Below are 134,759 nucleotides of genomic sequence, written 5' to 3'. Positions count from 1 at the left end.
CTCTCCTCTGCCTGGGTGCCGGGCCTAAATATGTGACAGTGGCCTGTTCCAGTGGTGGGTGGTGAAGCCTGATTTCTCTGCTATGACATGAAGACTGATTCTCTGCTGACATGAAGCCAGATTCACTGTTACGGGACCCTCTCCTCTGTGGTGCCGGGGCCTAAATATGTGACAGTGGCCTGTTCCAGTGGTGGGTGATGTGAAGCCTGATTCTCTGCTATGACATTACTGATTCTGCTGACATGAAGCCAGATTCTCTTTACGGGACCTCTCTCCTCTGCCTGGGTGCCTGGCCTAAATATGTGACAGTGGCCTGTTCCAGTGGTGGGTGACGTGAAGCCTGATTCTCTGCTATGACATGAATACTGATTCTGCTGACATGAAGCCAATTCTCTGTTACGGGACCTCTCTCTCTGTCCTGGGTGCCGGGCCTATGTGACAGTGGCCTGTTCAGTGTGGGTGACGTGAAGCCTGATTCTCTGCTATGACATGAAGACTGATTCTCTGCTGACATGAAGCAGATTCTCTGTTACGGGACCTCTCTCCTCTGTCTGGGTGCCGGGGCCTAAATATGTGACAGTGCCTGTTCCAGTGGTGGGTGACGTGAAAGCCTGATTCTCTGCTATGACATGAAGACTGATTCTGTGCTGACATGAAGCCAGATTCTCTGTTACGGGACCTCTCTCCTCTGTCTGGGGCCGGGCCTAAATATGTGACAGTGGCCTGTTCCAGTGGTGGGTGACTGTGAAGCCTGATTCTCTGCTATAACATGAAGACTGATTCTGTGCTGACATAAGCCAGATTCTCTGTTACGGGACCTCTCTCCTCTGCCGGGTGCCGGGCCTAAATATGTGACGTGGCCTGTTCCAGTGGTGGGTGACGTGAAGCCTGATTCTCTGCTATACATGAAGACTGATTCTGTGCTGACATGAAGCCAGATTCTCTGTACGGACCTCTCTCCTCGTCTGGGTGCCGGGCCTAATATGTGACAGTGCCTGTTCCAGTGGTGGGTGACGTGAAGCTGATTCTCTGCTATAACATGAAGACTGATTCTGTGCTGACAGAAGCCAGTTCTCTGTTACGGGACCTCTCTTCTCTGCCTGGGTGCCTGAGCCTAAATATGTGACAGTGGCCTGTTCAGTGGTGGGTGACGTGAAGCCTGATTCCTGCTATGACATGAAGACTGATCTCTGTTGACATGAAGCCAGATTCTCTGTTACGGGACCTCTCTCCTCTGTCTGGGTGCCGGGCCTAAATATGTGACAGTGGCCTGTTCCAGTGGTGGGTGACGTGAAGCCTGATTCTCTGCTATGACATGAAGACTGATTCCCTGCTGACATGAAGACATAAAGCCAGATTCTCTGTTACGGGACCTCTCTTCTCTGCCTGGGTGCCGGGGCCTAAATATGTACAGTGGCCTGTTCCAGTTGTGGGTGACGTGAAGCCTGATTCTCTGCTATGACATGAAGACTGATTCTGTGCTGACATGAAGCCAGATTCTCTGTTACGGGACCTCTCTCCTCTGTCTGGGTGCCTGGGCTAAATATGTGACAATGGCCTGTTCCAGTGGTGGGTGACGTGGACGCCTGATTCTCTGCATGACATGAAGACTGATTCTGTGCTGACATGAAGCCAGATTCTCTGTTACGGGACCTCTCTCCTCGCCTTGGTGCCTGGGCCTAAATATGTGACAGTGGCCTGTTCCAGTGGTGGGTGACGTGAAGCCTGATTCTCTGCTATGACATGAAGACTGATTCTCTGCTGACATGAACCAGATTCTCTGTTACGGGACCTCTCTCCTCTGCCTGGGTGCTGGGCCTAAATATCTGACAGTGGCCTGTTCAGTGGTGGGTGACGTGAAGCCTGATTCTCTGCTATGACATGAAGACTGATTCTTTGCTGACATGAAGCCAGATTCTCTGTTACGGACCTCTCTCCTCTGCCTGGGTGCCTGGGCCTAAATATGTGACAGTGGCCTGTTCCAGTGGTGGGTGACGTGAAGCCTGATTCTCTGCTATGACATGAAGACTCATTCTCTGCTGACATGAAGCCAGATTCTTTGCTATGGCATGAAGAGACTGATTCTATGCTGACGTGAAGCCAGATTCTCTGCTATGGGACCTCTGTCCATTGATATGGTTAATTTTTTTTATTTTTATTTTAATTCATTTCCCTATCCACATCTGTTTGCAGGGGATTTACCTACATGTTGCTGCCTTTTGCAGCCTCTAGCTCTTTCCTGGGCTGTTTTACAGCTTATTAGTGCCGAAAAGTTCGGGTCCCCATGAACTTCTCGAACCCGAACATCCAGGTTTCGCTCAACTCTACTTGCTAGTCCATGGTAAGACAAATTGTCTATAAATGGAGAAAGTTCAGCACTGCTGCTACTCTCCCTAGGTGGCCGTCCTGTAAAGATGACTGCAAGAGCACAGCGCAGACTGCTCAATGAAGTGAAGAATTCTAGAGTATCAGCTAAAGACTTACAAAAGTCTCTGGCATATGCTAACATCCCTTTAGCGAATCTACGATACGTAAAATACTAAACAAGAATGGATTTAATGGAAGGATACCAAAGAGGAAGCCAAAAAAAAACATTGCTGCAGGTTTACAGTTTGCACAAGAGCACCTGGATGTTCCACAGCAGTACTGGCGAAATATTCTGTGGACAGATGAAACCAAAGTTGAGTTGTTTGGAAGAAACACACACACTATGTGTGGAGAAAAAGAGGCACAGTACACCAACATCAAAACCTCATCCCAACGTGAAGTATGGTGGTGGGGCATCATGGTTTGGGGCTGCTTTGCTGCGTCAGAGCCTGGACGGATTGCTATCATCGATGAAAATTTATTCCAAAGTTTATCAAGCATTTTGCAGGAAAACTTAAGGTCATCTGTCCACCAGCTAAAACTCAACAGAAGATGGGTGTTGCAACAGGACGACGATCCAAAGCAAATAAATCAACAACAGAATGGCTTAAACAGAAGAAAATACGCCTTCTGGAGTGGCCCAGTCAGAGTCCTGACCTCAACTCGATGGAGATGCTGTGGCATGACCTCAAGAAAGTGATTCACACCAGACATCCCAAGAATATTGCTGAACTGAAACAGTTCTGTAAAGAGAAATGGTCAATAATTACTCCTGACCGTTGCACGGCTGATCTGCAACTACAGGAAACGTTTGGTTGAAGTTATTGCTGCCAAAGGAAGTTCAACCAGTTATTAAATCCAAGGGTTCACATATTTTTTTCACCTGCACTGTGAATGTTTACATGGTGGTTCCATAAAAACATGGTAACATTTAATTCTTTGTGTGTTATTAGTTTAAGCAGACTGTGATTGTGTATTGTTGTGACTTAGATGAAGATCAGATCACATTTTATGACCAATTTGTGCAGAAATCCATATCATTCCAAAGGGTTCACATACTTTTTCTTGCAACTGTATATAAAGTAAACTTCCCCAGCTTGTCCACTTCTCTGACTTTACTTCCGATGGTATAGAGGACCTTACAGAAATGATCATGTGATATATCACATGATCGCACTTGACAAAAGTCACATGACCTACTTGATACGGAGTCTGTTTAGCTGATCACGTGACATACCACATGTCTGGTCATGTGGTGCGTGATGCGGCCGCTCAATCATCATTGAAGAAATTGGCTTCAGTGACGCAATAAGCGCCATGCCCCCCTCCTTCCGGCGGCCCATTTAAACCATCCTTTTGGAGCCTATCTCTCTACCACCTTACTCTGGACACCATACTGCAGCACGCTCCTCATCATAGCTTGTCAGCGCTATATCCGGAAACTGTGCTGTTTGAGGGATTGTCTACAATCATGGGACACGCAAGTTTCAGTAGCTGTTTATCATGATAGCAGGAGTCTGAATTTCATACCTGCTTGTGCAGGGCCGTCTTTAATATTGATTGGACCCTGGGCAAAAATTTACTTGGGCCCCCTGGATCCCGCCTTCCCACACCTTAGCAGGCAATCACGCCCTCCACCACAACACACACAAAAAAATCCACACATCTGGTAGAGTACAGTGAATGACTGTAAATACTTCCAGTTCTGAAGACTCCAGCGGCTCAGGATCAGTGCTCTGGGCAGCTGGGCTCAGGCTGGAAGTGGGCACCGCTCTGCAGGAAGGAGACCATGGCTCGGCTCACCCTAGTGTTACAGTGCACCCCAGCACCCCACAGTATGCAGTAGCACCCTATAGTACAGCAACCCACAGTATGCAGTATAGCACCCTATAGTATACAGCACCACACAGTATGCAGTATAGCACCCCACACTATACAGTACCCCACAGTATATAGTAGAGCAGTATAGCAGCCCACAGTATACAGCTCCCCACAGTATACAACACCTCACAGTATATAGTAGAGCAGTATAGCATCTCACCGTATACAGCACCCCAAACTATACACGATACAGCCCCCCACTATACAGCCCCCCACACTATACAGTACAGCAGTATAGCACTCCACACTATACAGCACCCACAGTATACAGTATACAGCCCCCCACAGTATACTGTACAGCAGTATAGAACTCCACAATATACAGCACCCACAGTATACATTATACAGCCCCCACACTATACAGGCCCCCCACACTATACAGCCCCCCACAGTATACAGGCCCCCACACAGTATACAGCCTTCCACAGTATACAGCACCCCACTATACAGTAGTTTACAGTATATTAGCATAACAGCCCCTGTCACCTTTTTCTGATGTAATCTTTACAAAAAAAGCTCCACAGTTAAGGCAAACTTCTCCTGCAACACTCCTGAGATGACCTCATAGCCATGTGACCAGTAATATTGCTAGGTTACTGGTCACATGGTGATGATGTCATCTAAGGTCCTAGATCACACTCACAGCTCTCAAAGACACAGTTCGCTGGCTGAAGTGCCGGCAGGCATGGCATGGCAGCACCCCCTGTGTAGCTGACAGCCTGACATTAGGGGCAGTGGCTAACAGGGCTCAAGAGGCAGCTGCCCCTTTTGCCCCTTGGTAAAGACGGCCCTGAGCGTGTGCTATATAAGAGGGGGCCATATGACCTAATGGCCATATCGATGAGTGACCTTTTTACTGGTATATCTGTGCTTATTGCATATTAGGGGGCCAGATGACCTACTGCCACTACAAATGGTGATTGATTGCTTGCAGTATTGGTTGCTCTTGGTAGCAGCATTTTGTTGGATCTCTATATTTGTGTTACCACTGCTTGAGGGCAGCACTATTGACAGTGACTTTTTCATGGTCCACTGATGAGCCCTTAATTTATACAGGGCGAAATGAGTTGGGACTACGGGACTATAATATTGGAACATTGAATGAGACTAAATGCAATGAGTTGCTAATTATTGGCGACTGAGTACATTTTGCTTCATTGTGAGTGGAAACAGTATCTGACATTTTACTAGTGAATAATTTTTATATCTATAACTATTGTTTTTGGTATTTAAGTTAGGTCATCCAATAAACTTGCTCTAGGCCACACCATCACGGGCGCTGCGCTGCCCCCCCCCCCCTTGTTAGGGTCATCCAGGGGCATTCAGGAGGTTCCTGAATACGGGATCGCCCTTGTCGGGGCGGCCATTCCGTTTGTAGGAAGGGCTGACAGCATAAGGGCAGGATTAGGGCAAGTCTCTATTTTGGGACTCTATCTATATCTACATAATAGCCCTAATTTTCACAGCCCATTTGTTATTTTGTATATGTTTATTACCTTCTCTATGTTAATTGCGGGGGGGGTAACTTTTTAATGCATATTTATTAAAGGCTACGTTTTATTTGGGTGGTAGTCTGTGAATTGCCCTAGTATTTGTACTGCCTGCAATAACTGTACCCTCTGACGGGTTATAGTCTTAGCTGTGATTTATACAAACTCCTACTCACGACAATAAAATGCTTATTGGATGACAGACACAACAGCCGGACTTGGGCCCAAGCTGCTATGTTTGTCATGCATTATACCATAGAACTTGCCTGCCAGCAGTGATGGCCAGTTCGCAGTGTTCGCCGACGAACACATGCGATCTGCCATCTTTATTCCCAAGTCCGGCGATGCAGAGGTAAGTCCTTACCTGTGCCTGCGCCACGAGCCGCTCTGAAACACATGCGGTCACTGGGAGCAGGCAGTTCCAGTACACACACTGTTATTGGGTCCCCCTGCCCCTGTCTAGAAATGCCTGTACTTTTACACAATAGATCATCCCTTATTAAAATAGTACAAACAGCATTTTAGAGAGTATTTGAAGAATTGTTTTACTCTGTGATCTGTGCAGAGGGCAGGAGGGAACAGATATCAACTATTGTGCATGGTAGATCTTGTGTTATCATTCAAATTCTGCCTGTGATGATAAGCAGATCACTGCAGTAAAGTAATTTGTACAGACCAAAAAGAGACACCTATTAGGTTTAGTGGCCACTGAGAAAACTGCAGGATATTACGGTATGTTTTATTTTTATTTATTTTTTTAATATAGAAAGTGACATGAAGAATGAAATAAAATCAATAAAAACTCTTTAAAAATATGTTTAACATAAAAACTAAATTTTATGATGACACATTCCCTTTAAACTCCTGGAAAACCCTACGTCAGTATGTATTTTGTGGTCCGCAAAACACGGATCTGCAAAAAAATACAGATGATGTCCATGTGGCGTCTGTGTTCCATTTAAAAAATAAATTTAATCTGTTACAACAATGCCTAGTCTTACCCGCAAAACGGACAAGAATAGGAAACGTATCCCGTGTATGTCCGCTTATTTTGCAGACACATTGAAATGAATGGGTGCACATCTAAACTGCAAAAAATGCGGATCGGATGCGGACCAAAAATGCGGTGAATGGGGCCTAATATTATATGTTATATGGCGAAGGCGGGGGAAGGAAGCCAACACTCTTTGTATTTTTTCCATGTGTCCGTCAATACTGTGTCAGGTTGCTAAGGGCCACAGCGTGATAGTTTGGTGCTTGTATGTACTGAGTTAAAACTGGGTAAAAATGTTGTCTCACTTATAGATCTCACATCTGGGGACTATATATTAAAAGAATCTTGCTCCTACTCCAGTTAGACGTATGCTAAAGGTGTTCTAAACTTAAAAACAAACTGCCACTGTCACAGACACACTCCCCAGAAGAATTTACTTTACTACAACAGTCGGACTAATGAAGGGGGTCTTTCTAATTTAATTATTTTTTATTTATGACTTTAACAGACATGCTAAACAGAATAATTTCCTCTGCCTTTTGGATGGATTCAAAATGGGTCATCCTATTAGTACTCTTAATTTTTGTGAGGGGGGTGGTAATTGTCGACCATCAAAAACATTGGGAGATGGCAAAGAGAACGCGCAAACTGTGCTGGAGTACAACAATGGCTAAGTGCCCCCGGTACACTTCTCTACTCTGCCAATATAAGACATAACAATCTTGAGCCTGGAGGCGGAGGTCCCAATGAAGGAGGAGGCGGACGTGGCAGTGCAAGCAGAAGAGGTGGACGTAGCAGTGTAGGCGGAGGTGTTCACCAACCTAATTTAAAAAAAAAATTGTTTTGTTTTGTGGGATCCATGCCTGGTCCATTTTAATGAACGTGAGCTTATCCACGTTAGCTGTGAACAGGCGGATGCGCCTGTCCGTTATCACTCCCTATGCTGTGCTAAACACACGTATGGACGATACACTTGCCGCAGGGCAGCCCAACACCTCCAAGGCGTAAAGGGCAAGCTCAGGCCATGTGCCCAATTTAGAGACCCATTAAATGGGGCAGACCCATCAATCAGTACGTGCAGACATGTGGACATGTACTGTTTCACCACAGGTCGCTGAAATGCTGCTTCCTGCTAAGACAGTCCATATCAGATGATGGAGCTGTATATTGTGGCATGCAGACAAAGCTTTTCCACATTTCGGCCATGCTAACCCTCCAGTCTCTCCAGCATTAGCAAGGTGGAGTTGCATATGAGGTGGTGAGCGGGAAGGACTAAGGTATGCTGCAGCGCAGACAGGCGAGCAGCAGCATGGTGAGAACGCCAAAAGCGCACACAGACGGCCCTCACTTTCTGCAGCAGCTCTGACACATATCTGCGGTAAGTTCTTAAGGAACCATCTGCATCACCAAGTTCAGCACATGCGCCAGGCAAGGGATGTGCGCCAAACCGGCTAGCCTCAGAGCTGCTACGAGATTTTGCCTCGTCTGTCGCACACCACCAGGCCTGGCTTAAGGCTCAGCGGCCACCAACCACTCATCGGTCTGTTCTTCCATGCCCACCCACAGCTCTTGCGCAGTGTGGGGTCTTTCCCCCAAACACATGAGTTTCAGAAACAGCCTGCTGTTGTTTCCCCCTGGCTGTGCTGAAGTTGGTTGTGCAGGTATTGCACTGACGTGATGAGGAGGCGGTCAGAGGAAATGGAGGAGGAAGCGGAGTAGGAAGAGGAGGCAACAGGAGGCACTGAGAAACGTCCAGCAATCCTCGGTGGTGGTAGGACATGCGCCAAACATTCCCTGCCCCTACTTACTGGTCCACGTGTTGGTATTTATGTGGACCTTGCCACTGATGGTGTTGTGCAGCACACACCTGATTTTTTTCTGCACTTGTTCATGCACGGGCAGAGATAGCCCACCTTTAAAAGTAGTGGCGGCTAGGAACACTTACCGTGAGGACAGCTGCCGTCATCTTACATTTTAAAAATGTCTGTCTACACAGACGGAATGGCAGCATTTGAAAAGCCCAGCAGTTTTGAAATGGTGTCATTCAGGGCCAGGGCTAGAGGTGGGTACTTCCTCTTTTTCTCCAGAATTTGTGATATGGACAGCTGAACGCTTCCATGGGACAGTGTGAACATGCTGGTTGACAATGACGGTGGTGGGTGTGTCCACAGCCAGTAGAAGGGAAGCAGAGGAGCCTCTAATCTTTTGTGTTCTTGAAGTGTCTACTACATGCAGCTTGTGCTTTGCAGTTAGATGCTGGATCATGCAGATGTTGCTCAGGTTGCAAACATTTATGACTCGCTTCAGCTCTGATTGCACAGAGTGCAAACCACCCGTGTCCTGTCGTCAGCACATTTCCTGAAGAACTGCCACGCCAGGAAACTCCTTTGCGCCGGCTTTGGTGTGCTATGTCTCTTGGAGCATTGGGCGGTAGCAGGTGTACTGACTCGCGGCCAAACCACTCTGCTTTTGCACCCTGCTCACATCTTTTGCTGTGCGGCTGGCGCTGCATGGACCCCCTCCTCTTCCTCCGAACTAAACGTGTCACTGGCATGACCTGGATGCCATGTGAGGTCTAGGACCTTATCATCCTCCTCAATCATCTTCCACCTACTCCTCACCCCTGCCCCTCTGACTGTTCTGCCACACAGCGGATTGGTTCTCCCTGCGTCCTATTCTTCTACATAATGCATCAGTGCACTCAATCTCTGTAACTTCTGGGGCAGGGCTAGGCGGAATGGCCCACGAAAACCCCACCAGCAGAGTCATCAAAAAGCATAGTGACTGCTGCATGACTTCGGGCTCAGACTGCTTGGTGATGTTCAAGGGGTTGTTGAGGTGGAAGACGGATGCCCTTGGGCTGACTGTGCCAACTCTGCGCTTTCAGCAGTGGACGGGTGGAAGACAATATGAAGGAACTGGTGGCACTGTAAACCTTCCAATCTACTACCGGCACTTTACTTTTTCTTGCCTCACCATTCTTAGAGCGGTATTCAGGCCTACAAAATGTAGCATAAAGTCATGTCGCCTGCGTGCACCAGAGGAAGGTGTTTCATTTAGGTGCGTTAGCTGGCACGGATCGATAACGTCCTCTCCCTGCAGCAGGAGCTTCACACCACAACCAACACCAGCTACACCACAACCTCGGCCACGTCCTCTAGTTGATGCTCTCCTCATTTTGTTACAGTCTCCCAAAAAAATGCCTGACAGATCGGAATAATTGTGAATTCGTATCAGGAATGCAAAAGAGGTGTTTGGGGAAAAAAAAATTCGGTAGGACACAACGACCCAATTAACTGACTGTATAACTATTATATATTCCTCATTACGGTAGCAAGATACATTGTATTTTAAACATCGCCTGGGACGATTCGCGAACGCGATTCAAATGTTCGAGAACCACAAGTTCGCGGGCGGGCCCCATTCACTTTAATGGCAGGCAAACCTGAAAAAACCCTTGTCTCCCCTCCTCGGTTGACCAAGGAACTACGTATTTTTCCGCTAGAATTGTCAGCTGAAAATTTAGGAGCAATTTTCACAAGGGCCTTCTGTATTGCACAATTTTGCTCGTCCTCTCCACCACAGGAATGAGAGATGAGAAGTCTCTTTGTAGCCGGGGGAGGAGAAGGGTAAACAAACCAGTAATCGGTGTTGGCCAAAATGCATAAAACGCGTGGGTCATGGGAAAGGCAGCCTAACATAAAGTCAGGCATTTGTGCAGAGTCCCAACAGGCAAGACTTCGCTGTTGTCATCAGGAGGATGACTCATAATCTTCTCATCCTCTTCTTCCTCTTCTGCCCATCCACACATGAACAGATGGAATTAAACTTCCCATGGGTACTACCCTCTGTAGCAGAGGCAACTGTCTCCTGCTTCTCCTCCTCATCATCATCCAATTTGCGCTGAGAAGACGAACTGAGGGTGGTCTCTGGCTATTAGAGATGTCTGCGAACATAAAATTTTCTGTTCACGAACGGCGAACGTGAATTTCTTGCAAATGTTCGCGAACGGGCCGAACCGCCATAGACTTCAATAGGCAAGCAAATTTAAACCCACAGGGGACTCTTTCTGGCCACAATAGTGATGGAAAAGTTGTTTTCAAGGGGACTAACACCTGGACTGTTGGCATGCCGGAGGGGGATCCATGGCAAAACTCCCATGGAAAATTACATAGTTGAGCAGAGTCTGGTTTTTAATCCATAAAGGGCATAAATCACCCTAACATTCCTAAATTGTTTGGAATAACGTGCTTTTAAAACATCAGGTATGATGTTGTATCGGTCAATATAAGATTGGCACACTCATACATGCGGAAGCCCCACGGAGTTGGAACAATTTATTATAACTGTACTTAATTAAAATATAATAAAATACAATAAATGCACATAATAAAATATCAAAGAATAAAAATGAATTAAACAAGTAATTTCAGTTACTCCTATGTTGTTCAGGTGTGCTTATTGCAGACACCTGGAGCAGGTGTCCGAAATAAGTACAAATGCCTGGATATTTCTTTGGCTTATTCTACTAGTTATAATTGCACATAGATTATGGATACTTCTCTTACAGACATGTAGTTTCTATGTCTAGATGGTATATATCACGTAATAAAGATGCACTCATTTGTAAGTATCTACTGAATTTCAGCGGCGAAACACCAGCATACAAATATATAGTACTTCTAATCAGTGTAGTCAATATATTTCCCAAATATTCTGTAGTTAATTTCTCATGGGAATCTTCACTTAGACTTTCGGTAAAATTTTCAAAGGTTTCTGAAAAAAAATTCAAAGTTTTCAGAAAAAATTATTTCGAAAGATTTTTTCACATAACCTCTCGTTTATATTTCCATTCGAGACAACGGCATCAAAGAGTTAGTACAAAGATCAAAGATAATTCTCTGCAGGCAGGAACAGTACTGGTGATTTTTCGCAAGATGTAAGTTAAAGTCAGTACCAATAACCCACACTTGTGGGCTTACCTTTTCCTTTTTGTTCAGCTGGTTTCTTTCGAGTAACTTGTTAGTTCCGATTGCAGGCCGGCGTCCCGGATTTTGCTATGTCGGCGTCTCGATACTCTATATGTCACATGGGTTGTGCTCCCAGTGATAGCTTTCAGCTGATTAAAGGTAGGTATGTGCAGAGCGTCTTTCTTGAATCCTCGATATCCTTTATAGTTGTAACAGTGCACTGTCCGATCGGGGTTCAAGTCTTTCAGGGGGTGAAACTTTCGCCAGACGCGTTTTCGGGGATAACTCTCCCCTTCCTCAGTGGCATCACCCCTAGAAGTGAATGGTGGGTTTTTATACCCTTCAATGGTTTCATGAGGAAAAAGAGTATCATAGGGAAAAAAAGAGAGTATCATGGGAAAAAGGTATCATGGAGAAAAAGGAGTGTGGATTCCTTCAATGTGGAATCATTCCCATGTATAATTATTTTCTCAATATTGAGGATATTTCTTCTTACTTCAAATTGCCCATAATGTTTCCAAGTTCATAAATAATATGATTTATTAGCAATTTTCAAAGTGTTTTTTTGTACATGTGGTTTTTTGATGCGTTTTTTTCTCTATTGATGCGTTTTTTTGATATTTATTGCATTTATTAGTGCTGAATCAACTGTATATCATATTTGCTTAAAATAACATTCCTAATTCTAGTTATAAGACAGTTTCTATGACTAAGTGTCTCTCCTTCAAAATCACTATCTTCAAAGTCAGGCCAAATGTGGCCAATTAGTAATATGTCTGACACATTCAGGGAAGAATCAGGTGACGCACACCCACAGTACAAGAGGATCACAGCGCTGATACACAGCCAGACATGTGATCCTCTTGTGAACACATGGGTGGACGACCCCTATATCTACAGAAAGCCGAAAATTTCCAGCTCTGAGTTTAGCCCTTTGGCATCATGCTCCGAAGTCATAGATACGCCTAGATTCAGCTCTTGACATTTTTTCTATGTGGTTTCCCCCCCTCCAGTGTGTGTCTATCTTCTCCAGCGCCATAAATGGGGCTCCGCATGTATGAGTGTGCCAATGTTATATTGACAGTTATTTAATTTGAAGGGTGAATTCATCAGATTGTGCACCTCCTGTGGTTGTGGAGTCAGTGAGCTATTTCCAAGATATTTACCATGATGTTGTATCGATCAGGTAGTGTAAGGGTTACGCCCGCTTCACAGTGACAGACCAAACTCCCCGTTTAACGCGCCACAAACAACCGCAAACAGTCCCATTTGCACAACCGCAAACTCCCCAATTTGCACAAGGTTGGATACCAAGCTAACCATGTCCCGTTCCTTGTCCTCACTGATGTCATTGAAGGTCTCTTCCTCCACCCAGCCACGTACAACACCAACGGTCCCCGAAAGGTGACAACAAGCCCCCTAGGACGCCTGCTGTGGTTGGTCTTCCACCTCCTCAAAGCCACCATCCTCCTCTGACTCCTCTTCTTCAAACTCCTCTCTCTGCGTTGCCTCTCTCTGCGTTATTATAAGGTGTGTTAAGTAGTACTATTCCTATCAGGTTTAATCCCTGTTACGTCTCCCTATCAGGGCGACGTTTATATGGAATCGATTTTAGGAACGGGAGATGGAAAAAGATGCTTGGTCGGTCCTCATACGTACAATTTGGGGCATTGTGCGTGAAATCTACTGTGCCACCAGATAGGAGCGGTGTGTTAAGTAGTACCTATTCTTATCGTTTAATCCCTGTTACGTCCCCTATCAGGGGACGTGTATTTGGAATCGATTTTAGGAACCGGGAGATGGAAAAAAGAGGCTTGGTCGGTCCTTCTATGTCCAATTTGGGGCACTGCTCGTGCAATATCTACTGTGCCCACCAGATAGGAGTGGTGTGTTAAATTAGTACTATTCCTATCAGTTAATCCCTGTTACGCACTAGTATTATTATTATATTATTATTATTATAAGGTGTGTTAAGTAGTACTATTCCATCAGTTTAATCCCTGTTACGTTTCCCTATCAGGGACGTGTATGGAATAGATTTAGACAACCGCAAAGAGTTGTCAAAGTTGACAGACTCATGACATAAATTTTATACCTCTATGCGTCATTCTTGGTGTAGTGAGACTGTGCTCGTGCGCACGTTTGGGAGATTGTAGGCGATGGGGGTTTTTCAAGCCTATGGTCGTGCTGAGGTAGTTCAGTGACAGTTAAAGGGGTTGTCCGGGATTTGGGGACATGGTTGCATAGTACTATAGTGACATACATATTACATACATGCATGTCCTACCCTTGACAGATATTGTGAAGCCCAGTTTTCATATACTGAAATTATTATCCGGAAGTGATTGTTTCTTAGACCGGTGACGTTCCGGGACCCTTGCAGTGTGATCGCAGCCTCTTCTTCCGGCTGCTCAGGGAGCCCGGTGACGTCACCGGCCAGCCTAAGTAATTACTGCAGAGTTGAAGAAGGGGCCGGTACACAAGGACTGGCCGACATAGCGCTAAGCCACGCCCCCTCCAGTCCCGGTGACGTCACCGGCAGCCTAAGTAATTATGCAGAGTTGAAGAAGGGGCGGTAACAAGGCTGGCCGGACATAGCGCTAAGCCACGCCCCCTCCAGTCCGTTGACGTCACCCTGTCATGCAGCTTTCTATAAGGGCGCGGATAGATGGAGGAGTGGACGATATGAGGGGGGCGGGTGCAGGGACGAGATGTAGGACTGTAGAAAGTGGAGATGCCGTGCTGCGCTGGGACCCCACAGTGCAGTGCGGCAGGAAGTGATCGCACAGATAAACAACTATGTCAACAATCGGTTGGGAACCGTAGGAGCCATGACAGCAGTGTAAAAATGAACCTAAATACATCTGGGGAACCTTGACTCGGCTAGTAATAGTGAGTAAACTGTTTTAAAAACTCATTTTTGATCTCGGACAACCCCTTTAAGTGACCCAGAAAACAATGATTCTGCAGTGTAGGCCCATTGTTGGCATAGTAGGCTTTAATGATCACCTTAGATGATCACAAAGAAAATTAATGTTTTTTTCTATGCAAAATTATCCAGCCGATCGCTTTTGGTCTGTTCACAATGAAGCAACGACCTTATCATCTGGGGTGTGCCAACATTGCTATTGCCAACACACTCATAGAGGTGGTCGCTTCATTGTGATACACAAGCCCCTTCACCACAACAAGGTAACAATCACGAAGGGGAATTGACACATGTATGTGCCTTTTTTTTTGTTTGGTTTTTGAATCCACAGTGCAGCACCAGAGGCCAGAAAAATTAGGCATGTACACACGCCTGAAAAATTAGGTATTGTTGCAGCCGCTGCTGTAGCAGCAGCCAGAAAAATTGATGTTTCCCAGGCAGAAAGTGCCCTAAAACATTGCGGCTTGAACCCTAGTTGGTGCCGGATAAGTCACGCAAGTCATCCGGCATTCAGAGATAAAATACAGCAGCGTGTGGACCATTTTTAGCCCAAGGCAGCTCATCTCATCACCAGGCCTTTTTTAGTCGAATGTATCGCCCCACTGTCAGTCCCTTCGGGATCCATCCTTCATTCATCTTAATAAAGGTGAGGTAATCTAGACTTTTTTGACCTAGGCGACTTCTCTTCTCAGTGACAATACCTCCTGCTGCACTGAAGGTCCTTTCGACAGGCACTTGAAGCGGGGCAGGCCAGAAGTTCTATCGCAAATTGGGATAGCTCAGGCCACAGGTCAAGCCTGCACACCCAGTAGTCAAGGGGTTCATCGTTCCTCAGAGTGTCAACATCTGCAGTTAAGGCGAGGTAGTCTGCTACCTGTCAGTCGAGTCGTTCTCTGAGGGTGGACCCCGAAGGGCTGTGGCGATGCGTAGGACTTAAAAAGCTCTGCATGTCCTCCAGCAACAACACATCTGTAAAGTGTCCTGTCCTTGCCGGCGTGGTCGTGGGAGGAGGAGGATTACTTTCACCTCTTCCCCTGTTAGATTCCCTTTGTGCTGTGACATCACCCTTATACGCTGTGTAAAGCATACTTTTTAATTTATTTTGGAACTGCTGCATCCTTTCCGACTTCCGTAATTCTGTAGCATTTCAGGCACTTTCTGCTTATACCGGGGGTCTAGTAGCGTGGCACCCAGTACAGGTCATTCTCCTTCAGCCTTTTTATACGAGGGTCCCTCAACAGGCACGACAGAATGAAAGACCCCATTTGCCCAAGGTTGGATGCCGAGCTACTCATGTCCCGTTCCTCGTCCTGAGTGATCTCACTGAAGGTATGTTCTTCCCCCCAGCCACGTACAACACCACGGGTACCAGATAGGTGACAATGAGCACCCTGGGATGCCTGTTGTGGCTGCTCTTCCTCCTCCTCCTCAAAGCCCACATTCCTCCTCTGACTCCTCTTCCTCACACTCCTCTTCCAGTGTTGCCGCAGGTCCAGCAAGCAATGCTGATAAGGCTGTTTCTGGTGGTGATGGTGACCACAACTCTTCCTCTTCCTCTTCACGTTCATCTACGGCCTGATCCAGCACTCTTCGCAGGGCACGCTCCAGGAAGAAAACAAATGGGATGATGTCGCTGATGGTGCCTTCGGTGCGACTGACTAGGTTTGTCACCTCCTCAAAAGGACGCATGAGCCTACAGGCATTGCGCATGAGCGTCCAGTAACGTGGCGAAAAAATTCCCAGGTCCGCAGAGGCTGTCCTAGCACCCCGGTCATACAAATACTCGTTGACGGCTGTTTCTTGTTGGAGCAGGCGGTCGAACATGTGTTGAATTCCAACGTGTTGGGCTGTCGCAAATCAAGCGCCTCACTGGCATGCCTGAAATGGCCAAACACCTTCCTGGCCTGCTTCAGGACGTCCTGTAAGCCTGGGTACTTATGCACAAAGCGTTGTACGATCAGATTTAACACATGTGCCATGCACGGCACATGTGTCAACTTGCCCAAATTCAATGCCGCCAACAAATTGCTCCCGTTGTCACACACCACTTTGCCGATCTCCAGTTGGTGCGGAGTCAGCCACTGATCCACCTGTGCGTTCAGGGCGGAAAGGAGTGCTGGTCTGGTGTGACTCTCTGCTCTCAGGCAAGTCAACCCCAAGACGGCGTGACACTGTCGTATCCGGGATGTGGAATAGCCCCTGGAGAGCTGGGGGGGTGCAGTTGATGTGGAGCAAGACGCAGCAGCAGAAGAGGACTCAGCCGAGGAGGTTATGGAAGAGGATGGAGTAGGAGGAGTAGAGGAGGTGGCAGCAGGCCTGCCTGCAAGTCGTGGCGGTGTCACCAACTCCTTTGCAGAGCCACGCATTCCCTGCTTGGCAGCTGTCAGCAGGTTTACCCAATGCGCAGTGTAGGTGATATACCTGCCCTGACCGTGCTTTGCAGAGCAGGTATCAGTGGTCAGATGGACCCTTGCCCCAACACTGTGTGCCAGACATGCTATTACTTCCTTTTGCACAATCGAGTACAGGTTGGGGATTGCCTTTTGTGCAAAGAAATTTCGGCCAGGTACCTTCCACTGCGGTGTCCCAATAGCTACAAATTTTTTGAAGGCCTCAGACTCCACCAGCTTGTATGGTAAAAGCTGGCGGGCTAAGAGTTCAGACAAGCCAGCTGTCAGACACCGGGCAAGGGGGTGACTTTGTGACATTGGCTTCTTACGCTCAAACATGTCCTTGACAGACACCTGACTGTGGGCAGATGAGCAGGAACTGCTCAAGGCGAGAGACGGAGTGGCGGATGGTTGAGAGGGGACAAGGAGGACAGCAGTGGTTGACGTGGCTGAAGATGCTGGACCAGGAGGAGGATGGCGGCTTTGAGTTTGTGTGCTGCTTGTACTCATGTGTTGATCCCATAGGCGTTTGTGATGTGCGATCATGTGCGTTCGCAAAGCAGTTGTACCTAGGTGGGTGTTGGACTTCCCACTACTCAGTTTCTTTTGGCACAGGTTGCAAATGGCATCGCTGTGGTCAGAGGCAGACACAAAAAAAAAATGCCACACTGCTGAGCTCTGCAATGACGGAATTCTGGTGGTGGCAACAGCATGCGTTGATTGGCGTGCTGTCTGGCTGACCCGGGTGCCGATGCATGCTGTCTGACTGTGCCACTAGCTCCTTGTGACGACCTCCCCCTGCTTCCAACTCGTCTCCTCCTCCTCTGTCTCCCCATCAGAACTTTCCACCTGTTCTTCTCTTCGAGCGGACACCCACGTGACATCCACGGACACATCGTCATCATCAACCGCTTCACTTGTATCTGACAACTCAGCAAAGGAAGCAGCATTGGGTACAACATCATCATCATCATCACACCGTATGTCCATGTGTGTAATGCTGCCTGACTGAGACATATCCCTGTTATCTACATCCTCTGGCAATAATGGTTGCGCATCACTCATTTCTTCTAACTGATGTGTAAATAACTCCTCTGACAGATCAAGTGAAGCGGCTGTGGCGCGGCAGGCGGACGAGTGGTAACTTGAGAGGTGCCCGAAGCTGAGCTGGAGGAGGATGGTGCGTCAAGGTTCCGAGCGGAAGCTGTAGAAGATTGGGTGTCCTGTGTTAGCCAGTCAACAATGTCATCAGAACTTTTCGAGTTCAGGGTACGTGGCCTCTGAACACTGGGCATTATTCTAGGGCCAAAGGGAATCACAGCACCATGACCACGACGGCCCCTGCAGGGTGGCCTGCCTCTGCCTGTCATTTTTTTTTTATTAGTTAAGTTGTACTATGCGTGCAAGCTACTGAGACACCAGATATGAGTTGCTCTGAAGTGACACTAGTGACTTCGCTCTGGGCTAAACACACAAACACGTGTGTGCAACTGACTGCTATTTATCCACAGCCAAAATTGTTGTTTTTCTTTAAATGTAATCGAATGTGACACCAGATATGAGTTGCGCTGGCGACACTGTGCACTTGCAGGGCAAGAAACACACGCGCGTGCCGGCAAGTGACTGCTATTATATTACAATCCAAAAATGTTTTTTTTTTATTTTTAATGCAAGCTACTGTGACACCAGATATGAGTGGTGGCACTGGGCAAGTGGGCACAGTATACGCTGTGAGCCTACAAACACGCTGGCAGGCAGGCAACTGCAATTAGATTACACAGGGAAAAAAAAAAAAGCAGAATGATGTTCTAGCCCTAAAAAGGGCTTTTTGGGGTGCTGTCCTTACAGCAGAGATCAGATGAGTCTTTTAGGACTATAGTTGACACTGAATACACTAGCCTAGCTATCGATTTCCCTATTAAATCAGCAGCAGCTACACTGTCCCTCCTCTCACTAAGAATGCAGCTTCTGAATGAATCTAAAATGGATGCTGTCCAGGAGGTGGGAGGGTCTGGGAGGGAGGGTCTGCTGCTGATTGGCTGGAATGTGTCTACTGACTGTGAGGTACAGGGTCAAAGTTTACACAATGATGATGAATAGGGGGCGGACTGAACATCGCATATGTTCGCCCGCCGCGGTGAACGCGAACAAGCTATGTTCGCCGGGAACTATTCGCCGGCGAATAGTCCGGGACATCTCTACTGGCTATTAACCTGTGTAATGTCTTCCCCCATTTCCACCTCTTCCACATGCAAAGTGTCAGCCTTAATTGTGAGCAGCGAGCGTTCGAGTAGACACAGAAGTGGGATAGTGAGAGTGATAATAGTGTTTAGAGGTCAGACATCCATGCCCACTCCTCGCTTGTGAAGAGCGGAAGCTGACTGGAAAGGCGACGACCATGTTGCAGCTGGTATTCCACTACTGCCCTCTGCTGCTCACCAAGCCTGGCCAACATGTGGAACGTGGAGTTCCCTCGCGTGCTCACATTGAACAACAGTCGGTGAGTTGGCAATTGTAAACGCTGTTGCAGCATTGACAGACCGGCGGAAGGACTTGCCGAAATGGGCACAAACACAGCGAACCTTCACCTGTAGCTCAGGCAAATAGGCGTAGGTTTTGAGAAACCACTGAACCACTAAGTTGAAGACGTGGGCTAGGCATGGGATGTGTGTGAGCTTGCCGATCTCCAAAGCCGCCACCAAGTTACGGCCATTATGAGACAAACCATGCCTGGTTGTAGGTTGAGTGGCGAGAGCCCCAGCTCAGTCTGGTCTCTTATCCCCTGCCACAGCTCTGCGGCGGTGTGCTGTTTGTCACCTAAGCAGATCAGCTTAAGCATGGCCTGTTGATGCATCCCCACTGCAGTGCTACACTGCTTCCAGCTACCGACTGAACACTGACTGGTGCTGCACGTGGATAAATAGGAGGTGGAAGTGGAGGAGGAGGCGGAGGAGGAGGAGAAGTGGGGTTTGGAGCCACTAACCTAGGTGCTGGCGGAAACCCTTATCGATGTAGGGCCCGCAATCCTTGGCGTCGGTAGCACTTGTGCCATCCCAGGGTACAACTCGCTCCCGGCCTCCAAAACATTCACCCAGTGTGCCGTGGTTAAGTGGACATTCCCAGTAACTGCGTTGGTCAGTGCACGTGTGATGTTACGGGACACATGTTGGTGTAAGGCGGGCACGGCACACCTTTAAAAATAGTGGCGCTGGGGACTGCGCAACGCGGGATGGCCGCCAACATCAGGCTGCGGAATGCCTCAGTGTCCACAAGACTAAATGGCAACATTTCCAGTGCCAGTAATTTGGAAAGTTGCGCATTTAGTGCTATGGCCTGTGGGTGGGTGGCTGAGTATTTGTGCTTGCGTTCAATTGCTTGGGGTAAGGACATTTGTATGCTGCGCTGGGACACAGAAGTGGATGTGGTCGCTGATGGTGCTTGCGAAGGTCCGGGTGCAGGGCGGGAGGCATCTGAGCCTGCGCCTTTGACAGGGGATTGGCCAGCACGTAACACAGGGGAAGAGGAGGCAGTGGTGTGACCCGCAGACACAGATTGTGGACCCAGGCGTTAGGCCCACCTATTATGCTGCTTTGATGCCATGTGGCGGATTATGCTGGTGGTGGTGAGGTTACTAGTGTTCAGTCCCCTGCTCACTTTCATATGGCACATGTTGCAAATTACAATTCTTTTTTATGGCAAGTGAGATTTCTGCAAAAGTGTGCTCCAAGGAACAGTTGCGGGCCTTTTTGGTGTGGCCCGCCTTCTCCCTTTTGCCACCCCACTGCCTCTTCCAGCATTTTGCGGTGCTGAGGATCCCTCCCCCTTTGTACTGCTTTCCTCACTCGGCTTGCCACCTTCCCAGGTTGCGTCAGTGATTTCATCGTACACCACCTCCTCTTCCACTTCCTCACTCTGCTCATCCTCCCGACTTGTTGACCTAACAACCTCAGTTATTGACAACTGTGGCTCATCCTCATCATCAACCTCTTGAGACACTATTTGCCATTGACTTATTGGCAACTGTGTCTCATCATCATCATCCACCTCGTGAAACACTAATTGCCGTTCCCCACCGATATCTTCTTATGATTGTGGATGCTCAAGAGCTTGGTAATCAGGGCACAAGATCCCATGTCCCTCGTCAAGCGGGCTTGTCGAGAGGTCCAAATCAAGAAATGGCGCTGAAAAGAGCTCCTCGGACTATCCAAGTGTGGGATCAATGTTTGGCAAGACTCTCCATGGTGGGAGGAAGGAGGATCAGGGTGAGGATTGTGTTGACCAGACTCTTGGCTACTGAGACTGGACTTGCTGGAAGACAGGGTGGTGCTTAACTGACTGGAAGCATTATCTGCTGCAATCCAACCGACCACCTGGTCGCACTGGTACGACTTCGAGAGCATTGTTCTGCGCCACCCTGCAAACTGGGACATGAAGCTTGTGTTCTGGCAGCAGGCACAGTTTCAACGCGCCCAGGGCCACGGCCTCTGCCTGCAGCATCAGCATCACAGCCACTTCCCAGTCTACTACTGCTCGCCTTCCTTATATTAAATGTTATATATGCTTGAAAGTATGTCACACGTACAGTAGCATAGGATTTGTAAGTATATGTGAAAAAAAATAAAAAAAGGTATTTGGAATGTGAAAACATCACACAGGAGATATACCGCAGATAATGTCGCTGATGTCAGCAGCGGCTAATATTAAATTACAGGGAATGTCACAGGTATTTGGGACGTGGAAACGTTACATAGGAGATGTACCCCAGGTAATGTCACTGTCCACAGAGGACACCGTCTACAGAAAAAGTACACTGGATGTCACTGATATTTTTGGGATGTGCACACGTTACACAGGAGATGTAGTGCAGCTAATGTCACTGTCCGCAGCAGATACCATCTACGGAAAATGTACACTAGATGTCACAGATATTTTTGGGATGCGCACACCTTACACAGTAGATGTAGCACAGATATTGTCGCTGTCTGCAGCGGCCTCACTATTGCACGCTATTTAGCGCAGGATGCGCTAAAAATAGATATTGCTGCCACACACAATAGTCCTTTAAAGGACTTTGGGGTTTGTAAAGTTTTAGCAATTTAGCGCAGGTTGTGCTAAAAATATATATTGCTGCTGCCACACACAGCAATAGTCCTTTAAAGGACTTTTGGGCCTCTGACAAGTTTTTCAACTTAAAAAAAAAATTCACTCCATACACTATCTTTCCCTTCTTCAGCACAGCTCTTCCTGACTAACACTGAGCCGGACATGTGTCATCGGGTGCTATATAGCACCCGATGACGCGTTCTGGCCAGCCAATCACTGTAATGCCACGGCATTACACTGAAGGGCGGTACTTACCTGCACGTTTATTGGCTGCGTAGGACATGTGCCGAGCATCGAGATGCTCAAGCCAAACTAGTGTTTGGCCGAGCATGCTCGATCAACACTAAGGCCTCCTGCACACAAACATGTGCGCCCTGTGGCCGTGTTGCAGGCCACAAATTGCGGGCCGCAATGCACGATCACCGACCGTGGGGCAGCCACAGCGGATCTCGGACCCATTCCCTTTAACGGGTTCGCGATCCACCCGTTCCGCAAAAAGATTGAACATGTACTATCTTTTTGCGGAACGGAAGTACGGGACGAAACCCCACGTGCTTCCATTCCGCACCATTCCGCATCTCTGGATTTGCGGACCCATTGAAGTGAATGGGTACGCATCCGTGATGCGAAATGCCCACGGAATGGCGCCCATGTATTGCAGATCCGCAAATGCGGTCCCCAATAGGGGCACACATGTTCATGTGCAGGAGGCCTCATGATAAGCAGATCACTGCAGTAAAGTGATTTGTACAGACCAAAAAGTGGCATTATTAGGCTTAGTGGCCAGTGAGAAAACTGAAAGATATTACTGTATGTTTTGGTTTTAATTTTCTTTTTTAAAATATAGAGAGTGACATGAAGAATGAAAAATATAATTCACTAAAAACTTTTTAAAAATATGTTTAACATAACTAAATTTTATAATGACATATTCCCTTTAAACTCCTGGAAAACCCTACGATTTGGGATGAGCGAATTGACTTTGGATGAAACATCCGTAGTCGATTCGCATAATACTTTGTTTCAAAACTGTACGGAGTGAGCGCTCCGTACAGTATTAGAATGTATTGGCTCAAATGAACCAAAGTTATTACTTTGCAAAGTCTTACGAGACTTCGCATATGAACTTCAGAAATTGATTTATACTGTAAAAAAACATTTTCCGAACTCTGGTTCGGTTCCAAGGTTACCACCCGCTCCGTACAATACTGAAACGAACTTTTATGCGAATCGACTTCGGATGTTTCATCCGAAGTTGATTCGCTCATCCCTACCTACGACCATATGTATGTCGTGGTCTGCAAAACACAGATCTGCAAAAAAATACAGATGACTTCCGTGTGGCGTCAGTGTTCCATTATTTTTTTTCAAATCCATTATAACAATGCCTATTCTTATCTGCAAAACAGACAAGAATAGGACATATTCTATCCTTTTTGCTGGACTGCGAACAGATGTGGTGTGCTGTCCGCATATTTTGCAGACACATTGAAATGACGGGGTGCGCATCCAAAACAAAAAAAAATGCGGATCGGATGCGGACCAAAAATACGATGAATGGGGCTTAATTTGGTATGTTGATAGACTACTATACAGCATTTCTAAAGTTGATATAGATGCTGGCCAAATAATTAATTGTTGGAAAGCTATTTCTCCTCACGATTAGTGATGAGCGGCAGGGGTCATATTCGAATTCGCGATATTTCGTGAATATTTTGTAGAATATTTGTTGAAAATTCGAAAATTTGCGAATTTTTTATTTTTTTTTTTACTCAAAAAATCGGAAAGGTAATGATTGTGTAATATGCAAATTTTCGGAATTCGAATTTTTGGATTCAAATTTTTATTGCGAATTTTTCAACTTACAACTATTAGACAAAGAAGATTATATCACTATATTAGCTAAATTGCTCTATTCGATTTTTTTCGAATATTCTCTATATTGCTATAACTTAGTTTTTTAGAATATTTGTAATATTCTAAAACAAGAATATATAGCAACATAGTGAATATTCAAAAAAAACGAATATAGAGCAAAATTCGCAAACACTACTACTCCTAAGGTCAAGTATATTGCAGCCTTCTTATTGGCCCACAAGCTAGAAGCAGTGAGGGATCATGTGTACTGATAAAAAAAAAAAGGAAAAAATTTGAATATTCGAAACTTCGAATATATATAACTATATTCGAAATTTTCGCGAATTTTCGAAGTACCTATATTCGCGATAAAAATTCGAATATTCGTGATCAACACTATCCCTAACTTAGGATAGGTGCAGGGAAGACAGACAAGACAAAATACGGAACATGAACAGACCGGGTCAGAACCAAGAGAGCTACGCAGTACAAAGGGTTAAACAAAGAATGGTCAGGAGAAGCCGGGTTCAAATACCAGGAGAGTAGAGAAGTACAAGAGGAGTCCTAAGAGAATAGTCAGGTGGGAGCCGAGGTCACAATACCAGGACGGATGCGCAGTACAGGAGGAGCAGGCAAAAGGATCGTCAGGGAACGGAATCAGGTGAGTATTCAGTAGTCCAACAAATAGCCAGGAACCTAGAAATTAACAGGCAACCTGTGGCTAGCAGGCTGCCTGTATTTATAGTGGGGAGTGAGGGTCATGTGGCCAGCATCACATGACGTGGCCAGCGTCACATGACCGACAGACCAACCAGTTGAGCACCGAGTGATCAGCTCGGCGCTCAAGGCAGACTTAGGAGCAGGGAGCCACCTAGCAGTAAAGCCGCCCTGGGAATGAGATCAAACACAGATCCTCATTCCCAAAGCTAAGCAACAGTTCTGCGGGCAATGGGGGACCGAGTGCACCTTCGGAACCCCGTTACAGTACCCCCCCTTTTACGAGGGGCCACCGGACCCAAGACTTCAGGCGATGGCTTTTCAGGGTGTTCTAAATGAAATTTACGAACCAGTCTAGGAGCATGAACCTCCCTGGCAGGTACCCAAGATCTCTCTTCAAGTCCATACCCCTTCCAGTGAATCAGGTACTGCAAGGAGTTACGCACCTTCCTGACATCCACTATTTTAGACACAACATACTCGACAGCATCATTAACAAGAACCGCCGGAGGCGAGGCTTTCGATGGTACTACCGGTTCAAAATAGTTTTTAAGTAGAGATTTATGGAACACATTATGAATGTGGAATGACTCGGGCAGCTCCAACCTAAATGATACCGGGTTAATCACCTCCGTGATCTTTTATGGTCCAATAAAATGAGGAGCAAATTTTCTAGAAGCTACCTTGAGAGATAGATTCTTGGAGGACAACCATACTTTATCCCCAACCTGAAAGTTCACCCCCCTTGAACGTCTCCTATCGGCCTTGAGTTTTTGAGAACTTTGAGCCTTTTCTAGGTTCGATTGAACCCGGGCCCAAACTGTGCACAGTTCGGAGGAGAGTTTATCAGCTTCAGGGTTAGAGGAGGAGACGGACGACCCAGAATGAAAATGGGGATGAAAACCATGGTTACAAAAGAAAGGGGAGACCCCAGCAGAAGAATTGACACGGTTATTCAAAGCAAATTCAGCCAACGGAAGGAATTTGACCCATAATTGCTGGTCATCAGCAACATACAACCTCAGGAATTGTTCCACAGACTGATTAAGGCGTTCAGTCTGCCCATTACTCTCAGGACGGTAGGCGGAAGAAAAAGACAACGAAATTTTTCATCTTTGACAGAAGGCCCTCCAGAATTTGGACACAAACTGCACACCCCTGTCCGAAACAATATTTTCCGGGATGCCATGTAAACGAACAATTTCTCTCACAAAAATAGATGCCAGGGTTTTAGCATTCGGAAGTTTAGACAGGGGAATGAAATGAACCATCTTGCTAAACCTATCAACCACTACTCAAACCACAGTCTTACCCTCCGCCAGCGGTAGGTCAGTTATAAAGTCCATCGAGATATGGGACCAGGGTCTACTGGGAATGGGTAGGGGTCGTAGGTTACCAGCAGGGCGAGTCCTAGGTGTCTTAGACCTGGCACAAACCTCACAGGCTGACACGTAGGACTTGACATCCCTGGTCAGAGTGGGCCACCAATAAGATCTAGAAACCAGATCCTTAGTGCCCTCAACATCCGGATGTCCACAAAAGGCAGAATCGTGACACTCACCCAACAGCTGGAGACGAAATTGTACGGGAACAAACAACTTATCTGTTGGGGTGGATGCCGGTGCCAGATGTTGTTCAGCCTTAATGCGAGCCGAGATATCCTGGGTTAGAGGCGCTAAGAAGATGTTTGCTAGGATGGATTCAGGCGGCGTCTCAGTGGGTTGAAAAGCATGGAAGCTCCGAGATAATGCGTCTGCCTTCACACACACACAGGGGGAAGGATAGTGACCACTGCGCTCCACCCTCACCCCTGGCCCTGCCTACTTGCCTCACGAGTCTTGATGACAGGGGACAACTGGACGACAGTCCCTAACTTAGGATATGTGCAGGGAAGACAGACAAGACAAAATACGGAACATGAACAGACCGGGTCAGAACCAAGAGAGCTACGCAGTACAAAGGGTTAAGCAAAGAATGGTCAGGAGAAGCCGGGGTCAAATACAAGGAGAGTAGAGAAGTACAAGAGGAGTCCTAAGAGAGTAGTCAGGTGGGAGCTGAGGTCACAATACCAGGACGGATGCGCAGTACAGGAGGAGCAGGCAAAAGGATTGTCAGGGAACGGAATCAGGTGAGTATTCAGTAGTCCAACAAATAGCCAGGAACCTAGAAATTAACAGGCAACCTGTGGCTAGCAGGCTGCCTGTATTTATAGTGGGGAGTGAGGGTCATGTGACGTGGCCAGCGTCACATGACCGACAGACCAACCAGTTGAGCACCGAGTGATCAGCTCGGCGCACAAGGCAGACTTAGGAGCAGGGAGCCACCCAGCAGTAAAGCCGCCCTGGGAATGAGGTCAAACACAGATCCTCATTCCCAAAGCTAAGCAACAGTTCTGCGGGCAATGGGGGACCGAGTGCACCTTCGGAACCCCGTTACAGTGAGCCTGCAGCCTCTCACTGTCTGGCAACTGTGATTATATCACAGAGAAAAAATAAATTGGCTTTTATTTATCTGCCAGGTATTGTGAGTGTGACACCCTGTAACGGTATGAGTGGTGGCCTGGCCAGTGGACACAGTACAGTCTGTGAGCCTGCAGCCTCTCGCTGTCTGGCAACTGCGATTATATAAAAAAAATAAAAATAATTGCCTTTTTTTTATCTGCAAGGTACTGTCTGTGACACCCTGTATGAATGGTGTGCACACAGTACAGTCTGTGAGCCTGCAGCCCCTCACACACGGGCAGGCAACTGCAATATATATATATATATATATATATATATATATATATATACTCACCTAAAGAATTTTTAGGAACACCTGTTCTATTTCTCATTAATGCAATTATCTAGTCAACCAATCACATGGCAGTTGCTTCAATGCATTTAGGGGTGTGGTCCTGGTCAAGACAATCTCCTGAACTCCAAACTGAATGTCAGAATAGGAAAGAAAGGTGATTTAAGCAATTTTGAGCGTGGCATGGTTGTTGGTGCCAGACGGGCCGGTCTGAGTATTTCACAATCTGCTCAGTTACTGGGATTTTCACGCACAACCATTTCTAGGGTTTACAAAGAATGGTGTGAAAAGGGAAAAACATCCAGTATGCGGCAGTCCTGTGTGCAAAAATGCCTTGTGGATGCTAGAGGTCAGAGGAGAATGGGCCGACTGATTCAAGCTGATAGAAGAGCAACGTTGACTGAAATAACCACTCGTTACAACCGAGGTATGCAGCAAAGCATTTGTGAAGCCACAACATGCACAACCTTGAGGCGGATGGGCTACAACAGCAGAAGACCCCACCGGGTACCACTCATCTCCACTACAAATAGGAAAAAGAGGCTACAAGTTGCACGAGCTCACCAAAATTGGACTGTTGAAGACTGGAAAAATGTTGCCTGGTCTGATGAGTCTCGATTTCTGTTGAGACATTCAAATGGTAGAGTCCGAATTTGGCGTAAACAGAATGAGAACATGTATCCATCATGCCTTGTTACCACTGTGCAGGCTGGTGGTGGTGGTGTAATGGTGTGGGGGATGTTTTCTGGGCACTCTTTAGGCCCCTTAGTGCCAATTGGGCATCGTTTAAATGCCACGGGCTACCTGAGCATTGTTTCTGACCATGTCCATCCCTTCATGACCACCATGTACCCATCATGACCACCATGTACCCATCCTACTTCTAGCAGGATAATGCACTATGTCACAAAGCTCGAATCATTTCAAATTGGTTTCTTGAACATGACAATGAGTTCACTGTACTAAAATGGCCCCCACAGTCACCAGATCTAAACCCAATAGAGCATCTTTGGGATGTGGTGGAACGGGAGCTTCGTGCCATGGATGTGCATCCCTCAAATCTCCATCAACTGCAAGATGCTATTCTATCAATATGGGCCAACATTTCTAAAGAATGCTATCAGCACCTTGTTGAATCAATGCCACGTAGAATTAAGGCAGTTCTGAAGGCAAAAGGGGGTCCAACACCGTATTAGTATGGTGTTCCTAATAATTCTTTAGGTGAGTGTATGTATGTATGTATGTATGTATGTATGTGTATATGTATATATATATATATATATATATATATATATATATATATATATATATATATATTGTAAGCATCTAAAGGGTAAGGTTATTTATGGCAAGTATGTGTCACTGAGGCTGCTGCTCTCAGTGATCTAAATCCCGGAGGTAAATGGCAACCAGTGATGTTAGATTGCTGAGTTTGTGGTAGCTGGAATTTGGGTCCGGGATTTAGGAGTGACTGAAGAGTTTGGGTGGGAAGGTCACTCCCATACTCCATCTCCTGTGTTACCACCTCACCCAGCTGGAAGCTAATTTAAAAGACACACTGTCAGTATGTGTTTGGTGTTGGTCTGCAGAGGACTTAGGAGCATTCCTCTCCACAGTGTTCCTGAGAAGGAAAAGACAAGATTCTGCACAAAGGTGACTCCTGTATTTTGCCTGTTTAACAATTGAACTGTTATATGACACATGAGGGCTGAAGATAAGTGCTTTATGTGACTGAACTTTGATGGGCTGAAGCCAAGCCATCCTGTTGGACCAAATTTGAGTTGTGTTTTTTCCAATAAAACCCTTATGTTGCATCCAATCCTGCCGACTGCCTACCATTTGTACAGCTAATCTCCACAATATATATATATATATATATATATATATATATATGGAAAAAAAAAAGCAGACTGATGTACCAGCCCTAAAAAGGGCTTTTTGGGGTGCTGTCAGGACGCTGTCCTTACAGCAGATGAGTCTGTGGACACAGAACACTGCCCTAGCTAACGCTTTCCCTATTAAATCAGCAGCAGCAGCAGCACTGTCCCTCCTCTCACTAAGAATGCAGCTTCCGAATGAATCTTAACCACCTCAGCCCCCAGTGCTTAAACACCCTGAAAGACCAGGCCACTTTTTACACTTCTGACCTACACTACTTTCACCATTTATTGCTCGGTCATGCAACTTACCACCCAAATGAATTTTACCTCCTTTTCTTCTCACTAATAGAGCTTTCATTTGGTGGTATTTTATTGCTGCTGACATTTTTACTTTTTTTGTTATTAATCGAAATTTAACGATTTTTTTGCAAAAAAATGACATTTTTCACTTTCAGTTGTAAAATTTTGCAAAAAAAATGACATCCATATATAAATTTTGCTCTAAATTTATTGTTCTACATGTCCTTGATAAAAAAAAAATGTTTGGGTAAAAAAAAAATGGTTTGGGTAAAAGTTATAGCGTTTACAAACTATGGTACAAAAATGTGAATTTCCGCTTTTTGAAGCAGCTCTGACTTTCTGAGCACCTGTCATGTTTCCTGAGGTTCTACAATGCCCAGACAGTACAAACACCCCACAAATGACCCCATTTCGGAAAGTACACACCCTAAGGTATTCGCTGATGGGCATAGTGAGTTCATAGAACTTTTTATTTTTTGTCACAAGTTAGCGGAAAATGATGATTTTTTTTTTTTTTTTTTTTTTCTTACAAAGTCTCATATTCCACTAACTTGTGACAAAAAATAAAAACTTCCATGAACTCACTATGCCCATCACGAAATACCTTGGGGTCTCTTCTTTCCAAAATGGGGTCACTTGTGGGGTAGTTATACTGCCCTGGCATTCTAGGGGCCCAAATGTGTGGTAAGGAGTTTGAAATCAAATTCTGTAAAAACTGACCAGTGAAATCCGAAAGGTGCTCTTTGGAATGTGGGCCCCTTTGCCCACCTAGGCTGCAAAAAAGTGTCACACATCTGGTATCTCCGTATTCAGTAGAAGTTGGGGAATGTGTTTTGGGGTGTCATTTTACATATACCCATGCTGGGTGAGATAAATATCTTGGTCAAATGCCAACTTTGTATAAAAAAATGGGAAAAGTTGTCTTTTGCCAAGATATTTCTCTCACCCAGCATGGGTATATGTAAAAAGACACCCCAAAACACATTCCCCAACTTCTCCTGAATACGGAGATACCAGATGTGTGACACTTTTTTGCAGCCTAGGTGGGCAAAGGGGCCCATATTCCAAAGAGCACCTTTCGGATTTCACTCGTCATTTTTTACAGAATTTGATTTCAAACTCCTTACCACACATTTGGGCCCCTAGAATGCCAGGGCATTATACCTACCCCACAAGTGACCCCATTTTGGAAAGAATAGACCCCAAGGTATTCGCTGATGGGCATAGTGAGTTCATGGAAGTTTTTATTTTTTGTCACAAGTTAGTGGAATATGAGACTTTGTATGAAAAAAAATATAAAAAAAAAAATCATCATTTTCCACTAACTTGTGACAAAAAATAAAAAATTCTAGGAACTCGCCATGCCCCTCACGGAATACCTTGGGGTGTCTTCTTTCCAAAATGGGGTCACTTGTGGGGTAGTTATACTGCCCTGGCATTTTCCAGGGGCCCTAATGTGTGGTAAGTAGGTAAATGACCAGTGAAATCCGAAAGGTGCTCTTTGGAATATGGGCCCCTTTGCCCACCTAGGCTGCAAAAAAGTGTCACACATCTGGTATCTCCGTACTCGGGAGAAGTTGGGGAATGTGTTTTGGGGTGTCTTTTTACATATACCCATGCTGGGTGAGAGAAATATCTTGGCAAAAGACAACTTTTCCCATTTTTTTATACAAAGTTGGCATTTGACCAAGATATTTATCTCACCCAGCATGGGTATATGTAAAATGACACCCCAAAACACATTCCCCAACTTCTCCTGAGTACGGCGATACCAGATGTGTGACACTTTTTTGCAGCCTAGATGCGCAAAGGGGCCCAAATTCCTTTTAGGAGGGCATTTTTAGACATTTGGATACCAGACTTCTTCTCACGCTTTGGGGCCCCTAGAATGCCAGGGCAGTATAAATACCCCACATGTGACCCCATTTTGGAAAGAAGACACCCCAAGGTATTCAATGAGGGGCATGGCGAGTTCATAGAATTTTTTTTTTTTTGGCACAAGTTAGCGGAAATTGATATTTTTTATTTTTTTCTCACAAAGTCTCCCGTTCCGCTAACTTGGGACAAAAATTTCAATCTTTCATGGACTCAATATGCCCCTCACGGAATACCTGGGGGTGTCTTCTTTCCGAAATGGGGTCACATGTGGGGTATTTATACTGCCCTGGCATTCTAGGGGCCCTAAAGCGTGAGAAGAAGTCTGGAATATAAATGTCTAAAAAATTTTACGCATTTGGATTCCGTGAGGGGTATGGTGAGTTCATGTGAGATTTTATTTTTTGTCACAAGTTAGTGGAATATGAGACTTTGTAAGAAAAAAAAATAATAATTCCGCTAACTTGGGCCAAAAAAATGTCTGAATGGAGCCTTACAGGGGGGTGATCAATGACAGGGGGGTTGATCAATGACAGGGGGGTGATCAATGACAGGGGGGTGATCAATGACAGGGGGGTGATCAATGACAGGGGGGGTGATCAATGACAGGGGGGGTGATCAATGACAGGGGTGGTGATCAATGACAGGGGGGTGATCAGGGAGTCTATATGGGGTGATAACCACAGTCATTGATCATGCCCCTGTAAGGCTTCATTCAGACGTCCGGATGCGTTTTGCGGATCCGATCCATCTATCAGTGGATCCGTAAAAATCATGCGGACGTCTGAATGGAGCTTTACAGGGGGGTAATCAATGACAGGGGGGTGATCAATGACAGGGGGGTGATCAGGGAGTCTATATGGGGTGATAACCACAGTCATTGATCATGCCCCTGTAAGGCTTCATTCAGACGTCCGGATGCGTTTTGCGGATCCGATCCATCTATCAGTGGATCCGTAAAAATCATGCGGACATCTGAATGGAGCTTTACAGGGGGTTGATCAATGACAGGGGGGTAATCAATGACAGGGGGGTGATCAGGGAGTCTATATGGGGTGATCAGGGGTGATTAGGGGCTAATAAGGGGTTAATAAGTGACGGGGGGGGTGTAGTGTAGTGTAGTGGTGCTTGGTGCTACTTTACTGAGCTACCTGTGTCCTCTGGTGGTCGATCCAAACAAAGGGGACCACCAGAGGACCAGGTAGCAGGTATATTAGACGCTGTTATCAAAACAGCGTCTAATATACCTGTTAGGGGTTAAAAAAAACACATCTCCAGCCTGCCAGCGGCGATCGTTCGCTGGCAGGCTGGAGATCAACTCTCTTACCTTCCGTTCCTGTGAGCGCGCGCGCCTGTGTGCGCGCGTTCACAGGAAATCTCGCGTCTCGCGAGAGGACGCGCCGGCGCGTCCAGGAGGAATGAATCAACCACCTCCAGGACGCGTCTGTGCGTACAGCGGTCCGGAGGTGGTTAAATGGATGCTGTCCAGGAGGTGGGAGGGTCTGGGAGGGAGGGTCTGCTGCTGATTTGCTGGAATGTGTCTGCTGACTGTGAGGTACAGGGTCAAAGTTTACACAATGATGACGCATAGGGGGCGGACCGAACATTGCATTTGTTCGCCCGCTGCGGCGAACGCGAACAAGCTATGTTCGCCGGGAACTATTCGCCCGTGAACTATTCGGGACATCACTACTTCTGAGGTGCTGGTTGTGCCCCAGATGCGTTGGCGACCTCTTCCTTCTCCTCAGCTTTTGCCTTGTGCTTCCACTGTGCCCCCGCTGTCAGGTGGGAATGCCATTAGCAGAGCATCTACCAGCGTGCGCTTGTACTCGTGCATCTTACGATCACGCTTCAGTGATGGAATTAAGGACTGTACGTTGTCCTTGTAACGGGGATCCAGCAGCGTGGCCACCCAGTAATCAGCACAAGTTTGAATGTGGCAAACTCGGCGGTCGTTGCGGAGACACTGCAGCATGTAATCGCTCATGTGTGCCAGGATGCCCAGAGGCAACGACAAGCTGTCCTCTGTGGGAGGTGTATCATCTGTGTCCTCTGTATCCCCCCAGCCACACACCAATGATGGCCATGAGCTGGTTTGGGTGCCGCCCTGCTGTGAACACGGTTCCTCCTCCTCCTCATCCTCCACCTCGTCATCCTCCAGAACTGTGCCCTGGCTGGAACCCACCCTCGGAGCGACTTGTGAATGACTGGCCTGAAACCCTTGCAAATGATCCCTCTTTTTCCTCCTCCGCTACATCCCCTTCCATCATCGCCCGAAGCGTTTTTTCAAGGAGGCATAGAAGTGGGATAGTAACACTGAGAACGGCGTCATCGGCACTGCCATGTTGGTGGAGTACTCTAAACAGCGCAAAAAGGCACACAGGTCTCACATGGAGGCCCACTCATTGGTGGTGAAGTGGTGCTGTTCCACAGAGCGACTCACCCGTACGTGCTGCAGCTGAAACTCCACTATCGCCTGCTGCTGCTTGCACAGTCTGGCCAGCATGTGCAAGGTGGAGTTCCACCTTGTGGGCACGTCGCATATGAGGCAGTGAGCGGGAAGTCTGAAGTTACGCTGCAGCGCTGCAGCAGGGTGAGAACGCCAAAAGCATGCACAGACGGCCCACACTTTCTGCAGCAGCTCTGACATATTGGGGTAATTTTTCAGGAATTTCTGCACCACCAAATTCAGCACATGCACCAGGCAAGGGATTTGTGTCAAACCAGCTAGGCCCAGAGCTGCTACGAGATTTCGCCCATTATCGCACACCACCAGGCCGGGCTTGAGGCTCACTGACACCAACCACTGATCGGTCTGTTGTTCCATGCTTGTCCACAGCTCCTGCGCGGTGTGGGGTTTGTCCCCCAAACAGATACATTTCAAAACTGCCTGCTGTCGTTTACCCCTGGCTGTGCTGAAGTTGGTGGTTAAGGTGTTACGCTGACTGGATGAGGAGGTGGTGGAGGATGAGGAAGCGGAATAAGAGGAGGAAGCAAAGAGAAACTGCAATCCTCGGTGGTGGAAGGACATGCGCCGAACTGCTATTCGCCTCAGGCCCAGCCGCCACTCCATTTACCCAGTGTGCTGTTAGGGAGATATAACGTCCCTGACCGTGCTTACTGGTCCACGTATCCGTAGTTAGGTGGACCTTGCCACAGATGGCGTTGCACAGTGCACACCTGATTTTGTCCCCCACTTGGTTGTGCAGGGAAGGGATGGCTCGCCTGGAAAAGTAATAGCGGCTGGTCACAAAGTACTGTGGGACAGCCACTGCCATCAGATTCTTAAAACTGTCTGTGTCCACCAGACGGAATGACAGCATTTCAAAGGCCAGGAATTTGGAAATGCTGGCATTCAGGGCCAGGGATCGCGGGTGGTTAGGGGGATACTTCCTTTTTCGCTCCTGTTTTTAGGAGATAGACTGCTGAATGCTTCCATCGGACATTGTGGAGATGCTTGGTGACCCAGGTGGTGGCGTTGCTGGCACATCCTCTGTTTGCGGAGTGGCACAGGTGCGACTGTCACTCCAGAGGGGGATGAAGAGGCCGAGACTGCAGCAGAAGAGGAAGCAGGAGGAGCCAGAGACCTTTCTTGGTTTTTGAGGTGTCTACTCCACTACAGCTTGTGCTTTGCACTTAGATGCCTGGTCATGCAGGTTGTGCTCAGGTTTAGAACGTTTATGCCTCGCTTCAGGCTCTGATTGCACAGCGTGCAAACCACTCGTGTCTTGTCGCCAGCACATTTTCTGAAGAACTGCCATGCCAGGGAACTGGTTGGAGCTGGCTTTGGTGTGCTCGGTCCCTTGCTGCGGTGGGCAGTAGCAGGCGTACTGTCTAGGGGATGGCCGCTCCGCTTTTGCACCCTGCTCCCTCTTTTGCTGTGCTGGTGTTTCTGTGCGACCACTGCTTCTTCCTCCAAACTACACAGGTAACTCGCATGACCTTGATTCCATGTGGGGTCGAGGACCTCATCGTTCTCCACATGATCTTCCACCCAGTCTTCACCCTTGCCCTCCTTGTCAGTCTGCACACTGCACAAAGTGCAGGCCTCAGAGGTACTTTACACCCAAAATTGTGAATTTAAAGCCCAAAAATGTAACAGCAGTATTTAATTGTTTTATTTGACTGAAGGAACAAAGCGTAGGCCGCAAATGTACTTTATAGGAACAAAAATTGAAATTTTTCAGTAAAAAATGTAACTGCAGTATTTGGCAAAAAAAGAAGAAATCCGCAGCACATCCAATTGATCAAAAAGTAAAAAGAAGCTTTATTCACCAAGCATGCGACGTTTCAATCCTCTCAATGGGATTTTTCTCAAGCAGTGACATAGTGGGCAGTGCAAAGTACATATTTAAACATGTTAACACAATTATTCAATCAATGAGTAAATTACAGACATTTAAAGAAAAATCATAAAAAGTATAACAAATAGCACGGTTGTCATTAAAAAAGAACATCTCATAACATTACAAGCAGTGTTGCAGTGCAACCAATATCTGAATCAGATCCGGTATACAGTGTACAGCCAAAACATAATAATAACCATCATAACTAGTTCAGGTGCAAATCATAATGATATTCAAACTGTGCAGGTGTACCTCAGTAAACTGATGAATATAGATCACGGGGGAGTGCAGTGTAGACAGAACACATGGATCGCGGCGTCTCACATGTGTCAGTGCGCATGTCTTGAGGACCTTCCTGGGGCTTCCGATCACATGACCACCCCTTCTGGTCATTCATTGTAGTGCGCATGTCACAGGACCTGTGAGCATGTGACCACAGCATGTGATCATTCTTCCGGTCATGTGTTAAAGTAAATCGTCCGGTCATGTGCTTCAATGTGTCACATGATCGGGATCGACAGTATCAAGGATACAAACATTCAATGCTGCTCAAACCACATAAAAAAGTATAATTAGTACTTCTTTTTCCAATGATCATTATGGGGGACATATATATATCACCAAAATTGAGTAGTATATATACAACATAAGACGCAATGTATCCTCCTAAATTTATAAGATCATGCAAATAGACATATGGAATGGTGGAATATATATGGCTGTGAGGGTGCCATATAGCGGATCAGAGCTGACTCAAGCGCATCGAATCTCAAGGGCAGTACCATATATGAAGTCCCAGTCAATGAGGGAAAGAAATATGTATATCAGTATTCAACCGGAGGTACCTTGTTTTGTACAGGATGGCTATAAGTAGTGGGCGGATATACCGCCGCCTTCCTAGTTGTGTAAAAACTTAATTTGTACATTATTGACTCACTCCCTAGTCCAAACGAGGAGATCAGTATGTGCGACTTATGTGGTTATCACAAAGTCCCAACCTGATTTGTCCAACCTGTCCGTTGGATACCATCCCTGGAAATCCAACACGGCAGACTCGGGACCAACCTCTGGATTCCGGGGGTACATTGGGAGAAATCTATAGACTGTGTAAAACCTATCTCCCAGGCTGATGACTCAAAAGGTCTGTCCAAGTGTGAATACGAGCGCCCGAGTACAGCAACCTAATCACGCCAGGCAATCCAGCATCGCCTACATATAGTCAACCATCTGCATGTAAAAAAAGGAATAGGTATACAGGAACTCAATATATCAGCGCACCCGGGCAAAAAAAGTCAGATGTGATGCAAGCATACGACCTGACCGCATAGCCCAATGTGCGCTGAGACATGATCCCGCACAAACTGTTGTAAATTATTATGTATCAATAAAAAAATATATCTAAAGAGTCGACGGTGCATATATATAGGTCCCAATCTGATCCAATGAATATATCTTCCAGCGTTCACCCTGCATTGTGGATACACACACTATTCACCAATATCCTGAGGATAATGCATACCTCGGTTGTAACGAGTGGTTATTTCAGTCAACGTTGCTCTTCTATCAGCTTGAATCAGTCGGCCCATTCTCCTCTGACCTCTAGCATCCACAAGGCATTTTTGCCCACAGGACTGCCGCATACTGGATGTTTTTCCCTTTTCACACCATTCTTTGTAAACCCTAGGAATGGTTGTGCGTGAAAATCCCAGTAACTGAGCAGATTGTGAAATACTCAGACCGGCCCGTCTGGCACCAACAACCATGCCACGCTCAAAATTGCTTAAATCACCTTTCTTTCCTATTCTGACATTCAGTTTGGAGTTCAGGAGATTGTCTTGACCAGGACCACACCCCTAAATGCATTGAAGCAACTGCCATGTGCTTGGTTGACTAGATAATTGCATTAATGAGAAATAGAACAGGTGTTCCTAATAATTCTTTAGGTGAGTGTATGTTTTGCATGTTCGGCGGATCGCGAATTCGCAAAGTTCGCCGCAAACTGACCGTCGGGCGATCCGCAAGGCCATCACTACCAACCAATGGATTTAGCTTTCGGCTAAACCTAAATTCCCTATCCTGGCGGCTTCCTGGTTTACACATTTTACCCCTATACAGGGATCTCGTCTTCACTGCAGGGAATGTACCTGGCCACTACCTCTTGGATTAGTCTCCATGTAGTTGACTGCAGACCCATGGAGATAGAGACAATGGTACATAGCACTGAAGGGACAGGCAAATATGAGAAACAAGTCCGAGGTTAGGGCAGGCAGTAAAAGGTCAATATGGTAATCAGGTTGGGCCAGGCAGTGGAAAGTCTGAATCCAGGAATCAGGCAGAAACCAATACACAATTAGTCAATCAGATACAGCACATTTTAGCAGGGACTAGTAGACTAGTGAAGCTTTTGCTCAGGCAGAGAGTGAGACAAACAGCATGTCATATATACAAACCGGATTCCAAAAAAGTTGGGACACTAAACAAATTGTGAATAAAATCTGAATGCAATGATGTGGAGATGGCAAATGTCAATATTTCATTTGTAATAGAAGGTAGATGACAGATCAAACGTTTAATCCGAGTAAATGTATCATTTTAAAGGAAAAATACGTTGATTCCAATTTTCATGGTGTCAACAAATCCCCAAAAAGTTGGGACAAGTAGCAATAAGAGGCTGGAAAAAGTAAATTTGAGCATAACGAAGAGCTGGAAGACCATAACGAAGAGCTGGAAGACTTTGCATCTATCATCATCAACTGTGCATAACATCATCTGAAGATTCAGAGAATCTGGAACAATCTCTGTGCGTAAGGGTTAAGGCCGTAAAACCATACTGGATGCCCGTGATCTCCGGGCCCTTAAACGACACTGCACCACAAACAGGAATGCTACTGTAAAGGAAATCACAGAATGGGCTCAGGAATACTTCCAGAAACCATTGTCAGTGAACACAATCCACCGTGCCATTCGCCGTTGCCAGCTGAAACTACAGTGCAAAGAAGAAGCCATTTCTAAGCAAGATCCACAAGCTCAGGCGTTTTCACTGGGCCAGGGATCATTTAAAATGGAGTGTGGCAAAATGGAAGACTGTTCTGTGGTCAGACGAGTCACGATTCGAAGTTCTTTTTGGAAATCTGGGACGCCATGTCATCCGGACCAAAGAGGACAAGGACAACCCAAGTTGTTATCAACGCTCAGTTCAGAAGCCTGCATCTCTGATGGTATGGGGTTGCATGAGTGCATGTGGCATGGGCAGCTTGCATGTCTGGAAAGGCACCATCAATGCAGAAAAATATATTCAGGTTCTAGAACAACATATGCTCCCATCCAGATGTCATCTCTTTCAGGGAAGACCCTGCATTTTTCAACAAGATAATGCCAGACCACATTCTGCATCAATCACAACATCATGGCTGCGTAGGAGAAGGATCCGGGTACTGAAATGGCCAGTCTGCAGTCCAGATCTTTCACCTATAGAGAACATTTGGTGCATCATAAAGAGGAAGGTGCAACAAAGAAGGCCCAAGACGATTGAACAGTTAGAGGCCTGTATTAGACAAGAATGGGAGAGCATTCCTATTTCCAAACTTGAGAAACTGGTCTCCTCGGTCCCCAGACGTGTGTTGAGTGTTGTAAGAAGAAGGGGAGATGCCACACAGTGGTGAAAATGGCCTTGTCCCAACTTTTTGGGGATTTGTTGACACCATGAAATTCTGATTCAACATATTTTTCCCTTAAAATGGTACATTTTCTCAGTTTAAACTTTTGTTCCGTGATTTACTGTATGTTCTATTCTGAATAAAATATTAGAAGTTGGCACCTCCACATCATTGCATTCAGTTTTTATTCACGATTTGTATAGTGTCCCAACTTTTTTGGAATCCGGTTTGTAGCAGAAGCTGATTAACACATTAGAAACAGCTGCACACAGAAACAAACTGCAGAATGAGGTGAGATTTAATGAAGGATATCTCCAATAGACACAAAGGACCCCGTCACCCACGCCAGCTGCCAGAGCACTGGACCTGCGACAGACACAGGGTGAGTGGAGCTGCCCCCAAAGTCATGGGGCAGCGAAAGGCATGGGCCACTATCGTAACAGAAAGACAGTTTCTTCATTCATTCCTTAGTAAGTGACATTGAGGCTCTCCTAGGAATGAACAGAAAAAAATGATTTCCTGTACCCACACAAGTAGTTACTAAAACAGACATGTCAGAAGAGATAACTTGTCCACTTTAAATCCATATTATGCATGCATAATAGTTTGCTTTTAAAGCTCAAGCTCATGCATGGTTCACTATCCGTTTGCTGTATGGTCATTAAGAAGTTAATGGGGTTGTCTCATCTCAGACATTGTTGGCATATTGCTAGGATATGCCACCAATGTCAGGTAGGAGCAGGTCCGACCTCTGGGTTCCACTCCTATCTCCAGAACTGGGTGACCAAAGTGAAAGAGAGTGCACCACGCAATCGTGGCCACCCTCCATTCACTTCTCTGGCAGTTCCAAAAATAGTCAAACACTGGCTTAGCTAATTTTGGCAGTTTCATGGAGGTAAATGGAGTGGTGGTCGTACATGTGTGGTGGGCTGTGAGATTCAATGAAGAATATTCCCAATAGATACCAAGGACACTGGTCCCTGTGCCTGCTGCCGGAGCACTGGACCTGTGACAGACACATGTTAAATAGAGAGGCGCCTAAGCCTCATGCCCACCCAAAGTAGTGGTGCAGTAGTGGGCATGGGCCGCTGACCTAACAGGAAGTCAGTTTCTCTATTCATTCTTATGTGAGTGACATTGAGACATAGAGAAACTGACTTCCTGTCCAAACACAAGACGCTGTGTCAGTTAGAGAGTCAGACTGCTGGTGACATGAGACAGCTGAGGTTTAGAAGAGAGTGGATACATATTGTACCTTTATAACGGGCAAGAGAATACACATTTTCGTGGGAGTTGCTCTGCCCAGCAGAGTTTTAATTTAATTCTATTTCACGTCAGCCAGGTTTTAGTATTCCTGTAGTGATTAATGTGGTTATAGCATCTAGCGGTGTTAAATTGTATTGCACCTTGTTTTTCTTGTTTCAAAGACAGCTGTATTGTGGGTGGTGCAAAGCAGAGTGGGAGGGCAAAGCATCCTGGGAAAGAGAAGTCTCCAGGACACAGTATAAAGCTGTCCTGCATATCTCCTTCTTAATCGCTTTACGTCCGCCCATAGGATATAAACGTCCTATGGGTGGACGTCTATTTCTGAACGGACGTTCCAGAACGTCTTTTCAGAAAGTGCAGCTGCACGCTAATCGTGTAGCTGCTGATCGGGTTGCCCGCTGTCAGTGACAGAAGGGCAACCCTAAGACAAGGCAGGGACAGTGCCCAGGTGTCCCTGCCTTCTAGGTCGCTGCAGACACAGCGCTCACCGAGCGCTGTGTATGCAGAGAAGGAAGCGCTGTGCGCTTCCTGTTCCGGCCCGGCGGTCATGTGACCGCCGTGACCGGAGTGTGCAGGAGCTGTGTGAGGTCTCTCAGAGACCTCGATCAGCCCTGCTCTGAGGCTGTACAGCGCTGGATTGCTGCTGTACAGCCTCTCTAGGGGGTGCATTTGTCCTGTAACTGGGGCTACTATGTCAGCCCCAGTTACAGGAGAAATCAACAGTGAAAAAAAAAAAGAAAAAGTGAAGCAAATGTCCCCCAGAGGTCTTGTATGACCTTATGGGGGACGAAAAGTGTAAAATAAAATAAAAAAAAATAAAGGGTTGAAAAAATAAAATAAAAAAAGTTTCACATGTAAAAAAAAAAAAAGTTCCCAAGTAAGGAATAAAAAAAAAAATTAAAAATAGAAAAAATAAAATAAAATAGACATATTAGGTATTGCCGCGTCCGTAAAAACCAGCTCTATAAAAATATCACATGACCTAACCCCTCGGGTGAACACCGTAAAAAAAAAAAAAAAAACTGTGTCAAAACAAGCAATTTTTGTCACTTTGCATCACAAAAGGTGCAACACTAAGTGATCAAAAACGCGTATGTCCTACAAAATAGTACCAATAAAACCGTCACCTCATCCTGCAAAAAATGAGCCCCTACATAAGAAAATCTCTCAAAAAATAAAAAAACTATAGCTCTCAGAACATGGACACATTAAAACATAATTTTTTTGTTTCAAAAATGCTATTATTGTGTAAAACTTTAATAAATGAGAAAAAGTATACATATTAGGTATCGCCACGTCCGTAACAATCTGCTCTATAAAAATGTCACTTGACTGAACCCCTCAGGTGAACGCTGTAAAAATAAATAAATAGAAACTGTGCTAAAACAACCAATTTTTTGGTCACCTTGCCCTATAAAGTGTTATAATGAATGATCAAAAAATCATATGTACCCAAAAATAGTACTAATAAAACTGGCACCTTATCCCCTAGTTTCCAAAATGGGGTCACTTCTTGGGAGTTTCTACTGTAAGGGTGCATCAGGGGGCTTCAAATGGGACATGGCATCTAAAAACCATGTGGAGTTCCTTTTCTTCTGCGCCCTGCCGTGTGCCCATACAGCAGTTTATGACCACATGTGGGGTGTTTCTGTAAACCGCAGAATCTGGGTAATAAATATTGAATGACTTGGATAAATAAAGGCGTTCCAAAGTTATTACCACATAAAGTGAGATATGTCAGTTTTGCAAAATTTGGCCTGGTCAGGAAGGGGGCAAATGGCCCAGATGGCAGGTGGTTAAACGCCTCCATTCTGGCAAAGGCATATCTGGTGAGAGATCTATCTTTGTTTCAGGGACAATATGTTATGCAGAGCTGTTCATCTAGTTATCATTGTCTAAGGGAAGTTGTTAATTCTGCTAGCTAGACATGTAATCTTTGTACAGGCATCCATTTTATCATATGCTTCAGTGTTATGCAAATGTTACAGTACATGTTATGCTATATACCTATTCATGTTATTTGTATTCTTATAGTTTTACCTCAAATACTCCTGTTTTGCCAATAAACAAGTTAGACTACAAAGAACAGTCCTCTTATTTGGAAGACAGGAATGGTTTATGCTGAATGTCAGACTGCACACTGTGTGAACATGTATGAAGACAGAACAGGAGTACTTCTTTTTATGTATGTAAACATTTGTATCTCATTTTATGTCTGGGAGTTGACTGGTGACTGTCAAAAACGGAAAGAAATTATTAAACGAGTCTTTTGATTTTAATTATATAATTCTGTAGAAATATTGCTCTCAGTTCTCCAGAACAGCAAGAGAAGTTGACTTCCAAAAGCCCAGAGGGGACGTCTCTAGTAAAATGTTGCTAATTAGTCTTATGAAGACTGTAAGAGTATCCAATTTATGATCTGTTTAACTAAAAATGTAATATGCTTTTTAATTGAGAAAATCTCATCTCATGACCATAATATACTCCTCAAGATGGGCGCATGCGTGAGGCTTACAGAGCAGACATGTCTCTGTGAGCTCCGCTCCGACCGCCGGTAATTACCCTATATTAGCGCCGTTCATTCGGCTCCACAAGCCCTGAGAAAACATGCAGGGGTCGCAGAAGAACTCCCGAAGCAAGAGAGGATCAAAAAACCCGGGAACACCACTCACAGCACATACCATACCGGAGATCTTCCGGGCCACGAGACACTCCATCATGGCCGACAACGCGGCACCTCCTGCGAGCCCGGCCTCTTCAACTGAGAATGAGCCTATCGTGGATACAGGCTCCTCACAATCGGGTCAGGCAGAACTTTATGCCAATATTGCAGCTCTCTTCAAAACTGAGCTGACCCAGGCGGTCGCAGAGTTCTCCCGCCAGATTAATGAACTGGGAAACAGAGTTTCTGACCTGGAGTCCAGAACGGATGAACTAGCGGATGCCGTGGGCGCTGACAGAGTGGATATCGACGCACATTCACTCCAGCTTCAGGCCCTCGAGTCAAAGATTGAAGATCTGGAGAACAGATCAAGAAGAGGGAACCTACGTATAAGAGGGTTGCCTGAATCCTTCCAGGACATATCGAGCACAGTAAGTGCATTATTCATAGCTTTACTTCCCCAGACCCAACAGAGTCAGCTACGAATGGATAGGATCCATAGAGCGCTGGGGAAGCCGCGTATCCCTGACACTCCCAGGGACGTGGTTTTAAAGTTACACTACCCGGAGACAAGAGACATGATCTTGAATGCGGCGCGAAATATGGCGGCCTTACCCGATCTCCCGCCAGAAGTGCACATCTATGCCGACCTAGCGCCCACAACACTCCGTAAGCGTAGGGAGATGAAACCAGTCACGCAAGCACTTCAGCAAGCCCAGGTGCGCTATAGATGGGGGTTTCCTTTTGCCCTATCCTTCCATCTCAATTCTCGCTCTTACACTATACCCCTGATGAGGGGATCGAGAAGCTACGACAAGCCGGACTAAAGGTGGATCGTCTGGATAAATCAGTGGCACCCCCAAGGCCGCAACGCCCGGCCAGAGTTTGGACCCAGGTACCTACCAACGCTAACTCACCGAGCCATTGAAAGTGAGACTCTGCTATTACTGCTTTTCATGTTTTCAAGGAGGGACTGCTTATTATAATACCTGTTCGCCCTGGATTTGAGATCCATTATAAATGGTTACCTGCAGGGACATGACTCAGGACACTCACCAGGGTTCCGGCGTATCGGACATTCTTGCTGTCCTCCTTCATTGGGCCATATTTTGTGGAGTCAGGGATTATTATCGCTCCCCTGATCTCTGCAGTAGGTCCACTTGTTATTGCAGGCCACTTTAGGCCTTGCCATTTTTGCTGTACTACAGCATTGTTTATGTTGTTTTTGTTGTTTTTGAATGTGTTTTTCAGTTTTCTTGTCTATATGGAGATCCTAACAGCCATGACTAGATGCTCTTTAGGAATGAGGCAATTAATCACGCTAAGTTACACTATTTATTGCTGGGATAATGTTTAAATTAATATCACATAATGTGCGGGGCTTGAACTCCCCAGGTAAACGCAAAACTGCTTTTACAGCTTACCATAGACACAACCCAGATGTCATTTGTATACAGGAGTCACACTTCACCACGTCTTCTCACCCTAAATACTTTCACCCTCGATACTCTAGATTTTTTTCCTCAAGCTTCCGTACTAAAAGTAGGGGAGTAATTACTCTGATAAGGAATTCCTTCCCGATCCAGGTTAACGATCAGATTATAGATCAGGAGGGTCGCTATGTTATCTTGTTGGGAGAATACAAGGGGAAAGTTGTGTGTAGTTAATACGTATGCTCCACCTGAAGACCCAATTACTTTCTTCACCCATATGTTTCACCTAATAGAGCCTTTGCGGTATGATGAAATCATATGGGCAGGAGACTTTAATTTTGTGATGAATCCTCTGATTGATCGATCCTCTCAACTTAGCACCCCACGCTCTACTGTATCAGGGAACCAAATTAAGACTGTTATGAAGTCCCTCTCTCTGGCAGACTCTTGGAGGGAGTATAATGGCGGCCAGAGGGGTTATACGTATTACTCTCCAGCCCATCATCTCTATACGCGTATCGATCTAATTTTAATTTCGTCATACCTTTTGCCACACCTAACGTACTGCAGACACCAGGTAATATCTTGGTCAGACCATGACATGGTTGTAGCAGATCTTAACCCGTCCACCCCAACTAGTAGGTTATATTCATGGAGGCTTAATGAGTCACTACTGACCAGACCAGTCATACGAGATAGGATTCAAGACGGGTTAAGGCAGTTCTTTCTAGATAATTCTGACCAGAATGTAGACCCTACAACTGTCTGGCTAGCTCACAAGGCCTATATGAGGGGCCAGATTATAAAAGAAGCCTCACGCTTAAAAAAAGAAAAACAAATAACCTTACTAAACCTTGAATCCAAACTCAGCAGATTAGTAAATGCATACCAAAGAACTCCTTCACTATATCTTATAAGGGAGATTAAGAACACCAAAACCCAAATTAATATGATCCTTACGGACCAAACAGAAAAAGCCCTGAGGTGGACTGAATCCTACTACTATAGATTTGCTAATAAGCCCGATAAAATGTTGGCACGTCAGCTTAAAGCTAAGCAAATTATTAATCAGGTTTTTCAGATTAGATCTAAAACAGGTCAAACCTCTTCCAACCCCGAAACTATCTACCAGACCTTTCATGCTTTTTACCAGAAATTATATGCCAAACCGAACGACAAACAAGGGCAGAACCCTAACAACATCTATTAGTATGCCACAGATCTCCCCCGAGGCAGTACACGAATTGGGAAAAGCAGTGATAAATGAAGAGGTGGAATTTTCTATTAAGTCCTTGAAGTTAGGTAAAGCGCCTGGCCCAGATGGGATGTCTGCTCTATACTATAAAAAATTTGCCTCCCTCCTAACCCCACATATCACAAAATTTTGTAATCACATATTGCAAGGTAACACCCCGCACCCTGACTTTCTGACGGCCAATATAACAGTTATTCCAAAACCCAAAAAGGATCATCTTTCCCCCTCCTACTTTAGACCAATTTTCTTATTGAATTTGGACACAAAAATTCTTACATCTATACTCGCACGTCGACTTAATAGCCTGCTCCCTAATCTTGTAGGTAAGGATCAGGTAGGGTTTATCCCAGGTAGATAAGCCCCTGATAACATCCGTAAAACCCTTAATCTGATACAAGTAGCAAACAAAGGGAAAACACCATTAGCTGTTCTGGCCCTTGACAGTCACTTGGGATTACCTTTACTCAGTCCTCCAATCCATGGGTATTAAGGGTCCATTTGTGCAGGCCATTAAAGCTCTTTATTCGACCCCAGTAGCTTACCTTAAACTCCCGTCCCTGAACCCCTCCCCTATCCAAATACTTAGAGGCACACGACAGGGATGTCCTTTATCCCCGGCACTTTTTGCACTGGCAATGGAACCATTGGCCATCTCTATTAGAAACGATCAGAACGTAATGGGGGTTAGAATTGGCGAGAAAGATTACAAATTAAGTTTGTTCGCAGATGACCTTCTCCTTACCCTTACCAATCCACTAGTCTCTCTACCAAACCTCCTACGTCTCTTAGAAAATTTCTCAGAGGCCTCTGGACTACGAATTAATCACCAAAAATCCGAACTTATGTTATGTAATAATCCTCCCTCCTTGAAGTCTCTCCTCCTAAAAAATTTCCAATTTCACTACTTGCCCAATCACATTCCATATTTAGGCACATTATTACCAAACTTACCGCATAAGATGTATAAGTTGAATTATATCCCTTTGTACAGAAGTATAAGAGATGACCTTAAAACTTGGCATAAGTTACCGATATCCTGTATAGGACGAATACATGTTATTAAGATGGTAGTCTTACCCAAACTCCTGTATTTATTCAGGACTATACCAACCCCAGTTCCAAGTGGAGATCTTCAAGGCCTACAAAGGGATGTAATGAAGTTCGTATGGGGCAATAAACGGGCTCGTATTGCTAAGGCTACCATGTGCCGACATAAAACACAGGGTGGCTTATCTGTCCCTGATTTCATTAAATATTACAAAGCGGCTAGATTAGCCCAACTTTTTTTGACACACACCAGATATGAAACTCACTCATTATGGGTCTCGCTGGAGCAGTCCCTTATATCCCCTTGGACATGGAAAGCTTTAATCTGGTCTACACTACCCATTCCAAAAAGAATCTGTACTGACTCGCCACTATCATACCAGGCCATACTTTTATGGAGGTCAGTTAGGTTTAAGTTTTCATTACAGTCAAAACCCTCTCCACTCATCCAATTAATAGGCAATCCTGCCTTCACACCGGGATTGAGATACTCCAATTTTAAGTGGTGGATTGACAACAATTATACAAATCTGCACAGATTCCTGGTTAGGGGGAAATTGATTACCCTGGGCGATTTTAGAGATAAAGTGGACCTCCCAAGCGATGAATCGTTCAGGGCTAATCAAATTTTCTCATTCCTTCAATCCCTGAAGATTGATAATCAGATATTAGACATTACTTCTTTTGAACGATTTATCAACTTCTCTCTGTGTAGACGGGGTATGTTGTCTAGATTTTATAGTATGCTGGACCTCACACCCGAAGGGGTTCGTCTTCCGTATATGGTGGAGTGGGAGAAAGATATCCAAGAAGAATGTCCACTATCTGAGTGGTTCCTTCGTTCCCAGACACTGACCAAGACTTCTTGGCAGACCACACTGGCTGAGACCTCTGTGAAGGTCCTTCATAGAACCCACTTAGTGCCATTTCAGTTGCACTGTATATATCCAGAAGTATCTCCATTATGCTTTAGAGGATGCAATGATGATGGTACGGTGTATCATATTTGGTGGACCTGCCCTCATGTACAGCTATTCTGGTCCAAAATTGGCAAATTGCTTACTACAATTTTAGGATGTTCCTACCAAATTACACCAGCCTTATGCCTCCTGGGAGATAAACCTCCTGAACTAACTTTTGCCAAATTTAATTTTGTCACAGTACATTTTAATGGCAGCCAGAATTCACATAGCGTTTAAGTGGAAAACAAATGTCTTAAGCTTCCAGGCAGTTTTAGATAGAATTAATAGGATACTTCTTTATGAAAAACTCTCAGCAATTCGAGCTGACACTTTTGAAGCGTTCGAAAAATTATGGGGACCCTGGGTCTCTTCAACCTACTCCGCCAGGATACAACATAATCTATCACTGTAGTGTGCATTACCCAAAGTGTTGTTGCATCAGACTAAAAACGAGCAGGCTGTGCATATTCACGATGCTATCTAAATTCACTTGTGACTCTTTACCTAAAGTTCTTTAGAAGACCTCCATTTGACAACTAGTTTTTGTTTTATGCATATTGTTTTTTAATTATTATTTCTTTGTATGTCTATACTTACTATATGAACAAAATGTTTGTATATCAACAATTATTCTCTAATATACCAAGATACATTGTTGTTGTTGAAAATAACTTTTAATAAAGCATTTGAAACATAATATACTCCTCAAGAGTGAATGAGTAGAAGGCCCCAAGACCTTTAGGTCATTTAAACTTTATTTTTTACTGTGTATTTTTTCACTGTAACTGGGGCATAAATAGGAACCCATTTTTAGAGGAAAATAGCAAGTTCCAGGCAGATTTATGGACCATTCAGATGGCCGTATGAACGGGTCCGCACCCGTTCCGCAATTCATTTCAATGGGGCCGCAAAAGATGCAGACAGCACACCGTGTACTCTCCGCATCCGTAGTTCTGTTCTGTGGCCCCACACAAAAAGATAGAGCATGTCCTATTCTTGTCTGCAATTGTGGGCAACAATAGTCATTTTCTATGATAGTGCAGGCCATGTGCGGTTCGAAAATTGCGGAACGCACACGGACCGGCATCCATGTTTTGCAGATCTGCAAAACACTAGTCGTGTAAATGCGCCATTAATCAGTGTCGTCAAACTCTGCCACACAGAGAGCACTGGGTAATCACGTTGGTCATTGGTCATTGTTGCTGGTTTCATCTAGGGCTGTGAGTAGAAGCTTTAAACAGGACCTCTCACCTCTCCTGACATGTCTGTTTTAGCAATTACGGTAAATGCATTCCCCTGTATTAAAAATTCTGGGGCATTTATTCTTATGACTCTATGTTGTGCCATTCCTAGCAGTAATTAGTAACATAGTAACATAGTTTATAAGGCTGAAAAAATACATATGTCCATCCAGTTCGGCCTGTTATCCTGCAAGTTGATCCAGAGAAAGGCAAAAAAATCCCTGTGAGGTAAAAGCCAATTGTCCTCATTTTAGGGGGAAAAAATTCCTTCCCGACTCCAATCAGGCAATCAGAAGAACTCCCTGGATCAACGACCCCTCTCTAGTAGCTATAGCCTGTAATATTATTACGCTCCAGAAATACATCCAGGCCCCTCTTGAATTCCATTATTGTACTTAAAATCACCACCTCCTCAGGCAGAGAGTTCCATAGTCTCACTGCTCTTACCGTAAAGAATCCTCTTCTATGTTTGTGTACAAACCTTCTTTCCTCCAGACGCAGAGGATGTCCCCTCATCACAGTCACAGTCCTGGGGATAAATAGATGATGGGAGAGATCTCTGTACTGACCCCTGATATATTTATACATAGTTATTAGATCTCCCCTGAGTCTTTTTTTTTAAAAGTGAATAACCCTAATTTTGATAATCTTTCGGGGTACTGTAGTCCCCCCATTCCAGTTATTACTTTAGTTGTCCTCCTCTGAACCCTCTCCAGCTCTGCTATGTCTGTCTTGTTCACTAGCAGCTTGCAAAGAAAATCCAGATAAATGTTACCAGTTGGGGATGTGTAACTGCACTGACACTTGTTATATGGGTAATGCTACTAAAACAGACATGTCATAAGAGGTGACAGGTCCACTTTAAACCCATTATACATCTATAAAAGTGTGGTTTGAAAGCTCAAGGTTTTCTTACTGCTTGCTGTATTGTTATTAAGAATTTAAAGAGGCTGTCTCATCCCAGACATTGGTGCCATATTGCTAGGATATGCCACCAATGTCAGCCTGGAGTTGGGTCCCACCTTTGAGATCCACTCTTATCTCCTGAATGGGGCCCCCAATGTGAAGGACAGCTCACGGACACTGCGCTGCCGCACACTATTCACTTGTTTGGAAGTTCCAAAAATAGCCGAATTCTGGCTCGGCTATTCCAGCCAGTCTTATAGAGGTGAATGGAAGACTGGCCATGCATGTGCGGTGTGCTGTCTTTTCACTTGTATGGGAGATCCAAAAATAGTTGAGCTCATCCGAGTGAATGGAGAGCATGCCGCACATGCGTGGTGCTCTTCTCTTTGCTTTGGGGGCCCCATTCTGAAGGTAGGAGCAGGTCCCAGAGGTCTTTGGGATATGCCTCCAATGTCTGAGATGACATAATCCCTTTAAAGTGACAATGCCTTTCTTTTAGTACATTTCTAAAAGAATATATTATCATGTAAAATAATTTATTAGGCCATTTATTTTATAAGACTGCTCTATCATAGTCAATAACCCATTTATTAATACTATTTTGTGTACCAAATGGAAATGTACAGTTCATATTGTAACATTTAATTATGAAATATCATATGTAAAGCATTAAGCACCTTTATAGCATAATGTTAAAAATAAATCCATAAAAAAGTACCAATAAATCATTCTCTTATATGCGTATGGGGTTTGACAGCTTTTTAACCTTTGTAAATAGTAAAATTTTACATAGAGAGATATAAGGATACTTTCTGTTGACTTTATTATGTTTTCAATGCTTTTTCCGTTCTGTATTACAATTTTTTGTAACTTTTATCTCCTTTCTTGATTTTACTAGCAAAAAAGAATGGGATTAAAGAACATGAGTGGCCAAAGATGTTATACATGACTGTTTATGTAGTTACTTTAATCACTTAGTCCGGCCTGGACTTCTGCCAAGATAAGAAATGTAAAACTTTAGCGTAGGAACGTTCTGCAAAATTTCAGCAAGCAGCTCCAATATCAGCATTCATTAAACATTATCTCCAAACATTTGTTACTAATGTTACTAATATTGATGTTAGTTTGTATATCAAGGGAAAAGCTGTTACAGGATGACTAAATGATAACAATTACATACTAAACCTGGAGGCAGAGTAAAAGCACTGATATATATGCAGAAAAGTGTCTCTTGCACGAAACCTCTAATTTAACATTGTTATTAGTAATGTCTTGCGACATCAAAGATTTTCTGTTAACAAAGGGGCCACGCCATGAAAGTAGAGATTTTATCAAAATGTAATCTCTGCTATTATTTTTTTACATTTGTCTTGAATTATAGCAATGTTAACGTTTCTTAATGTGCTTTTATTTTACAATTTTTAGCTTCATTGTTCATTTGTATATCACCTTATATAACACAAATATGCATTTGGTAGATTATGTAACATAGTAACATAGTTTATAAGGCTGAAAAAGACATTTGTCCATCCAGTTCAGCCTGTTATCCTGCAAGGGTAACATATGGGTCCTATGGATTCTGTGCCTATAGTCTAAACTGTTCATACACATTAGACGTATGTTGACCAAACATGCCTGGAGGGAAGGGCCGGTGTCACGGGGGGCCAAAGGCGCACTCGGTCTCCCATCAGCCGCAGACCTGCTGCTTAGCTTCGGGAGCGAGGATCTGTGTTTGGCCTCGTTCCCAGGGCGGCTTTGCTAGCTGGGAGGCTCCCTGCTCCTAGGTCTGCCTTGAGCACCGAGCTGATGACTCGGTGCTCGACTTGTCTGTCTGTCGGTCATGTGACGCTGGCCACGTCACATGACCCTCAGACCCCACTATAAATACAGGCAGCCTGCTGGCCAAAGGCTGCCTGTTAATTCTAGGCTTCTGGCTATTTGTTGGACTACTGAATACTCACCTGATCCTGTTCCCTGACGATCCTTTGCCTGCTCCTCCTGTACTGCGCATCCCTCCTGGTATTGTGACCTCGGCTCCCACCTGATTACTCTTTGCAGACTCCTCTGGTACTTCTCTACTCTCCTGGTATTTGACCCCGGCATTCTTTGCTTAACTCTTTATACTGCGTAGCTCTCTTGGTTCTGACCCGGTCCGTTCACGTTCCGTATTTTGTCTTGTCTGTCTTCCCTGCACATATCCTAAGTAAGGGACTGTAGTCCAGTTGTCCCCTGTCATCAGGACTCATGAGGCAAGTAGGCAGGGCCAGGGGTGAGGGTGGAGCGCAGTGGTCACTATCCTTCCCCCTGTGTGTGTGTGGACGTGACCGTTACAGCCGGCATGTTGGATTTCAACATGCCCGATCCTTTTGTTCTCATGAAGATAAGCTGCTTCCAGAGGTGTTTGTCAGTGGTTCTCCCAATTCAGAACACATCCACAGGTGTTCCAACTGAGCATGCATGTTTATTGGTAGAGGTGGTTGAGGGAATCTGGAGAGATAGCGGTTAGCAAGCCCATGTGTCTGGCCTTTAGGGACTATGATGCCTCTCTGGACCATTCTTGACTCATTTTTTTCTTGCTTTTCTCCTTTTTTGCATAATTTTTATCTTGTAGTACACACACACACTCATACACATAAAGAATAAGATACCCCACAGAAGACCACCTTTTTGAGAAGACATACTCTGTATATTGACCCACTTTGTGAAGAGGGCCACATCTCTAAGAGACCAATTTAAGCAAAAATTTGGGTGGTCATCTCAAAGAAGTTTTGTTGTATCTGCCCATGTGTGTGTATACACAGAGAAGGGGAGTTGCTGGGCTCAACCACTCACCCCTGCCTTGATTGCAGACTGTATGTTCCAAAATCATGACTCCGCTCAGGGGACATATTTCTTCCCTACAGTCAATCATGGTGGCATGGTGAACAGACAGCAGAACCAAATTTCCCCTTGCTACCTCCATAACAGTTTGCGCGTACATACAGTACATAAACACATACCTGTACACCAGTACCTGAGAAGACTACACATAATTTTAGGGGCAATGTGCCGGCAATGATAAGGAAGCTCTGTGCTAGGCACTGTTTTAGGGACTTTTACTGGCACTGTTATTGAACAGATAGACGCAATGTTATAGGGCAAAAAGTTAACCTTGTTAAAGGGACATGAGGCTGCACTGATATGGAATACCTGGCAATGTTATAGGATATTTGGTTGACACTGTTATTTGACATGTGGCTGCGCTGTTATGGTGCACAAATCATGGCAATGTTGCATTTTATGTTTTCTGTACAACACAAGTCCCAGCTCACCTTCACATGAAAATGGATCTTCTCTGTGCAGAAAAGGCCTGGAGAAAACTGGCAGAAGTCCAATGTAAATAAGGTCCAGCAGGTCATGAAGGATCCAATTAAAACATCAATCTTTATTATCCAAAGTTAAAAACTCCAGCTTGAGTCACAGAGTAGTCTTAACAGCTGGACAACAAAAACTGATAATTTAATTGAAACCTTATTGAATGCTGGACCTTATTCACATTTTTTGTTTTTTTATATTGTTTACTGTTTTTGTCAATACATTTCTGTTTGTATTGTGTAATGACCCTTGTGTAATGACCCATAAGCTGCAGATTTTGCAAAGGCAAAATCCATCTGCATTCTGCGCACAACGTGCCACTGTTTCTGCTTCAGTTTTTGAATTTGAATGCTGTAGACGGACCCTCTCGCCTTTTAGCCCCATTGAATGACGTGAGTTGACACCCACCACGGTTTCCAGCAGTATCATTTTGGACACCACGCCAAGAAAGGACATATCCTTTCTTGTCATGGTTACGACTGGAAACCATGGCTACATTAAGTGCAGTATGACCTCCCAAAAGCACTGGTGGCTTTTTGGTGCTAAAGCAAAATTGGTTGTATTGGCACTGTAGGGGTTTAATTGATGGATATTATAATCAATGAAGTTAATTATAAAATTATGACAATGGGTATGATCTTTAACGTGTTGCTGGCCTGTCACTACAGTGAAAGTTTCTGAAGATACTCAACCACAGATTGCCCAGTATTCATACTGAAAGCTGTTCATATAGTGAAGAAATAAAGGCAGAGTTTTGGCTTTTATTTCAGTGGCCCTGTATTTATTGTGGAACCTCTGTTATAAAGCCTAGGAGCTGTACAGCAAGGCTCCTGTCCTGAACTGACCATAGTGATAGAAACATTATTAAATGGTTGAAAAATGAACTGGTCTCTGACTCCCCAAATAATCTTGCACATTGGATTCTCTATTAACACATAATAGTTTATTGCAGTGGGCAGTGAATAACGCTTGAGCTACATGATTTGCAATTTTACAGTCATTAAATTATTATACTACCATATACACAATAAATTCCTATGGCAACCCCCCCCCAATAAACTTTTTTTTTTAAATAAAATAAAAATGGCATGAATGGATTTTCTTGTGATTCTGGTAAATTTCTAATAATTTCTTGCTATAGGAAGCCATTGTGGTTACATAATGGTGGTCCTGCAATTTTATCCTAATTCATAACTTACCGAGCAGGCCAGGCATTCTGTCTACAGCATCTACAGCATTTTGGTATTTTATTCTTTACAATTAGGATTGTAGCTACAGCAAGTAAAACATGCTACTTCAGCCATAGCATTATTAAATGGTAAGGAAAATTCCCTAAAGGATAGGAAAGAAACATGAATATGAAGTGCATTAAAGGGGTTCTCCGGGAATTAAGAAATGAAAATACTTACCATAAATATTACTTCATTATAAATATATTCCTAAATAGCTTTCATTAGTTATAATGGCTCGTTTTCTCTAGGGAGCAATCATTAGGAAAAACAAAATAGTCACCATCCTAATCACATAGCAGGATAAGTTACTTCACAACACTAAGCTAAAGAGCTGCATCATCCTCCTCATCCTTATTACTTCATTATAAATATATTCCTAAATAGCTTTCATTAGTTATAATGGCTAGTTTTCTCTAGGGAGCAATCATTAGGAGAAACAAAATGGCCGCCATCCTAATCACATAGAAGGATAAGTTACTTCACAACACTAAGCTAAAGCGCTGCCTCATCCTCCTCTCTGCTTGTTAGGGATTATGATCCCGAACAGTGGCGTGCCTAGAGGGGGGCGGGGGGTGCGGTCCGCCCCGGGTGTCAGGCTGTCAGCTATACAGGGGGGTGCTGCCTGAGCAGCAGCACCCGGCTGAATGTCTCTGCAAGAAAAGAGAGCTGTGATTCTCTTAGGAGAAAGGACCATCATCACCATGTGACCAGTAACATATCTGATATTACTGGTCACATGGCTATGAGGTAATCAAAGGTCCTTTCTCTCTACCAGGAGTGTTGCTGCAGGAGAAGTTTGCCATAATTGTGGAGCTTTTTTTGTGAAGATTACATCAGGAAAAGGTGACAGGGGCTGTTATGCTATTATACTGTAAAAGCTACTGTATAGTGTGGGGTGCTGTATATTGTGGGGTGCTATACTGTGTGGTGCTGTATACTGTGGGGTGCTGTATACTGTGGGGTACTTTATACTGTGGGGTGCTGTATATTGTGGGGTGCTTTATACTGTTAACTGTGGGGTGCTGTATATTGTATACTGTGGGGTGCTGTACTGCTCTGCTGTATACTGTGGGGTGCTGTATACTGTAGGGTGCTGTATATTGTGGAGTGCTATACTGCTCTACTGTATACTGTGGGGTGCTTTATACTGTGGGGTACTGTATGCTGTATAATGAGGGGTGCTGTATACTTTATACTGGGGTGCTGTATACTGTATACTGTGGAGTACTGTATATTGTGGAGTGCTATACTGCTGTACTGTATACTGTGGGGTGCTGTATACTGTGGGGTGCTGTATATGCTGGTGTGCTATACTGCTCCACTGTATACTGAGGGGTGCTGTAAACTGTATACTGTGGGGTGCTGTATACTGTAGCGTGCTGTATACTGTGGGGTACTGTATACTGTGGGGTGCTGTAGTGCTCTGCTGTATACTGTAGGGTGCTGTATATTGTGGAGTGCTATGCTGCTCTACTGTATACTGTGGGGTGCTGTATACTGTGGGGTGCTGTATACTGTGGGGTACTGTATACTGAGGGGTGCTGTATACTGTGGGGTGCTGTATAATGTGAGGTACTGTATACTGTGGGGTTCTGTATACTGTATACTGTAGGGTGCTGTATACTTGGGGGTGCTATACTGCTCTAAAGTATACTGTGGGGTGCTATACTATATGCTATAGGATGCTATACTGCATACTGTGGGGTGTTATACTATGTATTGTATACTGTGGGGTACTATATACTGTGGGGTGTTGTATAATGTGGGGTGCTGTATTAGAGTTGTTACGATACCAAATTTTTTATTCGATTTCGATACCATAAAAAGGTATTGCGATACTCGATACCATTCGATACCACGCAAAAAAAATAAAACAAAAAAGCCACGTGCATTCATCATTTAAAAAAAATGGCGAATCGTGCAGTTTTTATTTTTCTGTTCCGGTGTTCACCGCATAGATTTTTTATATATTTTAATAGTTTGGACTTTTCGGACATGGCGATATGTGATATGTTTATTTATTTCTTGTTTATATATAAAATTGGGAAAGGGGGTGATTTATACTTAATATTTAGGTGTTTTTTTTTCAAACTTTTTTTCAAACTTTTTATTTAATAACTATTTCCCCCTTAGGGGCTAGAACCTGAGATTTTTTTCATCCCTTGTCCTACTCACCTTGATAGAGCTCTATCAGGGTGAATAGGACTTTGCACTCTCCCTGCTGCTCTGTGCTCTGTGCACACAGCAGCAGGGAGCTGACTATGGCAGCCAGGGCTTCAGTAGCATACTGGCTGCCATGGTAACCGATCGGAGCCCCAGGATTACACTGCTGGGGCCCCGATCAGAAGCTGCCACTGCACCACCAATGAAAAGAGGTGAGGAGACTCTGTGGCCACTGCCACCAATGATTTTAATACTGGGGGGTTGAGGGGGGGCGGGCTCACTGCGCCACCAATGATTTTAATACTGAGGGGGGCGCACTGCGCCACCAATGATAATTAACCTTCAATACAGGAGGCAGGTACTGGCAGCAAATCAGCAGCAGTTAACCCCTCAGGTGCCGCACCTGAGGGGGTAACTACCGCTGATTGCAGCTCCCTGTCAGAGGCAGGGTGCCGGCAATGTGATTCTGCTGCCGGCACCTGCCTCCTGTATTAAAAGCTAAAGACTACCTTTCGTGGCTTTGGACTTAGTTAAGTTAGCAGGACATGTAGAGCGGCTCCCAGGGATCTCCCTGCATCTACTATTATTCCTGGGCACTGCTCCGTTCGCCAGCTGTGCCACAGTTACAGTCTCCTGCTCTGTATGCTAATTACTACTATCGGAGCGATGGGGAGGAGACATCAGCTTCTCTCCTGGGCGTTCCTTCTTGGAACGCCCAGGAGAGAAGCTGATGTCTCCTCCCCATCGCTCCGATAGTAGTAATTAGCATACGGAGCAGGAGACAGTAATGGGGGCACAGCAGGCGAACGGAGAGGCACCCAGGAATAATAGTAGGTGCACGGAGATCCCTGGGCGCCGCTCTACATGTCATGCTAACTTAACTAAGTCCGAACCCATAAAAAAGGTCCTCCTATCATTGGTGGCGCAGTGTGCCCGCCCCTACTTTGCCCCTCTCTCCTCATTGGCAGCGCGGCACAGGGGGAGGGAGAGACTGCTTCCTTCTCCCCTGTGATACTGAGGGTACATGAGCACGTCGACAGCAGCACGCTCATGTTCTCTGATACTAGACTGCGCAGCAGCGCTGCCCAGTATCGAAAAATAGCGGGACAAAAGTATCGATTGGGTATCGAAATTTCGATACCCCCAACAACCCTATGCTGTATATACTGTGGGGTGTTATACTATGTATTGCATATTGTGGAGTGCTGTATACTGTGGGGTGCTATACTATATATTGCATAACGTAGGGTGCTGTATTCTATAGAGTGCTATACTGCATACTGTGGGGTGCTGTATACTATAGGGTGCTATACTGCATACTGTGGGGTGCTGTATACTATAGGGTGCTATACTGCATAATGTGGAGTGCTGTATACTGTGTATTGCATACAATGGGGTACTGTATACTGGGCGGTGTTATATACTGTATACTGTGGGGTATTACACTGTATACTGCGGAGTGTTGTACGCTATACACTATGAGGGGCTGGGGGTACAATAGATGTCAAATCAACAAATCTGACCCAGATAAATTAAGTGTATTAGGTTCTCCTAAATAAAACCTCCCCCCCCCCCCCCCCTACGGCTGATAGCCCCCAATTTTATTTTTATTTTTATTTTTTTGCATTTTACATTCATCCTATAATCTGTAATAATAATTCCACTCTATTTCATTAACAGTCCTCTGACCATTAAACACTGGAGAGCTATTGTATCTGTGTTCACTCCTACACCAGGGATGTGGTTCTGTGCACTGTCACCACTCGTCCCTCTATTGCTTCCTTTTCATTGATGCATTCTGAACGGATCCTTATCCATTCAGAATGCATTGGGGGCTGAACTGATCCGTTTTGGGCCACTTGTGAAAGCCCTGAAACGGATCTCACAAGCGGACACAGAAAGTAGCTTAACTCACTTGTATGCTCGCCGCTGTCCGCCGCTTACCATCCAGGTGGGAAAACCTCCAATCTTCCTTGTAGCCGCTTGCTCCAGTGCTCCTGAGCAAGAAAATGGCTGTGCTGTGAGGCCTGTGCCTTCTAGTGAAGTGACCACCTCACCAGTGTTGTGTGTGTGTCAGTGTGTGTCTGCAGATACACTGCCGCCGAGCTGAGCCTGCAAAAAGCACTGTGGTGTGTGGCAGTTAGGAGTGGTGCGGACAGGCACTGTGGCACTGTGGTGTGTGGCAGTTAGAAATGGTGCAGGCAGTCACAGTGGCACTGTGGCAGAACAGTGTGCAGGCAAGAGGCAGCAGACTAGACAGACTAGAGAGGTATTTTTTCAATGGGGGGGAGGGGTGTTGAGGAGTCACAAGGCTGCTGCCAGCCAGTGTCAGGGCAGAAATTTACAAGGGGCCCAAGGCTTATTAACCTGTAGCATACCAGTGCCGTACCTGTACGGCGCTGCAGGACGTGACCTGAGTCCCAGCGCTGTACAGGTATGGCGGGATGATCGGGCAACTCCAGCCCGCTCTATAAAAATATAACATGATCCGTCCCGTCAGGTGAACCTGTAAAAAAAATAATATAAAACAGCCATTTTTTTCTTCACCTTTCTTCACAAAATGTGTAATACCAAGCTTACATTGTATTTTCATGGTGACAGATTCCCTTTAAATTTTCTTTTACAAGCAATTTTCTGTTTACTTGCGATTAAAAAATGTTATTTCAAACAAAATAAATATTTCAGTATATATAACCCCTTCACGCAACATCACATACATGTACGTGGGGGAATGTGGTGCCTCACCGCATCCCCACGTGCATGTACGTGATCGGCTTTCACTGTCAGCGCAGGGAGCGAAGCGCTGAAGCTTCAGTGAAGCCGGCGTGCTGGGGTTGCTAGGCAACCAGAGAAGCCGGCAGGCACTGTATAGGCGCTCTGACCCACCCGCGATCGCTGTGATTGGTCCATTACTGCAGAGGGACCAATCGCAGCGCATTGGGGCAGGTAAGGGGGGGGTTAGGGAGGGACTATGTGTTTCTCCTTCTCTGATCGCCCCAATTCCTGTCAAAGAAGCGATCAGAGAAGGAGATACTGTGAAAATATTCCCGACCTATGACGAGTATACTCGTCATGGCGCACTGCTACTTAGCGCACCATGATGAGTATACACGTCATGGCATTTAACTGTCACCATGTCTGCAGACATGGTGACAGCGCTGAGATCCCGGCTGTCACACACAGCCGGGCACCTTGGGTCAATGCCGAGGGGGGTCCTGTGACCCCCCCATGTCGGCGATCGCTGCAAACCGCAGGTCAATTCAGACCTGCGGATTGTAGCGCTTTCTGCAGTTTCCGATCCCCGCGGTCCCTGACCGCGGGGATCAGAAACTTTAGTATGTCTAAAATAAATATTTTTCACCCCCCTGCACCCCTGAATGATGATATGTGGGCGGGTGTCGCAGGCGGTGGGGAGGTGCGGTAAGGTGCGGGAGGCGGGCGGTGCGGCAGGCGGGATTGCGATCCCCCGCCCGCCTCCCCTTGAATGATCGTTGGTGTCTAGTGGGTATACCAGGGTGCCAGCACATTGCTGGCACCCTGGTATAAACGGCTGACATCTGCGATGCGATGTCAGCCGTTTAACCCTTTCCATACAGCGGTCCGTACGGACCGCTGTATGGAAAAGGTTAACAGCGCAGGGAGCTCCCTCCCTCTCCCATCGGGGGGCTGCTGTGCCTTTGCAGCCCCCCGATGGGAGAGGGAGAGAGCCCCCAGAGAGCCCCCCTCAGCCCTGTGCTTACCCTTCCCCGTCTGCGCAGTTCTGACCAGTACTGAGCAGATGGGGAAGGTTCCCATGGCAACAGGACGCCTCTCAGGCGTCCTGCTGTCCATGGTGCTGAACAGATCTATGCTAAAAGCATAGATCTGTTCAGTGTAAGTAAAATACAGTACAGTGCAATATATATTGTACTGTACTGTATTATACAGACATCAGACCCACTGGATCTTCAAGAACCAAGTGGGTCTGGGTCAAAAAAAAAGTAAAAAAAAATGAAAAAAGTAAAGTTTCAAAAAAACACATTTATCACAGAATAAAAAAATAAAATAAAAAATACACTACACATATTAGGTATCGCCGCGTCTGTAACGACCTGATCTATAAAACGGTCATGTTACTTTCCCCGCACGGTGAACGCCATAAAAATAAAAAAATAAAAACTATGAGGAAATTGAAATTTTGCCCACCTTACTTCCCAAAAAAGGTAATAAAAGTGATCAAAAAAGTCGCATGTACGCCAAAAAAGTACCAATCAAACCGTCACCTCATCCCGCAAAAAAATGAGCCCTTACATGAGACAATGGCCCAAAAAATAAAAAAACTATGGGTCTCAGACTATGGAGATACTAAAACATGATTTTTTTTTGTTTCAAAAATGATATTATTGTGTAAAACCCTGATAAATTATAAAAAGGTAGACATATTAGGTATTGCCATGTCCGTAAGAACGTGATCTATAAAAATAACACATGACCTAACCCCTCAGGTGAACACTGTAAAAAAAATTAAATAAAAACGGTGTCAAAAAAGCTATTTTTTTGTTACCTTACTTCACAAAAAGTGTAATAGCAAGCGATCAAAAAGTCATATGCACCCCAAAATAGTGCCAATCTAACCGTCATCTCATCCCGCAAAAATCATACCCAACCTGAGACAATCGCCAAAAAACTGAAAAAACTATGGCTCTCAGACTATGGAGACACTAAAACATGTTTTTTTTTGTGTCAAAAATGATATTATTGTGTAAAACCTAAATAAATAAAAAAGTATACATATTAGGTATCGTCACGTCCGTAAGAACCTGCTCTATAAAAATAGCACATGATCTAACCTGTCAGATGAACGTTGTAAATAATAAAAAATAAAAACAGTGCCAAAACAGCTATTTTTTGGCAAATTTTCTATTTTAATTCATTTTTTCCCATAACAAAGCAAGGGTTAACAGCCAAACAAAACTCAATATTTATTGCCCTGATTCTTTAGTTTATAGAAATGCCCCATATGTGGTCGTAAACTGCTGTATGGCCACACGGCAGGGCGCAGAAGGAAAGGAGCGCCATATGGTTTTTGGAAGGCAGTTTTTGCTGGACTGGTTTTTTGACACCATGTCCCATTTGAAGCCCCCCCGATGCACCCCTAGAGTATAAACTCCAAAAAATGACCCCATTTTGGAAACTACACCCCTCAAGGTATTCAAAACTGATTTTACAAACTTTGTTAACCCTTTAAGTGTTCCACAAGAGTTAATGGCAAATGGAGATTAAATTTCTGAATTTCTATTTTTTGTTACTTTGCCTCACAAAAAAGTGTAATATAGAGCAACCAAAAATCATATGTACCCTAAAATAGTACCAACAAAACTGCCACCTTATCCCGTAGTTTCCAAAATGGGGCCACTTTTTTGGAGTTTCTAACCTAGGGGTGCATCAGGGGGCTTTAAATGGGACATGGTGTCTAAAAACAATCCAGCAAAATCTGCCTTCCAGAAACCATATGGTGTTCCTTTCCTTCTGCGCCCTGCCGTGTGCCCGTACAGCAGTTTACGACCACATATGGGGTGTTTCTGTAAACTACAGAATCAGGGCCATAAATAAAGAATTTTGTTTGGCTGTTAACCCTTGCTTTGTAACTGGAAAAAAAATATTAAAATGGAAAATCTGCCAAAAATGTGAAATTTTGAAATTGTGTCTCTATTTTCCATTAAATCTTGTGCAACACCTAAAGGGTTAACAAAGTTTGTAAAATCAGTTTTGAATACCTTGAGGGGTGTAGTTTCTTAGATGGGGTCACTTTTATGGAGTTTCTTCTCTAGGGGTGCATCAGGGGGGCTTCAAATGGGACATGGTGTCAAAAAAAACAGTCCAGCAAAACCTGCCTTCCAAAAACCGTATGGCATTCCTTTCCTTCTGCGCCCTGCCGTGTGCCCGTACAGCAGTTTATGACCACATATGGGGTGCTTCTGTAAACTACAGAATCAGGGCCATAAATAATGAGTTTTGTTTGGCTGTTAACCCTTGCTTTGTAACTGGAAAAAAAATATTAAAATGGAAAATCTGCCAAAAATGTGAAATTTTGAAATTGTGTCTCTATTTTCCATTAAATCTTGTGCAACACCTAAAGGGATAACAAAGTTTGTAAAATCAGTTTTGAATACCTTGAGGGGTGTAGTTTCTTAGATGGGGTCACTTTTATGGAGTTTCTACTCTAGGGGTGCATCAGGGGGGCTTCAAATGTGACATGGTGTAAAAAAAAACAGTCCAGCAAAATTAGCCCTCCAAAAACCAAACGGCGCACCTTTCACTCTACGCCCCGCTGTGTGGCCATACAGTAGTTTATGGCCACATATGGGGTGTTTCTGTGAACAGCAGAGTCAGGGCAATAAAGATACAGTCTTGTTTGGCTGTTAACAGACATGGTGACAGCGCTGAGATCCCGGCTGTCACACACAGCCGGGCACCTTGGGTCAATGCCGAGGGGGGTCCTGTGACCCCCCCATGTCGGCGATCGCTGCAAACCGCAGGTCAATTCAGACCTGCGGATTGTAGCGCTTTCTGCAGTTTCCGATCCCCGCGGTCCCTGACCGCGGGGATCAGAAACTTTAGTATGTCTAAAATAAATATTTTTCACCCCCCTGCACCCCTGAATGATGATATGTGGGCGGGTGGTGCAGGGGGGGTGTCGCAGGCGGTGGGGAGGTGCGGTAAGGTGCGGGAGGCGGGCGGTGCGGCAGGCGGGATTGCGATCCCCCGCCCGCCTCCCCTTGAATGATCGTTGGTGTCTAGTGGGTATACCAGGGTGCCAGCACATTGCTGGCACCCTGGTATAAACGGCTGACATCTGCGATGCGATGTCAGCCGTTTAACCCTTTCCATACAGCGGTCCGTACGGACCGCTGTATGGAAAAGGTTAACAGCGCAGGGAGCTCCCTCCCTCTCCCATCGGGGGGCTGCTGTGCCTTTGCAGCCCCCCGATGGGAGAGGGAGAGAGCCCCCAGAGAGCCCCCCTCAGCCCTGTGCTTACCCTTCCCCGTCTGCGCAGTTCTGACCAGTACTGAGCAGATGGGGAAGGTTCCCATGGCAACAGGACGCCTCTCAGGCGTCCTGCTGTCCATGGTGCTGAACAGATCTATGCTAAAAGCATAGATCTGTTCAGTGTAAGTAAAATACAGTACAGTGCAATATATATTGTACTGTACTGTATTATACAGACATCAGACCCACTGGATCTTCAAGAACCAAGTGGGTCTGGGTCAAAAAAAAAGTAAAAAAAAATGAAAAAAGTAAAGTTTCAAAAAAACACATTTATCACAGAATAAAAAAATAAAATAAAAAATACACTACACATATTAGGTATCGCCGCGTCTGTAACGACCTGATCTATAAAACGGTCATGTTACTTTCCCCGCACGGTGAACGCCATAAAAATAAAAAAATAAAAACTATGAGGAAATTGAAATTTTGCCCACCTTACTTCCCAAAAAAGGTAATAAAAGTGATCAAAAAAGTTGCATGTACGCCAAAAAAGTACCAATCAAACCGTCACCTCATCCCGCAAAAAAATGAGCCCTTACATGAGACAATGGCCCAAAAAATAAAAAAACTATGGGTCTCAGACTATGGAGATACTAAAACATGATTTTTTTTTGTTTCAAAAATGATATTATTGTGTAAAACCCTGATAAATTATAAAAAGGTAGACATATTAGGTATTGCCATGTCCGTAAGAACGTGATCTATAAAAATAACACATGACCTAACCCCTCAGGTGAACACTGTAAAAAAAATTAAATAAAAACGGTGTCAAAAAAGCTATTTTTTTGTTACCTTACTTCACAAAAAGTGTAATAGCAAGCGATCAAAAAGTCATATGCACCCCAAAATAGTGCCAATCTAACCGTCATCTCATCCCGCAAAAATGATACCCAACCTGAGACAATCGCCAAAAAACTGAAAAAACTATGGCTCTCAGACTATGGATACACTAAAACATGTTTTTTTTTTGTATCAAAAATGATATTATTGTGTAAAACCTAAATAAATAAAAAATTATACATATTAGGTATCGTCACGTCCGTAAGAACCTGCTCTATAAAAATAGCACATGATCTAACCTGTCAGATGAACGTTGTAAATAATAAAAAATAAAAACAGTGCCAAAACAGCTATTTTTTGGCAAATTTTCTATTTTAATTCATTTTTTCCCATAACAAAGCAAGGGTTAACAGCCAAACAAAACTCAATATTTATTGCCCTGATTCTTTAGTTTATAGAAATGCCCCATATGTGGTCGTAAACTGCTGTATGGCCACACGGCAGGGCGCAGAAGGAAAGGAGCGCCATATGGTTTTTGGAAGGCAGTTTTTGCTGGACTGGTTTTTTGACACCATGTCCCATTTGAAGCCCCCCCGATGCACCCCTAGAGTATAAACTCCAAAAAATGACCCCATTTTGGAAACTACACCCCTCAAGGTATTTAAAACTGATTTTACAAACTTTGTTAACCCTTTAAGTGTTCCACAAGAGTTAATGGCAAATGGAGATTAAATTTCTGAATTTCTATTTTTTGTTACTTTGCCTCACAAAAAAGTGTAATATAGAGCAACCAAAAATCATATGTACCCTAAAATAGTACCAACAAAACTGCCACCTTATCCCGTAGTTTCCAAAATGGGGCCACTTTTTTGGAGTTTCTAACCTAGGGGTGCATCAGGGGGCTTTAAATGGGACATGGTGTCTAAAAACAATCCAGCAAAATCTGCCTTCCAGAAACCATATGGTGTTCCTTTCCTTCTGCGCCCTGCCGTGTGCCCGTACAGCAGTTTACGACCACATATGGGGTGTTTCTGTAAACTACAGAATCAGGGCCATAAATAAAGAATTTTGTTTGGCTGTTAACCCTTGCTTTGTAACTGGAAAAAAAATATTAAAATGGAAAATCTGCCAAAAATGTGAAATTTTGAAATTGTGTCTCTATTTTCCATTAAATCTTGTGCAACACCTAAAGGGTTAACAAAGTTTGTAAAATCAGTTTTGAATACCTTGAGGGGTGTAGTTTCTTAGATGGGGTCACTTTTATGGAGTTTCTACTCTAGGGGTGCATCAGGGGGGCTTCAAATGTGACATGGTGTAAAAAAAAACAGTCCAGCAAAATTAGCCCTCCAAAAACCAAACGGCGCACCTTTCACTCTACGCCCCGCTGTGTGGCCATACAGTAGTTTATGGCCACATATGGGGTGTTTCTGTGAACAGCAGAGTCAGGGCAATAAAGATACAGTCTTGTTTGGCTGTTAACCCTTACTTTGTTAGTGGAAAAAATGGGTTAAAATTGAAAATTAGCCAAAAAAATGAAATTCTCAAATTTCATCTCCATTTGCCAATAACTCTTGTGCAACACCTAAAGGGTTATTGACGTATGTAAAATCAGTTTTGAATACCTTGAGGGGTGTAGTTTCTTAGATGGGGTCACTTTTAGGGAGTTTCTACTCTAGGGGTGCATCAGGGGGCTTCAAATGGGACATGGTGTAAATAAACCAGTCCATAAAAATCAGCCTTCCAAAAACCAAACGGTGCACCTTTCACTCTACGCCCCGCTGTGTGGCCGTACAGTAGTTTACGGCCACATATTGGGTGTTTCTGTAAACGGCAGAGTCAGGGCAATAAAGATAGTCTTGTTTGGCTGTTAACCCTTGCTTTGTTAGTGGAAAAAATGGGTTAAAATGAAAAATTAGACAAAAAAATGAAATTCTCAAATTTCCTCCCCATTTGCCAATAACTCTTGTGCAACACCTAAAGGGTTAACAATGTATGCAAAATCAGTTTTGAATACCTTGTGGGGTGTAGTTTCTTAGATGGGGTCATTTTTGGGTGGTTTCTATTATGTAAGCCTCGCAAAGTGACTTCAGACCTGAACTGGTCCCTAAAAATTTAGTTTTTGTAAATTTCGGAAAAATTTCAAGATTTGCTTCTAAACTTCTAAGCCTTATAACATCCCCAAAAAATAAAATATCATTCCCAAAATAATTCAAGCATGAAGTAGACATATGGGGAATGTAAAGTCATCACAATTTTTTGGGGTATTACTATGTATTACAGAAGTAGAGAAACTGAACCTTTGAAATTTGCAAATTTTTCAAAATTTTTGGTAAATTAGGTATTTTTTTGTGCAAAAAAAATAATTTTTTTGACTTCATTTTACCAGTGTCATGAAGTACAATATGTGACGAAAAAACAATCTCAGAATGGCCTGGATAAGTCAAAGCGTTTTAAAGTTATTAGCACTTAAAGTGACACTGGTCAGATTTCCAAAAAATGGCCTGGTCCTTTAGGTGAAAATGAGCCCGGTCCTTAAGGGGTTAAATGTAAAAATAAAGTTCTTATGGTTTCGGCAGGGGGAAGGGGGGTGCCAGAGAAAGTTCCCTGCCCCGGGTGCCAAATACCCTAGGCACGCCACTGATCCCGAATAGAGTTGAGCGAACCCGAACTGTAAAGTTCGGGTTCGTACCGAACTTTAGGGTTTTCGGCACCTTGACCTGAACCCGAACATTTAGTTCGGGTTCGGTGATTTATATGGCGCTTTTTGAAAGGCTGCAAAGCAGCCAATCAACAAGCGTCATACTACTTGCCCCACAAGGCCATCACAGCCCTGCCTACTATTGGCATGGCTGTGATTGGCCAACTGCAGCATGTGACCCAGCCTCTATTTAAGCTGGAGTCACGTAGCGCCGCCCGTCCCTTTGCTCGTATTAGTGTAGGGAGAGGCTGCAGCTACTGTGAGGGAGAGATCAGGGAGAAATCTTATCAAGAACTGGTTTATGTACTCAGCGATCTACAGAAAAAGTGTTTTGTGGGTGCAGTGCACAATTTTTTTAAGCCTGCCCTGAGCCAACTACTGCTGAAAACGAACTTTTTTTTCTTCAGTTAGTCAATATCAATACATGATCGGCAGCCATTTTATGCAACGATAGTGCACCAGCATAGGCTATCTGCAAGTCCAGAAATACAGCTTTGGCATACTGGGGTGAAAAAACCCTCTAATATACTGCACATCTGGGATTAGACATGCATAAGTGACTGTCACATTTAGGACAGAAATACAGCTTTTTGGTTAGGGTGAAAAAAGCCTCTAATACACTGCACATCTGTGATTACACGTGCATAAGTCACTGTCACATTTAGGCCATAAATATGGCTTTGGCATACTGGGGTGAAAAAAGCCTCTAATATGCTGCACATCTGTGATTACACGTGCATAAGTCACTGTCACATTTAGGACAGAAATACAGCTTTTGGTTACTGGGGTGAAAAAACCCTCTAATATACTGCACATCTGTGATTACACGTGCATAAGTCACTGTCACATTTAGGACAGAAATACAGCTTATGGTTACTGGGGTGAAAAAACCCTCTAATATACTGCACATCTGTGATTACACGTGCATAAGTCACTGTCACATTTAGGACAGAAATACAGCTTTTTGGTTAGGGTGAAAAAACCCTCTAATATACTGCACATCTGTGATTACACGTGCATAAGTGACTGTCACATTTAGGCCATAAATACGGCTTTGGCATACTGGGGTGAAAAAAGCTTTTAATATACTGCACATCTGTGATTACACGTGCATAAGTCACTGTCACATTTAGGACAGAAATACAGCTTTTTGGTTAGGGTGAAAAAAGCCTCTAATATACTGCACATCTGGGATAAGATGTGCATAAGTGAGTGTCACAAATACCTAAATACCACATTTAGGCCACAAATACCGCTGTCATATAGAGTTAAAAAAAAAATAGAGTGCAATACCCTACATCAGGGTTTATATTGGCGGTTAATTATTTTTAACATACTTAACCACTTTTTACTTTGCTTTGTGAACGCTAACTATGTTGCCTCCTCTTCCTACTCGGCTTCCTCCTCCTCTTCTACCACCTCCTCATCCGGTCAGCGACAGACCTTCACCACCAACTTCCGCACAGCCAGGGGTAAATGTCAGCAGGCCATTCTGAAACTGATGTGTTTGGGGGACAGGCCCCACACCGCGCAGGAGTTGTGGCGGGGTATAGAACAACAGACTGACGATTAGTTGCTGCCAGTGGACCTCAAGCCTGGCCTGGTGGTGTGCGATAATGGGCGTAATCTCGTTGCAGCTCTGGGACTAGCTGGTTTGACGCACATCCCTTGCCTGGCGCATGTGCTGAATTTGGTGGTGCAGAAATTCATTCACAACTACCCCGACATGTCTGAGCTGCTGCATAAAGTGCGGGCCGTCTGTGCGCGCTTCGGCGTTCTCATCCTGCCGCCGCTCGGCTGTCTGCTCTACAGCGTAACTTCGGCCTTCCCGCTCACCGCCTCATATGCGACGTGCCCACCAGGTGGAACTACACCTTGCACATGCTGGACAGACTGTGCGAGCAGCAGCAGGCCATAGTGGAGTTTCAGCTGCAGCACGCACGGGTGAGTTGCACTGTGGAACAGCACCACTTCACCACCAATGACTGGGCCTCCATGCGAGACCTGTGTGCTCTGTTGCGCTGTTTTGAGTACTCCACCAACATGGCCAGTGGCGATGACGCCGTTATTAGCGTTACAATACCACTTCTATGTCTCCTTGAGAAAACACTTAAGGCGATGATGGAAGAGGATGTGGCCCAGGACGAGGAGGAGGAAGAGGGGTCATCTCTAACACTTTCAGGCCAGTCTTTTAGAAGTGGCTCAGAAAGAGGATTTTTGCAACAGCAGAGGCCAGCTACAAACTTGGCCAGCCAGGGCCCACTACTGGAGGATGAGGAGGATGAGGATGAGGAGGAGGATGGGGACGAAGCATGTTCACAGCGGGGTGGTATCCAACGCAGCTCAGGCCCATCGCTGGTGCGTGGCTGGGGGGATACGGAGGACGCAGAAGATACGCCTCCCACAGAGGACAGCTTGTCCTTACCTCTGGGCAGCCTGGCACACATGATCGACTACATGCTGCAGTGCCTGCGCAACGACTGCAGAGTTGCCCACATTTTAACGTGAAAATGCGCGACTACAGGCGCACGCTGGTAGACGCGCTCCTGAGAGCATTCCCGACTGACGCCGGGGGACAAGTGGAAGCACAAAGCGAAGGCAGGGGAGGAGGAAGAGGTTGCCAACGCAGCTGTGTCAGCGCCAGCACCTCAGAAGGCAGGGTTAGCATGGCCGACATGTGGAAAAGCTTTGTCACCTCGCCGCAACAACCGGCCCCAACTGCTGATATGGAGCGTGTTATAAGGAGGCAGCATTTGAACAACATGGTGGAACAGTACCTATGCACACGCCTACACGTACTGACTGATGGTTCTGCCCCATTCAACTTCTGGGTCTCCAAATTGTCCACATGGCCAAAGCTTGCCCTGTATGCCTTGGAGGTTCTGGCCTGCCCTGCAGCCAGTGTACTCTCTGAACGTGTATTTAACATGGCAGAAGGCGTCATTACAGACTGACGCAGCCGCCTGTCCACAGCCAACGTGGGCAAGCTCACGTTCATTAAAATGAACCAGTCTTGGATCCCACAAGACTTGTCTGTACCTTCAATTTAGAAACAAATGGGCGGCACTGTGCTTCAGTCGCGGTCCAGGTGCACGGTCAAAAGGTTGATACCTCAGATACTTGCAATAGAAAGACCAGCACTCCGTGATTCCAATAATGAAGAAAAGGCTTTCTTTATTCGTCACCCATATGTGACGCGCGTTTCGACACCAGTGTGTCTTTGTCAAAGTACAGGTGATAACAGCTCAATTTTACATACGAATGGCACCATTTAAATACAATTCAAATAACCCGCCTCCTAGTCACGCAAGTGATCACATGGTCGGGGGCAGAATAGACATTTATACCACCATTAAACATACATTCTTGTACTCAAGTCAAGTGCAATGATTCTTTGTTTCCTTTTTTTTATTTGTCCCAATATTTTGGGGGCTACCTACCCTAATAAAAAATAAAAAAAAACATTGTTGGCTACCTGTTCCTCCTCCATTGCTGCCTCCACCTACAACACCACATTCACCGCCTCCTCAACCTCCGACTCCATATCCACCTCCTTCTCTGAGTTGCAGGTTAATCATTTTTAATTTTTTGTTATTTTATTTCATTTTAAGTTATTTCTCTATTCACATTTGTTTGCAGAGCAGTTGCCATGATCTTAAGCACATTTTACTGCCTTTTACATCCCTCTAGCCTTTTCAAGGACTATTTTAGAGCCATTTTAATTTAAAAAAGTTTTAAATTTAATTAGTGTCCTAAATTGAAAAAATTCTTATTTGTAATTGTCAGGTGACATTTTACCATTTTTGGCGTATACAAACCCCTGCTGTGCCTGGGTGACAGGGGCCTAAATCTCTCAAAATCCTCTGTTGTATTGCTGGGTGACATGAACCCCCTTTTGCCGTGAATGAACCCCTGCTGTGCCTGGGTGACAGGGGCCTAAATCTCTCAAAATCCTGTGTTATATTGCTGGGTGACATGATCCCCCTTTTGCCGTGAATGAACCCCTGCTCTGCATTGCTGACAAGGAACTAAATTTAGTGAAAACATCTGTTACTGATCGGAAGATGCGCGACTACAAGCGCACGCTGATGATAGCATTCCCACCTGACAGCGGGGGCACAGTGGAAGCACAAGGTGAAGGCAGAGGAGGAGGAAGAGGTCGCCAACGCAGCTGGGGCACCACCAGCACCTGAGAAGGCAGGGTTAGCATGGCCAAAATGTGGAAAAGCTTTGTCAGCCTTGGAGGTGCTGCCCTGCCCTGCAGCCAGTGTATAGTGTGAACGTGTGTTTAGTACGGCAGAGAGCATTATCACAGGCCACAGCCAATGTGGACAAGATTACGTTTATTAAAATCAACCAGGCATGGATCCCACAGGACTTGTCCGTACCTTGCGCAGAATAGACCTTTATACCTGCCTCAACCATCCATTCTTGTACTCAAGTGCACTTATTCTTAGTTTTATTTTGTTATATGTCCCAATATTTTGGGGGATACCCCAATAAAAAAAATTAAAAACACAAATCAGTGTCGGCTACCTATTCCTCCCTCACCGCCGCTTCCACCTACACCGCCACGTCAACCTACACCGCCACATACACCCATCCACCGCCTCCTCAACCTCCTACTCCTAGATCCAGTGTCACGGCGGACAGGATACAAGATACACAGAAAATCAACAAAAAAGTGTCTAGGCAAGAAGCTGGGGATACAGGTCACCTCCTGACAAATCCCTACCAGCTCTCCCTAGACTTCTATGCCCACATTCAGACCCTGAAGGTGGGAATGAACGTGTCCCCGTGCCTAGGCTGAAGATTCCCTAAAATCCCTAAGATGGTGAAAGGGGGAAAGAGGCAGCCTGCTCCCTCAGGACCTGGAGGGGGCAGGCGTCTCTCTAACAGCCTAGACAGACAACCTCAAGAAAACAAAACCAACTTATCTTTTACTGAGCAGGAACAGCAAATCCTTCCTTCCTTCCTCTGAACCAGACAGAAGCTATAACCCGCACAGGACACTGGGAGTGGGCGTAATTTAAACTCAACCCAACGACCCCACCCAGTGCACCTGAAAGGAGGCAGATATAGCTCAACTCCAAAACAAAAACAAAAGGCTACACACGTGCTGCTAACCTGGCAGACCTCCGCACATAGCCTGAGCAGGGCATGACATCCAGATTGTTATTTTTAATTTTTCTGTATTTTATGTTATTTTAAGTCATTTCCCTATCCACATTTGTTTGCAGAACAGTTGTCATGCTCTTAAGCACATTTTTATGCCTTTTGCAGCCCTCTAGCCCTTTCCAGGACTATTTTAGAGCCATTTTAGTGCCCAAAAGTTCGGGTCCCCATTAACTTCAATGGGGTTCGGGTTCGGGTTCAAGTTCGGGTTCCGAACTTGAACATCCAGGTGTCTGCTCAACTCTAATCCCGAATACAGATAAGATTTTCAGCTGAATCTTTGTAGGAATGGAGTTTATGAGCAGAGGTGGCTAATGAGCAGTAGCACTTGTGTACAGTCTCCATTACCACAGTCTGTCCTCTCTGTACTTCATGTCTCTTGATGAACTCCATTCCCACAAAGATTCAGCTAAATATCATATTAAACTGTAGTCAGGATCATAATCCCTGACAGTCAGAGCAAAGAGGAGGATGAGGCAGCTCTTTCTCTCAGTGTTGTAAAGTAACTTGTCCTGTGTGATAAGGACAGGTTTTGTGTGTACTAACAGGACAGCAACCATTTTGTTTCCCCTAATGATTGCTCCCTAGACAAACGAGCCATTATAACTAATGAAAGGTATTCAGGAATATATTTATAATAAAGTAATATTTAGGTATTTTCATTTTCTTAATTCCCGGAGAACCCCTTTAACCCCCAATTAGACTATTGCTCACACATTGCCTATAAACCACAGAAAACACATTACAATTGCAGAAAAAAATTGCTTCTTACATTCTGTGAAACGAATAGGATGTATTTCAGTATGATATAAAAATACATGAAACATCACAGTTAAATTATATGTATCAATAAAATGTTACTATGTGCATTGAATGAATTACAAGGAAAACAAGCAAAATTGCTTCTCTTAAAGCCAATGAAAAGCTAAATTGTAAAATTTACAGAGGCTTGACAATTGCATTGAGTTTTCCAGATGTATTTGTTTTCCTAGTATATTAAGGGCAATTCTGTTCATACAAAATGAAAACCAGACACTAAATATAAGAGAAAATGCAATGTTTGTCATGCAATTAACTGACAGATTTAAATAGAAAGTTTAGTGTATAGAGACTTGGGCATTTAGCCTGTTTTAGGACAAATTGTTTTATTGGGTTTCATTTATGGTTGTTAGTTCATTTTTATGTTAAAAGGTTATTATTTATATGCTTTTGTATGGCAATATTTGAAATAAAATAGTGCATTAATTATATTAAGCTGTTCAATTCCATTGCAGCACGTATTATGGTATGTAGTGCATAGACAATATTGTACAATGGATTCTATTTCTGCTTAAAGGGGTTGTGCAAGAATGAAAGGGGGGTGGGGGTGGTAAACCCTCTCACCTGGCCGGATCTGTAAAGTGAAGATTACTATCTGCTTCATGGCAACTGCTCCCCCGCTCCTTCTTCTCCAGGCCTGTGATTCTTTGCTGGGCTCCCTCAATTTCAACATCCGGTTTGACATCACTACAGTCAATCACTGGCCATGGAGAAGACCGGATGCTCTTACGTCCTGTTACCATTTGACCATAAGCCAGTAGAAGAAGATGCCATGAGCCAGAACTGGGAAGCAGGTAAGTCATCTTTCCTTTACAGGTCTGGCTAACTGGGGGGGGGGGGGGGGTTGCCAAAATTGAATGAATTGGCAGAATTACCACACCACTGAATTTAGGGCATAAAATTGGCAAAATGGCTCAACAGGGCTAAAGCTAATATTGGAATTTGGAACACTTGGAATTCACTACCTATAAGTGATTATTAACTGCTATTTATTTTACTCATTGTGGGGTTTCGCCCTGGTAGACAGGTAGACAGTATAGAGGCAACAACAAGTTCTTTGGATCAAACAGTTCAGTGTTTTATTCACAATTTAGGCAAGTGACAAAACAAGCAGTCCTAATCATGCAAAAACATGCCCTGTGTTCCACCAAAAACTTAAAGTTTTGTAGGGAGAGCAACCATCGGGTGACCCGGGCATTTCTGTCCTTGGCCTGGCTTATCCACTTGAGAGGGGAGTGGTCAGTCACCAGGTGGAATTTTCTCCCCAATAAGTCATCGGCCTGTACTATAAACTCCCTTTTGAAGTCGGGTGTCAACAAAACCGGGGACCCGCATAGGGCCGACTTTAATGCGGAGAAAGCCTCTTCTGCCCGAACATCCCACCGACTTGTGTCCCTTCAAGAGACCTGTCAAGGGTGCGGCTAGAGTAGCAAAGTGGGGAACAAACCTCATGTAATAGCCCACCATTCCCAGGAATGTCTTTATTTGCCTAGTGGTGACAGGTCGGGGCCAATTCCGTATTGCCTTTATTTTGTTCACTTGGGGTTTGATGACTCTGCGCCCAATGACATACCCCAGGTACTTAGTCTCTTCTAACCCTATTGCATATTTTTTTGGGTTAGCAGTTAGTCCACTACAGCCTGCACTTTGGGTAGGTGACTTTCCCAGTTGGTACTGTGGATGACAATATCGTCCAGGTAAGCCGAAGTGTACAGATGATGTGGACGAAGCACAATGTCCATTAGCCGCTGAAAAGTGGCAGGGGCGCCATGCAGACCAAAGGGTAAAACCTTATATTGATAAAGCCCCTCAGGCGTGATGAAGGCAGTTTTCTCTTTGGCAGCCTCTGTTAAGGGCACCTGCCAGTACCCTTTCGTGAGGTCCAAAACAGAAACATACCGGGCTTGTCCTAACCTCTCGATGAGTTCATCCACCCGGGGCATGTGATACGCATCGAATTTGGAAACCTTGTTAAGTTTTCGAGAGTCGTTACAAAACTGCAACGTCCTGTCCGGCTTGGGTATCAATACTATAGGATTGACCCACTCACTTTTTGACTCCTCAATGACGTCTAGCTGCAACATTAGCTGCACCCCCTCCGATATGGCTTGTCGCCGAGCCTCGGGTACCCAGTATGGTTTTAATCTGACTTTTGCCTGAGGCTCAGTGACAATGTCATGCTGGATTATGGAAGTGCGTCCAGGGAGGTCCGAGAACACATCCGTGTTCCGACTAACAAACTCCTGAGTCTGTTTAGAGGAGAGGCAGTCAGCAATTTTTACTGTGGCAGTCTCCTCTCTTGCATCAGGCAGAGGGGCCGATACCTCTTCTCTTAAAAAAAAACGGCTGTGGGCTGTCTTCTGTACAGGTTTCCCTATCTTTCCACGGTTTGAGTAAATTCATATAGTAAACCTGCTCCGGCTTTCGCTTCCCTGGCTGGTGTACCTTGTAGTTTACATCTTCAATTTTCTCGAGTACCTCGTAGGGCCCCTGCCACCTAGCCAGGAACTTACTGTCGGGTTAAAGTTCCGGACCCGAGTCTGCCGATTATAGACCCAACTCTGGGCTCGCTGAGCTGCCTCCATATGCTCCCTAACAAGAGGCAACACTGTCTCTATCCGATCTTGCATCTGAGTAATGTACTCAATGACACTTTTATGTGGAATGGGTTGTTGTTCCCACGCCTCTTTGGCCACGTCCAAGAGACCGCGAGGGTGTCTGCCATACAGCAGTTCGAAGGGCGAGAACCCAGTAGAGGCCTGGGGTACCTCTCGCAGTGCGAACATGAGATAAGGCAGAAGGAGGTCCCAGTCCTTCCCATCTTTAGCCACTACACTTTTTAACATATTTTTTAATGTTTGGTTAAAACTTTCAACCAGACCGTCCGTTTGCGGATGGTAAACGGACGTCCGTAGCTGTTTTATGTCCAGCAACTTACAGAGTTCCCTCATCACCTTGGACATAAAAGGGGTCTCTTGGTCGGTCAGAACCTCTTTAGGTAGTCCCACTCAGGAAAACATCTCCATTAACTCCTTAGCTCTGAGTGTGGCCGAGGTATGTCGCAGTGGCACTGCCTCCGGGTACCGAGTGGCGTAGTCTAGAATGACTAAGATGTGTTGATGCTCTCTGGTGGACTTCGGTACTGGGCCTATGAGGTCCCTAGCTATTCGGTCAAACGGTACTTCGATAATCGGGAGAGGTACTAGGAGACTATGGAAATGTGGCTGGGGGCTAGTTATCTGGCAGGTCGGGCAAGACTTACAAAACTCTTCCACTTCTTTGAATATGCTGGGCCAATAAAACCGCTGTAGAATACGATCCTGAGTTTTCTGAAGCCCCAGGTGACCCCAGAGAACGTGTTGGTGGGCTAGACACAAGCTTGCAATAAGCCTTGGGGACCACCAACTGTTCAATAGGCTCACCCCATAGTTGTTTTACCCGATACAACATATCCTGATGAACCATAAAATGGGGAAACACTGACTCTTCCCCAGGTTGTTGTGGTTCACCATCTACTATTAACACATTTTCCCTGGCGCGGGATAGGGTTGGGTCCCGATGTTGGGCGGTACCAAAATTATCCCCTGAGACATTGAGGACTGCCAATTCAGGACCCGGCGGCAAGTCCTCCACGTCTCCCACCATCACATTTAGCAGGGTTGTCTTCCCCTCTTCCACCGAAGTGGCGGTCACCCCTACCCCTGGCCCTTCGGTCTCATGTTCCCAGGTTTCTGGTCTCCACCCTGCTAGGGTTACCCATGTCTCATGGGTATCAGTCACTTTCATAGCAGGACACAGTACTGGGAAGTCTCTCCCTATTATAAGTTCATAATGTAGATTTGTGGCGACAGCTACCTCGTGGATCCATCTACCAGCCACCGTAGTTAGAGACACCAGCTCAGTGGGGTAGTCTTTTAAGTCTGCGTAGATGCACATCACCCTGACTTTCCAGCCAGTATACTCAGTGGACCGCTCTACGTTAGCCCTTACTAGGGTCACCAGACTCCCTGAGTCCAGCAGAGCCTCCGCCGGAGTGTCTCCCACTTTCACCTGGCACAAGTGATCTAGAGACTCTGGAATACCTGTTGCACACAGCCTCCTGGCATATAGCTTTGGTATGGAGAAACCAGCACTCACTCAAATGCACGCTGCACGGGAGAGGACGTCAATCCACAGTAATATGAACAAAGGATCCCAGCAGTCGCGTCTTAATGTGATTCAGATGTCTTTTATTCCATAAATGAAAAGACCAGGACCAGGTTTCGGCGATGTGCCTTCATCAACAGGTAGTCCAAATACAATCTTAACAAACTATATATGCTCTACAGTCACCGCCCACAGGAGGGAATGGCCACAAAGTTACAGGTGTAATCAATTTAATAATAAACAAGCCAAAACAGAGAAGAAAAAAAAAGAGAAAAAAAAGGCATCTAGATAGATATTTCATCTTACATTTGTAGATAATACTCTTGTATAATGTTCAAATTTTCAATACCTGAGAAATAAACAACAGATATATTGTAAATATATAACAAAATTATTCTATTACAGATACATAACCTCATATTCCCTATTGAGGCCTCTAGGGTGCAATGTTTCCAATGTATGGATCCAAAAGGCTTCCCTCCGTAGCAACATCTTATTAATGTCACCCCCCCTCTTTTATTTTTATTTTGTTCTCTGTTTTGGCTTGTTTATTATTAAATTGATTACACCTGTAACTTTGTGGCCATTCCCCTTATGGGATGGACTTTAGCTCCTGTGGGCGGTGACTGTAGAGCATATATAGTTTGTTAAGATTGTATTTGGACTACCTGTTGATGAAGGCACATCGCCGAAACCTGGTCCTGGTCTTTTCATTTATGGAATAAAAGACATCTGATTCACATTAAGACGCGACTGCTGGGATCCTTTGTTCATATTACTGTGGATTGACGTCCTCTCCCGTGCAGTGTGCATTTGAGTGAGTGCTGGTTTCTCCATACCAAAATTAGAATTTTTTGGAACCGTGCACCGCCATCTCCAAATGAGTTCTGCGGCTTCTACATTGAGCTTTGATACTGCTGAAGCAGACAGGATATTCTCACAGGTAACATCAACATTTGAATTTCTTAATATTCCTACAAGCGAATTGAAAAAGCATCATTTAGAAAGAGAACTTAGAAGATTGACCTCTTATGAACTTCATGCGGCCACACTAGCCGAAATACTATAAAGTGAATAGAATTCCAAGAGGTCTCAGAGTGCATTTGTGTCCAACCTTCTTTGCTGAGGACAGTGAATATTGCAAGGACTTTGAACGTATCATTAATAAATGTTCATATGACTTGATTTTACTCACGATTAATTGCATTCAAAAGGCGATTGGTGACATCACTGAGCAAGTAGCAACTACGGAGCAACAGTTGCGAGATTCATTAACCTCTGAGGAATTAGAAAAATTAAAAGAAACTGTCGACGCTCACATTGCAACTTATAAAAAGAAGCGTGGGACCGCGATGGGGTCAAACGTGGCCCCGCCCTATGCAAATATATTCATGGCTGCATTTGAGGAAACATATGTGTATACCAATGAATTATATATTGAGAATATTTTGGTTTGGAAAAGGTTTATTGATGATATTTTTTGCATATGGGCGGAGCCACGTGAGACCCTGGTGGCGTTCATGGATCATCTGAATTCAGCATGTGAAGGTCTACAGTTTACAATGACATGCGATAGAGATAAAGTCAGCTTTTTGGATACATTGGTAAAAAAAAAAACAGGAAGGTCAATTATCCACTGACCTCTATAGGAAGAAAACAGATCGAAACAGTATTTTGCATTATTCGAGTGCACACCCCCCTTCCTTAAAAAGGTCTATACCTAAATATCAGTATCAGCGGGTAAGGCGGATTGTTACGGATCCGCTCTTACAGAATCAGAGGCTGGGGGAAATGACTACTAGATTCAGAGAAAGAGGATATCCCTTAGATGTATTATCGAACAGTGGTGCTTGTCAAGTGAGGGTTAAACATAAGAAAAAAGATGATGCTAGGATAGCATTTGTCCATAAATTTCACCCCTTCAATGCATACATTGACAATATTGTAAGAAAACACTGGCATTTATTGGGTAAGGCCTATCCAGAGGTCTCAGAATTTAAAAGTTTACCCCTGATCTGTAATAGGAAGAACCCCAGTTATAGGGATATGCTAGTTAAAGCGGACATAGGGGGCACCAAACATCGATTGCGTCAAAGTGTATTATCAACACCGCGTAAAGGTACGTTCCCCTGCCTGCATTGTCTCCAATGTTCACACATCATAAAGGGCTCTACATTTTATCACCCACATACCGGGATTCAGTTTGAAGTAAAAAGTTTTTTTACATGTGAGTCTTCAAATGTTGTTTATCTGATTAAATGCCCTTGTGGTCTGTTGTACATTGGTCAGACAATGCAGGCAGTGAGGGACAGAATTAACAAGCATAAATCGACCATTAGAAATAAAAACTTATTATTACCTATCCCAAGCCACTTTGAAAAGTGCATACATTCTATCGCCCAACTGAAATTTCAGGTTATAGAGCAGGTGATTAGACCACGGAGGGGGGGTGACATTAATAAGATGTTGCTACGGAGGGAAGCCTTTTGGATCCATACATTGGACACATTGCACCCTAGAGGCCTCAATAGGGAATATGAGGTTATGTATCTGTAATAGAATAATTTTGTTATATATTTACAATATATCTGTTGTTTATTTCTCAGGTATTGAAAATTTGAACATTATACAAGAGTATTATCTACAAATGTAAGATGAAATATCTATCTAGGTGCCTTTTTTTTCTCTTTTTTTTAATTTTTTTATTGATTACACCTGTAACTTTGTGGCCATTCCCTCTATGGGATGGACTTTAGCTCCTGTGGGCGGTGACTGTAGAGCATATATAGTTTGTTAAGATTGTATTTGGACTACCTGTTGATGAAGGCACATCGCCGAAACCTGGTCCTGGTCTTTTAATTTATGGAATAAAAGACCTCTGATTCACATTAAGACGCGACTGCTGGGATCCTGGCATATAGCGACTGACGGTAGCCATAGTTAGTGTCCATGGGCTCAACCCGATGGGGACAGTCAGACCTTACATGGCCAGGCTCCTGACACCGCCAGCAGACTATCGGAACCAGGTCTGCCGTGGGTACATCCCGGGCGAGTTTTATCTGCTCAAATCTCCGGGGTTTGCCGACCCCCTCCTGACAGAACCCTCCTTTAGATACCTGGTAGCTTCATAGCGTTCCACCAGGTCCACCATCTCAAGGGCATTGCCAGGAGACACTTGACCGATGCAGTGCTGGAGAGGGTATGGCAAAGCCCTCCAGAACATATCGACTAACAGACGATCCAGCATAGCAGTGGGCACGTCAGGCTGTAGCCATTTTTGCAAGAGGTGAAGTAAGTTATAATACTGGGGTCTTGCAGGTTCAGCCGGGTTGAACCCCCACTGATGCACCCGCTGGGCCCGGACCAACACATTTACCCCCAGTCTTGCCAGAATCTCACCCTTGACTTTCTGGTAGTCGGCCGCTTGATCGTCCGGCAAGTCGAAATATGCCAGGAACGGAGTGACAACCTCAGCCCACTGGTCACAGGGTAGCTCTTCCCTGATGGCCACTTTCTTGTACATCGCCAGGAAAGTTTCGATGTCGTCTGTGAGGGTCATCTTGGGAATCGCGAAACTGACTGCTTTTCGGGCATCGTGGATGCTCTGTGTTGCTCCTGCTGTCTGCAAAGCCATCACGTGTTGTAGCAGCAACTGGTTAGTCTCCTGCTGCTGCTTATTAGCCTTGCATTGCTGCAGGTTTGTCTCTCGCTGCTGCAGATTAGCCTCCATGAGGGCCTTTACAACAGCCTCCATTTTTTCGTGGGGCACTGGTTACAATAAAGCTGGCTTAATGTACGACATACAACCGTGCCTGAAAAATGCAGAAACTAAAAATATCGGCGTTCACGCCAGCCTCACTGCTCTTGCCCGTATCCTCCACCAATTGTGGGGTTTCGTTCTGGTAGACAGGATTAGCGGACGCAGTATAGAGGCAACAACAAGTTCTTTGGTTCAAACAGTTCAGTGTTTTATTCACACTTTAGGAAAGTGACAAAACAAGCAGTCATAATCAAGCAAAAAGTCACTTTGCGGTGTTGTTGGTAATTCACACCATGCAGCAATTCTGCCTCAAAGAATCCTTGCTGATAGCAGCACCAACCTGTTTTCACGCCAAACAGGTAGCAAGCCTTCATCCAGACACAAGGCTCCCAGGTCCCAACACAGAGACCTGGCTTCTGAGCCTAGCTGTCTATTTAAGGACAGCCAGTTTCTGCCAAAACCCAGACCGGCACTTAAAATCCGATTCGGTATTTGACTTCACCTGGCTGTAAATCAGCCCAGCAGCACATGCTAGAAGGAAAATATCTGTTTTCCCAGACCAAACCTCTCACTTGGTCACATCATTTATTGATGCTTGATGTAGCTACATGAGCACAAAGCTGTGATCTATGGCTAAAGCTTAACTATAGTGTTGGGTGCGAATATTAATCGTGAATATCGGTACTTCGAGAATTTGCGAATATTTAGAATATAGTGATATATATTCGTAATTTTGAATATTTAAGATTTTTTTTTCATCAGTAACCTCCCTTCTTGCTTGTGGGCCAATGAGAAGGCTGCAATGTCTTTGTCTGAGCTTAGCAACATCCCTAGCAACCAATAGGAAAGTTGCCTACCACTTACTATATAAGAACCTCCCCAGCAGTCGTTGTATGCAGTATTTTGCAGATCTGAGAGAGACAGCAGTGTTATTGCTGTGCTCTCTGCTTTCCTGTGTCATTACATTAGATAGTAAGTAAGTTAGTTAGTTAGTTAGTTAGTTAGTTAGCTTATATACAGTACAGACCAAAAGTTTGGACACACCTTCTCATTCAAAGAGTTTTCTTTATTTTCATGACTATGAAGGCATCAAAACTATATATTAACACATGTGGAATTATATACATAACGAACAAGTGTGAAACAACAGAAAATATGTCATATTCTAGGTTCTTCAAAGTAGCCACCTTTTGCTTTGATTACTGCTTTGCACACTCTTTGCATTCTCTTGATGAGCTTCAAGAGGTAGTCCCCTGAAATGGTTTTCACTTCATAGGTGTGCCCTGTCAGGTTTAATAAGTGGGATTTCTTGCCTTATAAATGGGTCTGGGACCATCCGATTTCGAAGTAATCACTACTTCTTTCTCAGTGGGTAGAAGTAGTGATTACTTCGAAACGCGTCTGGAAAAGTCAAGAGATATTCGCTCACAAAGTCCTTGGAGCATGGCCATGCGATCCATATGAAAATTTGAATAAGGACTGCTACATTTAATGTCCTCTGTAGAGACTATCTTTACGATATTTGGAGTATACAGCACAACAGCTGGGGACTGAGACAACGCCCGGATTAACTCCATTGCGAAACTAGTGAAAAATCGAAAGAAACTTTCGTATCCGAAAAAAACCTCGAAAAAAATTCTTGACCGACAAACGATTTGGAGCACAGAGCACTTACATGTGGGACGCCACAGAAACAAGAGCCAGCTTGAAACAGTGAGTAAAATATCCAATACACTGTATCATTTGTCGGAAATACTACAGAGAGACTATCCATATGCTGTAATACCATCATATATGCAGCAACATATTCTCATGCGTTTTACTACTACCTATGCGATATAAATTATGTGCATTTCTCATTCACTCCTTGATTGAATAAAAGCCGCATTATACTGAAAGCTACCTCAAGAGGACGCCAGTAGTATATACTTGGACTTATAACCCCATCTGGTAGATTCCTATTGCTACATTTGTATTGCAATTTTATTATTGTATGTTACAAATGTTATTAAATAGTGTATACCTTATTTTAGTTGTCCCACATTACTCCCATTGTTAGAGTGCCGGTCGTATTTTCTTACATTATTTCTTTGTTTGTGGGTGAAAAGGGGTCGTGGCCAGGGAGCAGCCAATGTAAGTAGTGGGAGGAGCCATGTGTGGGTAGTGGGAGGGGCCCTCTGTCTAACACTATTGATCATGGTAGCTAAGGGCTTAAATTGGTATAAATTGTAGGTTTCACCGATGTCAGCCATTGCAGCTGGGTGTCAACTGTATTCCACAGCAGGCACCTGCTGCTGAGCCTGCACCATCATGTATGGTGGTTGTTGGAAAAGGGGTCAACTGAATTCTGCCTTGAGTAGGTGAGGACCCTACTCAACGATATCCATATGACCTAACTGGGCAATGGAGAGGAGTTGTTTAATTGAGACAACCCCTTAAAATATACAGCATCTTTCCCTATGATTTACTGCTCCATTGACCATGTTTTTATTTATTTATAGACGTAGTAGTCCATTAATTGAATGAAGAGGTAAAAATTTGTCTTCTCAATAATCCCTCAAAAATCCAGCACCGTTTTTCTCATTAACCTATTGCTACTACACAAGATCTTGACACATAAGAGTCCTACAGTACTCCCAAGTACTGAAAATGAGCTAACATCAGGAAGAAATTGAAAAAGGCATTTGGGAACCGGAAGTATAACAGAGACCAGGCAAAATTCCATTTGTTTTACACACATATACAAAAATAAATTACATTTACGCAATAAATCAGGGTGAGAGGTACACATTTCCAGTCATTGTTTTAGTTTGCAGAGTACAAAATACAAACAAGGCAGATTTATAGTTTTTACCATGAAGAAATAAGTTTGCTTACATTACGTAAAATGGCAAAGTATGGTGTTATAGCTAATGTTCCCAACTCAAGACCCTGGGGCTGAGGCTGGTTACAATCTTGCTAAGTTCTACCAGCACGTGGTGACTATGTTCATTTTTACAAGGGTATGCAGATTATTGCCCAGTTTATAGAAACATTTCCAGGAAAACTTGAGATGCACTATATAATTATAGTTTCTACAATTAAAAGCAAAACCCCCATCACAACAGCCAATGTGCCACCCACAAACAATAGCACTGGCAGTGCTCATACACAGTGCCCGTATATCGTTTGGGAGACTCCTAGACAATCTAGGTATAGGTATGTATGACACACATTAATTAGAGCAGCACTCTTTAGCAATTATCTTGAAAAAATGTTTGACTACTGTTTTGAATGGTTCAGGGCATTTTTATAGCCATATCTGAAACCCATTTTACCTATCTCCTTTTTATGCTAAAAACTCGAACAATCACATGAGAGGGCTGTATGCAAATGTCTCTCCTTCCATCTGCTATAAGCTACTTTGTCATATACTCCGACAAAAAAAAAGAAATATAAACTGCCTTTTTATGGAAACAAAGACATTTTAATGTACCAAATATTGTACATTACTATTTTATTGGCCTTACGGGAGATTGCCAGAAGAATTAATTTAAAACGGTACTGAATGGGATGCAAAAATACTCATTACTCACCTCATAAATCTCCCACCATGGCCGTTCTGATGCTACTCTTGTCCCTGCTCCCAGCCTGACACACAGAACATGACTTGGACTGTCCACTCAGCCAATTAGTAGCTGAAGCTGATCACCAATTTGACTAATTAGTAGTGTTGAGCGAGCATGCTGGGTCGAATACAGTTCGGCTTGAGCATCGCTATGCTCGGCACATGGCGGTAGGGAGTGTAGAGAGTGTAATTGAATAAAATCTTTCGACAAAAACGTTTCATAGACCCAAAAGTCCTTGTAAGGACTATTGAGTGTGACAGCAGCAATATATGTTTGTAGCGCAACCTGCGCTAAATTTCTCAGTGTTAGGGCTCATACACATTTTGCATTCAGTATACTGACCGTTTTTTTAGTTCAGTATGCGATACATATAACTAAACCATTTATTTCAATGGTTCAGCAAAAAATACTGGTGTCTCCGTGTGCATTCCGTTTTAGTATTTCCGTATTTCTGTAACGTGAAAAGATGGGTCCGCCAAAAAAACGGAACACATACGGAAATGCATCCATATGTCTTCCATATCCTTTCCGTTTTTGCTGAACATGGGGCAGGTCAGCACCTCCAAGGCTGACAAAGCTTTTCCACATTTTGGCCATGCTAACCCTGCCTTCTCAGGTGCTGGTGGTGCCCCAGCTGCGTTGGCGACCTCTTCCTCCTCCTCTGCCTTCGCCTTGTGCTTCCACTGTGCCCCCGCTGTCAGGTGGGAATGCTATTATCAGCGTGCGCTTGTAGTCGCGCATTTTCCGATCAGTAACAGATGTTTTCACTAAATTTAGTTCCCTGTCAGCAATGCAGAGCAGGGTTTCATTCACGGCAAAAGGGGGTTCATGTCACCCAGCAATAAAAAAGAGGATTTTGAGAGATTTAGCCCCCTGTCACCCAGGCACAGTAGGGGTTCATTCACTGCAAATGGGGTTCATGTCACCCAGCAATACAACAGACGATTTTGAGAGATTTAGGCCCCTGTCACCCAGGCACAGCAGGGGTTCATTCACGGCAAAAGGGGGTTCATGTCACCCAGCAATAGAACTGAGGATTTTGAGAGATTTAGGCCCCTGTCACCCAGGCACAGCAGGGGTTTGTATACGCCAAAAATGGAAAAATGTCACCCGACAATTGAAAATAATAATTTTTTCAATTTAGGGCACTAAAATTGGCACTTTTTTTTAAATTAAAATGGCTCTAAAATAGTCCTTGAAAAGGCTAGAGAGATGTAAAAGGCAGTAAAATGTGCTTAAAAGCATGGCAACTGCTCTGCAAACAAATGTGGATAGGGAAATAACTTAAAATGAAATAAAATAACTAAAAATTACTAATTATTAACCTGCAACTCAGAGAAGGAGGTGGATATGGAGTCGGAGGTTGAGGAGGCGGTGAATGTGGTGTTGTAGGTGGAGGCAGCAATGGAGGAGGAGGAGGTAGCCAACAATGTTTTTTTATTTTTTTTTATTGGGGTAGGTAGCCCCCAAAATATTGGGACAAATAAAAAATAAATAAAACAAAGAACCATTGCACTTGACTTGAGTACAAGAATGTATGTTTGATGGTGGTATAAATGTCTATTCTGCACAAGGTACAGACAAGTCTTGTGGGATTCAAGCCTGGTTCATTTTAATGAACGTGAGCTTGTCCACGTTGGCTGTGGACAGACGGCTGCGTCTGTCTGCAATGACGCCTCCTGCCGTGCTAAATACACGTTCAGAGAGTACACTGGCTGCAGGGCAGCCAGCACCTGCAAGGCATACAGGGAAAGCTCTGGCCATGTGAACAATTTGGAGACCCAGAAGTTGAATGGAGCAGAACCATCAGTTAGTACGTGTAGGCGTGTGCACAGGTACTGTTCCACCATGTTGTTCAAATGCTGCCTCCTGCTAACACGCTCCATATCAGCAGTTGGGGCCGGTTGTTGCGGCGAGGTGACAAAGCTTTTCCACATGTCGGCCATGCTAACCCTGCCTTCTGAGGTGCTGGCGCTGACACAGCTGCGTTGGCGACCTCTTCCTTCTCCCCTGCCTTCGCCTTGTGCTTCCACTTGTCCCCCGGCGTCAGTCGGGAATGCTCTCAGGAGCGCGTCTACGTGCGCCTGTAGTCGCGCATTTTCCGATCACGCTCCAGTGAGGGAATTAAGGACGGCACATTGTCTTTGTAACGGAGATCCAGCAGGGTGGCCACCCAGTAGTCAGCACACGTTAAAATGTGGGCAACTCTGCAGTCGTTGCGCAGGCACTGCAGCATGTAGTCGCTCATGTGTGCCAGGCTGCCCAGAGGTAAGGACAAGCTGTCCTCTGTGGGAGGCGTATCGTTTGCGTCCTCCGTATCCCCCCAGCCACGCACCAGTGATGGGCCCGAGCTGCGTTGGATACCACCCCGCTGTGAACATGCTTCATCCCCATCCTCCTCTTCCTCCTCATCCTCCTCCTCGTCCTCCAGTAGTGGGCCCTGGCTGGCCAAGTTTGTACCTGGCCTCTGCTGTTGCAAAAATCCTCTTTCTGAGCCACTTCTAAAAGACTGGCCTGAAGGTGTTAGAGCTGACCCCTCTTCCTCCTCCTCGTCCTGGGCCACATCCTCTTCCTTCATCGCCCTAAGTGTTTTCTCAAGGAGACATAGAAGTGGTATTGTAACGCTTATAACGGCGTCATCGCCACTGGCCATGTTGGTGGAGTACTCGAAACAGTGCAACAGGGCACACAGGTCTCGCATGGAGGCCCAGTCATTGGTGGTGAAGTGGTGCTGTTCCGCAGTGCGACTAACCCGTGCGTGCTGCAGCTGAAACTCCACTATGGCCTGCTGATGCTCGCACAGTCTCTCCAGCATGTGCAAGATGGAGTTCCACCTGGTGGGCGGGAAGGCCGAAGTTACGCTGTAGAGCAGACAGCCGAGCGGCGGCAGGATGAGAACGCCGGAAGCGCGCACAGACGGCCACTTTATGCAGCAGCTCTGACATGTCGGGGTAGTTGTGAATGAATTTCTGCACCACCAAATTCAGCACATGCGACAGGCAAGGTATGTGCGTCAAACCGGCTAGTCCCAGAGCTGCAACGACATTTCACCCATTATCGCACACCACCAGGCAGAACTTGAGGCCCACTGGCAGCAACCACTCGTCGGTCTGTTGTTCTATACCCCGCCACAACTCCTGCGCGGTGTGGGGCCTGTCCCCCAAACACATCAGTTTCAGAATGGCCTGCTGACGTTTACCCCTGGCTGTGCTGAAGTTGGTGGTGAAGGTCTGTCACTGACCGGATGAGGAGGTGGTAGAAGAGGAGGAGGAAGCCAAGTAGGAAGAGGAGGCATCAGGAGGCAAAGAATGATGCCCTGCGATCCTTAGCGGCAGAAGGACGTGCGCCAAACAGCTCTCCGCCTGGGGCCCAGCCGCCACTACATTTACCCAGTGTGCAGTTAGGGAGATATAGTGTCCCTGGCCGTGCTTACTGGTCCACGTATCTGTGGTTAGGTGGATCTTGCCACAGATGGCGTTGCGCAGTGCACACTTGATTTTATCCGATACTTGGTTGTGCAGGGAGGGCACGGCTCTCCTGGAGAAGTAGTAGGAACGACGTACTGTGGGACAGCAAGCGACATGAGCGGTTTGAAGCTGTCCGTCTCCACCAGCCTGAATGACAGCATTTCAAAGGCCAGCAGTTTAGAAATGCTGGCATTTAGGGCCAGGGATCGAGGGTGGCTAGGTGGGAATTTACGCTTTCTCTCAAAGGTTTGTGAGATGGAGAGCTGAACGCTTCCGTGTGACATGGTGGAGATGCTTGGTGACGGAGGTGGTGTTGTTGGTGGCACATCCTCTGTTTGCTGGGTGGCAGGTGCCAACGTTCCTCCAGAGGCGGAGGAAGAGGCCGAGGCAGCAGCAGAAGAGGGAGCAGGAGGGGCCTGAGCCCTTTCTTGCTTTTGAAGGTGCTTACTCCACTGCAGCCTGTGTCTCGCATGTAGAAGCCTGGTCATGCAGGTTGTGCTAAGGTTCAGAACGTTAATGCCTCGCTTTAGGCTCAGATGGCACAGCGTGCAAACCACTCGGGTCTTGTCGTCAGCACATTGTGTGAAGAAGTGCCATGCCAGGGAACTCCTTGAAGCTGTTTTTGGTGTGCTCGGTCCCTGTTGACGGTGGCCAGTAGCAGGCGAACTGTTTTGGCGACGGCTGCTCTGCTTTTGTACCCTGCTCCCGCTTTTGCTACGCTGTTGGCTCGGTCTCACCACTGCCTCTTCCTCCGAACTCTGAAAGTCAGTGGCACGACCTTCATTCCATGTGGGGTCTAGGACCTCATCGTCCCCTGCATCGTCTTCCACCCAGCCTTCCTCCCTGACCTTCTTTTCGGTCTGCACACTGCAGAAAGACGCAGCAGTTGGCACCTGTGTTTCATCATCATCAGAGACATGCAGAGGTGGTATTCCCATGTCCTCATCCAGGAAACAGAAGTGGTTTTGCGTCAGTGCATTCTATGTCTTCCACCCCTGGGGAAGGGCTAGGTGGATGCCCTTTGGAAACCCTGCCAGCAGAGTCTTCAAACAGCATAAGAGACTGCTGCAAGACTTGAGGCTCAGACAGGTTCCCCGATATGCACGGGGGTGATGTGACAGACTGATGGGCATGGGTTTCAGGCACCACCTGTGCACTTTCTGCAGAAGACTGGGTGGGAGATAATGTGAACGTGCTGGATCCACTGTCGGCCACCCAATTGACTAGCGACTGTACTTGCTCGGGCCTTACCATCCTTAGAATGGCATTAGGCCCGACCAAATATCGCTGTAGATTCTGGCGGCTACTAAGACCTGAGGTAGTAGGTTCAGTAGGATGTGTAGCTGTGGCAGAACGGCCACGTCCTCTCCCTGCACCAGAGGCTCCACCAACACCACCACCACGACCATGACCGCGTCCGTTATTAGATGTTTGCCTCATAGTTAGCGTTCATCAAGCAAAGTAAAAAGTGGTTAAGTATGTTAAAAATAATTAACCGCCAATATAAACCCTGATGTAGGGTATTGCACTCTATTATTATTTTTTTTTAACTCTATATGAAAGCTGTATTTCTGTCCTAAATGTGACAGTCACTTATGCACGTCTAATCCTAGATGTGCAGTATATCAGAGGCTTTTTTCACCCCAGTAACCAAAAAGCCGTATTTCTGGCCAAAATGTGACAGTCACTTATGCATGTCTAATCCTAGATGTGCAGTATATCAGAGGCTTTTTTCACCCCAGTAACCAAAAAGCCGTATTCATGGCCTAAATGTGACAGTCACTTATGCTTGTCTAATCCCAGATGTGCAGTATATTAAAGTTTATTTTTACCCTAACCAAAAAGCTGTATTTCTGTCCTAAATGTGACAGTCACTTATGCATGTGTAATCCCAGATGTGCAGTATTTCTGTCCCAAATGTGACAGTCACTTATGCACGTGTAATCCCAGATGTGCAGTATATGAGAGGCTTTTTTCACCCCAGTATGCCAAAGCCGTATTTATGGCCTAAATGTGACAGTCACTTATGCACGTGTAATCCCAGATGTGCAGTATGAGAGGCTTTTTTCACCCCAGTATGCCAAAGCCATGTTTATGGCCTAAATGTGACAGTCACTTATGCACGTGTAATCCCAGATGTGCAGTATATTAGAGGTTTTTTTCACCCTAACCAAAAAGCTGTATTTCTGTCCTAAATGTGACAGTGACTTATGCACGTGTAATCCCAGATGTGCAGTATATGAGAGGCTTTTTTCACCCCAGTATGCCAAAGCTGTATTTCTGTCCTTAATGTGACAGTCACTTATGCATGTGTAATCCCAGATGTGCAGTATATGAGAGACTTTTTTCACCCCAGTATGCCAAAGCTGTATTTCTGTCCTAAATGTGACAATGACTTATGCACGTGTAATCACAGATGTGCAGTATATTAGAGGTTTTTTTCACCCTAACCAAAAAGCTGTATTTCTGTCTTACATGTGACAGTCACTTATGCACGTGTAATCCCAGATGTGCAGTATATGAGAGGCTTTTTTCACCCCAGTATGCAAAAGCCGTATTTATGGCCTAAGGCAGTCACTTATGCACGTGTAATCCCAGATGTGCAGTATATTAGAGGGTTTTTTCACCCCAACCAAAAAGCTGTATTTCTGTCCTAAATGTGACAGTCACATATGCACGTGTAATCCCAGATGTGCAGTATATGAGGGGCTTTCTTCACCCGAGTATGCCAAAGCCGTATTTATGGCCTAAATGTGACAGTCACTTATGCACGTGTAATCCCAGATGTGCAGTATATTAGAGGGCTTTTTCACCCTAACCAAAAAGCTGTATTTCTGTCCTAAATGTGACAGTCACTTATGCACGTGTAATCCCAGATGTGCAGTATATGAGAGGCTTTTTTCACCCCAGTATGCCAAAGCCGTATTTATGGCCTAAATGTGACAGTCACTTATGCACGTGTAATCCCAGATGTGCAGTATATGAGAGGCTTTTTTCACCCCAGTATGCCAAAGCCATATATCTGGCCTAAATGTGACAGTCACTTATGCATGTGTAATCCCAGATGTGCAGTATATTAGAGGGTTTTTTCACCCTAACCAAAAAGCTGTATTTCTGTCCTAAATGTGACAGTCACTTATGCACGTGTAATCCCAGATGTGCAGCATATGAGAGGCTTTTTTCACCCCAGTATGCCAAAACTGTATTTATGGCCTAAATGTGACAGTCACTTATGCACGTGTAATCCCAGATGTGCAGTATATTAGAGGGCTTTTTCACCCTAACCAAAAAGCTGTATTTCTGTCCTAAATGTGACAGTCACTTATGCACGTGTAATCCCAGATGTGCAGTATATGAGAGGCTTTTTTCACCCCAGTATGCCAAAGCCGTATTTATGGCCTAAATGTGACAGTCACTTATGCACGTGTAATCCCAGATGTGCAGTATATGAGAGGCTTTTTTCACCCCAGTATGCCAAAGCCATATATCTGGCCTAAATGTGACAGTCACTTATGCATGTGTAATCCCAGATGTGCAGTATATTAGAGGGTTTTTTCACCCTAACCAAAAAGCTGTATTTCTGTCCTAAATGTGACAGTCACTTATGCACGTGTAATCCCAGATGTGCAGTATATTAGAGGCTTTTTTCACCCTAACCAAAAAGCTGTATTTCTGTCCTAAATGTGACAGTCACTTATGCACTTGTAATCCTAGATGTGCAGTATATTAGAGGGTTTTTTCCCCCTAGTATGCCAAAGCTGTATTTCTGGACTTGCAGATAGCCTATGCTGGTGCACTATCGTTGCAAGAATTGGCTGCCAATCATGTATTGTTATTGACTAACTGAAGAAAAAAAAGTTTGTTTTCAGCCTTAGTTGGCTCAGGGCAGGCTTAAAAAAATTGTGCACTGCACCCACAAAACACTTTTTCTGTAGATCGCTGAGTATATAAACCAGTTTTTGATGAGATTTCTCCCTGATCTCTCCCTTAACAGCAGCTGCAGCCTCTCACTACACTAATCCGAGCAGAGTGATGGGCGGCGCTTTGTGACTCCAGCTTAAATAGAGGCTGGGTCACATGCTGCAGTAGTATGACGCTTGTTCATTGGCTGCTTTGCAGACTTTCAAAAAGCGCCATAAAAATCGCCGAACACCGAACCCAAACTTTTACGTAAATGTTCGGGGTCGGGTCCGGGTGCCGAAAACCCTAAAGTTCGGTACGAACCCGAACTTTACAGTTCGGGTTCGCTCAACTCTAGTCAAGGACAATATATGTTGTTAACAGCCCAGTGGGTAAATGTTGTTCTGGACCAGGCACACCAGTTACTTGGTCAGTTGACAGCAGTGCCACCTCTGCATTGTAATGCTGGTATTTCTGCACCAATCTCATCCTCCACCCTGTCCTCACCCTCCCCTCTAGGCACAGTTCACATGGTCCTCCAGCATATCACCTATGCAAAGCTAGAGCTAAAGCTAAAGGATCCTGTATTTTGAGCATACGTAAGGCCTCTTTCACATGGTCAGTATTTGGTCAGTATTTGATGAGTGTTTCTAAGCCAAAAGCAGGAGTGGGTTCAAAACACAGATGAGATGCGACAAATATTTCCATTGCATTTTGTGTTTTGAACCCACTCCTGTTTAGGCTTACAAATACTGATGCAAAATTCTGACTGTGTGAAAGAGGCCATTAAAGTCCTGCATGCAGGACTTTTTTACCTTATTAAAATGACCGATTTCAGACGTAAATGACTAAAATGAATGCAAATTGCGTATAAGGCCTCTTTCACGCGGTCAGTATTTTGTATCAGTATTTATAAGCCAAAAGCAGGAGTGGGTCCAAAACACAGAAGAGATGCAAATATTTATATTACTGTTTATCTCTGTTTTGGACCCACTCCTGGTTTTGTCTTACAATTACTGATCAAATACTGACTGTTTGAAAGAGTTTTTATGGATGCTTAAAATACAGACTTTGTTTTTTTTTGTTTTCTGTTCTTCTGACGGATCAGAAAAGCGGAAAAATAAACAGTGATCTGATCACAGCCTTACTGCCACTGCTGTTGCCCCCCCTCCCCACTCTGTTATGGGGCCACTACTGTCACTGTTACAGCCACTGCTGCTGCTGCCGCCCTCCCCACTCTGTCATGGGCCACGCACATTAAATCTACAGCTAACAGAAAGGATTAAACAAACATGTGTTTGGACTGCTACAAAATGCATTAAAAGAAAAAAAAATTCTCCACTACTTGGTGCTGCCTCCATTTCTTTATTTTGTTCCACTATGGAGCCATTAGGACACAGCTCCTGCAGGGGTGCGTACCAGTTTTTTGCTTTACTGAAGTGTGCTGTATGCTTTTCTTTTTGTTTAATAAAAGGGTTTAGCTATGAATCTTGGTGCACTGCACAGTTATGTAGACGGTGATAAATTACAGCTGTAATACTGACAGCACAGTACCTACAGAACGGATTAACTATAAATGTGGGGGATACACTCTCCCTGCAATCTCCCTGTAGTTTGTTTCAAGCCTTCACACCGAGATTTGGCCACCAGGTGGGATGAATCTGACTAGGCAGAGCGGCCTTGGTATACCTGATTTATCGCAATTTGAGACAAATGAATTCGTAACTAATCAAATCTCAATCTATGCACTGCATACAGTAGGTTGAAAACTGAGGCTAAACCATTGCAAAATCTAAAACAACTCTCCTTGTAACTCATGTGGATTTTGTGGCGGATTTGTTGCCATTAGTCTCCCATTTCGCTGGCTTTAGTTAGCCTCCAAGGAGTCTTTACTCATTGAATGTTGCATATATGAAATCAGAGGAAATTGAGCCAATTTGCCTGTCTTCTAAAGGCCAAGATCACACTTAAGTTATTTGGCCAGTTACATTATTTCCATCAGTTATTGTGAGCCAAAACCAGTAGTGAAGCCTACTCAGAGATAAGGTATAATGGAAAGATCTGCTCCTGTTCTGGGTTTTTGACCCGCACCTGGTTTTGGCTCACAATAACACTGACGTGTGAACTCTGCCTTACAGGGTGCCCATCAGCCTCTTCCAGCTGCCATTTCGTCACTTGTTTGCTCAGGCAAATGACTTAAATCTGCATTCTCTATGATTCCTAGCAATGTTACCACAGCTTTTAACATGGAAATACTGTACCAAATTGTGAAAACTATTTCTGAGTTCAGCATCTTGCTCCTCTATCATACACTGCCTTTAGGTAGGGTAACATTGGAGACTTGACAGTACCCCTTTAAATAAAACATAAGTCATAAATTATGAATGTGCTATTGAAGTAAGATGTCTACAAGTGCAATTTGCAGTGGTGTCGAAGTCAATGTGAAATGGTGGAACTAACGTCTTGAGTCTACTTTTGAAACATTGTTTTTTCATCTGTATCACATAAACTGTCCCCATTTCATATTGGCATTACCTCATGCATTAATGAGCGATTGCTGAGAATGCAGTGAATTATCTATATTGTAATGATGCAGACGATGAAAGAATAAATTAATGGGTGTTTTTTCATGATACTATGGAGTGATGTGGGAAAATAGATTATTAAAATGAATAGATAGCTATGCTGACTGATAAACTAGTATTCTGATTTTGCCTTTCATTGTATTACAAATGAAAAATTCCATATTGTTAAGGCAAATCGGGTCATCCTTTGTACAATTTAAAGGGTTCTTATTATTTTGTCCATTGTATGGTTTACGCTCAGTTTTCCCATATATGCTGCCAATATAAAGATTACAAAAAAATAAAATACATAGACCCCTGCAAATGCATACCGTATTTTTCACGCCATAAGACGCACTTTTTCCCCCCCAAAAGTGGGGGGAGAATGCCCCTGCGTCTTATGGGGTGAATGCTGCCATTTTACATCGCAGTCTGCGATGCTGCAGGATCGCAGACTGTGATGTATCAGCTGGACGGGGGAGGGAGGAGGGGCCGGTGTCATGCAAATGCGGCGGGGCCGATGAGGTCACTGTACTCCGGCCCCACCGCTCACTCACTGCTTTATTGCCTAAACATTTTATAATAATAGCTTTCATTGAAGTTCCGATCCCCAGCCCCATCTGTACTACTTACTAAACGTCCTGTAGCAGGCAGAGCAGGGCGGGCGGGCGGCCGGCCGTAACTCACTGATTTCACGTGCCTGAGCCGCCTTTTTCATTCAGAAAGTAGGCGGCTCAGGCATGTGACATCAGTGAGTTACGGCCGGCCGTCCGCCCTGCTCTGCCTGCTACAGGACATTTAGTAAGTAGTACAGATGGGGCTGGGGATCGGAACTTCAATGAAAGCTATTATTATAAAATGTTTTCCACCCTAAAAACACTTCTGAAATCTCTGCCGCTAGGGGTCTCCCTTCTAGCAATTATGATGTCCACTCACTCATTCTAGGTGAATCCCGTCCTTAGCAGTATAGACAGACTGAAGGAAGTGGGGGTATGTATTTCTTTACTGGCTGGCTCCAGAGTTCAGTGAGCTTCTGAGCTCAGTGCAGAGTCATTTTCCCCATCCAAGGTTCAATGATTGAACACTGCAGAATGCTCAGCATTTTTGACTGCTGTATTCTGTAAATGACAGCCACATCTTCCCTCTAGTACATAGTAAGTGCATTTCTTACTCCAGTCATTTAGAATTAATTTATGAAGTGCTTGAGTGCATCTGCATGTGTTGGTTTTAGTTTATTAGTCAGCATCCCTCACTGGATTGACTTGTCATCAGTAGGGATGAGCGAACCCGAACTGTAAAAGTCCGGGTTCGGGTTCGGTGTTCGGCGCTTTCTTGGCGCTTTTTGAAAGCGTCATACTACTTGCCCCAAGAGGCCATCACAGCCTTGCCTACTATTGGCATGGCTGTGATTGGCCAGTGCAGCATGTGACCCAGCCTCTATATAAGCTTGGGTCACGTAGCGCTGCACGTCACTCTGCTGATACAAGCGTAGGGAGAGGTTGCTGCTGCGACGTTAGGGCGAGATTAGGCAGATTAACTCCTCCAAAAGACTTAATTCAGTGATCGATCTCCAGCTGTGGATCATTGAAGTGCTGATATTGAATTGCTCACTTTTTTAGGCTGCCTTGAGCGTTTTTATATCACTTTTTTCTGGGGTGATCTGCGGCCATTTTGTGGCTTGTGGTGCGCCAGCACAAGCTACCACCAAGTGCATTTAACCATCCGAGCTTGTGTCACCCAAGTGCATTTAACCATCAATAGTGTGGTTATTTTTTGGCCATATACTACATCAGGTGCAGGCTGAGCCTGTGTCACCCAAGTGCATTTAACCATCAATAGTGTGGTTATTTTTTGCTATATCCTACATCAGGGTCAAGCTTTCATCAAGTGCATTTAACCATCAATAGTGTGGTTATTTTTTGGCCATATACTACATCAGGTGCAGGCTGAGCCTGTGTCACCCAAGTGCATTTAACAATCAATAGTGTGGTTATTTTTTGCTACATCCTACATCAGGGTCAAGCTTTCATCAAGTGCATTTAACCATCAATAGTGTGGTTATTTTTTGGCCATATACTACATTAGGTGCAGGCTGAGGCTGTGTCACCCAAGTGCATTTAACCATCAATAGTGTGGTTATTTTTGGGCCATATACTACATCAGGGGCAAGTTGAGCCTGTCACCCAGCGCCTAAAAAATAGGCCTGACATTTCTATTCCTCCAAATCAGTACAGTTTTAGCTGGTCAAGTTATATTTAGTGACCGTAAAAGCACAGTTTTTGTTCTGGGTTGAAAAACTATTCTCAAATTTGCCATTCTCAAAATTAGTAGTTTCTGCTATATTAGGCCTACTTTAAATCTATCCCAAAAAGGATATCTTAGATTGAAGGTGCTGATAGTGTCATTCTGAAAAACTTAACACACACGCTACAGTGCAGATACAAGTCTAATTCTGTGATTAAAGGTATATCTGTCACACAGCGCGTAAAAAATAGGCCTCACATTTATATTCAACCAAATCTGTCATTACTTGTGTGCCTGTATTAGTGTAATACGGTACCTAAATAGATAGCCAGACAGTGTTAGGTGTCTGTAAAAAAAGGCCTGAATTTTAATTCAATACATTGGCCCGAATAATATTTTTCTTATTGTGGTGAACGGTAACAATGAGGAAAACAACTAGTAAGGGACGTGGACGTGGACATGGTCGTGGTGGTGTTAGTGGACCCTCTGGTGCTGGGAGAGGACGTGGCCGTTCTGCCACAGCCACACGTCCTAGTGTACCAACTACCTCAGGTCCCAGTAGCCGCCAGAATTTACAGGGATATTTGGTGGGGCCCAATGCCGTTCTAAGGATGGTAAGGCCTGAGCAGGTACAGGCATTAGTCAATTGGGTGGCCGACAGTGCATCCAGCACGTTCACATTATCTCCCACCCAGTCTTCTGCAGAAAGCGCACAGATGGCGCATGAAAACCAAGCCCATCAGTCTGTCACATCACCCCCATGCATATCAGGGAAACTGTCTGAGCCTCAAGTTATGCAGCAGTCTCTTATGCTGTTTGAAGACTCTGCTGCCAGGGTTTCCCAAGGGCATCCACCTAGCCCTTCCCCAGGGGTGGAAGAGATAGAATGCACTAACGCACAACTACTTATGTTTCCTGATGATGAGGACATGGGAATACCACCTCAGCACGTCTCTGATGATGACGAAACACAGGTGCCAACTGCTGCGTCTTTCTGCAGTGTGCAGACTGAACAGGAGGTCAGGGATCAAGACTGGGTGGAAGATTATGCAGGGGACGATGAGGTCCTAGACCCCACATGGAATGAAGGTCGTGCCACTGACTTTCACAGTTCGGAGGAAGAGGCAGTGGTGAGACCGAGCCAACAGCGTAGCAAAAGACAAAGAGGGAGCAGTGGGCAAAATCAGAACACCCGCCGCCAAGAGACTCCGCCTGCTACTGACCGCCGCCATCTGGGACCGAGCACCCCAAAGGCAGCTTCAAGGAGTTCCCTGGCATGGCACTTCTTTAAACAATGTGCTGACGACAAGACCCGAGTGGTTTGCACGCTGTGCCATCAGAGCCTGAAGCGAGGCATTAACGTTCTGAACCTTAGCACAACCTGCATGACCAGGCACCTGCATGCAAAGCATGAACTGCAGTGGAGTAAACACCTTAAAAACAAAGAAGTCACTCAGGCTCCCCCTGCTACCTCTTCTGCTGCTGCCGCCTCGGCCTCTTCTGCTGCTGCCGCCGCCTCGGCCTCTTCCTCCGCCTCTGGAGGAACGTTGGCACCTGCCGCCCAGCAAACATGGGATATACCACCAACACCACCACCTGCGTCACCAAGCATCTCAACCATGTCACACGGCAGCGTTCAGCTCTCCATCTCACAAACATTTGAGAGAAAGCGTAAATTCCCACCTAGCCACCCTTGATCCCTGGCCCTGAATCAGTGCCGTTTCTAGGGGCGGGCGGGACGGGCGGCCGCCCGGGGCGCTGTCAGAAGGGGGGCGCCAGCAGGGGCGCCCTCTTGTCGTTTCTCTGCCGTGCGCCCTGCCTCCCTCCCTCTGACATCTCGCCTGACCTGCGCCCGAGTGCCGGCCCGAGTGCTCTCACTCTTCAGACAGTGCGGGTGGCACTTACTGACGTCACGCGCCTGCTCCTCCCACTAGGCGGCGCAGGCGCGTGACGTACAGTGAGTGAGTGAGCGCCGCACTGCCTGCCTGTTACCGCCCGCCCTGAGCCCCTGAGCAGTGCTGATGCCTGCTGTGAGGTGAGTGATGGTCTGGGGGGGGGGGCATTAATTACAATGGGGGGGGGGCATTAACTACAATGGGGGGGCCACTGTGGGAGACATGAAAATGGGGGCCACTGTCACTGTGGGGGACATTAAGTTTAATAAGGATCACTATGGACATTATTTAGAATGGAGGCTGCTGTGGGTGTCATTGTAACTGTATAATGTCTGATAGGCCTAGTCCTGAGCTGAGTTATATTGCCCTGCCCATGCCCTGTATAATAATGTACCCATCCCTGATACCCCTTAGTTATATTACTTCGCTGGGGTAATATAACTAAGGGGTATCAGGGTACATTATTATACAGGGCAGGGTAATATAACTCAGGACTAGGCCTATCAGACATTATACAGTTATAATGACACCCACAGCAGCCTCCATTCTAAATAATGTCCATAGTGATCCTTATTAAAAATAATGTCCCCCCACAGGCAGGCAGTGCGGGCGGCGGCGCTCACTCACTGTACGTCACGCGCCGCGTGACGTACAGTAGTGAGGTGAGCACCGCCGCCCGCACTGCCTGCCTGTTACCGCCCGCCCGGAGCAGTGCTGAGAAAGAAGCCTGCTGTGAGTGAGAGCCTGAGTCTGTGGGACAGTGGGTCACTGGGTGCGTCACTGTGACCGTCCGTGCAATGTGGTGACACATTTTTTACAATGGGGAGACACTTATTTCATCGAGCAGTTTTGAGGGGGGGGGGAGTTTTTTTGACACTCGCCCTGAGAGAAATTTTACCTAGAAACTGCACTGCCCTGAATGCCAGCATTTCTAAACTACTGGCCTATGAAATGCTGTCATTTAGGCTGGTGGACACAGACAGCTTCAAACAGCTCATGTCGCTTGCTGTCCCACAGTATGTTGTTCCCAGCCGGCACTACTTCTCCAAGAGAGCCGTGCCTTCCCTGCACAACCAAGTGTCCGATAAAATCAAGTGTGCACTGCGCAACGCCATCTGTGGCAAGGTCCACCTAACCACAGATACGTGGACCAGTAAGCACGGCCAGGGACGCTATATCTCCCTAACTGCACACTGGGTAAATGTAGTGGCGGCTGGGCCCCAGGCGGAGAGCTGTTTGGCGCACGTCCTTCCGCCGCCAAGGATCGCAGGGCAACATTCTTTGCCTCCTGTCTCCTCCTCCTCCTACTCAGCTTCCTCCTCCTCTTCTTCCACCTGCTCATCCAGTCAGCCACACACCTTCACCACCAACTTCAGCACAGCCCAGGGTAAACGTCAGCAGGACGTTCTGAAACTCATATGTTTGGGGGACAGGCCCCACACCGCACAGGTGTTGTGGTGGGGTATAGAACAACAGACCGACGAGTGGTTGCTGCCGGTGAGCCTCAAGCCCGGCCTGGTGGTGTGCGATAATGGGCGAAATCTCGTTGCAGCTCTGGGACTAGCCGGTTTGACGCACATCCCTTGCCTGGCGCATGTGCTGAATTTGGTGGTGCAGAAGTTCATTCGCAACTACCCCGACATGTCAGAGCTGCTGTATAAAGTGCGGGCCGTCTGTTCGCGCTTCCGGCGTTCACACCCTGCTGCTGCACGCCTGTCTGCGCTACAGCGTAATTACGGCCTTCCCGCTCACCGCCTCATATGCGATGTGCCCACCAGGTGGAACTTCACCTTGCACATGCTGGACAGACTGTGCGAGCAGCAGCAGGCCATAGTGGAGTTTCAGCTGCAGCACGCACGGGTCAGTCGCACTGCGGAACAGCACCACTTCACCACCAATGACTGGGCCTCCATGCGAGACCTGTGTGCCCTGTTGCGCTGTTTCGAGTACTCCACCAACATGGCCAGTGGCGATGACGCCGTTATCAGCGTTACAATACCACTTCTATGTCTCCTTGAGAAAACACTTAGGGCGATGATGGAAGAGGAGGTGGCCCAGGAGGAAGAGGGGTCATTTTTAGCACTTTCTGGCCAGTCTCTTCGAAGCGACTCAGAGGGAGGTTTTTTGCAACAGCAGAGGCCAGGTACAAATGTGGCCAGACAGGGCCCACTACTGGAGGACGAGGAGGACGAGGATGAGGAGGAGGTGGAGGAGGTGGAGGAGGATGAGGATGAAGCATGTTCACAGCGGGGTGGCACCCAAAGCAGCTCGGGCCCATCACTGGTGCGTGGATGGGGGAAACACAGGACGATGACGATACGCCTCCCACAGAGGACAGCTTGTCCTTACCTCTGGGCAGCCTGGCACACATGAGCGACTACATGCTGCAGTGCCTGCGCAACGACAGCAGAGTTGCCCACATTTTAACATGTGCGGACTACTGGGTTGCCACCCTGCTGGATCCCCGGTACAAAGACAATGTGCCCACCTTACTTCCTACACTGGAGCGTGATAGGAAGATGCGCGAGTACAAGCGCACGTTGGTAGACGCGCTACTGAGAGCATTCCCAAATGTCACAGGGGAACCAGTGGAAGCCCAAGGCGAAGGCAGAGGAGGAGCAAGAGGTCGCCAACGCAGCTGTGTCACGGCCAGCTCCTCTGAGGGCAGGGTTAGCATGGCAGAGATGTGGAAAAGTTTTGTCACCACGCCACAGCTAACTGCACCACCACCTGATACGGAACGTGTTAGCAGGAGGCAACATTTGACTAACATGGTGGAACAGTACCTGTGCACACCCCTCCACGTACTGACTGATGGTTCGGCCCCATTCAACTTCAGGGTCTCCAAATTGTCCACGTGGCCAGAGCTAGCCTTTTATGCCTTGGAGGTGCTGGCCTGCCGGCGGCCAGCGTTTTGTCTGAACGTGTATTCAGCACGGCAGGGGGCGTCATTACAGACAAACGCAGCCGCCTGTCTACAGCCAATGTGGACAAGCTGACGTTCATAAAAATTAACCAGGCATGGATCCCACAGGACCTGTCCATCCCTTGTGCAGATTAGACATTAACTACCTCCCCTTAATGTAGTGTCCCACTAGATAGGCGTGGGCACTACACAAGGGTCAATTGGTCTCACAAGGGACAGAAATTTTATATTTTATTATGCATTTAATGTATTATCCAATGTGTTTTTATATGCAATGTTCCCCTGTGTAAATGCTTAGCAGGCCTAGTTGGGTGTAGTTAGACATCCCAGACACTAGAGGAAGATAGGGAGCCCCTAGTATAAATGTTCAGGCCAAGACAGGGAGAAATAGTTCAGAGTCAGGAGTCTGCAGAGACAGAAGTAAGAAGGCACCAGCCAGAGATATGCTGAGGGCCTCCTCCTGACATGCAGCTTGATAGCCCTGGCTGCTAGATACTTCCAGGAGGCTAGTAAAGAACCCTAGCCTGCCTGTAGTCCAAGAGAGCCTCAGTTAGCTCTGAAGACACCCCAGTAGCAGGACAGGACCTCCTGGGAGAAACCCACAGTCCTTCACCATTCAAGTAAGGATATCTCCAACCAAGATAAGTAACACTAATAGGCAGAGGAACTAGAAAGCAAAGCAAGGATTTATACGGGAGGAAGATATATTTTACCAAGGATTCAAGCCAGCATTTAGGCATTCGGGCCTTGGGATTGAAACCAGACAGGAGTTCTAGAAAGGACAGTGTACGCTATTTCTGAGGAAAGGTACAACCTGATTCTGAGTGTGTTGTGGATTTACCCTCTGAGTATCTTGCATAATCAATACCTGCCAGCTTGTGGAATAAAGCCTGCTTGTGAAGTACTTGATCTAAAGGACTGTATTAACATCTGTATGTACAAAGTTGGACTGCTAAGTAAAGCAACGTTTGGTTCACTATACCACCTGTGTACCTCAGTTATTCCAACTATAAACCGGTGTGCCACCGTTACAGGCACTGGCGTCACGAATCCAACAGGGACCTTGCCCCAGGCACTCAAAATACCTGTAACATCCAGGGCACCTCATCCACCATCAGGCCTGGTCCCTACATACCAAGTGTGCCCCAGAGGAACTGTGTCTACCTCTCCTTCACTGCTGCATGCCTGCCCAGGGTTCTCCAATACAGTGAGCAACCCTTGATTGCCCATAACCGTGACCTCGCTTCGCTATACCCTGCAGGTCTGGCGTGCTGCATAAACAATATATTATTGTACCCCAGGGCACTTCCTCATTCAATCCTATTTTTATTTTCATTTTACCATTATATTGCGGGGCAACCCAAAGTTGAATGAACCTCTCCTCTGTCTGGGTGCCGGGGCCTAAATGTGTGACAGTGGCCTGTTCCAGTGGTGGGTGACGTGAAGCCTGATTCTCTGCTATGACATGAAGACTGATTCTGTGCTGACATGAAACCAGATTCTCTGTTACGCGACCTCTCTCCCCTGCCTGGGTGCCTGGGCCTAAATATGTGACAGTGGCCTGTTCCAGTGGTGGGTGACGTGAAGCCTGATTCTCTGCTATGACATGAAGACTGATTCTGTGCTGACATGAAGCCAGATTCTCTGTTATGGGACCTCTCTCCTCTGTCTGGGTGCCGGGGCCTAAATATGTGACAGTGGCCTGTTCCAGTGGTGGGTGACGTGAAGGCTGATTCTCTGCTATGACATCAAGACTGATTCTCTGCTGACATGAAGCCTGAATCTCTGTTATGGGACCTCTCTCCTCTGCCTGGGCCTAAATATGTGACAGTGGCCTGTTCCAGTGGTGGGTGACGTGAAGCCTGATTCTCTGCTATGACATGAAGACTGATTCTGTGCTGACAAGAAGCCAGATTCTCTGTTACGGGACCTCTCTCCTCTGTCTGGGTGCCGGGGCCTAAATATGTGACAGTGGCCTGTTCCAGTGGTGGGTGACGTGAAGCCTGATTCTCTGCTATGACATGAAGACTGATTCTGTGCTGACATGAAGCCAGATTCTCTGTTACGGGACCTCTCTCCTCTGTCTGGGTGCCAGGGCCTAAATGTGTGACAGTGGCCTGTTCCAGTGGTGGGTGACGTGAAGCCTGATTCTCTGCTATGACATGAAGACTGATTCTGTGCTGACATGAAGCCAGATTCTCTGTTACGGGACCTCTCTCCTCTGTCTGGGTGCCAGGGCCTAAATGTGTGACAGTGGCCTGTTCCAGTGGTGGGTGACGTGAAGCCTGATTCTCTGCTATGACATGAAGACTGATTCTGTGCTGACATGAAGCCAAATTCTCTGTTACGGGACCTCTCTCCTCTGTCTGGGTGCCTGAACCTATATATGTGACAGTGGCCTGTTCCAGTGGTGGGTGACGTGAAGCCTGATTCTCTGCTATGACATGAAGACTGATTCTCTGCTGACATGAAGCCTGAATCTCTGTTATGGGACCTCTCTCCTCTGCCTGGGTGCCTGGGCCTAAATATGTGACAGTGGCCTGTTCCAGTGGAGGGTGATGTGAAGCCTGATTCTCTGCTATGACATGAAGACTGATTCTCTGCTGACATGAAGCCAGATTCTCTGTTACGGGACCTCTCTCCTCTGTCTGGGTGCCTGCGCCTATATATGTGACAGTGGCCTGTTCCAGTGGTGGGTGACGTGAAGCCTGATTCTCTGCTATGACATGAAGACTGATTCTCTGCTGACATGAAGCCTGAATCTCTGTTATGGGACCTCTCTCCTCTGCCTGGGTGCCTGGGCCTAAATATGTGACAGTGGCCTGTTCCAGTGGTGGGTGATGTGAAGCCTGATTCTCTGCTATGACATGAAGACTGATTCTGTGCTGACATGAAGCCTGAATCTCTGTTATGGGACCTCTCTCCTCTGTCTGGGTGCCTGGGCCTAAATATGTGACAGTGGCCTGTTCCAGTGGTGGGTGACGTGAAGCCTGATTCTCTGCTATGACATGAAGACGGATTCTCTGCTGACATGAAGCCAGATTCTCTGTTACGGGACCTCTCTCCTCTGTCTGGGTGCCGGGGCCTAAATATGTGACAGTGGCCTGTTCCAGTGGTGGGTGACGTGAAGCCTGATTCTCTGCTATGACATGAAGACTGATTCTGTGCTGACATGAAGCCAGATTCTCTGTTACGGGACCTCTCTCCTCTGTCTGGGTGCCAGGGCCTAAATGTGTGACAGTGGCCTGTTCCAGTGGTGGGTGACGTGAAGCCTGATTCTCTGCTATGACATGAAGACTGATTCTGTGCTGACATGAAGCCAGATTCTCTGTTACGGGACCTCTCTCCTCTGTCTGGGTGCCAGGGCCTAAATGTGTGACAGTGGCCTGTTCCAGTGGTGGGTGACGTGAAGCCTGATTCTCTGCTATGACATGAAGACTGATTCTGTGCTGACATGAAGCCAGATTCTCTGTTACGGGACCTCTCTCCTCTGTCTGGGTGCCTGCGCCTATATATGTGACAGTGGCCTGTTCCAGTGGTGGGTGACGTGAAGCCTGATTCTCTGCTATGACATGAAGACTGATTCTCTGCTGACATGAAGCCTGAATCTCTGTTATGGGACCTCTCTCCTCTGCCTGGGTGCCTGGGCCTAAATATGTGACAGTGGCCTGTTCCAGTGGAGGGTGATGTGAAGCCTGATTCTCTGCTATGACATGAAGACTGATTCTCTGCTGACATGAAGCCAGATTCTCTGTTACGGGACCTCTCTCCTCTGTCTGGGTGCCTGCGCCTATATATGTGACAGTGGCCTGTTCCAGTGGTGGGTGACGTGAAGCCTGATTCTCTGCTATGACATGAAGACTGATTCTCTGCTGACATGAAGCCTGAATCTCTGTTATGGGACCTCTCTCCTCTGCCTGGGTGCCTGGGCCTAAATATGTGACAGTGGCCTGTTCCAGTGGTGGGTGATGTGAAGCCTGATTCTCTGCTATGACATGAAGACTGATTCTGTGCTGACATGAAGCCTGAATCTCTGTTATGGGACCTCTCTCCTCTGTCTGGGTGCCTGGGCCTAAATATGTGACAGTGGCCTGTTCCAGTGGTGGGTGACGTGAAGCCTGATTCTCTGCTATGACATGAAGACGGATTCTCTGCTGACATGAAGCCAGATTCTCTGTTACGGGACCTCTCTCCTCTGTCTGGGTGCCGGGGCCTAAATATGTGACAGTGGCCTGTTCCAGTGGTGGGTGACGTGAAGCCTGATTCTCTGCTATGACATGAAGACTGATTCTGTGCTGACATGAAGCCAGATTCTCTGTTACGGGACCTCTCTCCTCTGTCTGGGTGCCAGGGCCTAAATGTGTGACAGTGGCCTGTTCCAGTGGTGGGTGACGTGAAGCCTGATTCTCTGCTATGACATGAAGACTGATTCTGTGCTGACATGAAGCCAGATTCTCTGTTACGGGACCTCTCTCCTCTGTCTGGGTGCCAGGGCCTAAATGTGTGACAGTGGCCTGTTCCAGTGGTGGGTGACGTGAAGCCTGATTCTCTGCTATGACATGAAGACTGATTCTGTGCTGACATGAAGCCAGATTCTCTGTTACGGGACCTCTCTCCTCTGTCTGGGTGCCTGCGCCTATATATGTGACAGTGGCCTGTTCCAGTGGTGGGTGACGTGAAGCCTGATTCTCTGCTATGACATGAAGACTGATTCTCTGCTGACATGAAGCCTGAATCTCTGTTATGGGACCTCTCTCCTCTGCCTGGGTGCCTGGGCCTAAATATGTGACAGTGGCCTGTTCCAGTGGAGGGTGATGTGAAGCCTGATTCTCTGCTATGACATGAAGACTGATTCTCTGCTGACATGAAGCCAGATTCTCTGTTACGGGACCTCTCTCCTCTGTCTGGGTGCCTGCGCCTATATATGTGACAGTGGCCTGTTCCAGTGGTGGGTGACGTGAAGCCTGATTCTCTGCTATGACATGAAGACTGATTCTCTGCTGACATGAAGCCTGAATCTCTGTTATGGGACCTCTCTCCTCTGCCTGGGTGCCTGGTCCTAAATATGTGACAGTGGCCTGTTCCAGTGGTGGGTGATGTGAAGCCTGATTCTCTGCTATGACATGAAGACTGATTCTGTGCTGACATGAAGCCTGAATCTCTGTTATGGGACCTCTCTCCTCTGTCTGGGTGCCTGGGCCTAAATATGTGACAGTGGCCTGTTCCAGTGGTGGGTGACGTGAAGCCTGATTCTCTGCTATGACATGAAGACGGATTCTCTGCTGACATGAAGCCAGATTCTCTGTTACGGGACCTCTCTCCTCTGCCTGGGTGCCGGGGCCTAAATATATGACAATGGACTGTTACAGTGGTGGGTGACGTGAAGCCAGATTCTCTGCTATGGCATGAAGACTGATTCTCTGCTGACGTGAAGCCAGATTCTCTGCTATGGGACCTCTCTCCAATTGATGTTGGTTTATTTTTATATATTTTATTTTTATTTTTATTCATTTCCCTATCCACATTTGTTTGCAGGGGATATACCTACATGTTGCTGCCTTTTGCAGCCCTCTAGCTCTTTCCTGGGCTGTTTTACAGCCTTTTTAGTGCCGAAAAGTTCGGGTCCCCATTGACTTCAATGGGGTTCGGGTTCGGGACGAAGTTCGGGTCGGGTTCGGATCCCGAACCCGAACATTTCCGGGAAGTTTGGCTGAACTTCTCGAACCCGAACATCCAGGTGTTCGCTCAACTCTAGTCATCAGTTTACATAGCCCTTGCCCCATCTGTGCTATAGTCAATGTGTCCTGGATCTTTACCTTCATAAACTCTCCCTCTCCCCCATAAACTGTCTCCTGTGACCTGCAATTATTTTCTCCTCTCTATGCAGTCATGATAATGTGTATTCTGAGTCCTAGATCTGTGTGTTGTGAGCATAAACTCTCTCTTACAAACCATGTGTGCTGAGGATAGGAGGAAGGTTTAGGATAGGGCTCACAGTGACTAGCCTAGAAAGGAAGTCTTTACCAGTATAGTACTGGCAGACTGCCTGTATGTGGACATGCCCCCAGGTTTGAGGAGCAGCATACTGAGGCAGTTAAAAGTCATTATAAGCCGACCAGGGCACTGGGAGAAAAGATCTTCACGCTGTCCCTAGCAAAAGCAGAAGTTAATTTGTGAGAAGCTTTAGGATTTTGCTGTAGCATCGCTTGTTGTTAAACCTTTCTTCCATGTCTCATAGATAAACACAGTGCCCACAGATGTAACTTATATTTTCTGTGCACCGATGCAAATTCTGCACCAGCTAAAGTATAAGCATGAAGGTAATATTTGAAGTCAGCTCTGCATGAGTCTGCAGTGACGTACTTTGCGCCAAATTTAGCAACCGCCTCAGGTTGTTTGCTAAATTTGAAGCATCTTTAAACCTAACACTTTTGTCGAGAAATGTTACTCCAGTTTACTGTGGAGCTTTTTGCGACTTTAAAAAATCCCAGTCATAAACTCATTAACATAGCGAACCATGCCCACTTTTCCACCTACTTTTCAAAACTGCAGTGAGAAGGGTAAAAATGCAAAACGTCACAAAAAATTTTAGCGATTGACCCCAAAAACTTTCAAAAGCCCTATTTTGCGATTCTGGGGTACAGGGTGTGATAAATTGGTTTGTGCATATCAGGTAATTGTATTGGCCTCCGCATATAAGCTAATGGTTTATTTTAGCCCTGTTAGTCTATAGCAGGCTTCCTCAAACTGCAGCCCTCCAGCTGTTTCAAAACTACATCTCCTAGCATGCCCGAACAGCCTACAGGTATCAGCCTACAGCAGGGCATTGTGAGAGTTGTAGTTTTACAACAGCTGGAGGGCCGCAGTTTGAGGATGCCTGGTCTATAGGGTTGAGTGCAACTGGAACCCCAGCACCCACTATAGTTACACCCCTGTTAGAATTCCCCAATCTTCACATCATTTTATTATTTAAATGACTTACAGCTTGGATTGATAAGTTTTATTATCCTTTAAAGATGGCGCCCGCTGCCATACAGCAGACACCCAGGGCTAATGTCTGCGATCAGTGAAAATGCTGATCAACGGCATTTAACCCTTCAGATGCCATGGTCAACTGTGACCATGGCATTTAAGGCTACTTTTACACTTGCGGCAGAGTGATCCGGCAAGCAGTTCCGTCACGGAACTGCCTGCCGGATCCATGGTGATGGATCATGTGATGGACCATGTGATGAACGCAGTGACGTCATCAAAGGTCCTATTCCTCAAAGAGGAAGACAGAAGAGATGCTGGCTGCGCGAACAAGTGGATTAAGGTGAGTTAAATATATATATTTTTTTTTTAACCCCTCCAGCCCCATTTTCCCTTATAACCATAAGGGTATAAGGGAAAATAATACAATCTATTATTTTCCCTTATAACCATGTTATAAGGGAAAATAATACAATCTACACAACCTTGAACCCAAACCTGAACTTCTGTGAAGAAGTTCGGGTCTGGGTACCACAGTCAGTTTTTTATCACGCACGTGCAAAACACATTGCACCCGCGCGATAAAAACTGAACAAAGGAACGCAATCACAGTCAAAACTGACTGCAATTGGGTACCTACTCGCGCGGGTTTGCCGCAACGCATCCGGACCTTATCCAGACATGCTCATGTGAAAGAGGCCTAAGAGTGCAAAACCCAGAAGCGCTGCGCTTCTTGGCCTGGAATTGCTCCTGCATGTGGAAACTAGGGAGATATTCAATGCCTGTAAAAGGTTGGGGCTTGCTGAAGCTCTGATGCCTTTTACAAGTATATTCCAATGTAGGCCTTCAGGTGGCAGCACTACATTGCAATATACTAAATCTTCTATTTGTCAATGGATTTTTTTCCATTGATATATAGAATATTGCATGACGTTAAAAGTAGGAAAAAGTTAGATTTATTTTTATTTTAAATTTTAAAAATATAAAATTTAACAATATATAAATATTAAAACCACTCCCCAGAATAAAAATAAAAATAAATAAACAATGAAAAAAATAGACATCATAGGCATTGCAGTGTGCATAAATGCCAGACTATTAAAATATAAAAATATTTATCCAACATGGTGAACAGTATAATGAAAAAACCCCATCAAAATGGCAAATTCGCCATTTTTTCATTACTTCACCTCCTAAAAGAATTAAATAAAAAGTGACCAAAAAGTCATACACATTCCAAAATGGTATAAATAAAAACTACAGATTGGCATGCAAAAATGAGCCCTCGCACAGATCTGGGGGGTCAAAATATGATGATGAAAAGAAAAAAAAAATTCCAAAGTTTTTATTTTTTCAAGTATTAAAACGCAAGAAAACCTATAAATGTGGTATCGAATTAATTGTACTGGAAAATTAAGATCATGGGTCAGTTTTACCACACAGGGAGCGCCGTAGAAACAAAACCCATGAAACTGTGGAGGAATTTTGTTTGATTTCCAGTTTCAACCCATTAGGAATTTTTCTTCCAGCTTCTCACTACATTGTATGAAATAATAAATGGTGCCATTAAAAAGTACAACTTGTCCTGCAAAAAAAGCCCTCAATTGTCTATGTGAACAGAAAAATAAAAATAAAAGTTATAGCTCTGGGAAGGCAGGGACTGAAAAGCGAAAATGCAAAAACAGAAAATTGCCAGGGGTAGAAGGGGTTCAAGCAAACAAGTATGGCTGGAGAGAGGGTCTCTTCACATGGTCATTTGCCAATCTTAAAGTCATTACGGTAATTATAGGTACAGTAAATATCTTTGCAAAGAGATCCCAGTGATTCTTAACACAGGCTTTGTCCTCTCTGCCCTGTATATGGGGGGCATCACGAGAGATGGATGTTGGCCACCATTCCTAGTTTGGTGGGTGATCCAGTGGTGACATACTTGTCCCCAAAATCTATGGCAATTAAATCAACCTGCCAGAGATGTCACCGCCAGTTCTGTGAGAAGGTCTGGCAGACGTCCTTCTCTACCTCTTGCATGACTTTCTTTGTTTTGGTTTCACTTTGTCATCTCCTTAACTTCTCCCAGGTGTCACCTATTTAGACTAATCGTCTCTCTTTAGATTCCCTCCCATACTGCCTCACTTTGCGGTTTATACTACTTCCTGGATGAAGTGTTCACTGCTGGAGGCTGCTGCTGCTGTTTGCTCAGATAAGTCTTTTAATGTATTGTGTTTCCTTGCTGGCTTGATTCTAGGTGACCCTGACTCCGTCCGTATTAAGTGCAGGGAGCCGGTGGTCATGTCCTCTCACTATTATAGGTTTTTCAGGTGTCACACAGTCATAGGTACGTAGGCATGCAATCGTCTACCATTGAGACCCTTGCATGGGCATAGCAGTCAGGGAGAGCTCTTAGGGTTTTATAGGGCTCACCTATATGCTCCTTAGTTTGGGATCAAGCCAGTCGGACGTTTATTCATAAGTTCCAGCTATCTGCAATATCATCCGTGACAAGAGACTGTTTATACAGCAAATTAATGAGAGAAAATTAAGAGTTACCAAATGACAGCCATCCTATCAAATCGAACAGTGAATGTGGTGTGACTGCATCTGAACAAAACTGCAATTCTGGAAGTTTACCATTGATTAGATTAAAGAAATATGGAATGTTTCTCTTCCACTGGAACCCCTAAATTATCCTATTATCCTACATTTATTCTGCCCCAACCTAAAGACCATTCCTAATAATAGTAGTGGCGATCCTCTTGATAGCCAACAGATGCTTGTTGCAGAAATGACTAGAGGCTGTTATTCACAACTAAGAAATTTTATAGAACTGGAAAGGACAGGACAGATGTTGTGAATAATAAAGATACTACGCCAAGCAATTTTTTAAATAAATAGGGTGTATTTATTTCTAAGAATGAAATTTATTTCTAGGAACAAAATTATTACAGTGGTAACCCCTTTTAAGGCTGAGTTCACATCACCGTTTAGCTTTCCATTCTTCTGATCCGTCAGAAGAAGAGAAAGAGAGAAAAAACAACAGGATCCAGTAAAACACGGATCCTGTTGCATCAGTTGTCATCCGTTTGAGCCATTTCCGTCTGAGATCAGTTTTTTAGACTGGAAAAAAGTCCTGCATGCAGTACTTTTGTGTCTGTTTTAAAAAAACGCATCTCAGACAGAAATGGCTCAAACTGATGACAACTGATGCAACAGGATCAGTTTTTTACAGGATCCTGTTTTTGTGATGTGAATTTTTTACAGGATCCTGTTTTTGTGATGTGAATGCACCCTTAGGGTACTTTCACACTAGCGTTTTTTTTTTCCGGTATTGAGTTCCGTCACAGGGGCTCAATACTGGAAAAAAACTGATCAGTTTTATCCCAATGCATTCTGAATGGAGAGCATTCCGTTCAGTATGCATCAGGATGCATCAGTTCAGTCCCTATTACGTTTTTTGGCTGCAGTTTTCTCTCCGGCCAAAAATCATGAACACTTGCTGGCAAAAATTTCCATTGAAATGCATTAATGCTGGACGGCCCCAAGTGCTTCGGCATGCACAGACCTTTAACCCCTTAAGGACCGGGCTCATTTTCACCTTAAGGACCAGGCTCATTTTCACCTTAAGGACCAGGCCATTTTTTGCAAATCTGACCAGTGTCACTTTAAGTGCTCATAACTTTAAAACGCTTTGACTTACCCAGGCCGTTCTGAGATTGTTTTTTCGTCACATATTGTACTTCATGACACTGCTAAAATTGGGTCAAAAAAGTTAATTTTTTTGCATAAAAAAATACAATTTTTACCGTAAATTTTGAAAAATTAGCAAATTTCAAATTTTCAGTTTCTCTACCTCTGTAATACATAGTAATACCCCCAAAAATTGTGATGACTTTACATTCCCCATATGTCTACTTCATGCTTGAATTGTTTTGGGAATGATATTTTATTTTTTGGGGATGTTACAAGGCTTAGAAGTTTAGAAGCAAATTTTGAAATTTTCAGAAATCTTCAAAATCCCACTTTTTATGGACCAGTTCAGGTTTGAAGTCATATTGTGAGGCTTAGATAATAGAAACCTCCCAAAAATGACCCCATTCTAGAAACTACACCCCTCAAGGTATTCAAAACTGTTTTTTCAAACTTTGTTAACCCTTTAGGTGTTCCACAAGAGTTAATGGCAGATGGAGAAACAATTTTGAAATTTATATTTTTTGGAAAATTTTCCAATATAATCAATTTTTTCCAGGAGTAAAACAAGGGTTAACTGCCAAACAACACTCAAAATGGGTTGCCCTGATTCTGTAGTTTGCAAAAACACCCCATATGTGGTCGTAAACTACTGTTTGGCCGAACGGTAGCACATAGAAGGAGGGGAACACCATATGGGTTTTGGAAGGCAGATTTGGCAGGACTGGTTTTGTTTATACCATGTCCCATTTGAAGCCCCCTGTTGCACCCCTAGAATAGAAATTTCAAAAAAGTGACTCCATCTAAGAAAGTACACCCCTCAAGGTATTCAAAACTGGGTTTACAAACTTTGTTAACCCTTTAGGTGTTCCACAAGAGTTAATGGCAGATGGAGAAACAATTTTGAAATTTATATTTTTTGGAAAATTTTCCAATATAATCAATTTTTTCCAGGAGTAAAACAAGGGTTAACTGCCAAACAACACTCAAAATGGGTTGCCCTGATTCTGTAGTTTGCAAAAACACCCCATATGTGGTCGTAAACTACTGTTTGGCCGAACGGTAGCACATAGAAGGAGGGGAACACCATATGGGTTTTGGAAGGCAGATTTGGCAGGACTGGTTTTGTTTATACCATGTCCCATTTGAAGCCCCCTGTTGCACCCCTAGAATAGAAATTTCAAAAAAGTGACTCCATCTAAGAAAGTACACCCCTCAAGGTATTCAAAACTGGGTTTACAAACTTTGTTAACCCTTTAGGTGTTCCACAAGAGTTAATGGCAGATGGAGAAACAATTTTGAAATTTATATTTTTTGGAAAATTTTCCAATATAATCAATTTTTTCCAGGAGTAAAACAAGGGTTAACTGCCAAACAACACTCAAAATGGGTTGCCCTGATTCTGTAGTTTGCAAAAACACCCCATATGTGGTCGTAAACTACTGTTTGGCCGAACGGTAGCACATAGAAGGAGGGGAACACCATATGGGTTTTGGAAGGCAGATTTGGTAGGACTGGTTTTGTTTATACCATGTCCCATTTGAAGCCCCCTGTTGCACCCCTAGAATAGAAATTTCAAAAAAGTGACTCCATCTAAGAAAGTACACCCCTCAAGGTATTCAAAACTGGGTTTACAAACTTTGTTAACCCTTTAGGTGTTCCACAAGAGTTAATGGCAGATGGAGAAACAATTTTGAAATTTATATTTTTTGGAAAATTTTCCAATATAATCAATTTTTTCCAGGAGTAAAACAAGGGTTAACTGCCAAACAACACTCAAAATGGGTTGCCCTGATTCTGTAGTTTGCAAAAACACCCCATATGTGGTCGTAAACTACTGTTTGGCCGAACGGTAGCACATAGAAGGAGGGGAACACCATATGGGTTTTGGAAGGCAGATTTGGCAGGACTGGTTTTGTTTATACCATGTCCCATTTGAAGCCCCCTGTTGCACCCCTAGAATAGAAATTTCAAAAAAGTGACTCCATCTAAGAAAGTACACCCCTCAAGGTATTCAAAACTGGGTTTACAAACTTTGTTAACCCTTTAGGTGTTCCACAAGAGTTAATGGCAGATGGAGAAACAATTTTGAAATTTCTATTTTTTGGAAAATTTTCCAATATAATCAATTTTTTCCAGGAGTAAAACAAGGGTTAACTGCCAAACAACACTCAAAATGGGTTGCCCTGATTCTGTAGTTTGCAAAAACACCCCATATGTGGTCGTAAACTACTATTTGGCTAAACGGCAGGACATAGAAGAAGGGGAACGTCATTTTTGGAAGGCAGATTTTGCTGGACTGGTTTATTGACACCATGTACCCTTTCAAGCCCCCTGATGCACCCCTAGAGTAGAAACTCCATAAAAGTGACCCCATCTAGGAAACTACGGGATAAGGTGGTTGTTGTTTTGGGACTATTTTTGGGGTAAATTTGATTTTTGGTTGCTCTATATTAGTCTTTTTTGAGGCAATGTAACAAAAAAATTTAATTCTAAAATTGTTTCTACATTCACTATTTGGTTTTGTGCAACACCTAAAGGGTTAACATAGTTTGTAAAGTAACTTTTGAATACCTTGAGGGGTGTAGTTTCTTAGATGGGGTCACTTTTTTGGAGTTTCTAGTCTAGGCTACATCAGGGGGGGCTTCTAATGGGACATGGTGTCAAAAAAAAAACTGTCCATCAAAATCTGCCTTCCAGAAACCATATGGAGTTCCCTTCGTTCTATGCCCTGCCGTGCGGCTATATAACCATTTACGACCACATATGGGGTGTTTCTGCAAACTACAGAATCGGGGCAATAAATATTTAGTTTTGTTTGGCTGTTAACCCTTGCTTTATTACCGGCAAAATGGATTCAAATTGAAATTTTGCCCAAAAATTGGTGTTTTGGCACAGTTTTTATTTTATATTTTTAACACCGTTCATCCGAGGCGTTTGGTCAAAAGTTATTTTTATAGCGACGACTTTTACGCACGCGACGATGCCCAATATGTATGGCTCTCAGACTTTGGAGACACTAAGCAGGCATCCTAAAACTGCGGCCCTCCAGATATTGTAAAACTACAATTCCCACCATGCCCTGCTGATGGCTGTAGGTTGTCTGGGCATGCTGGGAGTTATAGTTTTACAACATCTGGAGGGCCGCAGTTTGAGGATGCCTGCTCTAAAACTAATATTTTTTGGGGAAAGAAAAATTGTTTCCGTGTCTCCAAAGTCTGAGAGCCATAGTGTTTTATGTTCTCTAGTGGACTGTTGAGGATTATAAAAATTTAGTACTCCATGGAAGTGTGATACTCCCTGAAGCAATTGCTAATGCAGAGGCCCGGATGATCGGGGCAAGTGTCACATTGAGTAGTGGTGTCCTTCCGTATCCCCCTCTTGTGACACACTCTGCACTTTTTTTGGGTTCGTCCCTTCTTTCCAGTATGGGGGACCACACCTGGAAAGTGTTGGCCAGGGACGATCCGGGCGCCTCCAATTCCCGAGGTACTCCGGCCTGCTCTTTCCCGGTCCGAAAAGATCAGGTCTTTGAGGACTGCCTCATAGAACTGGAGGAATGTCCCTGTGCTGCCAGCGCTTCGGGATAGTACAAAAGAGTTGTACATGGCAACCTGTACCAAGTAGACCGCAACTTTTTTGTACCATGCCCGGATTTTGCGCATGGCGTTATATGGCGTGAGGACTTGATCAGAGAGATCAACTCCTCCCATATACCGATTGTAGTCGACGATACAATCGGGCTTGAGGACCGTTGCCGCGGTACCTCGCACAGGGACAGGGGTGGTGCCGTTACCGTGGATTGTGGACAGCATAAGGACATCCCTCTTGTCCTTATACCTGACCAGCAACAGGTTTCCACTGGTAAGGGCACGGGTCTCACCCCTGGGGATAGGTACCTGGAGGGGGTAGGCAGGGAGGCTGCGTTGATTTTTCCGCACGGTCCCACAAGCGAACGTGGATCTGGCGGCAAGGGACCTGAACAAGGGAATGCTGGTATAAAAGTTATCCACGTACAAGTGGTAACCATTATCCAGCAGTGGGTACATAAGGTCCCACACGAGTTTCCCGCTAACACCCAGAGTGGGGGGACATTCTGGGGGTTCAATACGGGAATCTCGCCCCTCGTACACACGAAATTTGTAAGTGTACCCTGAGGCACTCTCACAAATTTTGTATAGCTTCACGCCATACCTCGCCCGCTTTGTGGGAATGTATTGGCGGAAACTGAGTCTCCCCTTGAACGCAACGAGAGACTCATCAACCGCGACCTCCCTTCCAGGTACGTAGGCCTGCTGAAATGTGGCCCCAAAGTGATCGATGACCGGCCGTATCTTATACAGCCGGTCATAGGCAGGATCACTTCGGGGGGGACATGCTGCATTATCGGAATAATGCAGACATTTCCGGATGGCCTCAAACCGGTGACGTATCATGACCATACTGTACAGTGGGGTCTGGTATAGGACGTCCCCACTCCAGTATTGCCTGACACTGGGTTTTTGGACTAGACCCATATGCAGCACGAGGCCCCAAAATGTCCTCATTTCGGCTGCACTGACCGGCGTCCAGCCACCGGGTCTAGCCAAAACTGAGCCTGGGTTTTGAGCGACGAACTGTTGGGCGTACAGATTCGTCTGCTCCACCATCAAATTCACCAGTGAGTTACTGAAAAAAAAACTAAAATAGTCTATTTCAGTAAACCCCACTGTGGGAATCTGGATTCCAGGATTGCCAGCAAAATCCGGAATCTCAGGCTCAAAGTCCACTGGGGGACACCAGCTAAGTTCATCGGCAGGGGGCTCCGGTGGACTTATTTGGTGGGCCGGGAAACCAGTACGAACCCCAGGGCGGCTCGTACTAGGGTGGGCCACAGGATCCCTAGCATGTGGGGCCCCTGGCTCCGCCTGGCGGCGTCTCCGCCGCCTTGGTGGCTCATCGTCATCAGATGATGATGAGGAGGATGCGGATGACAAAAGGAATGTGGGGTCATCCTCATCCTCACTGGGGCTCTCAGAGTCGGAGGCAATCTGGGCGTATGCCTCCTCGGCCGAGAACATCCGGTGGGCCATGGGTGTGTGTGCGTGTAGGTGTGCGTGTGTGGCAAACTTTATTATATGTGCGTGTGTGTGGGGGCAACGGGTGTTCGCGTACTAAAAAGTCCAGGCAAAAAAATGGGCAAGTGTTAGAAAAAAAAAAAGTTAAAACTTGCTGATCAGCGGTACAACGCTGATCAGCGGTCGGTGGGGTGGTGGGGCGGGCGATGCGCTAACAGTGGACGGACGCTAAAAAGTGCCGGCCAGTCAGCGCACGCAGAAAAAAAAAAGTGGTGGTGAGTGGGGGGTGGGGGGGGCTGGTGGGGGGTGGGTGGGGGGGGAGGCAGGTGGGGGGGGGGAAGTGGCTGGTGGGGGGTGGGTGGGGGGGCAAGTGGCAGGAGGGGTCTGGGTTAGGGTTAGATGGAAGTTTGGAAGTTTGGAATAAAAGTACTTTTTTTTTTTTTTTTCTAACTTACTTTTCCCTTCTTTCCCTGCCTAACGGTGCCTCTCCCTCACTGACCCTAACCTACCTGGGTGGCGATGGGTGCAGGAGGGTGATGGATTCCGATTAGGGGGACACAGGAGCTGGTGCTGGACGATGCTGCACGGTCAGGGTGCTGGACAGGAAGAGGAGGGGAGAGAGGAGCGCAGGAAGTTTGAATCTCGCGCCTCTCTCCCCTGCACCAATCAGCACCCTGGACAGCGGCATTCAGCACCAGGGCCAGCACCGCCTCTCCAAATCCTCGGACTGCGATAGGTGGTGTATAATTACGCCACCGATCGCAGTCTTTTTCCGGTTCATCGGGTCACAGGACACCCGAATGGACCGGAAACGCAGAAAACCGCAGGTCTGAATTGACCTGCGGTTTTCTGCGATCGCCGATACGGGGGGGTCAAATGACCCCCCCCTGCATTGTTACGGGATGCCGGCTGAATGATTTCAGCCGAAATCCCGTTCCGATTAACCCCTGCGGCGCCGGAGTTCCGATTTTAAGTCCGGACGTACCGGTACGTCCTCGGTCCTTAAGGACTCGGGAAATAGGCAGTACCGGTACGTCCTAGGTCCTTAAGGACTCGGGAAATAGGGCGTACCGGTACGTCCTAGGTCCTTAAGGGGTTAAAAATGAGAAAAAATAAAGACCGGATCTGTTTTTCCGGGTGACATCCGGAAAGATGGATTCGGTATTGCAATGCATTTGTGAGACGGATCCGCATCTGGATTCATCTCACAAATGCATCCGTTTGCGTCCGGATTGTGATGGAACTGCCTGCCGGAATCGTCTGCCGCAAGTGTGAAAGTACCCTTAAACATGGGACCAACACAGATGCCTTCAGCTGCCAAGCGCACATGTAACAGGTCAGTCAGTTTCATAGGTACGAATCCCCTTTAAATTTTAACTTCCTGTCCAGTGAAATATGAGTGGCTTCTGAAAGATCACTCAGTCTTAGGGGGTTATGCAGTCTGTTGCAGCCCCATATCAGACTTCAGACATAGTAGTATCAAGATCTGATATAGAGTATGATGTGATTAAGGGAAATATGTTCAGAATCCTCATTTAACGTGGAAGATTAATTCTAAACACGTGATTTATCCAATCTGGCTTGAGATCCTTTTTAATTGAAACAAGTGAAATAGGAAAATCCATCTGCAGCCATCATTGTTCCTTCTAAAATAGGATGACCAAAACAAACACCCTGCAGACAAAATAACTGGATTGCTATCAAAGTGTTCACAATGCTTGCCAAACATGATGTGTTTGCTATAGTGAATTGTTCATCCAGTGCTCTGTGACTGTTTGCCAGAATTTAATTTTAAAAATGCTCAATCATTGACTTCTGATGTTGAAGATAATGTTGCCTGAAAACATCAGAATGACATGCGTATCTGCAATTATATTAGCAATGCCCAGTGATGATTATTTGTGTGGTTCTTTATATGCTGAAAACATATTAATCTGCTGTATAAGGTTTGTAAGGCGCTTTCAAGTTTCTTAAAGGGGTTTTCCAGGAATAATAACTTTTTTATCTAATGCCTGCATCCTGCTTCTGTAAACAAAAAAAATCATGCTTACGTGCTCCCCAATACTCTGATCCTCCGCGCCGCATTTGGCACATCACCACTGAAGCCAGTGATTGACTGCAGTGCAGCATGTGACCATGATCTGGATGTAAACACTCTGGGAACCAGACCACGGACACAGTGGAGACAATGTGGAGGATCGGAGCAGCAGAGAGAAGGTAAGGGTACTTTCACACTAGCGTTTAAGTTTTCCGGTATTGAGTTCCGTCATAGGGCTCAATACCAGAAAAAAACGCTTCAGTTTTGTCCCCATTCATTGTCAAAATGCATTCCGTTCCATTTAGTTGCGTTCCCAGACCGGAGAGAAAACCGAAACATGTTGTATTTTGCTTTCCATCCTGGGATGCGGAGCAAGACGTCTCTGCCACAATCTGCCACAATAGAAAACGGATCCGTCCCCCATTGACTTTCAATGAAGTTAATGACGGATCCGTCTTGGCAATGTTAAAAATATGTTAAAGGGAACCTGTCATGTGGATATTTGATTATAATCTAACTAATTATATACAATCATTAACTACTAAAAAGTACCTTAGATGTATTCACTTACTGGTGTGACAGATGGTTATCTCATAATATACACACAAAGATGCCGCATGCTAATGAGCTGATTTGAGTCCGCGTGATGTCATTGAGTCCAGCGTATATTTAATTCAGAGCTATAGCCACTCCCGTGCCCACCTGCTGCTGATTCATATGGAAAAAAACTGTCAATCAGCAGCAGGTAGGCGGGGAGAGTCAGGAGCTCATGAATATTCAGGACTCATCATTATCAGCTGGAGCTTTTCAATACAAGATGTTGGCAGATTGACGGGGTCAATTAAAGAAAGTGATCCAGCATTTTGCTAAGAGAATCAATCACTTATTTATGTTGCCCTTAGTTAGGACACCATAAAACTAGTGACAGGTTCCCTTTAAAGATAATACAACTGGATCCGTTCATCACGGATGCAGATGGTTGTAATATCAGTAACGGAAGCGTTTTTGCTGGACCCTGATGGATCCAGCAAAAACGCTAGTGCGAAAGTAGCCTACGTCAGAATTTTCTCTTTATGGAGGCAGGCTGCTGCCATTAGATAAAAAGTAATTATTTCTGAAAAAGCCTGTAAGGTTTATACCTCTGTATCTTTTATTTAATTGCAAATGATGTTTGAAGAAATTTTTGGTATTTTGGGGATGTTGAATAAAAAAATTACATTAGTAGATACAAATCACCAACATGTGGTTATAACGGAAAATAATGGAATTGTAAGACGGAATTCAAAACAGAAACCTTTAGAGGCATTCGGTTTTGATCCGTCATAATAGAGGTCTATGGGCAAACATAATGGATCTGTCTGGTTTCCGTTATCCAGGAGGGAAAAAAGCTGGATAAGAGTATTATCTTTTGTCCTACTATTTTCAACCCTTTTTAACCTCTGGAAAACCTATTTGTTTTGTCAACTGTTATCTATGAAAAAATTATGTAAACTTTGTAAGCCACCTTTAACCCTTTCTACCCCGGGCCAGTTTTCACCTTTCTGCCCAGGCCATTTTTTGCAAATCCGACGTGTTACTTTATGTGATAATAACTTTGGAACACTTTTATTTATCCAAGCCCTTCTGAGATTGTTTTCTCGTGACACATTGTACTTCATGATAGTCAATATATTTCACCTTTATTTATGAAAAAATACCAAATTTACCCAAAATTTTCAAAATTTCTATTTCTCTGCTTTTAAAACAGAAAGTGATACAGGTACCTCATAAAATATTTATTACTTAACATTCCTCATATGTCTACTTTATGTTGGCATCATTTTGGAAATGTCATTTTTTTTTTCTTTTAGAACGTTAGAAGGCTTAGAAATTTAGAAGCAATTCTTAAAATTTTTAAGAAAATTTCCAAAACCCACTTTTTAAGGACCAGTTCAGTTCTGAAGTCACTTTGTGGGGCTTACATAGTGGAAACCCCCCATAAATGACCCTATTGTAGAAACTACACCCTTTAAGCTACTTAAAACTGATTTTACAAACTTTGTTATCCTCTTAGGTGTTCCACCAGAATTAAAGGACAATGGAGATGAAATTTCAAAATTTTACTTTTTTGGCAGATTTTCCATTTTTATCCATTTTTTTCTTTAACAGATTGAGGGTTAACAGCCAAACAAAACTCAATATTTATTACCCTGATTTTGCGGTTTACAGAAACACCCTATATGTGGTTGTAAACTGATGTAAGGGCACACGGTAGGGCGCATAAGAAAAGGAACGCCATATGGTTTTTGGAAGGCAGATTTGCTGGACTGGTTTTTATATGCTATGTCCCATTTTAACCCCCCCCCCCCCCCCCCCGATGCATCCTTACAGTAGAAACTCCCAAAAAGTGACCCAATTTTGGAAACTAGGGGATAAGGTGCCAATTTTATTGGTACTATTTTGGGGTGCATATGATTTTTAATTGCTCTATATTAAGTTTTTTGTGAGGCAAGGTAACAAAAAAATGGCTGTTTTGGCACCATTTTTATTTTTTACAACATTCATCTGACAGGGTAGATCATGTGCTATTTTTATAGAGCAGGTTGTTACGGACGCAATGATATAAAATATGTCTACTTTCTTTGTTTGTTTGTTTCAGTTTTACATGATAAAGCATTTAAAAAAATATATATATATTTTTGTGTCTCCATATATTTGAAAAAAAAAATATGATGTTTTAAAGTCTCATGTTCTGAGAGCTATAGTTTATTTGTTTTTGTTTTTGAGCGATTTTCTTATGTAGAGGCTCATTTTTCGCGGGATGAGGTGACGGTTTAATTGGTATCATTTTGTGGGACATATGCCTTTTTGATCACTTGGTGTTTTATTTGTATTTTTTTTATGTTGTTGATCCACCACGGTGGATCATGTGATATATTTATAGAGCCAGTCATAATGGACGTGGCGATACCAAATATGTTTTTTGTTTTTATTTTTTTTATTTTTTTTTACTTGAAACTTTATTTTTTATTAAAAACACCGTTTTTTTAAACTTTATTTCTGACTTTAACTTTTGTGGGTCTGATCCCCCCTGCAATGCATTACAATACATCTGTATTGTAATACATTGCCTGTTAGTGTATTACACTGAGTAATACACTAACAGGTTGCTTAGGAGACCCAGCCTGGGACTGGATCTCCTGGGCACCCGTAGAAGGCAGGTCCCGATGCCATGCAAGGCATTGGGCAGCCTTTGCATGGCATCAGGCTGCCTTCTCACCCATAGGGTACCTGTCACACTGTGGCATAGAAGGGGTTAATGAACTTTCACCGATGAAGGCGCATACAGCAGGGGTCTGGCTAACGGGAATAGCCAGTCCCCAGCAGATGATAGGGCAGACGCAGCTCCTCCACCGGCCCGATCAGCGAGCCGTAATAGTGCGGCGCTGGGCAGCAAGTCACGTTCCGCTGTGTCGTACTATTACGGCGCTGGTCGGGAAGGGGTTAAAGAGGTTGTCTTACTTCAGCAGGTGGCATTTATTAAATAGATTAAGTTAATATAAGGCACTTTCTTCTGTATTGTGATTGTCCATATTGCTTCCCTTGCTGGCTGGATTCGTTTTTCCATCACATTATACACTGCTTGTTTCCATGGTCACGACCACCCTGCAATCCATCAGTAGTGGTCGTGCTTGCACACTATAGGAAAAAGTGCCAGCCTCTCTGGTGGCCGGGACCGTGGGAGCTCACATAAGCTGGTGCTTTTTCTTAGAGCGTGCAAGCACGACCACCACTGATGGATTGCAGGGTGGTCGTAACCCCTGGATATGAGCAATGTATAATGTGATGGAAAAATTAATCCACCCAGCAAAGGAGGCAATATGGGGAATCACAATATAGTAGTAAGTGCCTTGTATTAACTTCTTTTACATAATAAATGCTATTTGCTGAAGTGAGACAACCCCTTCAAGGAAACAGTGAATGTAGCATAGATACCTTGTGAGAAAGTGGGTCAAATAATCATGAAGATTTAGTGTACTATAATGTCAGTTAATCTGCATCATCCAAAATATTACCATAGCAGAACTTTCTAAACTATATTTCTGAGGTACTTCAACCATTGCAAAAGTATTTTAGGGGGTCATTTATCAAACTGGTGTAAAGTAGAACTGGCTTAGTTGCCCATAGCAGCCAATCAGATTCCTCCTTTCATTTCCCAAATGAGCTGTCCAAAATGAAAGGTGGAAACTGATTGGTTGCTATGGGCAAATAAGCCAGTTCTATTCTACACCAGTTTGATAAATGACTCCCTCAGTTCTTTTAGATGTCCATTATTGACTTAGCTGACAGTCTTATATAAAGAGATAGAAATAGGTTTCACAAAATGAAATGGTCTTAGAGGGTCACTAAGCTTTCACAAAGCTTTTGATATGTCATAGAGGCATATCAAAAGTTTTGATTGGTGGGGGTCTGAATGTTGAGACCTACACATTTCCTAGAACAAGACAAGCACTCACTTATCGCGCTCTCTACTTGCTGCACAGGAGGGAATCAAAATGGCTGCATACACTTCTATTGAGTCCGTCTCCTGCAGTGAAGAGAAAGAACACGATATGCAAGCGGTCCTCTCTTCTCATTCTAATGATTTGTGGGGGTCTCAGCTCTTAGATCCCCCACTTAACAAAAGTTTTTGGAAAACTCAGTGACCTTTTCAATGAACACTAAGCAAAGCTTCATATTACAATTACAACTGAGAAGCAAATAAATATTATCCTTGCGTCTCAGGAGTTCAGCTATGCCCCCCTTCTCCTTACTGTCCTGTGTATGGCTGTATGATTACTGGCTGCAGCAGGACCCTCCCCCACTGCCCTGTCTTCAATAGGACATAATGATTATCAAGCCCCACCCCTTGACTAAGCCAAGTCCCCTTATCCATTCCCTTACTGAAGATAGCATACAATAGATAACAGCACAGCAGGATAATTAATTCTTGTGTTCTCTGCAGTATTCTTAGAAGACTGTTTGTCACAGAAACATGCAGAAAATTCTGCAAAATGACAAATAGTGGGAGTAGTTTATCTGCAGTTTACTTTTATCATTCGATGTCTAAGTTAAAAGTAACTGTATATACTGTAGAATAGACCGCAGTGGTGATCCAAGTTCAGTTCAGCAGAAGTGTGTATGTGTGTGGCTGCCTGACAGACACTTCTGGAAAGTGAAAGCTTCAATGCGGGAGACACCAGCCGGCCTTACTGCTCAATCTGTCGGTCATCCTAGCCATCTATATCGGTACTGCTCACCAGTTACCTATAATAGCAGTCCAATCTACACTGAGCTGATTGGTGTAGTTCTGAGAGGCATCCTCTTTGATAAAAACCATGGAAGCCCAAGGAGACCCTCATTCAGTTTAAGCTTGCTTTGGTTGGTGATAGTGGTGCTGGCCAAAAAAAAACTTTGAAAAAACTTAATTTGACTGGTGACATTGTATATGTAGCCACACTTCATGCTGAAGTCCACCCACTGGAGTTCCATACCAACACAAATTCTACAAAATTTAAAGTGTCGGGTACTGCTGGTCAGGAGAAGTTTGGTGGCCTTCATGATGATTACTACATTCAGGATTAATGTGCCATTATCATGTTTGATGTTACCTTTAAAGTCACATACAAGAATGTACCTAGCTGGCATAGAGATCTTGTACAAGTATGTGAAAATATCCCGATAGTCTTCTGTGGCAACAAAGTGTACAGTCGTGGCCAAAAGTTTTGAGAATGACATAAATATTGGAAATTGGAAAAGTTGCTGCTTAAGTTTTTATAATAGCAATTTGCATATACTCCAGAATGTTATGAAGAGTGATCAGATGAATTGCATAGTCCTTCTTTGCCATGAAAATTAACTTAATCCCAAAAAAACTTTCCACTGCATTTCATTGCTGTCATTAAAGGACCTGCTGAGATCATTTCAGTAATTGTCTTGTTAACTCAGGTGAGAATGTTGACGAGCACAAGGCTGGAGATCATTATGTTATGCTGATTGGGTTAAAATGGCAGACTTGACATGTTAAAAGGAGGGTGATGCTTGAAATCATTGTTCTTCCATTGTTAACCATGGTGACCTGCAAAGAAACGCAGCCATCATTGCGTTGCATAAAAATGGCTTCACAGGCAAGGATATTGTGGCTACTAAGATTGCACCTCAATCAACAATTTATAGGATCATCAAGAACTTCAAGGAAAGAGGTTCAATTCTTGTTAAGAAGGCTTCAGGGTGTCCAAGAAAGTCTAGCAAGCGCCAGGATCGTCTCCTAAAGAGGATTCAACTGTGGGATCGGAGTGCCACCAGTGCAGAGCTTGCTCAGGAATGGCAGCAGGCAGGTGTGAGCGCATCTGCACGCACAGTGAGGCAAAGAATTTTGGAAGATGGCCTGGTGTCAAGAAGGGCAGCAAAGAAGTCACTTATCTCCAAAAAAAACATCAGGGACAGATTGATCTTCTGCAGAAAGTATGGTGAATGGACTGCTGAGGACTGTGTCAAAGTCATATTCTCCGATGAAGCCTCTTTCCGATTGTTTGGGGCATCTGGAAAAAGGCTTGTCTAGAGAAGAAAAGGTGAGCGCTACCATCAGTCCTGTGTCATGCCAACAGTAAAGCATCCTGAGACCATTCATGTGTGGGGTTGCTTCTCATCCAAGGGAGTGGGCTCACTCACAATTTTGCCCAAAAACACAGCCATGAATAAAGAATGGTACCAAAACACCCTCCAACAGAAACTTCTTCCAACAATCCAACAACAGTTTGGTGAAGAACAATGTATTTTCCAGCACGATGGAGCACCGTGCCATAAGGCTCGGGGACCAAAACGTTGACATTTTGGGTCCATGGCCTGGAAACTCCCCAGATCTTAATCCCATTGAGAACTTGTGGTCAATCCTCAAGAGGCGGGTGGACAAACAAAAACCCACTAATTCTGACAAACTCCAAGAAGTGATTATGAAAGAATGGGTTGCTATCAGTCAGGAATTGGCCCAGAAGTTGATTGAGAGCATGCCCAGTCGAATTGCAGAGGTCCTGAAAAAGAAGGGCCAACACTGCAAATACTGACTCTTTGCATAAATGTCATGTAATTGTCGATAAAAGCCTTTGAAACGTATGAAGTGCGTGTAATTATATTTCACTACATCACTGAAACAAAGATCTAAAAGCAGTTTAGCAGCAAACTTTGTGAAAACTAATATTTGTGTCATTCTCAAAACTTTTGGCCACGACTGTACATTAAGGACTAAATCATTAAAGCAAAGCCCATTGTGTTCCATAGAAAGAAGAATCTTCATTACTACGATATCTCTGCAAAGAATATACTACAAATACACTGCAAAGAACTACACGTACAATTTTGAAAGACCATTCTTTCAGCTTGCCAGAAAACTGATAGGTGATACTAATCTTGAAATTGTAGCCATGTCTGCTCTTGCACCAACGGAGGTGGTTATGGATCCTACACTTGCAGGTGAAGGTGATGATCTGTGAGGTCAATGCAGTAAGAGCCCAGAGTCAGAAGTTTAATTTAATAGGCAACTGTCCTGTGATATCAGCGGTGCCATATGATTGCCACTTTGTTGTCTAGCTGAGCAGAACATATGCTTAATCTTTTTGGGATGCTGGAGGAGATGGGCTTCAGAGTGAATGTGCTGTAGAGAGAGAAGGGAGGGATCGTCACGCCAGTGTTGAGGAGGAAACAAAAGAGAGCTCCTCACTTGGGATTGTTGTGTTGGGTGCGCAACGACCAAAAAAGCCTGTAGTTAGAAACCATTTGGTGCTTGTCTGCCCACTGGAGCTGGAGGTCTGGAGATACACTGGGGAGGATGCTAAAAGAAAATGGGGGATCTCGCCGGCGCTGCAAAAAGGAGGTCACAGAGGTTGCTGGTTTGAAGGGTAAACTGTTTTATTGGTATTCCAGGTCACCTCAACTGAGGAAGGGATTGGTCTGACCCCAAAACGCATTGTGGAGTACCAATAAAACTGTTTATCCTTCAAACCAGCAACCTCCGTGACCTCCTTTTTGCAGCGCCGGGGAGGACCACCCTTTTCTTTCAGCATCCTCCAAAGTGTATCTCCCCCGTTTACCTTCAGAAACTAAACAAACCCTTCATATTTTGGACCTGCTTATTTAGCTGTTTAGGATTGCAAATATTCCCTAAAAGTTTCAATATTAAGACTGCTACAGTCACATCGCACAATATTCAGTAATGGGTCTTGTATGATACTGTCCCTCTCATACCTTTTTGTTTAGATCACAATAAAGTTGTATTTAAAAAAAAGTGTGGGTGATGGGGCAGGGTCTATGTCTTTTGACCAAAATATGCATTTTACTATGTTTTTGCATGAGTCATGTGTAGTACATCTCTCCACAAAATCGCTTTGCATGGCCTGCCCATGCTTTCAAGCTTCATAGCAAGCATCTAAATCTTTTACAATCCCTTGGAGAAACGGAAATGTTATATTTCCCACATCACTATAAAGGGCACAGAGCTAGGATTGTTTATGCAAGTTAATGATGTGCAAATTATCTGTGATCTTCAACTTTTCGACCAATTAAGGAATGAACTGAATTTCCAAGGTTATTTTCGTATAATCATATGTGTTGAGCAATTTAAATGGCCTAAAATTTGTGAGAAAGTAAGAAATTGAATGCTGCTTGTTTGCAGACAAGCTGAGTGTATGCTTATTTGCAAATATATAATAAACCACAGTTAGGCCACATAATTTTTTTTCTTTTGAGTTTGTCTGTCCTCCCTGTGTTTCTGAGGCTGGTTTCCTATATCCCAAAACTGTTATATTAATATAGGTTCATTGTGGCAAATGTACTAATACCCCAGAGGGCCTACTGCAAAGAGTTCATTACCATTGACAAAGTTTCTGCAATGTTTCTTGAGATAAATGTAATCTGTCATGTACATGCACTTAATGTCATTTTATGGACAACACATGGTTAACAACTTGGCAAATTGACTAGGCTGTCAGAGGATGGACTAGGTCCACCACCGGACTAGTTAGTGTTGAGGGAATCTAGTCTGAGCAATGCAAGAGAGAAGATGTGTGTGTTACAGCTCCTGCACAGTTAGGCCCAAGTTCAGAGAATCCTAATCTCTGACCCTACAATTTCTATGGAAGTAAACCTACTATTAAACTAATAAAGAGAGAAAGAGGGATCAGATAGCTAAGATCTAGAATTCACAAGGCAGTGCAAGCTTCAGACAGCAAGGTATTGTGCTAATTTAAGGCAGAAAGGCTTTGCTGCTGTGGAAGGGAATGTTACTAACACATCCTACCACACTTTAAGGGTCCATTCACACGTCTGTAGTTTCTTTCCTGATCTGTTCCGTTTTTTGCGGAACAGATCTGGACCAGATCTGGACCCATTCATTTTCAATGGGTCCTGAAAAAAATCGGACAGTTCAATGTCTGATTTTTTTTCAGGACCCATTGAAAATGAATGGGTCCAGATCTGGTCCAGATCTGTTCCGCAAAAAACGGAACAGATCAGGAAAGAAACAACGGACATGTGAATGGACCCTTAAAGTGTGGTAGGATGTGTTAGTAACATTCCCTTCCACAGCAGCAAAGCCTTTCTGCCTTAAATTAGCACTATACCTTGCTGTCTGAAGCTTGCACTGCCTTGTGAATTCTAGATCTTAGCTATCTGATCCCTCTTTCTCTCTTTATTAGTTTAATAGTAGGTTTACTTCCACAACGGACGTGTGAATGGACCCTAAGGCAGATTGGCCACCTGTTTCTAAATGTCAGCACCCCTCAGTCCAGGAACTGCAGAAGGACTTAATAAACCTGTGCATGCCTGTGATTCTGCCGAGGGACTGCAAAGTCTTTAGACATAAAGAACAGTACTATAACCACCATAATTGCTGCTGCCATTGATAGAATACTACACTGTGATGTAGTGTGGAACTATGCCTTTTGCTGGTATTTGTACTGCTACCATTATCATACACTTTGTAAAGAGAGATTTATGACAAACAACAGGCCTTGTCTCCATTATCCATCTGTCTTGTCTTGCACCCAGCAAGTCATCCAACATTAAGGGCACCCCAATCAACATCAGGCAGCAGCCCCAATACCAGGGTGTGCTATGAGTGAAGAAAGGGTGGGCCCTTCAGTCACTGCATGGAACTCGGGAGGGCAAGAGTGGGGATCGCCACTGTGATCTATGAGTACTACAACCACCCTCAGGGCTACAACTACCACTCCCATCCTCCACTCCTCTCCGGCTGCTGCACTAGTACTGTCTAAGATTTAGACAATGCAAACTTAGATACACAGTCTAAAGATGTGCCAGATGTGTCACAGTAGCTGATGCTGAATGATAAATCTGTATCTTTAGACTGTCTAGTCTTTATACTATTGCATCGCATCTTAAGCCGTCGCTCTTAATACTCTTTTCATACTAAGCCACACCCCTTTACCACGCTCCTTGTCGAGCATAGTATAAAAATTGTCTAAGACACCTAAGGGGTTTGGTCCATCTCAGAGATTGATGGCATATCCTAGTTAGTAAATATCTCAAACACATCTATCCACGTTAAGGATGAGTGAACGTTGCCATTTTCAAGACGGCAGACAAACCGGAATCTTTCTGGGTTAGGCTACTTTCACACTCGCGTTTGGTGCGGATCCGTCATGGATCTGCACAAATGCTTCCATTCAGATAATACAACCACATGCTCACAACGGATTTGTTTGTATTTATCTTTAACATAGCCAAAACGGATCCACCTTGAACACCATTGAAAGTCAATGGGGGACGGATCAGTTTTCTATTGTGCCATATTGTGTCAGTGAAAACGGATCCTCCCTATTGACTTACATTGTGTGTCAGGACCAGGGCTGGTGTCATAACCCAGCAAACCCGGGGCCCAATGCTCCTGGGGGGGCCCACTGAGCTGCTATTAGTACTTCCATCAATACAGATGGAAGCTATCATTGATGTCATTTCACTTACGCAGTACCCCTTTGGTGGGCCCTCTGAGTCACATGACGCCGGCTGCTGCAGAGACTCAGACACGCCCCTTCTACACAGGACATGCTGCCTGGGGAGAGAGACTGGCAGGGCTGGAGCAGAAGTGTGAACACAAGTTGTCAGTGAGTCTGCACTGTGAAGGGCTGGAGCACAAGTGTGAACAAAGGTTGTCAGTGAGTCTGCACTGTGACTGTAGTCTGCACTGTGACTGTCTCTTCTCTGTGGGACAGGAGGGGGGGGGACTCTTCGATCTGCTGCTGGATGCTGCTTCATTCTATTGAGTTGTTTTACTGTTTCATTAAGCAGTTTGCCTCCATGATGCCTGCCCCCACCCATATCCTGTCCTATCTCATCCTCATGGAGCCCCTGCTGTATCCAGAGCTCCTGTTCCACCCTCCTATTGCTGCCCTGCACAGACCTCCTGCCACTACTTGTTGTATGAATCCCCCTCAAAGCCCCTTCCACCTACTTGCTGTGTCCACCCCTCCTGTCCATCCAGGGCCATGTCTCACTCCCCTGCATCTCATTATGGTGGCATCTGAACCACATTCACCATAAGGACCTTCTAACGTCACAGGGTCATGTGACTGTGCCCCCCACCCAGTACTGTGCCCCTCACCCCGTACTGTGCCCCTTTATACACTGCATTGTGCCCTCTTACCACACCCTGTACAGTTTCCCTAGTCATTCCCAGTACTGTGCCCTCTTATACCCTTTTATCCGTTCACTGTATGGTGGTTTTATCACTGTATGGCGGTGGTATCCAATAACTGGATGGCCATAACTGTATTCCCTTCCCTGCCCACACCACTTTTTTTAGACCTGGCATGAGCGGGAAAAGATACAGATTGCGGTGCTAAGGACCTTTGCGCCACATCTGTGTCAGAAATACGCCTAACATAGACGTATTTCTATATAATAAATGACCCACTAATTGTATTATTATTCGGGGGTAGAGCTAATATCTTTATATTATATAGATTCTAGTGTATTATACTGTGCCCAGTATTTTCCAAATGATAAATGATCCTTGGAAAGCACAGTGCTCACCCCTGACCACCAGGACCAGGTTGTGCGCTCTGTCAGTGCATGGTGGGCTCCCCTTTCCGCCACGCTGCTCTGCTGTGTACTGGTGCTTATTCTGACACTAGGGATGGGTTCACATCCCATTTGTGCCATCCATTTAATGCATACCAAAAATGTATGCGTTAACAGATGCCTCAGACTGATGCCGTACAGTGGCATCCGTTCACCATACAGTTCCATTGTAAAAAAAACATATACGTTAATGTATGCATTTTTTACTGGACTCTGCAGGATACAAAAATGTGGAGTGCTGCACATTTGTATACATCAAACCGATAGGAAAATCGTGATGTGAACCCACTGGGGGGGCATACTAAAATTTGCTGTGGAGCCCAGTCAGTTCTAGCTACATCACTGCACATCTCCTTCTCTCCTCCAGGCCCGGCCCAGTCGTGACGTCATGACGTGTGTCTCACTCACTGCTGCAGCGGGCCAGAGGAGAGAAGGAGCGCAGGGAGCTGCGGTTAGTGAATGACAGGACCACCGGCTCCCCTGCGCTCCAGCAATGATAGGTATGTGAGGGGGCCACTGGGGGGTCATTGCACTGTGAGGGCCTCTTACACAATATAATGACCCCCAGTGCCCCCCATTTAGTATAATGGTCCCCATTGACCCTCCATTTAGTATAATGACCCCCATGGCCCCCATTCAATATAATGACCCCCAGTGACCACCATACAGTATAATGACCCCCATTGCCCCCTCCATACAATATTCCCCCAGTGTGGGGGCTACTTGGGGTCATTATTTTGAATGGGGGCAACTGGGGGCTATTATTCTGAATGGAGGGCTGCTGTGGGGTAATTATACTGTGTGTGGGGCCACTGGGGGTCATTATACAGTGTAGGGGGGCATTGGGGGGTCATTATACTGTGTGAAGGGCCACTAGTGGTCATTATACTGTATAGGGGCCACTGGGGGTCATTATACCGTGTGGGAGCCACAGAGGGACATGTAAATGTAAAAAAATGCCTCAAGGGGGCCCACTGGGATTTATCGCCCAAGGGCCCACATGAACCTGGAGCCGACTCTGGTCAGGACGGATCCAGTTGCCTCCGCATCATCAGGCGGACACCAAAATGCTGCAAGCAGAATTTTGGTGTCCGCCTCCAGAGCGGAATGGAGGCAAACTGATGCATTCTGAACAGATCCTTATCCATTCAGAATGCATTAGGGCAAAACTGATCTGTTTTGGACCGCTTGTGAGAGCCCTGAACGGATCTCACAAACGTAAACCAAAACGCCATTGTGAAAGTAGCCTTGGTTTCAGATAAAACTACTAAAACGGTGTGTAGCGCCATTCAACTGCATATGTGTGTGGGAAAAAAGCACTATAGAGAAGGAAGAAGGGTTTTCACATAACCCTTAAAGAAAGTGGAGGGGAGGTCTTTCCCTAATTGGCTCTTAGGCTGCGAGACAGCCTAGATGAGCCAATGAGTGCTGAAGCAGGTAGGGAGGTGCACTAGCAGAACGAGCAGAATGACATTCTGTGCTGGGCTGTGAAAGAGTGTGATTTGGTCTTACAATGTCTGCCAGGAAAACGATCTTAGGGAGTTAAGGGCTAGTGAAAAATCAATCAGGGACAGTCAGAAATTAGTCAATCAAGCTTATTGACAGGGGACGTGAAGGGAAAGTCTGGGATTCTAAAGAAAAATTGTGTGTGTTGTGTACAATAGAGAGAAGCAGTCCAGCTGACAGACAGGGAGACAGGACCTGTGGCTATGCCTGCTATCAGAAGTGCAGGTACACCTCAAAAGCAACTACCTGCAAGCAAATACTTTTGTTTCCCCATTTTCACAGAAATCCCTTTTTTTGTGGGGTTGAAAACATAATTAAGCAGTATATACTGTATTACATGCTGTGTATATATATATATATATATATATATATATATATATAAAAGAAAATAATGGCGGCACTGGAAAAACACAAGGAGGGTGCTAGGTCCAGGGATGTAGCAGCTTACCCCGTCTGATAGAGATGAAAAAACGGACAGCACTCCAAGTAAAAGCTAGTGGTGTTTATTCACCCATGTGGATGGCAACGTTTCAGCTCATACAAGAGCCTTTTTCAAGCAATGAACACAGTGTAAAGTGGGGTATATATAGTCCAACCCCTATGACATCACAATATAGTCAATTAACAAACATATACAATAAAGTGCAAATAGTGCATATATAAAAAATCGGAATGTAAGTATAGCAGTGTCATATGCAAAAATAAATCACTGATGTGTACAAAATACATTGTAAAGTAAATGCATTATAGCATAAAAGTGCATTATAGCATAGAAGTATATTAATCAATCAATAAATACCAGGTGCACAAATGGTGGGAGGGACAAGAAGAAATGATGCTGCCAAAGGGAGGGGGGAGCGATGACATACCCGGTGCCATTATCCGTGCCACACATGTCGAATACCGCCACGTCCGTCGTTCAGATGGATACAGTGCGTAGGCGCCAAGTCGCATAAAGAACATGATGTGGCTTCCTCAGAGCCGGAGCATGCGCACAAGTCTGGAAACGCTTTGTCGGCCATCTTGAATTAGGTACAGAAACTTTCAAATGGAAAAAAGCGCAAACACTAAACCGCATCAACGATGCGATATAGTGTAATGTCCTCACATATGATAGCGAGAGTATGCGCAAGATGACAACGAAAAAAACACTTAGTCAACCATCATGAAAAAGAAAAAGAATAAAAGATAAATAATACCAACTTTTGTGCGTGCGCATAGCCTAGTAATAGACAGGACAGCGCAAAACGGAAATAGTGCCGTGTACCTAATTGTATACCCATAAGGGACAGAGGAGAGAATGCAGCTAGG

At 45.0% G+C, this 134,759-nt stretch overlaps 1 protein-coding gene and 1 long non-coding RNA gene across 2 annotated transcripts; both read left to right on the top strand.

Moving 5' to 3' along the window:
• Positions 1–6,347: 6,347 nt before the first annotated feature.
• LOC120995783 lies at positions 6,348–22,119 on the top strand. Its single transcript, XR_005777667.1, has 3 exons — positions 6,348–6,474; positions 10,071–10,077; positions 22,108–22,119. It is a non-coding gene; the product is annotated as an uncharacterized LOC120995783 (long non-coding RNA).
• A 52,157-nt stretch (positions 22,120–74,276) lies between these two features.
• Positions 74,277–127,339, top strand: LOC120993690 (GTP-binding nuclear protein Ran, testis-specific isoform-like). The gene is given in 6 exon segments (XM_040422167.1): positions 74,277–74,364; positions 78,565–78,659; positions 125,196–125,554; positions 126,027–126,052; positions 127,106–127,194; positions 127,196–127,339. Coding segments are annotated over 6 exon segments (801 nt in total).
• The last annotated feature ends 7,420 nt before the right edge of the window (positions 127,340–134,759 follow it).

This window comes from Bufo bufo, chromosome 3 (assembly GCF_905171765.1).
Source record: "Bufo bufo chromosome 3, aBufBuf1.1, whole genome shotgun sequence".
Lineage (NCBI taxonomy): Eukaryota > Metazoa > Chordata > Amphibia > Anura > Bufonidae > Bufo > Bufo bufo.
Note: the sequence above shows the minus strand (reverse complement) of the source record. Positions and strands in the feature narration are given on the sequence as shown.